Source organism: Gymnoscopelus microlampas (assembly GCF_963454915.1).
Source record: "Gymnoscopelus microlampas genome assembly, chromosome: 6".
Classification (NCBI taxonomy): domain Eukaryota; kingdom Metazoa; phylum Chordata; class Actinopteri; order Myctophiformes; family Myctophidae; genus Gymnoscopelus; species Gymnoscopelus microlampas.
This window is the reverse complement of record NC_139943.1, coordinates 24,714,151-24,836,046: the sequence shown is the minus strand read 5'-3', so window position 1 is coordinate 24,836,046 and position 121,896 is coordinate 24,714,151. Positions and strand designations below refer to the sequence as shown.

The 121,896-nt window shown below is 40.9% G+C and overlaps 4 protein-coding genes across 10 annotated transcripts in view; 1 reads left to right on the top strand and 3 right to left on the bottom strand.

The window, feature by feature from the left end:
• The first annotated feature begins 2,856 nt into the window (after positions 1–2,856).
• Positions 2,857–37,593, top strand: LOC311047802 (basic helix-loop-helix ARNT-like protein 1). 6 transcript variants are annotated; one of them, XM_084060694.1, is made up of 21 exons: positions 2,857–2,982; positions 11,361–11,525; positions 13,680–13,743; positions 14,819–14,966; positions 15,366–15,386; positions 15,862–15,894; positions 16,661–16,690; positions 19,134–19,291; positions 19,509–19,588; positions 20,754–20,846; positions 21,018–21,135; positions 21,428–21,577; positions 27,630–27,707; positions 27,778–28,024; positions 29,158–29,264; positions 29,473–29,623; positions 31,819–31,898; positions 32,135–32,243; positions 32,719–32,812; positions 34,039–34,132; positions 34,260–37,593. In XM_084060694.1, exons 3-21 carry the CDS (start codon positions 13,698–13,700, stop codon positions 34,415–34,417), a joined length of 1,995 nt encoding a protein of 664 aa, XP_083916820.1. In that variant the 5' UTR covers positions 2,857–2,982; positions 11,361–11,525; positions 13,680–13,697; the 3' UTR covers positions 34,418–37,593. The 6 variants fall into 6 exon arrangements, with proteins under 6 accessions (XP_083916820.1, XP_083916823.1, XP_083916822.1 ...); XM_084060697.1 differs by having other exon boundaries at positions 14,805–14,966; XM_084060695.1 differs by lacking the exon at positions 2,857–2,982 and adding an exon at positions 3,629–3,919.
• Positions 37,594–39,905: 2,312 nt separating this feature from the next.
• LOC311047301 (BTB/POZ domain-containing protein 10-like) lies at positions 39,906–59,138 on the bottom strand. Of its 2 annotated transcripts, none has more exons than XM_084059969.1 (8): positions 56,135–56,468; positions 52,330–52,541; positions 51,536–51,860; positions 50,846–50,948; positions 47,860–47,980; positions 46,225–46,422; positions 43,978–44,088; positions 39,906–41,637 (listed from the first exon to the last, which is right to left on the bottom strand). In XM_084059969.1, the coding sequence occupies exons 1-8, from the start codon at positions 56,266–56,268 to the stop codon at positions 41,045–41,047; spliced, it is 1,797 nt and encodes a 598-aa protein (XP_083916095.1). In that variant the 5' UTR covers positions 56,269–56,468; the 3' UTR covers positions 39,906–41,044. The 2 variants fall into 2 exon arrangements, with proteins under 2 accessions (XP_083916095.1, XP_083916096.1); XM_084059970.1 differs by lacking the exon at positions 56,135–56,468 and adding an exon at positions 58,977–59,138 and having other exon boundaries at positions 39,907–41,637.
• Positions 59,139–78,609: 19,471 nt separating this feature from the next.
• Positions 78,610–79,709, bottom strand: LOC311048093 (phosphatidylinositol N-acetylglucosaminyltransferase subunit Y-like). The gene has a single exon (XM_084061129.1). The coding sequence runs from the start codon at positions 79,304–79,306 to the stop codon at positions 79,094–79,096; it is 213 nt and encodes a 70-aa protein (XP_083917255.1). The 5' UTR covers positions 79,307–79,709; the 3' UTR covers positions 78,610–79,093.
• Positions 79,710–89,780: 10,071 nt separating this feature from the next.
• LOC311047226 (polypeptide N-acetylgalactosaminyltransferase 18-like) overlaps positions 89,781–121,896 on the bottom strand; it is a gene marked incomplete at its 3' end in the record, with an annotated part of 141,736 nt that continues 109,620 nt past the window's right edge. The window contains exons 9-11 of the mRNA XM_084059873.1: positions 119,335–119,430; positions 101,131–101,295; positions 89,781–89,927 (exon numbers count right to left, since the gene is read on the bottom strand). Coding sequence (XP_083915999.1) covers positions 89,781–89,927; positions 101,131–101,295; positions 119,335–119,430 — 408 coding nt within the window. The remainder of the gene's footprint in view (positions 89,928–101,130; positions 101,296–119,334; positions 119,431–121,896) is intronic.

Below are 121,896 nucleotides of genomic sequence, written 5' to 3'. Positions count from 1 at the left end.
CGAATGTTTAAGCATGTTCTAATCATGAATACTTTACTTTACTTAAAAACATTTTCCAAATATTTTATTGTTTAACATTTTGGAAAAAATAACCTATTTAACCCAGGTTCCCACTCTTCCTTACCTATCCTGTTACCCATTTGGAAATCATCACCTGCATCTGCATATAACACAGTCACATATTACTCTGTGTGTGTGTGTGTGTGTGTGTGTGTGTGTGTGTGTGTGTGTGTGTGTGTGTGTGTGTGTGTGTGTGTGTGTGTGTGTGTGTGTGTGTGTGTGTGTGTGTGTGTGTGCGTGTGCGCGTGTGCGTGTGCGTGTGCGTGTGCATGTGCATGCATGCGTGCGTGCATGTGTGTGTGAGAGAGAGATTATTATCAGACCAACATTTTGGCGACTCCATTGAAAATATCAGCACACCTCCTAAAGCAGTGGTTCTCTATCTCTTCTCAACCTTTTTAGGCCCTGACCCCCCCGAAATAATCATAGTTGAACTGGGGAACCCCCACCCTGACAACAAGCACTTGGAATGTAGGATTTGAGGCATTCAATTTTGTTTGGTTCCACGGATAAATATTGTGAAAATAGCAGATCTACAAGCTCACAACTCCTCCCAACTTGCAGATCGGCTATTTTCTTATATTATTTGACAATTTGGCCAATGTTTGACCAGTTTTTACAGTAGCCTATAGTTTGTTGATTAGGCTACTTTTAATGCAGTAATGGTCCTTTTTCTTTCTTTCTTTTTTGAGGTATTAAAAAGGTCTCAAAAGTCCTTAAATTGTCACTTCACTGTCATCTGGGGACCCCCCCCCCGACTCCCGACCTAAATAAAATAAAAATGACCATTAAAATATGAGGAAATTCTTCTGACTGTGGCCTACAATAAAATCACTCCAGTCCAGTCCAGGGTCATCCCAGAGGGATCTACTGAAAACGACTCAACTGGTTATTTCAGCACACACCTAAATAAAATTAAATACAATCAGTCAAATTTATTTAAAGTTCTAAGATAAATTATAATTGTTGTGATGTATTTTGAACAGAATTTCCCTCTCATTTCTATAATGAACATGGTAAACATAGTGTAGCATGGAGTGTAGCCTACACAACAACGTGAATGGATGGTTGCTGTACAGCTAATCTTTCGTCCTTTTTGGCCACTCTAAGCACCAGTACCGCAACAGCACGAATATAAGCGCAGCAAAATCCAAGCGGCGCCAGTCAAGCCCCCAGAACCAGTTATATTATACCTCAATGCGCCAGCTAGGGGGCTCTCTTGACAGCAAGAGGTCACTGAGTACATTCTGTATGATTCGAGGATACAGGATAGGTGGGCACTATAGGGACATCTGGGCACCTCAATGTAAAATTGCCTGTTAAGAGGATTTTAAACCCAAGAAATCATTATGGCTTGTTTCCATTGGGGTCCTTTGTAATCAATTCATCGATGTCGGCTATACATGATATGAACATGCACGGTACATCATTATCAGACTTAATTGTATCCTTCAACTTCTTGTTTATGCCCCAAAATGATTGATATGATATGAATGATATACAGGTTTTGTAGCAATTTGTAGCAATTGTAGAAATATTAGACCTTAATTGTCGAATGTTTAAGCATGTTCTAATCATGAATACTTTACTTTACTTAAAAACATTTTCCGAATATTTAATTTTTTTAACATTTTGGAAAAAATAGCCAATTTAACCCAAGTGCCCACTCTTCCTTACCTATCCTGTTACCCATTTGGAAATCATCACCTGCATATAACACAGTCACATATTACTTGGGTAGATTGTCTATGTCTATGTTAAAATGTGGACAATTTTCAGGTTATACTAGGCCTGTTACTATGTAAAGATATAATAATGTTGTAGGCCTAAACAAACAAACATAAAACATTTAATGTGTACAACAGTGTTGTAACAACACTGCTGTTAAACGAATATATGAAGCCATCAAAACTGCAACATCATTGCAACCCATATTATTAAGAAACATTGAAATACTTCTGAGCTTGTCTCAAATCTCAATGGTCAACAGAAATTGATGAGTGCTTATCTAAACAATTTATCCACACAACCACATTTTACCTTAATGTTTCAACCCGCATGGCAAGACAAATACAATCTGATGAAAAGCACTACCAATGATCATGTGTCAGTGTTTATTATTTTACAGTAGCCTATCTTGCTCTAAAATATTTTTGAATAATAATTTACAGCTGTGGTTCTCAAAGTGGGGTCCGGGGACCCACATGGGTCCTTGAGGGGGTTCCAGGAGGTCCCCAGCAAAATCAGCTAATATAGCAGCAAAATCAGTTTAACCACTTTAACCCCATATCGGTCTGTCTGTCTGTCTGTCTGTCTGTCTGTCTGTCTGTCTGTCTGTAGACTTCAACGAGACTTGCTCTTGCATGCTGCTTGCAACTCCTTTTAAATCTGAAAAGGGTCTAAAAAGTTTTTAAAAATGTACTTTTCACACATTATTGTATAAAGTTATTAGGCCAGGGGTCAATAGGAGTCCAACTCAATTGGATGGTTAGACTTTAAGCTATAGGCCAAGGGGCCATAATCCTGATGGCCTACAAAATCATGTGCACTGCTCCAACAACACACGCGTGGGGGGGGCACCCGCATACACACATAATACATAAACACGTCACGCACACGCCCAGTGACACACACCAGCGCACAATTAGCCTTTGCATTCCTGTTCCACCCTGGCTCTCGTTGGCCAACACGTTCTGCCAGTCATAACTCGCCGACCCGGACTGTCTTCCCATTGGCCAGAAAAGCGCCTACGTTGCCTCCTCGAGCGCCATTGGTGGAAAAACTAGGTTAGTGGTGCGACAGGCATGACGATGAAGAGAAACTGGGTCACCGATTGAAAAGCGTTTATGACACGTTTGTGTGGTTGCTATTACATTATACCCAGCGAGGTTCAATGGATAGAGCCGTTTTACCCCATCAAACGTGAGTATAGAGCCTTATGTATATCTATTATGCTGGTTTAACGCAGATATGGTTGAATCCGTTAGAGAAAGATTTGCTCCATGGTCGGTCGGGGCAGCGTCGATGTTTTCCCCGTGCCTGTGCTGCTGTGGTGGAATACCAAAACGCTCGCCCCAAAACACAGTCGCCCCGGGGCAAATCCGGCGACCTCGGAACGGTCGCCACCTGGTATTCCTGATTTAAACGTAACCTCAGTAAACTATGGCTATAACAGTAAAACTAACCTTATTCTCAAACGTAACCTCAGTAAAATGGTGCCAAAACCTATTATTACTATTATTACCCCTTATTCCTAAACTAATTTAAACCACAGTAAAACTATGCGTAACCCTAAACTTACTTCCAACCTTATCCTCAGTGAAACGAATACAGGAATACAAGAACCGCTGGAAGCGAGCGGTCCGCGAAAAGAATGGGGGCGACTGTGTTTTGGGGCGAGTGTTCCGGTTACCCTGTGGTCATGTCAGTGTGGTTTTCTAGAGCAAGGAGGAGGAGGGACATTAGCGAAGCTGGCCAAGTCCATTTTCTTCTTGACAGCTTACGTTCCTTAGCTATAGCAGGCAAGGCTAAACCTGAGCCAAAACAACTGCGCTAAATTGTGTGTCACGGATAAAAGGTGTCAAAAACGACCACATTCGGGGCTGTAGCCGTAGCTATGTGTTAGGCATTATACAACAAGAGAGTGCAATGGAAGGACGCGTGCACAATGTTCTACCCAGTGGGCTCGTCGCCTCGAACGAATAGCGTCCAGTTAAGCAGGAGGATGGCTCACCATTACCAATGCCAGCAGTGGGCTATGTAATGTAAACAGGCCTGGATGGATGGCTGGCACACCATCTCTATCAGACAACATCCACCCTCCTCAGCTCACAGTGCACGAGAAACAACAAACAAACCGGTTCGAGCTTTCATTATTTATGAATGTATTAGAGCACTTCTTGTATTGCAATAATTGCATGTGTAATGCAACAGTAGTAGAACCGTTTGTTTTTTGGCTTGTTGATGAAATAATATCACAGGCAGGCAGAGTGGGAACCTCTCAGTTTATCAATAGCACGCAGCATCTGTGTCGTACAGTAAGTCAATTATGTGTCGTAGCCTACAGTACTGTCGTATGATCATAATGTATGTGATGTACAGTACTGATACGGTCATCGTGATATGACGATCATCATATCATACTGTACCACACATCATATTATGATGTGTGGTACAGTATGATTGATCATAATGTAAATGATGTGTCGTACTGTACATCACATTATGATCATCATCAATAATGTGTCATCACACAGTGACAATCATAATGTGACATCTGACCGAATGTGGACCCTTCATCATTCACCCAGACCCAACCTAGTGTAGGTTTACATCACAGGTTAATAATTGCAAACAGTTAGCCTATACCATGAGACTGTATTGGTATGTTTTATTTATGTTTTGAACCATTTTTATACGTTATCTCTTCATAATTCAATATCTAGAACAACCACAGCATTTCTGTGTTTTTGATTTAAAAAAAAAACATTTTATTTGAGATATAATAGCAATAAATGTGCTCTTTACTTGTAACATCAGCTTATTCTTAAACAGACTTGAGTTATTGTTGTTATTGTTGTTAGCCCCATATACTAACTAGCACTTATCAGCACTGATTACTCCACTCCACTGCCACGAAGACAGTGCTGATAACACTTGTTGTGAGTTCAGGGGTATCATGATAAGACGAAGGTATTGCTTGTTTGGCTGCCAAAATGCAAAATGTTTCACCAAGGGACATTAGCAGGTAACTTTCTAAATGTGTTTAAATCACTTGTTGGTGTCTGTGGTGCTGTACAAAATAAATTGATGCAGATTATTATTGTTATTTCAGTTGGTTGTCCAGCTCTAGACCTGCAGTTTTATATCTTTTACAGTGAGATTGCACCACCTTATTCTTGGCTGATCTCAGTAGGATATAAATTAAATGAACTTCAAGGATACTAGTTTAGTTTTGGATGTCTAGAATTCTGCTGCAGGGTTGATGGCACATCATGAAAAATGATTGTCCTCTCCTTCAGTTTGGGTTGTCATATGTGAGAAAGCAACGTGAATGATATTTGGCCTATAGAGAAGAGAACATAAGCGAGTGGAAAAAAAGTGGTCAAAGTTTTTGATGAAAGAAATACGCATCTGTGTTGCCTATCATATATAGAGTATTATCATGTTTCAATGTATGTGGCATTGCCAGTAGAGAATGCTTCAAGTTAGTTTAAAACGTTTAAAAAAGGAAGCGCTGCCTGGGTTCAATCACAGTGGCTCCTCAGTGGAACTGTATACATAGAAGCAAAGGAACCCAAAGTTCTGCTTGTGGTGAGGCAAACTGTAGGGAGAAAATACTGAGGCACTCCATCTTCAGGTGACATTTCTTTATATAGATTTATTTACAGAGAACAGGGACCCTGTTTTGCTCCAAGTTCGTCTTTGATTGACTTCATAATGCTGAATCTCAGTGATACTATGATTTTTATAGGGAGCTTGCATACTAACTTGTCTCTTACCAGGCTTTGATTTATTTTTAAAGCTAAGCTCATAACATGTGCATTAGTACTGATAGAAAATAATAATAAAGGTTACATGTCATTGGGTGGGAGTTCTGCCTTTTTTTGCCATCACCTTACTACAACACTTACCAGGTGTTGCTCATTCTTTTACCTTTTAAAATTCTTTACCAAACAAAAAGGCAATCTCATAGAAATGGATAGAACAGGCTTGTCTATTAAAATCTAGCATTCCAGTTGGTTGGTCAGGGTCACAGCCATGCACTTGGCTAGGCTATCTTCCTTATTACAATGTCACTGATTAAAATGTATACTAATGATCTAATGACACTAGATGGCAGTCTTTTACAAATTCAAAGTCACTGTTAAATACTTCAAAAATGTAAAGCGGACTCATTTTTGTTGTTTGTTGGGATATAAAGTTTAAGGATTCAGATAGATAAAAGTTGTACCACTACTTAATTGAACTGGAATTGGCTGGAATTGGTTCATAAAGCCAAATTGCTCTGGTTGGCGTTGTCAACATCGCAATTCCATAATCACCATTTATTTACTACTAACTGAATACTATGGTAAACACTAGAATGTCTGTTCTATCCAAATTGCCCTTCTTTGGATTACCTTTACGAAACAGTGTACAGTATGTTAGCTATAGCTTCCAGCACAGCACCTTGAGCATCTTAATGAATATAAGTCAAATGTTATATTCAGTGCAGGCTATATGGAGTCCAGCTTGAATCAATTACCCTCTGCAGAGCATTTACAGGGAAGAAGGGGAAAATAGTTTTGAGTGAATATTTCTTCACAGGCATGATTTTTGTTTTGTTTTGGTCTGTATGCTTGGATCTCATTCTTAGGGTAGAATTTAAGTACTTTTCCATTGTATGTGGTCTTTAATTAAAGTAATGCCTATGTTATAACCACTGGCATAATATTGGGTATAATTACTAGCCCATGATAATGATCCTCTTGCTTCGCTAAGAAGCACCAAAATCAACAATGGTGCTCTGTGAAAAGGTCCACACAGCTCTGACAGGGAGGCCTTTTGGCAACCGTGACTGTGATGTCATTACCAAGGAGGGAGTCACAGTGGCAGGCAGGGTCCAGTGTTTCCAAGATCTTGATCTATGAAGGTCTGATTGATTTATTAGGTACGTTTTGTTTTGGCCTGATGAGCTGTGCCGTTGCTTTAATAATGAACTTGAAATGCAGAACGGTGACGGCATCGTAATGGGACGTTTCCCTGACGAGGAATGACAATGAAGATGGGCCAATGGGTAGAAGTGAACCCAGTGGGTGTGAGAGGAATGTAAATGAGTTTGTCTCCCAGTCGACTGACCAAGTGATGATTTTTAATGACCGATGATGGCTAATAATGTGATTTGATATTTCATTGATTAACTCACTGGGTGGTCGTATTAAATGATTCACAGCATGACCGATTATATGACTGCTTTCTGTCAGAGTAGGAGTTGTTTGTGATGTGGAAGATTAAGTGGGTGGCTGAACTTAATGAATGCTTATGCCTACTTCGTTCATTGATTGGATCACTGGCCAACTGGATAAAGCAGCTGGTAGAGATGGCTGGCTACTGACACTGAGTGGGCGTAAAATATAAAGCAGGGCAATGAAGAGGAGTATGTTGCTGCTAATTGTCTGGTTGATTGCTGACTGAGTGACGAAAGTAGAAGTAGACTAGCCTGCATGGTGGTGGATGGAAATGAGCCTGGCTGGTGTGAGACCAGAGAGACTGCCTGACCCACTTTCCTCCCCTGCACCAGGTCCATTCAGTGTTTAGTCATGACACTGTGTTTTCCCCTTCTAGCCCAGAGCTTTGTCCCAGTAAAACAGTTTGCTGAGCCTTTCCTAACCTACTGCTCTGCAACCTACTTCTTCACAATGGCGCTCAAACGTAGGATTTGTCAGCACGCCTGTCTGTCTGGGTTTCCTGTTACAGATCAAACTTACCGGTAACTCACCTAAAATATTGTATTTTATTGAATCCTAGGAAGAACCCCTTTTCAGTGATTCAAAAGGAGTTTCTAGCTTCGGAATGCCTTTCATTTCCCCAGGAAGGCTTATGTTAAGGCTATGTTATTGAGCTCTCCAACACTCTCCATCCTCACATACTGTCTGTGACATGCTGTATGTTACAGCATAGTCAGATGACACTGAAAACACATTTTTGAAATGTGTGCCGTGCAGGAACGCAATATTCATTTTCACATGAACGATGTGGTTGCTGCTGATTGGTTGCCTTGTAAACTGTTGTTCCTTAGTTTGTCTTACTTAAAAGTAAGTGTCTTGTCTGACAAAAAAATATGAAAGATAAGCGTTTGTTTGAATACAATCAAATGAAAAGAAATTATGACCTATTATGACATCTGACTGACAAAATAGTAGAACACATTCTGTTGTTTATTGGATGACTTGATGCTTGGCCAGATTACCAACCTGTCACTTATTTAAATGATTATTCTTAATGATAAGGGGAAACAAAGCCATTAGCCATTCACTCTGAAAAATTGTAAACTCTTGAGCAATGAAAACTTGATTTAATTTAATGAGAGCAGTGGTCTTCTCAGCTCTCCCTTAAAGCCTTACTATGTAACTTTTTTATGTATAAAATGTAGTTTTGTCCAATCTTTATGGTAGATTATGTTAATACTCTACCATACTCTACCATAACTTATACAATTGGGGTGGTTGTATTTTGTCTCCCTGGCTGCTCTTCTTTTGAGACATTTAGATTGTGTAAAAGGTCATGTCTCACCTAGACACAGGATCTGACACAAATTTTGACTTGATGGTCAAGATTTAATTTACCCCCCAAGCAAGTAGGCTGGCTCTATTAGCTCAATGGTAAAAATGTCAGCACTTAAGCAGGAAACCAGGTTCAAATCCAGGGTAGATGAGGAAAGTTACATAGTGCTGCTGTAACCCTACTCAGTTAATTAAAGTAAAACAATCTGAAGGTTAAATCACTTCACCATTACATAGCTCTCTCTTCTACAATATAGAAACAGAATAATAAGATGTTTCCGAAAGAGGGATGCTGGATGATAGCATCGGCTAAATAATAATTGACAAAATATATTGCAGCAGTCTTGTAATAGGATAGCGATTAGTTGTTCAGCCTCTTCTACTAGATAAAAACAAATAGAGGTATTTTTTTTTACAAGCTGGGAGGTAATAGTTGAACTTACAACTATTACTTAGTTACAATCCTATTAAAACCTTTCTCACATGCATAAATTCATGACAGTCTTTGCCTGCCTCTGAATGAAAGGATGTGAGGATGTTTGGATAACATGTTGAGTGAAATAATTACTTTACTGTACTTTACAGTGCTCATAGCCAAAACGCGTAAGCGTTCATTTTATTGGTGTGCCAATAAAAAAAGTGGAAATGTGAGTACTTTGTCCTCCATGTAATTGAATTTTTTGGATGTGCTACCCTTTTGGGATTTTTTAAGATTCCTTCTTTTGATATGTATACTGGACTTTGGGTCTAGGACTCCACTGGTTGATGCGCAACCTCTTTTTCTTATTTAATTACTTTGTTGTCTTAGCATGCACATAGACCATGCTCTGCCAAATAGGTAATTATTGTTGAATTTATGACTTAAAACTACAATTTGTTCATCATCTTCTGGGCTAATTTCTAAACAAAAACAAGGGGAATGCTAATTTAGAGTACGGTCATACCAAACTATGGCTGCATAAACGCAGGTTGTGCGCGGCCGCCTGTTTTGTGCAGCCAGAGCAGCCTAAAAAACGGAGTAGCTTGCAGCTACAAACACTAAGATGTTTGACGGAGGTTACAATGTTACAGCATAGGTAACACAATATAAGTAGTATAGGTAAGAACAATAGACTGAGGAACGTTGTATATTTGCTCCTGCTGGACATTTGATGTCTTTGACGTCTCATTTATGTCTGCGTATATCTCTATAACGTTTATGCAAATCTTCTTAACTATTGTATTTGTATATTTATTCTTTATTTAATAGTGTAAATGCAGTCGTAGGAAGTTTAGTTTGAGTTTGAGTTTTTCCTAAATGTTAGTACTTATTGAGCATTATGCCAACTTTATACGTGTATGACAAGTGCTAAAAAAACTTGGAAGTGTTTCCCACCAAGGTTATGACAAAGAACAACAACTCAGCAAGTTATGCAAATTCCACATGTCAGCAAGGAAGTAGGGAACTCTGCTCCTGCCTGTCATGTGTCTACAAAAGGAATCAATTTAGAAAACATCAGACTTTCTAGCTCGCTTATTACATTTCTTCAAATTTCTTTTATTCATGTTTTCTACTACTATACAATACATTGTTATTTATGATCCTTTTATTATTTGTAGCTTAAATTACATCACTTAATTGATTCATTGTTTATCTGCATGTCTGTGAAAGACAATCTCTGCATTATCCACTAAAATATCACCTCTTAATGTCAGATATAATCGAGGAGTCAGCCATGATAAAATTGGATAAAGAAATCAAGTCTTCCAGACAACTGAATGGAAAAATGCCTGTGCTGTTTTCCGACTGAAGCTGTATTCACTTAACTTTCTGGTATTCTGACATCGAGTTAATTAGAATCTCTGTATTGACCTCTGTCCATATGTTGCTGTGACTTTTGAAAAACAAAAATCATAATAATTTACCATTAGTCTAAAACCACAGAAACACACAAACTCCTACAGTGTGACATTACTGAGCTTTATTACTGTATATGTAAAGGGCATTACATATACAATTGACTAATTATATTGATCCCTGGAAGACAATTACTTCTGCATTTTACCCAGCAGTGTTCTGCTCAGGTGAGCGCAGAGGGGAGCAGTTAGGGGTTAACCACTTTCAACCTGCCGTCCCTGTTCTGGGTATGTCATTACAGGAGAAACAATTTAGAACATTTAAAAAATCTACAAGCTCAGTCACACACACTATTTTTGCCGCACAACACCATATAGAATAGCTGTGATAGTTAAAGGTAGGGTAAGTGATTTGCGTTGGTTAAAATAATTGTTAAATAGCTCTATATTCTGATAGTACTCATTGCTATAGAGTGTTTGTTCAGTATTAGGAGTCTCCTTGTCTCTCCAGCTCTTTATTAAACAGAAAATGCATTTTCGTTTCAGTTTCAGTTTCATTTCCAATTTTATCCAACCAGGACAGAGAACTCAATCAGGATACAGATTAAACAAGTGAAATTGGAAGTGATGACACTAAGAAATGAGCATGCAAAATTGGAACTGGAACACTATACAAATTAAGCTTAAAAATGGGTACTTTCTCCTGATTGGCTGAGATTTTGACACCTACCGAAAAATGTATTTTCTGTTTATTAAAGAGCTGGAGAGACGGGGAGACTCCTGTTACTGAAAGAACGCTCTATAGCAATGAGTACTATCAGAATATAGTATTTTAACCTTTTAACAAAATACTTTTTGTTTTAACCAAAAAATATCACTTACCCTACCTTTAAGTGTCTTGCTCAGGGTCACTTCCACATAAAGACTGGAGTATCTAACTGGGGACCTTCTGATTCCCCGATGTCCACGTATACCTACTGAGCCACTTCAGTCCTTTCTATTTGGGGGGAATTCCAATAGTTTTGTTGTACAAGAAAGCATTTAGGCAAAAGCACAATGAAATGAAAAAGAAAAGCTTTTTGTTGTTACTGTACCTAGAAATGTGATAAAGTAGGCTTCAATGGCCAAACACTGACTCCATACTTTTCCATCAGCGTCCTAATTGCTCTCCGATCTGTCACCTCTCTTCCCTCTCTACAGGTAAACTAATCGCACAGGTGACTTGGGGACCAAATCGTACCAGGGCAAGACAGTTCAAACTGGATGAAACGTGATCAAACCAGCCTGAAACGACAGCGGATCGGATCAGACTGATCCGAAAGATACCAGGCCAGACCACAGGGCCTGTTTCCGTTTCCTAGCCAGGTAGCTCAAGCTTCTAAGGCCTAATTTGTACAGTGCCACTGGCAGAAAATAATCGATTTTCAGAAATATGTTCTTGTCAACGAACAAGCAACGAACAAGCATGGGCCCACTAATGTAGGCTGCTAATAGGTTAAGCATAGTTGTGTTACATCATTTATGTATGGCGTGTAAATTAAAATGTCGTTTAACGTATGAGGAAGAGTAAAAAGAGGAAAGAGGTGAAATTTTCACAGCAAGTCAAAACTGTGGCTGCAGCATGCACAAGACTGCACACCAGACAATGCACCAGTGTAGCTTGTAGATCGGCTATTTTCACTAGATTGGGTCCCGGGGAGACCTCAAATTTCTGTTTTGGGTCTCAAGCTAAAACGTTTGGAAACCACTGGTCTAGGGTACCCTTAAATCTCACTGGCCATGTTTTGTTGTTTTGTTCCATCCAACCCGTTTACGACCTTAATGTAGTCTAGAGGTTTGTAGTAACACGTAAAATACCACAAATGAATAACAGAAAAAAGTGTACATTTATTACCAACCAAAGTTCAGTTTACTGCAACTGCATAGGAAAGACATAAATAGGGAAAGCATATCACTTCAGGGAGGCCAAGGCCAAAAACAACAAACAAAAACTCCACCCTACCTGAAAAAGAATGGAACTAAGCTACACCAACCCAAACAAAAATAACAATCTAACCTCCCTAACTAAACATGAACAAAGTCAAAAGGGGAATTTAAAGAAATGGCAAGAGGACACCCCTACCAAGCTTCCTGTGTCTTTACTTTAAGCACACAACATTAACACAGACTGCGGCCCCATAGGGCTGTGGGGATGGAAACTTATAGAGAAAATATAAAGTTATGGCCTCTAGGTTAATACCAGATACCTTATGAAAGCACAGACACAAAGGAGATTCAACTCAATTGTTAAATTAAGGTGCCTTTCGCATCAAAATCTCACTAGTGGATTTATTCATGAACTCTTACAGGCACAAACAATCCAACATATTACTGTAAACATGAACAAAAATAACTTACATCTACTAGGCTTCTAATAAAAACTACAGTATTAAATAACATATTCAACACTGTTTCAGAATATGGGAAGGCATTGCGGACTCCCCATTGGCTTAAAGGACAGCCAATGAGGAGAAAGTGTTGAAAAAGTCACTACTAGAGCAGCGACTGTATATAGACCAGCTTGCTTCACAAGCTGGTAAGTTTGAGTCTTCCAGTCAATTGAATGGGAAAATGCCTGTGGCGTTTTCGGACTGAAGCTGTATTCACTTAATTTTCTTATATTCTGACATCAAGTAATTTATAATATCACTGTATTGACCTCTCTGTTTGTTGCTGTGACTGAACTGCTTTTATAAAAAGAAGCACACCAAATTGATATTAAAATCAGATGTTCTTAACAATGTATCAAACACATTGAATGAACTATAGTCAGACGTAGACCTTCGATTCACTTGGTCTCCATAAATAGCTGCTTTCATCCCTCGGAATGTGTTATATGTAAATATAATTTAGAACTAAATGTAACTACTTGCTCCACCATGTCCTCTGTGATAAAGTAACCTAATACGTTTGCTACAAATCCATAGTCCACAAACACTAAGTGTCTTTAGGCATGCCTGCAGTGTCTTAGATTTCTTGTCAGCATCTCTGAAAGTGGTTCAGCTTCATAAAACTGGGTCAAATTCAGTTGGGAAAATATCATGAGTCACTTAGATTACTTTTTGTGGGCTGAAATAAGGGAATTGGGACACACGAGATATCTTCACAATTCTGCTATCATATGGCCTATTTCTTTTGACAAAAACAATGTCACATATTTCTATAGGTGCTGTGACTGAGACAAAAGTTTCCTTCCTGTTTTCACTCCCTCACTGTTTGGAATCCACATTTGACCTACATTGCAGGAGGTTTTGCTGTGTGTGTGTGTATGTGTATGTGTATGTGTATGTGTGTGTGTGTGTGTGTGTGTGTGTGTGTGTGTGTGTGTGTGTGTGTGTGTGTGTGTGTGTGTGTGTGTGTGTGTGTGTGTGTGTGTGTGTGTTAAAATACACTTTAAATCATTTTACCAATGCATTCATCTTAATATTATTATTTCCTGGTTTTGACAATTGCTTATAACCATCTCTTTGTGATTTACAGTTGTGGGCTCTAGAGTGGATGGAAGGAGATGATTTTAATACAGAGGCTGTGATGAACATCTGTGGTGAGTGTGAAAAAATCTTTTCCTCTTTTTCTTTCTTTCTTTTGCACGCACGCACGCACGCATGCACGCACACACGACAAGTTTATACACAAAAGGAATTCTAGGTGCCTTACATTAAAAGGCATTTTAAGACAAAATACATTAAAAACATAAAAAATCAGATACACTTTTCTTATAAGATGGCCTTAAAAATGTACAGAATTTTCCCTTTATGCATGAAATCTAATCAACTACTAATATAACCTAAAGAGTTTAGTCATTGTCAATTCACCCCATGTATATATAGTCCCTGTCACTGTCAACTCCTACTTGTTGATCTTGGGGAGGGTGTGTAGACAATCACGTCTCCTCCGATACACATGGAGTCACCAGTTCTTTCTTTTCACCTGACAATGAGGAGTTTCACCGGGAGGGCATAACGTGTTATCCCTCCCAGTTCCGCTCCCTGCTGGACCAACCTATAGGTGTCACTAGTGCAGTGACAGAGATTGTCAGACACCCTGCCAGCTTCCCACTTGCGAACACGGCGAATTGTGTTCGTTGGAGCGCCCGGCCAAGCTGGAGTAACCGAGCCGCAGTCTATCTATACGGTGGTGGGAAGGACCACCACTGTGTCTACTCTGTCTGTGTCCACGACACGTCCCTGTTTTTCCTCATACAGTTCCAGTGCCACACACACATTTAACTAAAAAGCGTCGCTGTCTCAGTTTGTTGAAGAGAGACACATTTTCATAATGCTGAATTATAGAGCTTCAGCTTATAAAGTAACTACAGAGATTGCGCATATACATGTGAAAGGACCGCAATGGAAACAAGCCGCCTGCACCTAAAGTGTTTTTGAAAGGTTTATTTTTGGGAAATTCTTCACTGTTATCGAGTAAATAAATACAAAGCCCAGGCCCACAATGCTCACATTGTGTTTAGAGACTAGACAACAGTAGTCCCCAGTACTCTACAGACATAGTGAGACATAAGACTATACCTCCAGTCCCGCTCATTCCATTAACACATGCAGTAAGTCAATGTCGGGGTGGTATGTTCAGTGAGTGAATGACAGACAGGCCTTGTTTTGCAGATGATCTGATGGCAGACCAAAGGATGGACATCTCATCTACGATGACTGACTTTATGTCCCCTGGCTCCACCGACCTCATCTCCAGCTCCATCAGCACGCCGGGCATGGACTACACCCGCAAGAGGAAGGGGAGCACCACAGACTACCAGTGCGGACACACACACACACGCACATGCACACGCAGTCACGCACACAATATTTGATTTGTGTGAAAAACAGAGGGGGTGGGGGATTTATTTTTAACAGTCTTAATCCCTATACTTCATCAATTCATATTCCCCTATCCCCCAGCAAATTGAACTCTGCATGCAGCTAGCTGGAGTGAGTTTGCATTTGTAAAAGCAAAGACAGTCTCATTGAATACCATTTTAAGAATACACATAACCACTGTACTTTAAAAGTTATCAATCATCGTAATCAATATAAAAACATCACAGGTGTTTTTGCATTATTCAACACACTCTTTGGAATTTATAAATGATTAGATTGGTCAATAATGTGAAAACAAGAAGCTGATCAGCACATTAACTGTATTTTGTCTTTGCAGGATCGATGGTTTCTCATTTGAGTAAGTATGGAAATTTCTTCATAAATTACTTTATTTCAATTGTTAATTTTGTTTTACATTAAAGGGATAGTTCACCCCCAAAATGACTTTTTTTCTATCGATTAGTCACCCCATGGAGACTTGATTCATGGATATGTTTTAGTTTTGGACGCATTCCTAAGCTATTAATTTGATGACCAGCAGCGGTACCAGTAGGAGACCCAAAGAGTCTCCTTTGTGTCTCCTACCGGAACCACTGCCTACAGGTTTGCTGGTCATCAAATTATTGGCTTAGGAATGTGACAAAAACAAAAAAATATCCATGAATTCAAGTCTCCATGGGGTGACTAATCGATAGGAAAAAAGTATTTTTTTGGGTTAACTATCCCTTTAAATAGCAACGGAACCACTTAATTGCAATCTCTTAAGTCTCTAGACATGTTAGACATTTTAGACATGTTTTCAGTTGTATCCCTTTTTTTTTAATCCACAATAGCGACATGGACCCAGATAAGGATAAACTGGGAAGGTAAGCGGGCACCAAGTCAAGTCCGCAGGGAAACCACATGTGGATTCTCTGCGCTGTCCTTGATCTCCTATACTATCTGCACTCATCTCAATTCTAGTCGTTAGAGCAGATTTGTTGGGAGGAACTTGGGGAATCGCTCTCCTTCTAAACAGGGTTGAGATTGAGACAAAGTCAGACAAAAGATGACACAGACCTGTTTGTTCCAGGTTCTCAGAGTCATATTAACAGATTGCACACAATAAGGCTCAAGCACATGGGATCCCTCGCTAGTCGCTACATACCGTTACATTTTGGGGAAAGAAAACAGTCCACATAATATCAACAAGCATACCGTTTTTAAGATAACCTTGCCATAGTTGAGACCTAAACCTTTTTTTTCTTCAGAAATTAGACAGAGCAGCATGAATTTTGGATTCGTTGTTTTTTCCCCTTGGGTATTCCCTACTTGATCAATTGAGTGAGAAGTTCAGACACTATGTCATTTGCGTCACTGGTGACGATGACCACAGTTGGGTGTAGACCAAAGACATTACATGGTTGCATAAGCTGTGTTTTGTTTATTCAACAAATAGGGCTGGTTATAGGACAGTGTGTTTCCCCCCCCGTTTTCTGTGGCTCCATTCCCACAGAACGGCCTTTTAAAATCTATTCTGACCCATACATATGCTGCTAATGTCTGGGCCTGATAATGCAAGATTTGATCTTCTCTTCTGATTTGTCTCCTTTTTGGAATGCACTCGGTAACCTCTCGTTTGTTTCTTTTCAGTGACCAACAAGGCCGCATAAAGAATGCCAGGTATCAAACCTCTCTTCCTTACCATTCTCTCTCTCTGTCCATGTCCCTGTCCCTGTCCACCTCTCCCTTTAAAAACTCTCTTACAAACCGTTTCTGTATTGTACAAACACACAGTATGCCCAGCACACAGACACACAGCCTCTTGCTAATCTCCTCTGAATGAATTAAATGTCACTCTGTCTGATTGGAGACAGAGAGAGCTTTGTGAATGCTATTAACAAGAAACCTTATACAGGGGAGTCTACAGATCAGACTACTATGTGGCTCTAAGCTGCTGTGAGAGCATGGCTGATGGCTAATCACAAACGTGTATTCTCTTCTGTGTAAAGGACCCCTTCTTTCATACCTGCCAGTCTAGCCTAGGCAGTCTGAAGGTAGCCTCACCAACCGAGGTTTAGATAGAGAGAAGGATGTGTTTTTACATTTACGAAGGACAGGCTGAACTCTTGGAATGGCACACCTGGAAGGGCAGCACTTTCTTGGCACTTTGCTGATGCTGACTGACATGTATGCTACAGTACATGATGGATTATTGTAAACATTTGTCCTTTTACAAGGATCCCAGGCAGCAGCTAACGGCTAATTCCATAGTTAGAGTAGTTTATTGGTTCTTTTCATTGACATTGTAGGAACCATTTGTATTTGTTTGTCTTGTTTTGTTTTGCTCTTTATTATTACGTGGCCAAGCCTTTTTTGTGTCCTGAGCTATGATTAAATATGTGCTGAGTGGTGGGGAGGGTGTGCCGTGTATGCTAGGTTTACAAATATGTTTCTATACACACATACATTTACATAACAAGTTGGCAGATAAGAAAAAGGGAGACACCCACAGAGTATCTTTTCATCTGCGTTGAAAGAGCTGTCTGGTTATCCACTATATTTGAAGTTAGAAACCTGTGCACTGGATTTCCCAACGCCATTCATTTGTTGGAGTCGCCTATGCATAAATAGATACGCCTTTATCAAAATTCAGCTGCACCTAAGAGGATTTCAGACATGTACTTTGTTCCAGTGCAAATGTGAGTAAAATAGTCATTGGAATGTATAATCAAAAGATGAACAGTGTTTTTATCTAATGGTATTGCATTGTGCTGCCACTATAAAGTATTTAAACTGTCAGTGTGGGTGTGTTATCAACGGAACTGGGAGCTCTGAGAGATAAACTGATAACAGCTCTATAAATGGGTAGATGGAAGTTGAGTGGATGTCAAAATTAAAAGGATGGATGAAATTGATTTAACCCACACAGTTAAAGACTAAATATTCCTATGTGATGATGAACTTAAAATTCACTAATGTTAAAGGGGAAGACCACTCATTTTCAACATCGAACTATGTCTTTGATACACCTTAGAACTATTGTGTGGAAATAAGAAAAAAGTCCCCCCCCCTTCTGTGTTGCCTACAAAAGGATAATTGATTGAGGTCATGTGATCAGTGACATACGCACGGTGTACTTTTGGCTGAGGGGATTGGCTGAAAGTACACCGTGCGTATGTCACTGATCACATGACCTCAAGTTAAGAATGTGGAAATTGTTTGAAATAATGGTGAGGTTTCAACCTGCTTTAAATTGACATCTGTTGAAGAAATTGCTGGAGACCAAATGAATTGGCGTGAGACAAAACTTATAATATATTTGACAAATGACTGCTGATCTGGGATGAGGTCCAGCATTCAGGGTGTCAGGTCAAATCATTCTTCAAAGCCAGCTCTCCTGGCTCGTGCTAAAAGCATGCCCTGGAATTGCAAAATGAAAATCTTATCTCAAGTTAGTGCAGGGATATCAACAGATGGCCATTTGTTTAAAATTCAACTCAACAAATTCCAAGAGCTCTGGAAAAGTTTGACGCCCTTACTCCTGAAAAAACACCTTTAGATGAATATAAGCAAAGGCATAGCCTTGGTGCAAGGTCTAACATACACTTGCTATTAACAGTACAGCCAGCAGATGGTGCAATTCAATCCAGTCCAAAGTTATTTCTGTACTGTATGTATGTCCATCAATTGCAATGAGTGTTAACCAAACTATTCTTGGAGACACCCTGTATAAGAAAAAAACATGTTTTTATGCTCATTACACAACAGCAAAGATGTTCTCTTACCCATGTAAGTGTAATGCCAACATCATCAGTTATAGGCTTCACTACCAGTCCTTAATCAGGGTTTTTGATTATGATAAGTGCAAAGCAGATTTTGTGGACTTTGTTGAGGCCTAAGAAAGGATTAGTCTCAGATCTTATCTCTGGAGATATCTAAAATCCCATGGCCACAACGAAACCCTTCCACAGCTGGTTTGCGGAACATGCCACACCAACATTTGGCTGCTTTTAACTGTATAAGTGGGACACAAATAAAACCCTCTTTTATCACAGTCACAGCTTCAGAAAGCTGTGTGTTATATCCTCATGCTAACCTCTTATGTTTGTTGTTGACTCGACAGAGAGGCCCACAGCCAGATTGAGAAGCGTCGTCGAGACAAAATGAACAGTTTCATCGATGAGCTGGCTTCACTGGTGCCAACCTGCAACGCCATGTCCCGCAAACTGGACAAGCTGACCGTCCTGCGCATGGCTGTTCAGCACATGAAGACGCTCAGAGGTTAGCTGGGGCCCGTAGACTCTAGAGGATGTAGAGGGGTGGGTGGATAGATGAGCGATAAACTCTTAAGTCATAACAGCTATAAAACATTTAGTGAAATGAATAACTATCACTGTTAACTGTGATAAGTCAGATTTTAAAAATCAGATTTTGAATATCCGTTCAGTTGAACCAGAATGGAAAATGGCCATTGACAAAATGTGTGTTTTGTCCTCAGGTGCAGCCAACCCATACACAGAGGCCAACTATAAGCCTTCCTTCCTTTCAGATGATGAACTGAAGCACCTGATACTAAGAGTAAGTTCAATATGCATGATGCAGTGGGAAGGAGTTTAGTCTGAATATTGTATTGACACTCAAGAATCAATATAACCCTACACTACAGATGAATTGAATAATTACAAAACACATTTTAATTAGACTTTCAAATTCATAGTTCACAATAAAAGTAATACAAAAAATAACACGATATTTACAAAAAAAAGGCGGAAGGTCTTGCAACAAGTACACTGACATTTAGAACATTGGTTCTCATACTGGGGCTTGGGGACCCCCAGGAGTCCTTGAGGAGTTACAGGACTGAAACTCAGAGAGTGTACAAATGGAACCATTTGTGCACTCTCTGAGTTAGGACTTTATAGTATAAATAGCGGCCCACAGATAGGAAAGTTTATCAATTTATCAGTGGCCTAATGCATAATCAAACTGGAGATCCTTGAAATTAAAACGTTTGAAAACCATTGATTTAGAAGCATAGTTCTTCTTTGGAACTGTTTCATCCATTTTCGACAACTGAGTAGAGTGGACTTGAGCCAGCACATGTGGTGCACACCAGGCAGGGTTGGTTACGCGTTCATTGTGCATGAATTCGGGAGATTAACAGGAGAAACCACCAATCGGGTGCACAGTGGGAGAAAGGGTTAAAACTAGGGAGAGTCCCGCACAAATCTGGAGTGTTGGCAGATAGGGTTACACCATAATGATGTCATGTCAGTGGTTTATTATATCCATCCCCCATTGCCCCCATTGTCAATTTGTCATCACATGATCCAGACAGACAGAGGGAAGTATGATGATGTGCCTCCTGGCGGAGATTTCTGCTCTTTTTCTACAGTAGTTCATAATGTTCTCAGTTTTGTGTTTCCTTAGCCGAAGGCTGTGTGTGGTCTGTCTGCATTTCTTCAAAATGTTGTCACTATATAATCATTTTAACAATGGTGTCATCATGTTTTGTGAAAATAAAAAGGCCATAATATGTATGATGCAAAAAGTAATAATCTATACTCAGATAATGACCCTTTATCAGAAGCTGGCACCCAATCTTTAGATGTGGAATATAGATGAACGAGTGAACAGCAAAACATTGTAAAACCATGTCAATCTTGTAATGCTTATACTTGATCGTGAAGACATTTATGAAACCCTCATTAATTTACTACTGCATTTACTGTGATTTATGTAGGCTGCTGATGGTTTCCTGTTTGTGGTTGGATGTGATCGTGGGAAGATCCTTTTTGTCTCAGAGTCAGTCTTCAAGATTCTCAATTACAGCCAGGTAAGAGTGTATCACCACACCGACACAATTATTGTTGGAAATTGTTTGCTTAATCAAGCTCTTCTCAACAAAGTTTCCTGTTTATATCATAATATCTCTTCTCCCCCTTTGTCTCTCTTGTGTCCAATCTTTCCTCTTCCTTTTTCTCTATCACTGTAACACCCTCCCCAGAATGACCTTATAGGACAGAGTCTGTTTGACTACCTTCATCCTAAAGACATTGCAAAGGTCAAAGAGCAGCTGTCCTCTTCCGATACGGCCCCACGCGAGAGGCTCATAGACGCTAAAAGTAAGCATACACACAACATACAGGATCAGTGTGATGGAAAATGTTTTCTAGATTTTATTTTGAAGCACCATTGAAACATGTTGCACAATACAACTGCACAATATAACTCCTACACCACTGTGTGAGATCAATAATTGCCTCTAAATTAGCTGCCTCAATGACAATTTGTCATTTCCAGCAATTGTAGCTTACAATGCGAGAAATTATGCTTTGATAGTAATATAATAAAAAAAAAAGTAATTGACAAATGAATATGATAGAATAGACTTTGACTATAAATGTACATTTCCAGCTGGTCTGCCGGTGAAGACAGATATCACCCCAGGTCCATCCAGACTCTGTTCTGGAGCCAGACGGTCATTCTTCTGCAGGATGAAGTGCAACAGGCCCTCTGTCAAAGTAGAAGACAAGGAATTCCCCTCCACGTGTTCCAAGAAGAAAGGTACATAACTCATTGTTACCTGTCATTTTTTACCAACCAACTTCTGCCATACCCACGCCTCCAGGACTACCCCACGTGGTTGCCTGTACTCGTCTGTTTGCATCGTCTTTGCATGAAATCATGGAGAACCTCTGATCTGACCGAATACCTGTACAAATATGGAGCCGAGTGGAACTCCACCCACACTGTTTTTTTTAGGAACAGTACTTTCTAGTTTAATTGGCTGATCTCAGTGTCATGACGCAGATCTCTATTTTGTCTATAAAGCAACAACAACATTTGTTTCTGATAATATTAAAACAAGGTATGTGCACTGACAGAAGCGGGAAACAGCTGTGATGACCTCGCCGTCGACCGGGTAGCACACCAATAGGGTGGTAATCCATTGGAATGTACGTATGTTCCCTCAGCCCTGTGTTTCCTCAAAGCTAGTCTCGCGTGGCCACTGTTGCCTCCCACAATTTTCAAATGTTTCCGGTCATACAGTCTGGGACTCGGAAGCTCTGATCATGATTGAAATATGAAGCGGATGTGAAGCCTCCTCTCCACTTCCGTTTCGTCTTTACAGTTGCGCAAACTTATCCTAATATAAATCAAAATCATCTAAGCATATATAGCTTGATGCTAAGCAGAAATGGAAATTAAAAAATAAAATGTAAAGATATTTTAAAATATATTTTCTTGGAACGAAAGTGCCAGCTTCCTCTCTCGGATTTCGGGAGGTGTAGTTCTAGACTCTATATAGCATTCGGAGATTGTGGAATAGTTGTCTGGCTACGCAAGACTACCTCAAAGCTTACACTAACCCCAACCTTAACCCCAAGCCTAACCCTAAACTGAGGGAACATAGGGCTGAGGGAACATAGGCATGAATCTGAATCGGTTATAATATATTTAGAAACTGCACATAGTACTTGACGGTGAAAGTAAATGAGACTATGTTGAGTTGGCATCGTCTGCATCTAGAAATGTTATTTCAAAACATATTTCTTTCCCCGAATATTTTTAACAAACTCGCCATAAATAGTAAATGGAATATTGAGCAACTGCATGGCCTATGTCTCCTCTAAAATTCTATCAGAAACAATTTTCTGAAAACACAGTTAACATCAGGGCAGCAGAGTTGTGAAATTGTCTGGGTCAGACTCGTCTCTCTTCCACTGTTACTGAATGTCTGAGTTTCGCAAGCGATGCTATCCAATGAAATCAGCACCATAGTTACGGGACGTGGCTGTTGCAGAAGTTAGTTGGGAGGAAAAATGACGCCTCAGTGTTACTCTTATCTGTCCCCCACCCCCTCCTCCCCTTCCCTTTTAAACTCTTGACACTTCTCTAAAGTGAAAGGCTGTCTCACCAGCCGTTCTCTGACTCTGATGTGGTATTGATATTTTTCTAGTTTCAACCCAGCCCAGTCAGACTTTAATATCTATAATTTGACGAGATACAATTTCCGATTCAAAATTTCTAAAAACAGCCAGTGGCACCAATATAACCGCAATCCACATCTCAAAACATGTCAGTTTCTTCTGTCGTCAATGTGTATAAAGGCAGCAGCAATGAAATTGTGATGAAAATCTGTATTTTCTCAATAAAACAATTTTCTTCACAAAATAGTGTTTACTCCCCACATTAGCTGCTGCACCAGGTGGTGTCAGAGCAACGAGTTGAGGCTGAGTTGTATTATCCTACTATAATTCTAGTAATCTCACGGCGGTGTCTTGGGTGGACTCTTGATCACACTGCGCATGCGTCGTTGCCAGGTTTCGCGAGAGAAACAAGCAGCAACAAGCAGCAAGGTCTATGAAAACGAGGCCAAACCAAACGAACCCTACAAGCAACGAGGTCTATGAAAAGAAGGCCAAACGAAGCGCCTTCACACATATACCTTGCCTCTTGGCAAACAGCCGATCTACAAGCTCATAACGCGTCCCCACACCCACCTGCACTTTCACAACCAACGCCAAAACACAATACCACCAATATTGCCACTAAAGCGCTTACAATAGGCCGACATGGCAACACCACGCTGCAGCATAGACCCCGTCCACTCTTAGAGTGCACTCTACACCAGACTTTTCAAAGCGAGCGTATGCGTTGAGCGTACAGCGCGTTTGTTTACATCCAATTGATTATCAATGATACCGGCTACACCAGGCGCGCGGATACGCGAGTCCAACATACGCAGACTTGGATCTAAAAGTGTGCTTGGGCGACGCCCGTGTGTGTTCGCGACGGGCGACGGCCCGCATGGATGTACCGTGGGGTGTGTGGTTGTGCGCGCTCGCGCGTGTGTGTTGGCGACGGCCGACGGGGTGTTTGTGTGTGTTCTGTGCCTCCACGACGGGATTGTGTGTGTGTGTACACACTGACTACACAGTACAAACTCACTTTCGATCCCTCATAAACTGTCTGTTCTCAGCGCATAAGCCAAACTGCACACTTTGGGTGCTCATATCCCCCTACGGGTATGGTCTATATACATAACCCTTGTAGAATATTTGGCCAGAGATGCAGTGTTTAAGCAGTTAATGTGGTTGTTTTGCATTTAACCACTTAAACTCTACTGTATTGACCAGGGATCTATACTTTGTCACCTCCCTATATCCAATCTACAAGTTCACAACCCATTGCGTTGCGACATGAGTTTGTAGATCGGCTATCTTTGCAGAATGTTTGCCTATTATGACATGCCCAGAATAGGGATGCTAAGGTTTATGTGGTTAAAGTTGTTCTATTGAGAAACGGCAACTTCTCGTTTACATTCTTGCTGGCATTATACTGTACATTGCACATACAACAGAGGAAGCTGACTTGTTTTCAGCTGGTGAGCGTGTGCGCTGGCTGTTGTAAGAAATGGCTTCAAGACATTGCATTGCCTGACTCCATTCTCTCCATTTTGTTTTGTGTGCTGCTTTGCATCTTTTTCCTTCCATTTTTTCCTTTCGGATGCAGTCACACCAAACTTTTATTCTGCCTATGCGGGCAGATTCTGCCAATGCTTTTCAATTGGAACGTTTTTTTTGCGGAAATCCGCGAATGGCAACAAACCACTCCGTTCCCATTGAAAAGCATTGGCAGAATTTGTCCACATAGGCTGCACCCTAAAGGGATATTTCACTTTCAAACATGTTTGGGGTCATTTTAATGTCTACTCAGGCTTTTGTGAGCACCCCAGGCAAGTTAAGTTGCTTGATTCAGTAGTTAGATATTTGATATTAATTTTATCAGACACGCCATATTCCTATACAAACCCATTGTAACTTCAAACTCCATTTTAATGATGATGATAGATTCATCGAAAACACCCGTCTTTGGTTCTGGTGACTGATATTTGCGTCATTCTAATGCGTAATCTTTTTGGGAAAATGAAAAATAAATAAATAATACTAATGATGAAAAAAGTTATCGAAAAAACATTGCCCCTCACATATTAGGAGGACAGTATGAGTCACCAGAACCAAGGACGAGTGTTTTCGATGAATCTATCATGGTTAAATTGGAGTTTGAAGTTACAATGGGTTTGTATAGGAAGGGGGCGTGTCTGATGAAATGAATATCATATCTAAATACTGAATCAAGCAACTTAAAAACTGTCCGGGGTGTTCACAAAAGCCTGAGTAGACGTTAAAATGACCCCAAACATGTTTGAAAGTGAAATATCACCTTTGAGTGCAACATGCCTGCATGAGCCAGGAATCACAGTTCAGTTAGCATAGGAGCATTACACAACCAAGGATGTAGGCCACTTTAGACACTGTTGTGTGTTAATCTGACTTTTATTTAGCCACACATCTAGTATAAAAATCACACCCAGTGTGAAGTGGGCGGTGTGGTCGCAGTGGTCATCACAGTGGGTGATTCACTTAAAAAAAAACTATAAATGTGTTTTTTTTAAGTGCACAGTCCTATTTATAGGACTGCACATGTATCATGTGTTTCACTAGCCAAACACGGTCCTGAATAGAGTCAACCAGTGTACAATGGTGGCCAATCACGGTGCAGAGTTAGGGGGGTACAATGGTGGCCAATCACAGCGCAGGGTTGGGGGGGTGCAATGGGTGGGGGTCCAAACCTCACATATAGGGGCGGTTGCACCGCCCAAAAACAACAATAACAAAGTCTTACGGATCATAAATGTGAGAAGGGTTGCATTTACAGTAAACATAAACCGCACACAGACAGCACAATGTCCAAATCACCACGAGAAGGATGACAAATGATAGAATAACATTTGAGAAACTATAGGCATTAGGCTACGTTGTAACTATAACCTCAATTCACATCAGGCTGTATAACAGAAGATATCATTGACAGTCATATATTACTTGGTTTTCCAAGCATTAACTAAGTGCTTTTGATTGCAAACACTAGATTTCAGATAGGGGCACTTCTATGCTTGACTCCTGAATGATTATATATTATGAATGAATGGTCTGATACAGTATTTGAACTGAATAGTAAATGGTGCATTTGTATTGCACCTTTCTCCAAAGCGCCTGTGCATTACATTCACTCATTCACACACGTTCACACACTGACAGCAGAGGAAACAATGCAAGGCACCAACCTGCTCATTGGTAGCAGTTAAGGATCATTGTCTTGCTCAAGGACACAATTTGGAATTACAGTACAATCTTTTAGGAATTTTGCAGACGCTGTTATCCAGAGCGACTAAGTGCGAAATCCGAATAAGCAGAGTAAGCATGAACTCTAGTCAACAAACAGCAAATAGAGTGCGTAGAGGACAATGTATTGCCTCACACTTTGAAATGCAGCTGGGAATTCCAATTCCAATTCCGCTTACAGTATGTCCGGAGCCACTGCCCCCAGGTGTCTAGTTCCATGACTTAAACATTCTCAGCCAACTGCTCTTTTTCACAAGGGAATCAGGTCTTAACAAAACCTTTGCGATTTCAATCATGCTATTGCCAACTCTGATCAGATCAGAAATACTGGTCTGATGTTTTGACACTCATACTTGTATTAATCTCCGGTGTGGGCGTGTGTCCACAGCTAATCTCACATAACCTACTGCTAGGCTGACCGGTGTCATATTTCTTGTGCATACTTTCAGGAGGCCAAGGACAACAATTCACTCATATTTTTCAAATCAGTCAACCACAACTGTCAATTTTGTGTGAATAATCACAGAGCAATCGTCCCTGCAGGCTATGGGATGTGCATGCCGTGAAACTAAAGACCAGAACTAGCCTATCGCAATCGGGCTCCTGTCTGACTTATGGGACCTGCTGGACATGGCTGTCTGTATATTTTCCCTGCTTATTACTTGATTAAGGCCAATGGACAATGAAGGGAATAGCTTAGTAACCAGTATGTTTGTATGTTTAAAAAAAGACAGGTCATGCAAGTGAGTGTAGACAGGAAACAGAGTGTAGAGAGATAGGGTAGACGCCAAGGTTTCCGTTAGCCGGTATATATATCCGCCATTGACAGATACAAATTTTAATTGACCGTTAAATAAAAACATCACCGGCCACTGTGGCCGGCTGGGAAATGCTATGTTATTATATTATCATGATCCTAGATCAGCCTATTTGTGACATGATGGTGTTGCATGTCAAATATCAGACCTATAAGCTCACAATGTGTCACAGCGCACCACATGATAAACAGACCCTAATAGAATCTGAACCAGCCCGGTTCAGATAGCCCATCTACTAAAAAAGTAGATAGGCTATTTTTGCTACTTTTGCACAACACTGTCTTGTGATGAAGTATAAAATAGGGCATTAATAATTAATGTTATCTGCCTGACAGTGATGAATTGTGGTAAGTGCAGTGTCAAGCGCCCCTTTAGATGGTTTCTGGATTCAACTAGATACTTAACGTAGAAGACATAAAAAGCAGATTTTTCAATTTGATAACGGTACCCAGAAAACAATCAAATCACAAGGTTAAAATTTTCTTCACATCTCTTTTCTTTTCTTTCCACTGTGCCGCCTACATCCGCCCAAGCTGACCTATCCTAGCATGGCTTCTATAAATATATTACTCACTGAATTATTCTTGTCTCCTTGTCTTGCCTCATCAGCACCCACCTCCCCTTCTCACCCTTATTTCTCCACCACCCACAGTGTGGGATGGCCTTCCACTGTCTCCTGTTCTATTGGTAATTATAATTTCATCCTCCGTCTGCTTCACACACTCTCCCTGACTAAACATGTCCCAACTCTCTTTAGCGGATCGAAAAAGCTTCTGCACCATCCACAGTACGGGCTACTTGAAGAGCTGGCCTCCGACCAAGATGGGCCTGGATGAGGATAACGAGCCCGACAACGAGGGCTGTAACCTGAGTTGCCTGGTGGCCATCGGCAGGCTGCACCCCCACATCGTACCGCAGCCCAGCCTGGCCGACATCAGGGTGAAACCCACGGAGTACGTCTCGCGACACGCCATAGACGGGAAGTTCGTCTTTGTTGACCAGAGGTGAGGAGTGCACACTCATGATGTAGAGCAGTGGTTCTCAAACTTTTTCATGTCAAGGACCCCCAAATTGACACTTATAAGCCCGCAGACCCCCATTTGAAAAGATATGCCAGGGACAAGATAAGAGAAGATTTTTACGGCTCTAGCAGTGATTCTCAACCATTTTAATTTCAAGGATCCCCAGTTTGACATGCATTAGGCTACGGAACCCCATTTAATGGCATTTCTATCTCTGGGACCCCAATTTATATTGTAACATCTTTTAATTTAACTCTGAGAGTGTACAAATGGAACCAATGGGTTAGGGTCCATTTGGTTCCATTTGTACACTCTCAGAGTTACAGACCCATAAGGGTCGATTTGGTTCCTAACTATCCATCATTTAGCTGGGGACCCCCTGGAACTCCCTCAAGGACCCCTGGGGGTCCCCGGACCCCACTTTGAGAACCAATAGAGATAGCATATTAACGACTTAAACCCAAATTTTCATTGACTGGGTGGTTCCCCAGGGGTCTATACTTGGTCCCCTCTTTTTTCCCTCTTTACAAAATCTCTTTGCTGAAAATAGCTGATCTATTTTTGCCAAACATTTTCCTATTATAGCATATCAGCCCAGAATTGGGACGCTAGGGTTCATGTGGTTAAATTGTGCATTTTGTTCATTTTCATCGTTTTCACTCCTAGCCTCAGAACAGTAGCAGCTGTACCAGCAGACTCGGCCTGTCACAGTTATTACATAATCATCTAATTATTTGAGATAATCTTAATTATTTTGCATAATTTTCATAATTTTTTCCATGTTGAAAAATGTTCATACATTTTCAAATATAAAAAAAGCAGAAATAGATCTATTTCCGCTTTTAAATGTTTTTTTTAAAACTATAAAATGATTGAATATGAGAGTAATTTATTTTTATATTCAAGTTATTTGTCATATCTGCCCGGCACAATGTTTTATTACTAAGCCTAAAAGGCAAACAGAAATTTAATTTGTATTCATTTTGTTTCAATGTCCAATGCCAAAAACACAATTAAATTGTTTGTATTTGTATGACAATGAATCGTCAACTTAAATGTTGTAATGGTGACAGCCCTAGACTCACTGAACATGTGCTCCCTGCCTCTCTGTACAGAGCCACAGCCATCCTAGCCTACCTGCCCCAGGAGCTGCTGGGCACCTCCTTCTATGAGTATTTCCACCAGGACGACATTGGTCACCTAGCAGAGTGCCACAGACAAGGTAGATACGGCTTCATACATAACCACTGAAACCCCTGTAGTCTCTTCGCCAAAAATAGCCGATCTACAAGCTCACAATGCGTCATGTTCCGACGCATTTCGAGCTTGACCATGATACTGAAATTTAATAAACACGTGAACAAATATTTTAAAGTGTTTTAGCGAGTCTACCTTGAGTGTGTATCCATTTAGTTTGTTTTTGCCAACAGTCCTTCAGATGAGAGAGAAGATCAACACCAACTGTTACAAGTTCAAGATCAAAGACGGTTCCTTCATCACACTGAGAAGCCGATGGTTCAGCTTCATGAATCCGTGGACCAAGGAGGTGGAGTACATTGTCTCCACCAACACTGTAGTGTCGTAAGTAACACACATGCTATTTCTTCTCTTAAAGTGCAAGGACACTTTTGTATAGGTTTAGGTTGTGTTTCTTACCTTGTCATGTAACTAGTCCAATTAGCCACATAATAGCGCTCCGTTGCGCAGTTGATTAGAAATGAATAATCCATGTAACTCCCTCCAAGCTACTGATTTATTGAAGGTGACTTCAAATCCTCCAATCCACCATGAAAACTATAAACATAAAATAAGCATGTTACAATAACATAAGATGGCGTCATGCACAGCATGTAAAATAGACATTTACCAGAGTAAAATACAGACAGTACAAACAAACAAATACCTCGTTGGCTGCATGCTACACATAAAGGGAGTACTCTTCAGTCTTCAGGTCCTTACTTATAACCCTTTCTTATGACTTTAGACAGTCTCTTGTGACCAACACAAACGGAGCCTCTGCACCTTGCTGCTTCTTGCTTGCTGCTTCTTAATTGCTTAATGCAAAAGTCCTGTGTGAACTGTGAACCCCATTTCACGTGAGAGCAGACCAAATGAGACACAGAATTGGACTTTGACACTTCAAAATAAAAGCATTACAATAACTTGACTCAAATAACCATGAAATAATGTATACATACACATTAACTACAGCCTTATCATGAACTTGGACTTAGTCTTGGAGAAATAACAAATTATATTAATTTATAGTAGCAACAGTTACAATCCAGAATTAGCGTCTCATTGTATGATGAAACAGCTCTCGAAGTCACATAAACAAGCACAAACAAAGCTGATTCTGACAATATATAACACCACAACACCTGCGGGATTAGTTTAAAAGAAACATCCAAACTTCCTGTAGATTCAGGCATTTTCTCTGGAAGAAGGAAGGAAGAAGTCCCGGACTGGATCAGCGGATCTGGATCTTCAAATACTAAGAGCTGTTTCATCGTACAACGGAAGCCAATGAGACGCAATTTTCGGATTATTAATTGCTAATCAACAGCTCAATGGTGCGCTATATGTCACTAATTTGACTAGTTACACGATGACAAGGTATTAACACAACCTAAACCTCTACCTTGCACTAACCACTTAAAACCCTACACTTGGTTGGCCGGAGTCCCCCAGGGCTCTGTTCTAGTAGATTTTCTGTTTTCCCTCTACATGAAATATCTTTGCTGATGTCACAAATGGCTCCGCTTAGTTGTAACAAAGGAGGAAGCTCACACAAACAGTCAATCAGTGGTATTATGCAGTGTATGGATGAGTGTATAATGTAGTGTGTGAAAAACAAAATTAACCAAATGAAAAAAAATGCTCCCAGTGAGCTGCAAAGTGAGAGAGAGAAAGGTAGTATAAGATTGGTCCTGCAGTCTCTTATATAGAGGGAACCCCAGGTGGGCCAGATCTCCACTCACTGATGAAACACTCCGCCCCCCAATCACTCTGAAACACAGACACCAGATTAGTACACATACAACCTCAGGGTTGTCATAGCTGAAAGTAGTGCAATTTTCCTCACACTACGGGTGCTGGGGTTTAAGTGGTTAAAATCCTATTACAATCATTGAGTTAATTGAGCTAGTGAAATTATTGAATCCACCCTTAGGCTTGTAAAACTTTACATACAATTATGTGATATTGTAAAATATTGCACTTGCATTTCTGATGTGTTTTCTGTATTAGGCCATAGATTATGATGGGAAAATTGCATATCATTTTATAAACATTTTAAATTTACAAAATAAAAGTGATCACATGGCTTGATCTAAATTAAACATGTCCTTATGTCCTCACTCCTCAGACAAATGAAGTGATGTATTTTTCATGATTATGGTGTCGAGTAATCGACATTTACTTTACAATACAATTTTAAATGTACAGTATTATAGAATCATTTTGAGAGTTTGAAAAGTGTTTCCCTTTATATTCTTTATTTTAATTTGAGGTCTGTTTAAGATTAAAATGTTCTGATGTTCAAAGCCTAATTTTGAATGTCATACCAAATTTATCCCAATCACACATACTTTCCAGCATATACAGCAAGTCTATCAAAACGCATTTAATAAGCTCCTCTTGCTTACAGTTGAAATTTAATTGCTTGAAGGAAGTTGTTTTTGATATTTGATATAAATGATATTTTCCTTAAGTGTTGATTATTTTCTTACTACTTTGACCATAATGACATATTGTTGTGCATCTGTGCTCTACAGGTGTCCCCTGATGGAAGGGTCAGAATACCCTCAGTCTGCAGCTTCTCCACAGAGTATGGACAGTTGTCTCACCTCAGAGGGTAAAATACTACTTGAACCTTTAATATTTACTCTCCAAGTTTGACCATAATGTATTGGTAACGTTTTGGGAAAAACAATTGTTACCATTACTTTATTTACATTTCGGACCAATTTAATCGATGCATATTCCCTATAACTACCTAAACTCACATTGTGAGGTTGTGGAGCTGCTATTTTCGCTATTTTGGGGGGAAAAAATGTCTCGTTGTCATGCTGTGTTACTATTGGTTGGTAGGTGGTGGAAGGCGGGCGCTGCAGACAGTGCCAGGAATCCCAGGAGGCACGAGAGCAGGAGCTGGAAAGATCGGACGTATGATTGCTGATGAAGTGATGGAAATACAGAGGTAGTTCCAGATGTGATTGTAATGTTCCAATCTCCTACCAGTTAGCCAGGCACTTGACAGAATTGAACACTGAACAAGGAAAAAGTCACTCACCCACTGCCTTTGCTTCTTTAGTTAAATAAAGGTTTATGACTGTACTTTACTTAGACGGATGACGTGAAGCAAGAGTCATTCTATTGCATCATTCAAAACCATACACAATTATTATTCTTTTATCTTTATTCTTTTATTCTGATATTTTTCATTATTCTTTTGGGGGGAGGGTAGACAACCACGTCTCCTCCGATACACATTGTACTTTATTACCTTAAACTGCAGCTTAGTTGAATCATCTGAAAAATGATTGACAGATGAATTAATTATAGAAATGATGAGTTGCAGCCCTACTCTGCCATTGTCATTGCAAACATCTCTCTCTCTCTCTCTCTCTCTCTCTCTCTCTCTCTCTCTCTCTCTCTCTCTCTCTCTCTCTCAGGATCCGAGGCTCATCTCCCTCCAGCTGTGGCTCCAGTCCACTGAACATCACCAGCACCCCTCCTCCTGATACCTGCTCCCCTGGGGGCAAGAAGGTAACACACACACACACACACACACACACACACACACACACACACACACACACACACACACACACACACAGAGACACAATTCTGAACATCCCCAGTGAGTATCTATTCTTGAAGTGGAGCCCTCACATACGCTTCCGATTTTCTCCTTTATACACCAAACCCACCAAAACAGCATCAGCACACACTCTTCAGTGCATGTGCAGGTTTGTGCATGACTGTTCTCGCCAATCCCAGCCACAGCGGGTCGTCTGGCCATCCTAAATACAATGTATTTCTATGAGAATATGCCGGCGGACAAACGTTTTTTTCCCCCCGCCCAGAGCGGAAAGAAAATCTTCACGTGTGCGAGCCAGTCTCACGGGTGACGGCCGTGCACGGCCAGTGAGAACGGCTGCATTCATTAATATGGAGTGGAAGAAAAGCAGCGCCCGGACGCGCATGATTGCGCGTCTTGTGGGTTTCGGGCGTTATACAGTAGTTGTTTTGTGTCATGTGAAACCGCTGTGTCTGTCAAGTATAGTGTCAGTGTGTGCTACAACGTCTTGGGCTATCAAGGTCATTGTGTGGTTGACACCTGATCTGTGCACGTTCTTATTTCTGTAGACTAGGAATACACGTGAGCAATATATGAGTCTGGTTTCAAAATAGGATTGTTAACCATTTTAATAATTGTACACATAGTGTGCTGATTAACCACTTTCAACCTGGTGTCCCTATTTTGGGCATGTCATTATAGGCAAAAATATCAAACATTGCAAAATAGCAGATCGACAAACTCATAACTCGTGACATGTTGTGAACTTGTAGGTTTGCTAGTATAAAATAGGCCCACTGTGGGATATGACATTGACATGGTTCACTTATAAGATTGTAAAAATGTTAATGATGCAGCAGACAAGTATTGAGTAATAATTGTGTCATTTTCTATTAGAATAAACATTTTTATTGTATTTTTGGACTTGTGTGTTTGTTTTTTGAGTTTACACATCTTCTGCAAAGATTACAGGGTAAGGGTAACTAAGCACAGATTTACTTTAATGAGGATAGGGTTAATTAGGGTAGTACAGATAGTAACTCACCACTCATGTGCATGTGCAAACGTCCTTGTTGAGGTGAAACACAAAGCTGTATACAGTATCTGTAGTCCCCTGTGTTTGAAAGGTGATCTATTCTATATGGCGTGCCTCTGTCTCCAGTGAAAACTGAGCTATGCGTTCTATCTGTAGATTCAAAATGGAGGGACACCTGAGCTGCCATCAGCAGGGATCATCCCTGGTCCAGATTCAATAGGATACCCATACTCCAACCAGTCTATTATGAGTGAGTATGACACACACACACACATACAGAGAATACCACAAGACCCACTGTCATATAATTAAATCTATCTGTATTGATTGAGCAGGGTTAATCAATATGTTTTTCTCCTCTGTTTTACATCATCTAGGCGACAACTCCCACCTGAGTATAGACATCATGGATGAGCCTGGCTCCAGCAGCCCCAGTAACGATGAAGCAGCCATGGCCGTCATCATGTCTCTGTTGGAGGCTGACGCCGGCCTAGGGGGCCCCGTTGACTTCAGTGACCTCCCCTGGCCATTGTGAGATCTGGAACGCAAGACAGGGAGAGAATGACTCCTCCATAAGACCAGAGCCACTGATGGAAAGAGTTCTGTCAGGTTGCACTACGGGTGCCACCTTGCTGTTATTAATTCCGAACTGTTGGCTGCAAATATGTAACGAGGTCCTCCTCATGTGACATTGCCATGGTGAGATGCCCAGCATTGTACAAGCAGGCCGGACACAGTGTCACTTGTTACTTGGCGGTGGCCGTGAATGAACGAGGATGATAGCTGTTGAATCATGGCAGCCACCAGTGAACTCCTCTGTGACTTAACTCTATCTATCAGTGACTCTGAGCTCCGTCAGGCCATGCCAACCTACAACCAACCAACTCCCTACCCGACTCCACTCCAGCCAATTCACAGCTCTCCATGGTTCCGTTTCCTGCACTCTAAAATCTTGAGTGTAAAATTGAGTTGAAGTGACATTCAGCATTTTGCAGTGTGGACAGTTCTGGAATTTTGTTGCTTACTTGCTAGAATGTTTCAGAGAGGGCTGGCTGTAGAAGGTGGACAGGGTGTGGAGTTGGGCATTGGGAGATCAGTTGACATCAGTGTCCTACCATGGCCCCTGTCAGAACTGTGACTGTACTGTATATTAAGGAAACCCCGTATAGACAACAAAACATTATTTCAAACAAATAGGTATACCTGTGTTGCGCTCCCCAAAAATTGCCATATTATCCAATTAATCTCTAAATGGGGAAATGCACACGAGGTAAAGTGTGCCTCCAGCTATCAGCAAAATTGCCATTTAACCCCCTAGTACCTCAACTGTGGTGGTGAAAGGGGGTGTGGGGCTCACAAAATGTCCACCTCTTCAGCTTATAGTGCAACCCTGCTCATACTCCCATGACTCAGAGAATGGTCCTGGCCCACATTCAACTTACTAGTTTATTTGCTGACTATAGAGTCAGTGAAAATAGCAGGGCTAAACTAGGAGTGCTGATGAACTCATTTGTAGTTGAAAAGTAATGCCGATACTGGATCAGCACTTCTTATAAATGCAGGCCCTGAGCCAGTGAGATGTTTCAATGACATTTATGAGATGTGGTATAAAAGGCTGTATATAAAAAAAAGGACCTGTAAAAAAAAGCGCCATCTTTGGCAGCACAACTGTGCTAGGATCACTGAACATGCCTTTTAAACAGATTCTCATTTTGCTCTGCTGGGGGTTTGCAAGTCTAAGGAACTGCCTCACATAATTTGTCCTTGCAACATGAGAACTTGGAGGCATAAGGTTACGGTCACACATACAGTACACGTCTGAAAGGGAGTAGGCAACGAGGCATCAAATAAGTCAATTACCCATGTTGTCTTGCAGATTGTGGGCAGAGCGTTATTGGCACGCACAGAAATCGATTAGCTGGTGTGTAGTTCGTTTGACTTACGTTGGAGTGGTTGTCTCACTGAAAGAAACGTTCATGCAAAAACCTCGACCATGAGCGGTCAACCATGCCCTTCTTTCCTATTGTTTAACACCTGGTCAAAGTTATCAATGTCGAACTCCACGCTTTGAACATGGTGCGTCTACGTGCCATAACGGGAAGAGAACGGTCTGTTTCTGATGTGTATGTGTGACCGTGCCCTAGAGTTAAATTGATTTTAAAATCTGCAGATTTGGTCTATTGGGCACTTACCAAACCCTTGTTTGCGGGTACATTTAACCGTCAGTGCAAACTATCTTTCTAGTCCAGATTCGAGTATGGGTTGGAAACAGGTCTAGAAGCACAGGGGCAGATATTGAAAACAAGGCAATGTTAATAACCCAAAAGATCCATCATTTGCAATGGGGGTAGATCTAACATAGTTTGTTTGTATTGCATCCCATGACAACACAGGGTCAGTCAGTGACATTTGAGAGTATCTGATTGGAGCTCTTATTTTCATTGTCTGTCTTCCTACATACTTAATATCTTCAACACAACCTATCTCTCAACCTCGCCAGCCCTCTAGATCTAACAGGCCCCTTGTTGCAAAGTGGGAAGAAGCCTGTGAGTTTTTAGATTTAGGGATGATGTACCTAGGGGAATCTCATGAGTCCCAGAGGCAAGACAATTTTTATGCGTTTTTTTTTCCAGTTGATTTCAAAGGTCCCTTCTGCGGACCTGTGTATCCCTGCTAATAAAAATAGGTTGTTTGCTAATGGATGCCAAATGGTGCTAGTGGCAGAAACTCATGGCAGGACAAGGCATCCTTTTAAGGCAGCCCACTCTATGGTCATACCAGTTTCCTCAAAACTGTATCGAAACAGCCTATTGTCTAGGCCAGTGGTCCCCAGTAAAATGAGGAACAGTTTAACCCTATTTTGTTTTCGATTATTCGAAAATTGCCAGTCTGCAAGCTCACAATGTGTTACATCAGGACACCTTGTGAACTTGTAGCTCTGCTATTTGTTTTTTAAAGTGACAAATCTTGACAAAATCTCTTTTGGGAGACCGCATTTTTTGAAGCGGTGAATCGATGGCCAAAAATGATCAATTTGGGGTTTCTTGATACAAACATCAAACATGTTTGAGAACCACTGGTCTATGCTTCTACACAGTTTCAAACAGTTATTACTTAATCAGAAAGTGCACTGTTGGAACGGTCAAATAGAGAAGACAGGAAAAACGCTGAGGTTGGGCAGGGCCTATACGATGTTACGCGTTCCCCTGTCATCATCTTGTTGCTGTCGGGCAGAAACCTCTTATCTCCATAATTTAACTTTTTGTGTTTTTTCTGAATTAATGTCCTACTTCGTTATACTACACTACAGTGTCACAAGTAGCAAACGTAGCACATCTACAAGCTCAAAACGCATTTGTGATGCGTTTTGAGCTTGTAGATCTGCTATTTTTTCATTTGAACTCAGAAAAGTAACAGTTTTGGACATATACTGTAAGGTGTCCACCCGACAGCAACAAAATTCTAATACAGGTGGCTTGTGAGGTTACTGTGTCTGTTATAGTGGTTTTCTGTTTCAATGTTTTTACACTACACACTACAATAAAGTGGTCCCCTTGTTGATATACCCCTCCCCACCTGACAATAATGTATCAAATCTTTAAATATTATCATGTTAAGAGTATACTTTATGCAAATATATATGAGTATGATGAGTGTATTGTATGTATCAGCAGTGAAATATTTTTAAAATAAAATTATTTGTTTCTGTCATTTTCGATTCTGACTCTTCCCTCGCTATACTACAGTGTTTCTCAACCTTTTTTGGGCCAGGGTAGGGCCAGTGCCCCCTACCCAATATCCAGGTCCCTTACCGCCCCAACACCCAATTAAAATGTAAGCTTTATTTTTATTGTGTATTGTGTTGCTTATATAATTTAGAAAACATCTCATCGATTTCCAAATATCAGATTTTACATTAAACTGGACTGTCTGTTAGTATGTGATTCTCACATAATTATTAGCATACTTCCCAGGGAGAGAAATGTTTAATCTGTTACGATTATAAGTAGAATTGTATATGGATATCGGGCCCTGTCACATCAGGCCCCTGTGACGGGGCCTGATGTATCATCAGTATCATGGTCAGCATCAGTATCATGTCAGTATCATGGTCAGCATCAGTATCATGTCAGTATCATGGTCAGCAGTAGCGACAACACACAAATGTGTGAGGGGAGGAATTCATTGACATGATGACTAAATTGGGGAGAAAAAAGGGTAAAAAAGAAGAAAAATAAAAATGTCAGTATCGTGTCTGTATCATGGTCAGTATCATGTCAGTATCACAACATTGAGTTGACCACACATACGTTTCCATGAGTTTGACTAATAGTTTGAAAATAACTGCCAGGTAAACTGTCTTTAACCTGTAAATACCCGGTCAGTCAGGTCAATCAGTTTCAGATATGTCCTATGCCTTCAAAATGTGTCATTTTTAGACCACACCAATTTCTTAATAACATCACATTTATTTATCCATCATGTAAATACATACATTGTCAGTGACAAAAGTAAATCGTTCTGCCTTTTGTTTATGTTGATTGACTACAGAAGTGTATGTTACCTCAAACATAAATAAATAAAATGAAATAAATACATAGAAAATAAATAAAAACATTGCAGAGCCTTGTTTGATGTGGCTTTGCTTGGTTGTGAATTAACATAATTATTTATTGAGGTTTTCTATTCTTTTTTCTTCACTGGAAGCAGCAGTGTTGAAGCTAGAAGTGAAACTGGGATTTGAGGCAGGTTGATTGTTATATTTTCTGAGGTATCTGCCTCTAACTAATGCCTACATGTGTGTGTGTGTGTGTGTGTGTGTGTGTGTGTGTGTGTGTGTGTATATACACAATATCTAGTATGTATACATATCTGTTTATCTGAGCCTATATCAGTATAGGCCCCCAACATCCAGTATCAGTTGGGCTCTATTTGCAACAACCTTGTTATTGAGAGTGCAAGTTTGATCATTTTTTTCCATTGGACTTGCTACTGGGTGTTTTACGCATGGGAAGAAAACATTAGATTCTCAGATGTGTATTCTCTGTAAACCTCTCTCTTTCATGAATACAGTACATGCATTTATTTTGTTAAATGAACCCGTTTTTAGGAGAATAACTGCCAGCTTTTATACTGGGAAAAATAACAGAATTTCTGGGATGGGGTGAAAACTGTTCTCAGATATGAATTGCATCGTGTTCTGTACAAGACCTCTCACTCATGAACAACATGCATTTAATCTGTCAAGAACCTGGTTCTTACCTGGTTTGCATCTTGCAGAAACCTTTTATTTCCATATTTAAACTTTGTTTAATAAATGAATACCTTACATCATCATACTAAGCTTGTAGATCTATTTTTTTATTTGAATCCTGAAAAGTAACAGTTTTAGACATACAGTATGAGGTTTCCCACCCAACAGCGATGAATCCATCCATTCAGCCTATCACTGCACCTCAGATATTTTTACACTATGTTGCCATCTGGCTGCAGCAAAAGCAAACCATTTGCATTGGACGGTGTGAGAGGTATTGCAGTATTATAAGCCAACCAACTGACTGGAGGCCAGGCAATTACAGCTGCGTCATTCAAACAACTGGGTCATAAAATCCACCCAGCCATCAGTTCAGGATACATGCGATTTAACAATTCTTATGGGATTGTCATCCTTACTGGCAACCGGTTATCCCATTCAATCCGGGGACGCATCTCTGTCATTTTAGATTTCTTTGGCTGTTCTTCGTGTCTGGAGGGGGGGGGGGGGGGTCCCTGGAACAAAATATTTGACAAATATTTGCTTTTTTCCTTTTTTTATATTCAAAGATTTACACAAAGATTTTGCACAAAGATTTTTCAAAAATAGCAGATCTACAAGGTCATGGCGCAGCACCATGAGCTTGTATACAGTATCTGCTATTTTTTAATAGCCAAAGGAAACCTAAAATGACAGATGCGTTACCGGATTGAATGGGTTAACCCCGCATTACAAATTATTGAATCATTATTAGGTTCGATGAGCATAACAAAACAGTCATCGGTGAGGAATGTGTTGTGAATATTTTTTTATTACAAAACGGATGTTTTATCATCTTCTGTTCTGATGCCTTGTGTGGTCACAGCAGGAGGCACCTCAGCGTGCAGTGGTAAACCTGTGGACTTAGTGAACATTTTCACACCAGGTCAACCGGGGCACAAGCAGGAGAAGGTCAAAACCAAATGTGACACATAGTTGAACATATGGGGATTGAGGTTGATACAAAGCAAATTATTGGGGGGAAATATCGCCCTCCGAAGGGTTAGATGAATGTAGATAACCATGTGAGTTTAAACAGAAACGGAGCAAAAACAAATTTCAAAAGTAAATGGCTATCTATGCTGCCTAAAACTTCATATTTTATCCATGTATCACAGCCTTCACAAACACTGTGAAAGTGAATTTTCAAATCCAACTTGTTTCTTCAAAAATAATTAAATTCACTTTCCCATCTGCAGCCACACACACACACACACACACACACACACACGTCTCACACAAAATGTACTTTACCTTCATACAGTATAATGTACAGTACATTGTATCTGTGATCAAGTACAAAATATTAAAATTAACCACTTAAACCCTATACATCCAATCTCTTCGGATATCAGATGTACATGCTCACGTCGTTGCACCGCATTGTGAGCTCGTAGACCTATCTTTGGAGAATGGTCGCCTATTATGAAATACAGTATTCATAATAGGAACGCTAGGGTTCAAGTGGTCAATTAAATCTCCTTTGGTTGGGTAAAATAAAATAAAAGATAATTAAAAGATAATACAAAAATCATATCCATGAGCAGAGAATGGAACATGGAGGCCTAGTGTTTTACTAATGTGTGTGCTTTTAAACATCCTTGGCTGTTGAAAACAACCAGTGGTTATTTTCCATCCTACTGGTGAAATTTCACCAGTATTTAAATTTCAATCTTTTTCTTTTTTTTTGAGGCTGTAGACCGTCAAGGCTGCAGCAGAGGTGCAAGAAAAGGCAAAGTGGCATTCTGCCTCTTATGAGGAAGAGGCGAGTTCCGGGCTGGAGGAGAACAAAGAGGTGGTGACTGTGGGGGGAGGAGGGGGGGGGGCGCAAAGGTGCAGAAGAGGAGGGGAAGGGGGAGACAGCCAGTCTCATGCAGAAGGTGACGGTGAGTCGGGGTCTGGCTCGTAGTGGTAACTGGACTGAATGGAGTTGTTGTTGGGCTGACTGGGGGGGCTGCCGCTGTGTAGCTGCTGCTGGTTACTATGGTCCTGACTATGTGAGGGCTGGCTGGGGCTGTCTTGACCCTGCGGTTGGGGGTGGCTGGCATTGTCGTGCCCCTGCATTTGTTGATGGCCGACGCCATCGTGCCCTGCCCCCTGCAGAGCCTGATGATTTATGCCGTCGTGACCCTGTGGCTGTTGGGGGCTGATAACGTCTTGCGCCTGTGCTGGCTGGTGGCCGTCGTTGGGACTCTGATGGGGCTGGTGTCCCGGGAGAGTGTCCAGCTCGTCTACTTGCCCTGGAGGGTGCATGTCCACCAACTGGTCCTGAGGTATGTCTGCTGCGGCCGCAGCCAAATTTGTGGTAGACTTGGACTTGACGCACTGGAAGTCCACGTGACGGCTCTTCCCTTCCTCCTTCTCCCAGGACATGCGGATGAAAGGACGCTGGACGTAGTTGTAGATGACCTCCGGACGACCTCCTGGACGTCGCTTCACCTTCTCCTTGTAAGTGGGGTAGCCTGGCGAGGGCAAAGGTCAAAGGTCAGTTGAACAATGCAAAAACTAATAGGGAAGAATTTAAAATTGGTATATTTGCCAGACCCAGGGGGTCGGGCCTACATGAGGCTTTGTACCTGTTTTCTCCATACATGGTCATGCCCCTTTGCCCTTAGGCCCCAGCCATAAAAGTCTGTTCCCCTTTCGTCCATACATGGGCATACACAGGCTGACACGTCATGTGAAGTCCGGCTTAGCCGTGACATAGTGCTCTGATCTTATAAAGTAAGATCAGAGCTAACTAGAAAATGTGCTCCTCGGAGCACAGGTCTCCGCCAGTACTGTTCCTGATTAATCCTGTCTTAAGTGTTACTTGATTAATCCTGTCTTAAGTGTTACTCCGCCATTTCTCAGCCATTTCGTGATTATTCCTGTCTTACCTCACTTTGAAAGAGACCAAGACTCTTTCAAAGTGACACATCTATTTATAGGCCGCTATACGTCATGCGTCTCACTAGCCAATCAGAGCACACTCTTTCAACGTATTGTCACGTGTCACGTGAGGCTTGACCAATGTTAGCTTGGCCGAGGGGGGGGGGGGGGGGACGGACGGACGGAAAGTGAAAACACAGACAATAAGTACTTATTCTGGGTCTGGCAGAATCAGGTCTCCTGGTCTTGTTTTTGTGGCGGTGTAGCCGCCCCCTATAAGTGAGTTTTGGACACCGACCAAAAAATTTGTGTACCCCCTAACCCTTCCATTGTTAATGCAAATCGATACTTTTTTCATATCAGCCAATCACATTACAGCTAGTGTCATCACCACTAACTGTAATGTGATTGGCTGACTTTGCAAATTCAGGACTGTGATTGGCTAGCAAAACACATGACACATGTGCAGCCCTATGAATAGCAGTATGGACTTTAAAAAAAGTTATTCATCCTTTTTTTAAAGTGAGTCATGTTGTGATGACCACACACCGCCCACTTCACACTGGGTGTGATTTTTTTAGGTACCGCTTTGATTACTGACACTTCTGTGTGTGTGTGTGTGTGTGTGTGTGTGTGTGTGTGTGTGTGTGTGTGTGTGTGTGTGTGTGTGTGTGTGTGTGTGTGTGTGTGTGTGTGTGTGTGTTTGGAACCGTCCAACTTCTAAATTGCCGTGTGTTGCCTAGGACCCGGGGGTGTGCAGTGCTAAGTGGAAATTCGGACTGACGGTTCTCAAGAACCGAAAGGCCACGGATCACTGTATCCATCTGAGGGTCTGTGGAGGATGCACTGAATCTCTCTGTGGGGGCGTATGCACCGGCTTCACTTATTGGCCAACCGGCCAATCGGCTTCACGGATTGAACAAGCTTTTCGTCACGTTTGTGCCGGTGCACCAGTATAAATGGTAAAGTGTACAATGGAATGAGACCTCTGCTCATGGGCATCGCCTTTTGCTTTGCGGTCTACTGTAGGTGGCATCACAAGGGAGCATAAACGAGTGGGGCATGCGTTCACAACTCCAAAGTTTAAATACAAATGTAGACTAGAAAATGTGCTCCTCGGAGCACAGGTCTCCGCCAGTACTGTTCCTGATTAATCCTGTCTTACCTCACTTCAAAAGATATAAATGATCTTTTGAAGTGACACACCTATTTATAGGTCTCTATTTCATCATGCGTCTCGCTAGCCAATCAAAGCACACCCTTTTAACATATTTTCACGTGTCACGTGAAGCTTGACCAATGTTAGCTTGGTGGACACACGGAAGAACGAGAACGAAAACATAGTCTCCTGGCGGAGAAAAAACAAAATAAAGAAACCGGTTATACATGATGCAAAACAACTTTGAGGCAAAGGCAATTGTTCTTCGTCAGGAACTCCCCGGAACATTAGATGGCGCTGTTACCTATCCTATGGATGATGCTTTCACTGCCTGAAGAGGACAGACCCGAAAATGAGTCATTTGAAAAAATAAAAGCTTGTTTAGTTCCTGTTTATTTCCTGCAGTGAAACGGCCATATCTCGGCTAGATCTCCGTTCCTCTTGCTTTACGGCAAAACAAGCCTCATTGAAACGGCCATAGCTCTTGAATGGATTTTTTCAACCCTGTGCGTGTAATGAGCCGATCTCCGTGAGGACAGCTGTCATGGATAATATTCCATGAAGGTACAGTAAAACCTGTGTTTTTGCTGGCAGCAGTGGTTCACTATTACACTATTGATAATAATATTGCAATGAACAAATATACGTACAAACAGGGCATCTGAGAATCCTTAAATCAATGGCATTTTCTGCTGAATATTTGATTTCATAAGAATATACTGTGTATACAGTATATACTGTATATATTAAATTATTACAAGGTTATCCATACCTTCTATCCCCAGTCTGATCTTTTTCAGTCCTCTGTCCTTCAATACTGACTTGGCCACATCTCGGTTCTCTATGTACTTGAAGAAGCGGTACAGCTTGGTACTGTAGATAACTGTTGACAATGAGGAATGTGAGAAAACAAGAAAACATGAAACACAAAAAAATAGCAACAGCAACATATTGATCATCAGTGGTTTCTACAAGGGTTGTACTGATGCCATTTTTTTCCCAGACTGAGTACAAGTACTTGTCGATAGAGTACCAATACGATATAATATATATATATAATATAACTATATAATATTATGTTATACATATACAGTATGTATGGATAGATAGATAGATACTGATAGAGATATAGATATGGTTTTAGTTTAGCCCCTTTTCACCAATACCTTTTTTACGCCTCAAGTTCTTATATACGGTAAGTAGCAATATAATAATACCACAATTTTCAATTACCACAATAATGATACTGCTGATTTCAATACATACATATTACTCACTAAAGATTAGACCAAGTTAATCTGTTCATTGTTTCTACTTTATAGTTATATCATTGGTTCCATTTGCCATTTCCATAGTGAAAATGTGTGTAAATCTTTGAATATATGTATTATTTTAAAGCGAACATTTTTAACTCCAATCTTTGCTTCTGGGGGTCCCTGGAACAAAATATTTTGAGATGGGGGGTCCGCGGCCAAATACATATAATTTTGGGGGTCCTTGACAATTATGAAAAAGTTTGAGAACCACCGATATAGAAACATAAGCTTTTTTAGAAAACTGTTGGGATTTAGAATCGGCTTCAGGTCTTAATGGGTTAAAGACCAGCTGAAATGGCTTTTCGCGACCATATTGTGACATAATTCCAAGTAAATTATGTCACAAATATGGTTGCTTACTATAAAGGTGACTCTCCACCAAACAGACTAGTTCAGACTACTTCAGACTACTTCAGACTGCAACAGACTGGTATTCGGTTGGCAAAAGTTGGCATTTAGTCTGTCAGCCGACATGCCCATTGATGTGCTAATCTAATGCATTATAACTTTCAGCCCAATCTGGGAACCCATCGCCAAATAAAAAGGAAAAACAGCGCCCTCTGCTGTTCTTGAGAGATTACTTTCAGCCTAGCCTGCCAGCGTTGCCAGGTTTGCCTATTATAAGCGACTTTGTGCTTGTTTCCCTGCAAAGTCGTTTGTAAATAGGGATGTTCCCAGCGTTTTTTCTTCACTGACGTGCAGTGGTGTAAAGTATCTAGTACATTTACTCAAGTACTGTACTTAAGTACAATTTTGAGGTACTTTTACTTTACTGGAGTATTTCCAATTGTCTATACTTTTACTCCACAACAATTATTTGCAATTTTTAGTTACTATAGTACTTTGCGGATATAAATCATTATAAAACATACATTAACCACTTTAGCCCTATTTTATACCTATAAGCTATTTGAAAATAGCAGATCTACAAGCTCACAACGTGTTGCGATGCACACGTTCTGAGCTTGTAGATATGCTATTTTCAAACATTTCAAACATTTTAGTACTTTTACTTTTGGTGCTTTAAGTACATTTTATACCAATACTTTAGTACTTTTACTCAAGTAAATGTTAACAGACTCAGAGTACATCTATTGCATTGATACTTTTACTTAAGTAAAACATTTGAGTACTTTTTCCACCACTGCTGACGTGTACACAACATTTTTGAAAACGGTTATTTGAATAATCAAAAATAAATACATTAATTAATTTATTGAAATGAACACCCAGAATAGCCAAAACTGAGAACATTTCGATCTATAAGGCCAAATCTAATTTGAAAAAAATATATTAAGAGTATATGAAAGCCAATTAAAATCACCACAGCGCAAAAGTAGGTCAAATCAATCAATCTATCTCTCCCTCTGGGAGCGACAAAGAGAAACAGTGAATGTAGGTTTTCATAGACATGGTCTATGAGAACCATTCTCACATAATCTGGCAACACGAGAGCCCTCACTGCGGTGTTGTTGTCACACTTCTTCTCTGCTACATGGCTACTCCCAGTCGGGCCCTGACTGAACATGTTCGGTCGGCTCTGGGTCGGCCGAAAAGGTCCCGACGGACCACCCGACGGACCTCTAACCGACGGGCCTACGATATCGAACGCTTCCCGACGCCAAGTCGGCCCAAAATCGGTGCGGTGGAGAGTCACCTTATAGTACGAGTAATAAGTGATATTATAAGCGTTAATGGCTCACTCTGTGAATACTCCTCCCCCATCTGGGGAGGGTACTCTTCATCCCAGTCGACGACGTCGTCGTCAGTAAGCACCACGACATGACACTCCCTTTCTCCGCTCTGGGCGCTGGCCACCATCAGAGGTAGCACCATCTCCTCCAGGTAGCACTCGAACTGACGACGGGCTCCATCGTTGGACAGCTCGTGCATCAGGGCGCCTGGAGGGTGGAGGGTTGTCATGGAGCAAAAGGGTGTTAGGTTCAAGGTACAGCTAGGACCGTCACGATTATTTATCACACAAATAAATGTGATTAACGATTGTCCGGTTTTTGGCATTGAACATTGGAACATACAGTATAAATACAAATTACATTTCTTTTTGGCTTTTAGGCTTCGTAAACAAAAGCTGCACAGGGCAGATAGATATGACTGATAACTTAAATAACAAAGATATGACTGCTATATTTATTAGCTTACTTAAAGAAGTATAATAGTGGCAATAGCAGATCTACAAGCTCACAACGGTGCAACATGTTGTGAGCTTGTACATCTGCTCTTTCCACTACTTTTGAGAGAAAATGCATGGAAATGTATGACATTTTTCAACATGAAAACGATTCGGACGTTATGCAAAATAATTGCAATTATCTCAAATAATTGCAATTAGGTGATTATGTAATAATTGTGACAGAGGGGGGGGGCAAGTAAAATCACAATTTCTATTTGACTGTCTCGATTTTTGCTTGTTGACACACTTGGCAGAGTCAGAGTTATAGTTATATAATGGGAACAAAGAACCTGTGTCACATTCCCTCCCTCTCGACTCAAAAACAATGCAGTTCACCCAATTAAATTAAAATATCTATATAGGCATAAGGCATTATACAGAATCATTGTAGGATTGACGATGCCAATAATAAGACAAATGAAAGATTCAATTGTAGACCAAACATTTTTGTTTCCAAATGTGATTAGATAGCCTTTCACTGTAATGATTGTGACTAGGACAACACAAAAGAAGAGTACTTAGAAAAAAGAATGACAACTAGTAGCTGTAGTGTGTTTATGGGCTGCTACCACATAGCGAGCATCATATCTCACAGCTAATCATGACCTACTTAGTGCTCAGCTCACACATACAACACACACAGCAGCTCGCTAGCCAAGACAGCCTCCTACACACACACACACACAGACGCCTACACACCTGTAACCCACTAACAAAATTATGTTTACATGAAAGGCAACACTGTCGCTGCTGTGGCGAACGCGACGACACTCAAACAATATCAATGCAAACAGCCAGCTGTGTCTACATGACGAATAGGCTGAGCGGTTTGTTTGGTCACACAGACAACCTATTCTTAGCGCACGTGGAGAACTATACACCAACATGACAGGTCAATCACATGAGTCCATCTCTAGCGGTGGACTGAGCTTAAATGCCTGTCCACAGTCCACACTCTCCATTAAGCTTCACAGCTCCATTGTCATAGGACAAGTGTCACTCGCCAGAAAGAGACAATCTACAAGCTCACAACGTGTCGCGGTCCAGCATTACTAGCACAGGTTTTTCCACACCCACCAACCAACAACATATGAAGAATGAAAGACAAAACAACAGCATGGAATGTGTGTCTATCAGCGGTACTCACTGAGATCTCTGCACTTGATGGTGCTGTAGTTGAAGGAGATGCAGAGGTAGTCACATGCCTCCCTCAGCTCGGGAATGGAAACGCCATCAGGGCAGCGGATTATCCCCGACTTGTAGTAATCCTGCCATTGCAATAGCAAGCACATACACACACACACACAGGAACACACAGGCAGACGGTCACGCGCACATGCAGGCACAGGAGGAGAACAAACAATACGCCATTATTGAAGCTGCTCTGCTCACATACAGGCACCAAATAATGAGAGAGAGAAAGTCTGTGTCTGTGTGTGTCTGTGTGTGTGTGTGTGTGTGTGTGTGTGTGTGTGTGTGTGTGTGTGTGTGTGTGTGTGTGTGTGTGTGTGTGTGTGTGTGTGTGTGTGTGTGTGTGTGTGTGTGTGTGTGTGTGTGTGTGTGTGCGCGCGCGCGCGTGGGAGAGAGAGCGAGAGAGAGAGAGAGAGAGCAGTGGAGAGGAGGAGGGGGAGAGGTGGAGAGTGAATGGTGATGAAAGCTAAAGCCAACGTCACTTCCTCCCTCCCTCTGCCTCTGCACAGAAACCCTTACGGGTCAATTTCTACACTCTCAATTGTTAAATTAACACTCGGGAATCAGGATGTTACTGTGCACGCTCCCCTGCTGTTCTCTTGATCATAAAAATGTAATAAAGAATACTGACAATCGCAGCAGTATAAAAATAGTGCTAAATGGTTTATCATTTAGCACAACCATTTTTTTTTTCATGTTGATTCTTGATTTAATGATCAATTAAAAAATATATATAAAAACACGCTACTTGATTATTCGACTAATAAAATTAACAGAATAGTTGCAGCCCGAATTGTCAGCACATTATTCAGCCCTATAATCATACTACACATCAAGAGTCCACTTATAACGCATGTCAGTGTCTCAAAACCACAGATCAAACTACTCAGAGCTCCAGACAACAACTAACAAAGTATCAATATTAAAACTCTAAATATAACACACCGCTAGATGTGAGACCTGACAACATATACACACAAATCATACCCATACACGTCTACTGCTCTCCTTTACATACAACCAGTCTCTGTCTGTACGAGCTGTAATCGTACCATGAACGACAGAATGAACAGACGTAAAGACAACAGGAGGGAGAAAAAGGAGGAGAGTGCTGGCGCGTATGCATGGTATTAGCAGCCAATTCCTGGCAACAATACTGCTGTAGAGTGCACACATTACGTGCACGGCAACACGACCACATGTAGTAATCCCAGAAACAGAGCCGATTGTGCCCACAGTTTAACATTTTTTTCCCCGCTTCAAATCATCCCCCTTCTTTTCCGCCAATTTAGTAGTAATTCCTGCTATCTCCACACACATGTCCCTGCTGATCTCTACTGGATGGTCCTAGGAAAGGTATTGGGAAAACCACATGCCTCCTCTGGCTCTGATACACATGGAAACAACTGCTGCTTCTTCTCATTTGCCAGTGAAGAGCTCCACTGGGAGGACTTAGCGTGTGCAGAGGAACACCCCATTACCCTACAACACCCGTGCCAAGTTGCCCTTGACCAACCTTTTGGGAGTCGCTAGTGCAGCGACAAAGAATGCTCTCTCCCTTCTTAGAATACCCTTTACATAAAACATGGCTCCGTGCCATCAGCGTAATGCGGCAACAGACGCAGGGAGAGAGGACAGAGATGGCTGGCGGACACTCAGAATGGTGTGTATGCCACCCAGAATGGCATACTGTATAGGGCTGTCACGATTACAAATTTAAGTTGATGATTAATCGTCACTAAAATAATTGCGATTTACGATTTAATTGTGCGTTTGGCATTGAACATGGGAACATATGAACACTTTTTTTTTTCTCCGTTTGACTTTTAGTCTTCGTAATAAAGATTTGCACAGGGCAGATATGACAAATAACTTAAATATAGGCTACAAAGACATTATTGACATTATAAGCCATTTAATCATTCTATATATGTAAAAATAGCAAACGAAAGGTTCAAGGCTTGTAGATCTGCTATGTCTGCATTTTTTTTAATATTTGAAAATGTATGATTATTTTTCAAAATGGAAACGATTATGCAAGAATAATTGTCATGATCTCAAATAATTGCGATTGGAAGATTATGTAATAATTGTGACAGGCCTAATACTGTATAGCACTGGTTCTCTCAACGTAGTCTGGGGTCCTTGAGGGGGTTACAGGGGGTCCCCAGCTAAATGATTGATAGTTAGGAACTACCTGTAGGCCTACAGCATCTGCTGTGAATAGAAGAAAAATGGGACTATTCCTCTACCTCAAGGATCAACATTTCACAATTCCAAGTTTTTTCCATGCCCATTGCTCATCGGTCTAGGTCATCATCAATTATTAGTTACTATAAGTTTTATTATACACATTTTAATCATCAACACTTATATTTAATCCCCTCATTCCTTCCCTGGTGATTGTTGTACCCATAACCCCTCCTCTCCCTCTGGGAAGACATTTTACTGCGACGAGTGCTTCTGACAAAAACCTTCAAGTTTCCATGTTTTAATCTACAGTAATACGTCACAAAACCATTTATAGACTTATTTTATAGCACAATTTAATGTAAAATGGCTTCGCACACCAAAAACTTAATGGAAGATTTTTAGGATTGTCCTACATGCATCAATATGAAATTGGGGTTCCGCAAAATGTAAAAGGTTGAGAATCCCTGCTGCATACAGTAGGTACAAGAGAAGGAGTGAGAGCCTGGTCTCTCTGAGAAGAGTAGAGCATTGGGTTTTCAAAGTGGGGTCCGGGGACCCGCAGGGGTCCTTGGGGGTAACAGGGGGTCCCCAGCTAAATGTGTTGATATAGAGTCACAATAATTTTAACCACTTAAGCTCATAGCGTGACACAAAATATTTTTGAGATGGGGGTCCGCAGCCAAATACATATTCTGGGGGTGAAAACATGAAAAGGTGTGAGAGCCACTTAGCAGAGGATCAGATCTTACCAGGATGGCTCTGAAGACAGTGGAGCTGATGCCATCTGCCACCTCAAACTCTCCCTTCTCATTGGGTCGTGTGAAGTTGTAGTCCCGACCAGAACCAAACATTCTACAAAACACACACAAAATGAATTAAGGGAACCATATTCAATACAATGGCATTTCTCATATACGATTGATACATGTTCATTGTCCATAGTGCGAGAATAAGAAAAAAACATAATTGCCTTCTTATGCTTTTGAATGTATTTTTATGCCTTATGTAAGCTCTTTGAATTGCCTCATAAGCTTGCCTTCAATGTGATCATTGATGGTACGGGAATTACTGTATGGGATGTAGTTGTCTTCTGTTCAACCGTGCTGTTGCTCATAGATTTGATGAGCACGTAACATTCAAAATCTAATAAATAGCTTGCCTTGACTTCTTTAATACTTAAAAGTACTTCAACCAGGACGTGATCACAACCATACAAAGAAGCAGAGAAGAAATACCAGAACACAGCACAAAAAAGGAACTCTCTAACAGAAATCAATTACAATGTTGCATCTATAAATAAAAAAAAGTCTAAAAATGACAACAAAGCTTCAAGATTTTGGTCAGTCAGTAAAAGATCCCTAGTTTCTCATTAAAATAAACATTCCTCCTCACAGTAGACACTACACCACCGATATAGCTCTGCTAATCCCAGTCCTTACCGGCCTAGCATGGTGTTGGGCTGAGCTGTGAAGATGGCAGGGTCCACCACAAATCGCGTGTTGTCCACGATGAGCGTCACCCTCTCTCCTGTCCGCAACACACCACGAGACCCCTCTTTAGTGCCGAGGTCATACACGTAGATCATGTCGCAGGCTCCATGGCCCAGGACCTTAGAGTGGGGGTCACATCCGGGAGCGCCAAGGGGTCGAGCAAAGTGTCCCCCGACCATCAGGGCTCCTCCCATCGGGGAACAGGGCAGGGACACCCGTGGAGGACGGGGACTGGAGGATCGGGATGAAGAACCTCCATCGCCACGTTCGCGGTCTGGTAGATGTGAAATAAGAGCACGTGCACACAAGCATGCATGCGGTCAGACAAGATGTGCACACATGGATGTAGTTGATAAATGGGGCTAAACAATTACATTCCGACACTTGCGTCCAGCCTAATTGAATCTAAATGGTCCACTGGATGGCCCCTCCTTGACGAGGGTTGGGATCCATTAGGATTTTAACGATTTCCTTAGCAATTCCCTCTTAACGGTTCCCTATAATGACTCCTATAGGGGGTCCTTGAAATTAAAAAGTTTGAGAACCACTGGTATTGTAATTGTGTAGCAGACACGAAGTCCACATATCAGCTCTTCCGGAAACAGTTGCAAATGTGATGGAACCGATTCCGGTTCCTCAATGTTGTATCCGGTTACGGATCCCAACCCTATTCTAGACACCCATCTCTCTCTCTTTCTCGCTCTCTTTTCCTCCTTTTCACCTTCCCTGTCTTTCCTCCTTACCGTATTGCCGCGTGGGGGAGGTGACATTCCTGATGCAGGGGGTGAGCTGGCCCTCTCCCCTCTCATGGGAGGAGTCCCGGGATCGATCACTGGAGCGGCGCCGCTGCTCCCGGTAATGCTCCGCCCCTCCTCCGCCAGCACCGTACATACTCATAGTGCTGAGCTGCCGCCGCTGTTCACAGTCCAACACTGACAAACCACACTGCTGGTCACTGTTGGGACAGAAAATAAGACGACACACACATTTAATTTACCAGTAAACAAGTCGGACAACATTACCAATCAAAGTGAGATTGTGACATTCGTGCGGCAGGGCTACATGATGCACTGAGAACAATTAACTGGTACGCACATAGCTAGATGTAGACTAGGTGCACTGCACGCACACCCACACACCCATAAACGCAAACACATAGTGCTCAGCACTTTTTTGCGTGCTGGACCGTGGAGAGAAAGTCTGCAGTCAACTCATGTGAACCGTGGTGGAGCTGAGGGCTGCAGAACAAAAGCCAGCCAGCCACCCCACTGCAGCTTGGAACACACACACTGACACACACACACACACACCCGACATCCATTAGAGTGTGTATCCATGTGAAACAAAGGAAACGAGTTGAATGCTGAGCATAACACATAGAAAGAAAGCTTTAGTTGACCTGTTTATTTTTTGCTCCACACATGCTAGTCTAGTGACTGTAATGGTAAGGTGTAATGGTAAAACCATTACACCTCATCTCTGAGTCCTGACTAATGCCCACAAAGACACGACTGCAGGCCTGGAAGGGTTGTTGTTTTCTAGTCTCTCTTTCTGAATACTAGCCCTTTTCAAAACACACAAAACATCATATTAATGCACAAACACACTCACCCTCCCATACACAGTGCCTGGGGACAAAATATTTTACAATTGCTCCATTCTATGAAAATGGATGCATTTTACGGTTGTGCTGGATGACAGATGACTGGATAATGCGTTGTGATTATTTAGACATCACAGTGGTGAGAGACAAGCGAGGGAGAGCACAAGGAAGGGCGAGCTCCTGCACTGAAATCCTGCCAGGACATCGTGACTAATTGTTGCAGTAACTGGTTGAGCCACAAGGGCATTGTCCCTGGTCTTCAGTGCAGCGGTCATAACGAAGATGTATGTATCAATGAATGGACGTAAAATAAGTCGAATCGATTTGTTTTATTTGATTAACCCCTTAAGCCCTATTTTATACTTCGGCGTACCAGTGTCGCACAAAAATAGAGCTTGTAGACCATTTTCAACTTTTGAAAAACATTTGGGTGAATAAAAGTGAAATATAAATCCCCCCACAATCTAATATTTTCTTAATTAAAATATATTTTTTTAATATTAGTTTCATTAACTATTCTTTACATTGATGCTAAAGCTTTTTTCTTTTTACAAATGACACATCATTGCTTTGTAGAAGAATGTATACATTTAAAGCACCATTGCATCACAGACAAAAAGGGACAAGGACTACAGGATGGAGGGGTCAATTGGTTGTGTATCTGTGTTGTGTATACACCGTGACCTTGAAGCACTGCATGTACTAGTATACAGTATATACAGTATATGCCATGTAGTATGTGGAAGATGCAGTTGCCACAGTTTTCAACCACAACAACACAGTACAATGCAAAGACAAGTCACCTTTCTATTTGATCTTATTTCTCATCATGCACAGCTTATGTTTCTGATGGCTTGGCTTCCCTACCAAATAATAATAAAAAAATAAATACATGTGGTACAGCCTCATTGACTGGTACATATACATTGATGGATAATTTTTGCTCAGCGAATGAAACTGGCACTAAAACATAGCAGACTCAATAACATCCATAATGGACGGTGTAGTGCTCACTGCTGAATTATAAATCTTAGTCTTTTGTGAGATGCCAGTTCAATTATTAGGTTATGTATGTTTTGGCAGAGTTTCAAAAGCTTGTAATGAGAAACGTCCTTCTGGATACTTGCTGGCAGGGTTACCGATTTGCAGGATGGCTGATTGGCTGACTGACAGACAGATTGTCTGGCTTTTTGGCTAAGATACTGACTCAGTGATTGGCTGACATGGGAACCGAATGGGGTGGCTGACCCACTGACTGACACAAGCTACAGCATCACAGCTTACAGTGGATGCAGCAAGGCGACAGAACTTTTGACAAGAGGTAGCCCCATCAAGGGGACTTCAACATCTGGCATGTCCACTAACATCTAAAATCTTCTAAGCCCTTTTAATTCAAGGTCATGGATTTACTTTTGACCCCAGCTCCACTGAACATCCTGGTTTTAATTTCATGGCTCCATCTCGAACTGTTGAGGAGATGTCTTGTTGGTTGGACACACACAAGACAGTCACAAACAAATATGTCTGCATACACTGCCTGGATTAAAAAATACAGTAACCAAAAAACGAACAAAACAAATAAAATTAAACTAAACATGGAAAGAGTACACATAATACTGTTACTGTTGTCGTTATTATTATTCTACAATATAATATACTGTTCAAAAAAACCTTGCGATTAATGCTAGTATACAGATCAAAAGAAAAAGATTATTTAAATATTGAAATTAAATGAGAGCTTGTTTTTGTATTTGCTAATGTAGCATGCTCACAATACAGCTGCATACTCAGGTTATGTCCTTGAAAATGGGGTGACCATAACAGCTGGGGAACACACACACACACACACACACACACACACACACACACACACACACACACACACACACACACACACACACACACACACACACACACACACACACACACACACACACACACACACACACACACACACACACACACACACACACACGACATGAGCCTACATTAGACATTCACCATTACTGTAAATGTGGAACAAGACTGTTCACGTAGTTATACATACCAGGCATTTCTTATAAATATGTTGGCCAGTTCTAGTTAGAGTGTAATGTTTACATGTGTAAAAACAACACAGATGTACAGTATCTTTTATCTGCATTAGGAGGACTGTGCCAATGTGATGGAAGTGGAATCATAAAAACAAAATGCACATCTTTCAGCCAGCCAGTCAGTCATTGGCTAGATCAGCCTCTTCTGGCTGCCAGGCCAGCAGGGATGAGAGGAACAAAGGAACTGAGGAGGCAATATTTCTCTTAGGGCAGCTCCTCTCATCTTTCACACAGCAATGCAAATCCACAGCAGCCAAGATTTCAGAGTGATAGAACAGACCGAAATATTGGCAGCTCATTTCACATTTCCTGTAGGTAATACCCCCCACCACCAAACACCACTCCCCTTGATATCAGGTTTTTTTCCTTCGGTTAAATAGGTCAATGGCCTATCATCACCAGAAGTCAAAAAAGCTTAGAGCAAAGATGATTTTTTTCTGCAATGTGTTTTGAGTCTGCCACACCATCTAGGTCACAAAAAGTCAGACAAAGACGTGGTGTGTACTTGAAGTCTATAAAAAGCACATAGGGTGAAAGCCCTGTTACTTAAGGAAGGGGTCCCATCTATTATTTAGGGCTGCTGACACCGCTACACTGATGGGCAAAGAAGAGACGCTGGTAAGCGCAAATGTCTGGGCTTAAATCCAGCAAAAAAAGCATCCAAAATATAAACGACATTGGCAAAATCATTACAATTCAATTTAGTCAATGTAATTATACAATACATTTGATTACCGCAAAATCGTATTGGAGGTGAGATGATCATAATAATAATACTAGTCTAGCATATTACATTATTTCCCTCGTTATTATCACAAAACACATCCATGCAGCGCAGAGTCGTGCACCTACCAGTCGGTCTCAGTATCACCGGGCAAACTAAAGACAAAGCAGCACGGGACGAGCTGCGCGATGACAGCGGCACAAAGGGCTGCTGCTCCTCCGAACAAAGCAGGCTTGCCAGCACGTTCAGCATCCTCGCTCATTACTTTCCAACTTCAGCATTATTTCACTCACACTGACTACCCGGCACTTGACTCACACGATGCGGTTAAAACTAAACACACACAGGAGCCATCCACCGAAAGGAGAGCGAGGTAATACGGGTGAGGAATGGATGACAGACACGGTGTCTCGGTTAGAGGCGACAGAACACTGCGCGCACAACACGCGAATCATCTCACGGGGACGAGAAAATATGAATGGCCGCGTGCTCGGCTAGACCCTAATACATCCATGGACTAGACCAGTGGTTCTCAACCTGTGGGTCGGGACCCCCAGGGAGGTCCCCGCATGATTTTCGGGTGGTTTTGTAGGCCTACTATAACAACTGGTCAAACATTGGCCAAATTGTCAAATAATATAAGAAAGAGGCAACAATTGTGAAAATAGCCGACCTACAAGCTCACACGCGTTGTGAGCTCTGCTATTTATATGTGGAACAGAGTCAAACCAAATTGAATGCCTCGACTCCTACAATTCCAAGTGCTTATCATCAGGGTGGGGGGTCCCCAGTTCACATATGATTATTTTTGGGGGTCGCGCGACCTGAAAAGGTTGAGCTGGACTAGACTAGACAGGCGTGCACGCACGCACACACACGCACGCACGCGCGGAGCTGATGCCTAGTCTATCTGACTGAAGTACTGTAGGACTATCCAACCTTCACCTTCCCAAGTCCCAACTGTCTGTCCGCGTCCTGGTTCCTCTCATCAACCCGGATCCGCATTCAGTTACACAGGAAAATACAGAGTAATCATTTAACTCGGACATTGTACAAATCTAACCAAATGGACCTGCTACAGCATCAATTTAATAATTGGTTAAGTTGGTACATTATCCTTAACAAATGGAAAAGTCAACACTGACCATTTTAATGCATGTCACTTTGCCACAATGTACCAAATGTTTTTAAATAATGATTAAATTATTCACACAGATGATCACATTCGTAGACCCTGGTGTCCCGGCGAGAGCAAATGAAAGCAATGTCGCATTTGTGACACTAGAGGACCCCATTATACAATATATGGTAATTATTATGTAGACCTAAAATTTAGCCAGACTGACAGACACTTAGAAGGATAGAATACATAAAAAATACATATTATCCTCCATCCCTTGGAAATTGGCTATCTACAGATCGTTCACAAAAGACCATATCTTCCTAGCCTTGGATCACAAGACGGTCATATAACATAATTATGACAGTCTTGTATCAAAGCTAATACCTTCCTAGCCTTGGATCAAGACTATCATCATAGATGTATTTTATCGAGCAATACGAAAGTAAAAGTCAGAATCAACAAAATACATCTATGATAGTCTTGATCCAAGGGCAAGGCTAATACCTTCCAAGGGAAATAAACAGATAGCTATCACAATATGAATTTAAACTAACTGTCTAATATGATTAAATGACATACAAGACCAATCCAACAATCCAACTGACAATGCATTCCCCATTTTCTTTCATATAAGAAATATGGGGAAATAATGAATATATCTTATTCTTTGAGCTTGATTTGAGCATGTGCTACACCACCCATGCCATGATGATAAATTGTCAGGTAAAATATATACTCATTTTTCAAGGCTAAATCATTATCTTATGGGACTGTAAATAGAGCATGGATGGGATTAGGAACCAGATGGCTGTATGTCATCCCTGCTCTATATAATACCAGTGCATTGAGCACTAGTTGTTCCTCTCATATGATAACTAAGTATCCACTTTTCTCCACGGTTTAGTGATCCTGCCTATAGCAGACACAGTAACTTACACATTCAGGGTCAGACATGGACATTTAATATACACCAGTCAGTCACTATAAAAACCGACACACACAGGACCACAATGGAAATAAGCCCTCGGGGGGTTTTGTGTCATACTTGTCTTTTAGTACCATTTATATAATCGTACCTCCTATTGGTTCCCTATGGTTAAATAAATGTTAACAACAGGATAGGTGGGCACTAGGGACATCTGGGCACCTCGATGTAAAATTGGCTATTTTGTCCAAATTGTTTAAGTAAAGTAAAGTATACATGATTCGAACATGCTTAAACATTCGACAATTAATGTCTAACATTTCTACAATTGCTAAAAAACCTGTATATCCAGTCATACAATAAGTTGAATGATAACATTAAGTCTGATAATGTTGTACCATGAATGCATCACTTTACTTAAGACCGTTTTTAATTGTTTTTGTTTTTTTTTACATTTTGGACAAAATATACATGTTTTTCATCGAGGTCCCCAGATGTCCCTAGTGCCCACCTTTCCTGTATCCAATTGCACCCGTCCATGTTTCCAACGTAATTATGTCAAACCCGTCCCATTCCTCTGACAGATTTGACCACCAAGAACCCGGGAAACACTTGATTTATAGTCATCTGCACTCACATATCATATTCCAGAGGGACATAATGGGGGTTTGAGAGTGTATCCAACTTACTAATTAACGTACAATTGTTGATTTCCGTTTAAGATCCAACACCTAGCCCATTTGCTAGCAGGCATCCCGGGTAGGCTACATTTCTATTTTGACAGCCCCGTAGAGCTATTACATACATACATAACACTCAAATTAACTGACCTACTCAGTATCCGTGAGCTAGTAATGTTAGCTAAATGTAGCTAGCTGGCTACAACACAACAAAGAAACATGAACCAGTTGTGTTTTTTTACCTCTTTGCTGCTCACATGCTGATATGGAGACTTTATCCAGTAAACAGTAGCAGTAAACAACCACTTGGATAATAATGCAGCTTGAATACAGCGAGGATCCACTAAACTGTCGGTATTTTCCAGAGTAACGTGTAGCTTCACACAAACCAAGCAGCTGCTCCTTTGTTTTGGTTTGAATGCTGACTTCATATGGAACATATCGCGAGATTTGCTACATTCGGAGCGGCGTTGCCAGATGTTGTGAGAGAAATAAGGAACCAGGTCTAGGAAAACAAGCCCAAAATAAGCAACTTAAGACACATGAGCACTTTTAAACCTATATGCGTCAGCTATTTGAAAATACCCAATCCACATGCTCACAACGCAAAGATTTGCTATTTTGAAAAACTCTTGCAATAGAATGTGGAATGTTTGGAATATTTTTTAAGAACATAAATGCTCCCTGGCACAAAACATTTTAAATAATTATGACACAATTTGGAAGCAAGCCTGAATAAGCACGTACACTTTAGAAACCCGCAAATCCCAATTTTTAGAGGCAACTTTACAGAAAAAGAAGCCCAAAGTCGCTTAAGTCGCTTATAATAAGCCGACATGGCAACACTGATTCGGAGGAAACCGCAGAGGGCGGTTCTGGTTGTAACTTGTGGCCAATCATTACAGATGATGCCATTTAGGAGAGACTGGTGGCGGTGGTCCCTTCAAATACGACTACATCCTTTAATGCAGTGGTTCTCAAAGTGGGGTCCGGGGACCCCCAGGGGTACTTTACCACTGAGCCATTAGTCGGCTATTAGACCTCCGTCTAAAACCGGGTTATAATTGGTCTAACAGTGAAAGTTTTTTAGCGGTCCAGGCTTAGCCTAGACGTTGATTAGCTGTTTTTTAAGCGTCTGTATATAGACGTCTATATTATAGACGTCATTTCAACCGCTAAAAAACTTTCACTGTTAGACCCCGTATATAACCCCGTTTTAGCCTAGCCCGTATTTTAGACGTCTAATAGCCCGAAAAATGCTCAGTGGGTTGGGGGTCCTCAGCTAAATGTGTACTTATATATATATATATATATATATTATATAGGCTACATCAGCTATTTGAAAATAGCTTATCTACAGGCTCACAATGCAACACGTGAGCTTGTAGATCTACTATTTTCAAAAAATCATGAAAAAACATGAAATGAAAACATTTGATTCTTTAAAAAAAAATGTTTTAACATCACAAATCTTGTGGGTAACAGGAAACCCTCTTCCTGGCACAACATATTTTCAGGTGGGGTCCATGGCCAAGAGCATATAGCCTATTGATTTGGGGATCCTTGACATGAAAAAGTTTGAGAACCACTGCCTTGGACTCAGATAAAGAATAGCTATTGCCTACATGTAACAATAAATCTCTGAATGAGCAGAACAAAGGTTTTAAAAAAAACTTTTAATGGTCAATCTATTCAGGCCAATGGTTGTCTATAAAAGTATCATACTCGATATAAAAAAAGAATAACCTAGTTCTAAACTTCTAGGTTCAACTATAAGTGCATATAATTAATCTTACATCTCGCAATTTAAGTGTTCTCTATCAGTGCCAGCCAGTGTATGCAAACACTGTACAAGAGCAATTTTTGACAAGGGGTTTAAACACTCAGACCTATACAGTCCAAAACGAACACATATTTAGTCTCGTGGTGGCTTGGCAACAACAAATGAAAAAGGCAAAGCACCTGCTGACACTGATTATCAATTAAAAATATTTTTGGTCCTATCATTTTTGATATTAATTCAATTTGTAATAAATATGCACTAGGCTATTTAATAGATTTTGCTGCTTGGGTTCATGCCATTTAGATAACTCTGGATGACAGCGTCTGCTAAATGCCTAAATTGTAAATAGCTTTATCAACTGGTAAATAAATAAAAGTGCTTCAAGCATTTAAATAGTGGAAGCTTTTAGGCTTCGGCAGGCTACCTTCGGTAAGGCGCAATAGGCCTGTTTCTTACCTATTCTCATGATGTCTAAATAAATAAATAATAGTACAAAAAGCTAAGATTCGGTCAGATACATAGAAAATAAAATTACAAACTGATTTACAAAAAAAGAAAGTCTAGAATGCATGATGTGCAGCCAGGCAGCACTTTTGTCAAGCAGCTACTTGGACTTTACGCATGAAACAAATTCAAGCATAATGGCATAAAGATATGGTAAATAATCCAAAATCATTCTCAGTTCTTTGAGTTGAGGAGCCTCTCCAAAAAGCCCAGAGCGAATTCCACTTCCTCCGGTGTTAAGTCCTTCAGATCGGGCTGGTCCTCTGGAAGGAGCCTCCTCTCACGGACCCCCTTGTCCCCCGCGCGCTCTGCGTTACTGCGGGATGTGATGGCGTGGATGTTCTGGAGCCTCTTGCTGAGCCAGTCCTGACGCTCATGCACGTGCTTGTGCACCCCTTGGTTGTGCATGAGTTGAACCTCAGTCACTGACCGTTTTCTACAATGGAAAATAACAATATAATATTAATGTGATTCACGTTAATATAAAATATGCCATATGCCATATTTTAGCCTACATTTTAAGGATTGAAATGTAGAATGAACTTGTAAAAAACTGTAGGCCTGATATGAATTTATTAACTTAAGTGGTACAATTTTTATTTAAAAAAAAAATGATGAGGGAAATTACCTTAGGGATCGCCCCTCAGAGAGCATAGACAAGTGTAGAATGCAGAGTGAAATGAATAAACAGTTCAAACGTCCGGCTATGAACATGATGACCTGTGAAATGCAACATGTTAAGTAAATGTGAACACCATATCACTAGTAGCCTGTATATAAACAAAACATTCAGCATGCAGACCACTGGCAAAATCATGTGGCTAATAAAGTCTAAATGGCTCACATTTATATTTTAAGATATCAAATCTTACCTTTTGAAGGGATTTTTGAAGGGTAAAAATAACTCAAAAGAATGCAGTGTGGATTAGCTATAAAATGTGGATAGTCCGATTTGGTATAGGTAGGCGTAGGCCTATTGTCTATTGCTTCTATCAGTTCTGCTAAGTAATCTGGACATCCCCACGTTCCTTTTATATGTCCTGTTCTTGCCATTGATGACGCGCTTTCATTAGCTGTTGAGGTCACCCCTCAAGCCGCTGGTCGGATAGGATAGGCCTAGGCCAGCACATGACAGCACCTCTGCTCTGATGGACCTTCAAACTACATCCAAGTTATATCAGTGGTGTAAAAGTAAGTACATTTACTCAAGTAGGCTACTGTACTTAAGTACAATTTTGAGGTATCTTTATTTTACTGGAGTATTTCCAAATTTCAGTACTTTTACTTCTACTCCACTAGGATCTCAGAGGTAAATATTGTACGTTTACTACAGTTACTTTGTATTTTGATTATCATTACAAAACATACGATACGCTACCCCCTTCAACCCTTTATATGTTTCGGCCATTTGAAAATAGCTGATCTACAAGCTCACAATGCATCACATGGCAAGGCATTGTGAGCTTATAGATCTGATATTTTCAAAAGGTTTTTATACATCTGTAACATTCTGCATAATGATTACTTTTACTATTGTACTATATTTTGGTACCAATACTTTTGTACTTTTGAGTATTTCTACATTGCAGTATTGATACTTTTAACTAAGTAAAACAAATTGAGTAGGCCTACCTACTTTTTCCACCATTTCAAGTAATTGCTCTGTGCAGTCTATATCATTGCCATAATAGGGAATGCGGTTTTTTTCAATATTTTATTGAAGACAAAAGTTATTGCCTAAATGATGTAGGCCTATTCGTTTTTTATATATATGAGATTGGACGTTATATCATTGCGGACATAATAGTCACAATCAATGCTTATAGCCATTTATTCAAATTTAAATAATGACTCTTAAATATTTCGTTAATATGACTTCAGATGCATGTGCCCCTCTCATCTGATTGATTGATTGATTTATTGATTGAATACTTTATTAACAGTTTGCAAATACAGAGGTGATGATTATACAGTGATGCTAAAAGGATAACACAAAAAACCCTGAGGGCTTATTTCCATTGTGGTCCTGTCTGTGTAGGCTATTCAATTCAAGCAGTCTACAGTGGCTATGCTGCCTCTCAACCATAGCGCCAAAAGTTCGAATTTACGACCCTGACCGCCATTATCGGGTCTCCCTGGTTACATACGCGGGCACTCGGGAATTAGCATTTGCTTTAATTAGTCCCCCAAAACTAAACGTGCACACACTACACATGACGTCAGAGAAAACACCCTTCTGAGGGGTAAAAAAGAACTGCGCACGAGGGCGATGGCGTCATGCTCAACTGATCGTCCCTAAATGTTTTAAAAAGTTGTCTGCATGCGTCAGTCGGCTCACAGCCAACATTTATGGAATGATTCACGACATATTGTATTCAATCAAAATCAGGAAGTGATTCAGGTAATTTCTTTGAAATGTTGGATGTTAAAGGTTATAGCTTTTAATTATGATAAAATAAAATAAATAGGCCTATACAAATATGAATAGCCTATACTTTGAAATGAAAACATTGGCAATATTCTCCAGTATAGCCTACTTAAACCAGATTTATTTTCTTCAGGTGGGTCACCAATTTCATCCAATCAGAAGATTTATTGTCCATTAAGGCATTGGTCAAGTCAAGGATCCCCAAATCAATAGGCTATGCTCTTAATTGGCCGTGGACCCCATCTGAAAATATGACAAGATCCATGTTACCCACAAGATTTGTGTTGTTAAACATTTTAGAAAAGTTAAATAGAAAAAAATCAAATATTTTCAAATGTTTTAAATATGTTTTTGAAAATAGCAGATCTACGAGCTCATGTGTAGTTTTGTGAGTTTGTAGATCAGCTATTTTCAAATAGCTGTTGTATATAGGAAAGTACACATTTTGCCGGGGACCCCTGAAACCCCTCAAGGACACCTGGGGTCCCCGGACCCCATTGCATTTATCAGCTTCAATTTTATAGTGTTGCAGTTCCAAATTTGTCTGCTCATTTATTTGTTTCATCACTTCAATTTCACTTGTTTCCTGATATATGAGTTCATTCTCCTGCTTGAATGAAATTGGTATCCCACCCTGAATTATGTTATTTTTTTCTGTTTAAGAGCTGGAGAGACACCCCTGTTACTGAACAAACAGTAACAGGGGTTCAGTAACAAAAAACACCCTAAGTCTATAGCAATGATTACTATCAGTATACAGCTATTTAACACTTGTTTGAACCAAAAAGATGACACCACCGTACACCATTCACATTCTGAATTGTGCAAGTATGAGTAATCCTTGTTTTTGTGTTTTAAATTGATTTATTATAATTTGTAAACATACAAAATACAAAATCTTCCCTCAATGCCTTAGTATTATTTTTGATATTTAGACCCTCTCTTTGTCTCTGTCTCTGTCTCTCTCTGGATCTCATCTTAAACAAGCTCAGTGCTTAATGAGTCTTCCAGTTTAGTAGACCTTGTATTGCGAATTTGTACTTCCATGTACTGCTGTTCTCATGTCTTACTAAATAAAGTACATCAATCAATCTGTCTCTGTCTCTGTCTCTGTCTCTGTCTCTGTCTCTGTCTCTGTCTCTGTTTCTGTGTCTGTTGCTGTCACTGTCTCTGTATGTCTCTCTCTCTCTATCTAGTATTAGGCTAGTCCTAAATATATGCCGCCACCACCATTTACATTTTGTCCCTATTAGTCACTATTAACCCCAATAAGCCTGGCATTTTATTTTGCGCCAAAAAAATAAATAAGTACAATATTTTTCATTTTTTTTAAATATAGCAAAAGCAGATCCGCAAGCTCATTTGTCGTTTGTCATAATGATAAAGTATGGAGAGCTTAAGTGGTTGAATGTTTCTGCTCCCTCCGCCCATATGCACACTCATTTTGGCCACCATGCAGGGTCAAGCACTCCTCTCACCCCTCAGTCAGTGTTGAGCCACAGGTGTCCTGACAGTGATCCATCCAATGCAACCACACGCCACATGCCGGGAAGGAGCGTCCTACTTAGTATGGTCACACCCACAACACATTAGGCAATGGTGAGGGCATGAGTTTTCTAAATGTAGCAGAAGCTAGGAATGGCGATGTCATGACACAACGGCTCTGTTTACACTAGGACTTTGTGTCTGTAATAAAACAAAATATGATTTTTTTTGTCAGTGAGAGTGAGGTAAATGCAATTTGCATTCAGAGGTTAAAAAGTGTCTTACAATGAGCTCTACCTGGAAATTTGAGACTTAATTTTGGCTCCAGTGTGAGCTAAGCCATACGTACATCCCATGTACAGACCCTCTAGAATCCTCTTCCTTATGTGGGTCCCCTTGTCACCCACCCGGGGTAAAACATGACGGCATCGTCAGAGAAGTCAGGGTATGGCATTTTCGCAAGCAGCTCCAGGATTTTTTAAGTAACTCTTAGTTTCATCAGGATGAGTTGAACATCTGTGACATTTGTATGAAAGACAGATTGATAGAAAGGCTGAACTGAAGATGCACCAATACAGCAAATTGTATCTGCATGAATAGCATATAGGCCTAAGTATATTTTGTATTTTTAATAATTGCAAAATATTTTATTTTTTTAGGCCCTCATTCAGTCACACCATCATTGCACATACCTGAGTGAGTGAATCTTATTTTAATTTTGTACTTAAATCAACAATCAAAATTGTACCATGGCAGCAAAGAACCTGACAACAAATATTGATTATCCCCTTAACTGAACCATTGCACCTGTTGATAAACAAATGTCACAGGTGGCTTGTGGCTAGCAATTAAATCTGTTTACATACCAGTATTACAAGATTTATGGTTGTAGGGGGGGCCCTGAGGCCTGAGTCTTAAAGATTGTGACCTCGCCTCGCTTTCCCATGATACTATTACGGACTACGGTGGCCACGGCCTGTTTAGATGACACCAACCACACACAATGACCTCTGACCTTAGCTTAGGATCCTTAACTTTGTCGTTCTCATTACCTCATGCTGGCTCAACGCAAAACATGTCACCTATGGCATGCAACGGCAACAAGGTGCACAAGAATGCAACAAGGCAAAAGACTACAAACCTAATGCAAAAAAGAAAAAGCCTAACACAATAACGCCAAAGCATATTGACAGAATTGTGTCTGCACCATTATGGACTGAATTAGTTCTTGGTACAAGGTCTGATTATGATGAGACAGATAAACTCACCATAATGATGAAAGAATCTGAAAGTCCAAATATGGGTTTGGGATTTATCAGTTCTAAAACTGACTGGGAAGGCTCTTGGTGTAGGGACTGTGTGTTAGATATTTCATCCATTATCTTACATTATAAACTCGTAACTCATGTATGCCATATACTCTTGAGTTATGGATGACATGCTAAACATTAGGGTCAACTTGGCATTCAGAACAATTACAAGTCAGGTGCATCAGTAAGTGAACCTGGTCCCTTAGGCACAAGAATAGTACAGAAGGGTAATTAGGGAGCATGGCAGTGCTATTTTAGGTTTTCCTTTGATTTTTTATAGAGGGTGACGGCATGTCCCGAGGTGAGTGACAGAGAAGATAAATAGCAGCATAGATTCTTGTCATATCAAACCATTAGAAATAGCCTACGGTAAAACACAAGTACACATTTCATTACAGATGTTTGTTTAGAAGGTTCATGTTTTTTATTATTATTGTGAAGTAGGTAATTAAAATATTTGTCTGATCTTGAAATGCAGAAGCTGCCAAAAAGGGAAAGTGTCAAATATACCTATTTATTCTATGTTATAAGATACAAGTAAGAGATGCCTATATGAAGCCATATATTGACAGGATTTATTATGTATGGTCAAGGGTCAGATAGGAGGACCTCAAACGTGTGTATGAGCTCATGTACACCCTTCATTTCCCCCTGACATTACAGCTAGCACCGCTCAGTTTGAACTCAATCCTTCTTTTCCCAGAAATGCTCACTGGCTTTTCTTGGTTCCCTAGGAGGCGATGCACCAAGATTTGGCAACATTACAGAGCAAACTCCTGATTGTTAGTTTAGCTCTCAAAGGACAAGAATGGACACTCTCAGCTGAGTTTAATTGAAATTGATATCCTTTTAGGTAGACAAGATCAAATGCAGACACAAACATTTCAAATTACAATGTATATTAAGTCGGCCACTGCCTATTAATGCATCAAACCTCAAGACACATTCTATCTCTTTCTCATCTCACATGCTGCTTTCTAGAAATACATGTCATGAGTCTAAATGCATAAATCATAATGCCATGGGTGTTCTGTTCTATAAACTGGAATGGAGCGATTTGCAAGTGCTGTATCTTTAGTGCAAAGTAATAAACTCAATTTGTTATACATTGTAGGCCTGATATGAATGTATGAAACTAAAGGTGACCTTAAATCACCATGTTAGTTCATCCATTTAGGCCTGTTGTAACCTGTGCATGTTTATAAAAGTTAAGGTAGAGTGTAAATGGAACAATAATGGACCTGCCAGCCGCCAGGATGTGTTCTTAAAGGGTAAGACCACTTTGGTAGAGGTTTGGGTTGTGTAGTTACCTTGCCATGATGTAACTCCAAAGGTGGGAAAGAAATGAAAAATAATTGCTCCATTGATTAGAAATTGATAATTCAAAATATGCTCCTCATTGACTTACATTGTACGGTAAAACAGCTCTCAAAGTCACTCTTTTAGCACATAAATGAACCCAAACATAGCTGATTCAGGCAATATAGAGCATCACCAAACCCAGTACTGTTTGTTTTTTTAATAAAAATGTCAACTTCCTGTTGATTTTACTATTTGAAGATCTGGATCCGGATCCGCGGATCCAGTCCGGGTTTTCTACTTATTAAAAATGGCAAAATCAACAGGAAGTTGACATTTTTATTTAAAAAAAAAACAGTACTGGGTTTGGTGATGTTCTATATTGTCTGAATCAACTTTGTTTGCGTTCGTTTATGTGCTAAAAGAGTGACTTTGAGATCTGTTTTACCGTACAATGTAAGTCAATGAGGAGCCTATTTTGAATTATCAATTTCTAATCAATGGAGCAATTATTTTTTATTTCTTGTCCACCTTTGGATTTACATCATGGCAAGGTAACTACACAACCCACACCTCTAACAAAGTGGTCTTACCCTTTAAGTCCATACTGCATTGTTCTGTGTATAGAGTCCTGGGAAACTGTGTCTTCCAGGACCAGGTCATTCCCCTTGAGTGAGTCACCCACTTACTAGTCTCGCGTGGCCAGACTGTTGCCTCCCACAATTTTCAAATGTTTCCGGTCATACAGTCTGGGACATGGAAGCTTTGATCATGATCTCTTACTGCCAGACTTATTTCTTGCTGCGTTTGCCCACTGCCAGCGATTTTTCAAATTTTCTTACCTTTTTCAAGTAGTCACAGAATATTTATCTCCAGTATGATCGATCCCCTGATGGTTGCTAATCACTGAGGGTTTCACTGTGTGGTTTCACAAATGTCAGCGAGGTCATCGCGACCTCGTTGACATTAATTGTCTGCCTTTGAAAATAACATGTCTGGGCCAAAAATACATAGTAAAAAAAAAAGTACACAGGCCTTAGTAGTACAGCCTTTTTAAGTTAAACAAGAAGTGAATGGAGCAGCAAATCTTCAGATCATGATATCTTGGGTTCTGTTTAAAAAAAACAAAAAAAAACGGAAAAACTCGTTATAACTCTATAACTTGGCAGCCAGGGCGTTATGACAATGATTCGTTATAACTCGTTCTTGGCAGCAAGAGAGTTAATTCAAATATGAAGTGGATGTGAAGGCTCCTACCCACTTCCGTTTCGCCTTTACAGTCGCGCAAATGTATCCTAATATAAATCAAAATCATCTAAGCATATATAGCTTGATGCTAAGCAGAAATGGAAATTACATAAAATGTAAAGATATTTCAAAATATATTTTCGTGAACGGAAGTGCCAGCTTCCTCTCTCGGATTTCGGGAGGTGTAGTTCCAGACTCTATATAGCATTCGGAGATTGTGGAATAGTTGTCTGGCTACACGAGACTACCCACTTCCTAATGCATTCATGGTTATAAGGTAGCCGATCAGTCTATGCAGTCTTTGTCAGGTGTGACTGAAGTCAGTTAAGTTTGTTTTTCCCCTACTGTTGCAGACAGTCGGTTCATAATTGTAACGAAGACGAGCTGAGATTCTGAATAAACATCGATACGTAACATCTGAGGAATTCATTCTTAAATAAATTCTCTTCAGTGTGAGTGAATGTGCCTGCTCAATTGCTTATAGTGCATGTTAATTAACTCTATAATACTAGTTGACCGGGGTCAGGCTCTATAGTTAGTCTGTTCCTTTTTCCCCCCTCTACACCAAATCTCTTTGCAGAGGATAGCCGATGTACAAGCTCAGAACGCGTCACAATGATGTGAGCTTGTAGATCAGATATTTTTACTGGATGTTCACTGCAAAATAGGAATGCTAGGGTTCATGTTTTTTATGTTTCTGCCTGTGTGTGTATATACAGTACATCCGAGTGAAATTTCATCCCCATCTCCATTTTGGCTGCTGTCTCTTCAGGATTCATGCATGATATGGAAGAGTAAACGTTATTCTTGACAGAGTAGTAGACATGCCTTAAGACGTCGGCACTTCCTCTCCATAAATCAGACTGAGGGGATTGAAGTATTGTCCAACAACTTGAGAGGAAGCCTTGTTTTGGTCAGACTAGATCATTCTCACTGACCCGGAAGAAACTTGCCATCAACCACCACACTGGGTGGTTTTGAGTGCACATCTGGATGTAAGTAATCGTGTGTGTGTGTGTGTGCGTCCACGTGCGTGCGTACTTGTGTGTGTGTGTGTGTGTGTATGTGTGTAGCGGAAGTGGGATTCTGACTGAGTGTATACTGTCTCAAAAGTGCCATCTTTCACGAAGCTTATTCATTTCATATACACACATACACACACACACACACGTTAAGGGAGATTGATGATCCTGCAATAACATGAGCGTGTGGCCATTCAAAGGCGGCTCCGGTGGGTGCTCGTGTTGGCCGTCTTTGCCACCGTTCCACTATGGCAAAGAGTTCATGCAAAGCACACATGCACACATAAACATATACATACAGTCATGGCCAAATGAGTCACCATGTGGAGTGTTAAAGCAGGAAACCTGGATTGTTTGGCCCATTTCAGACATTTTACCACCTTCACACCTGAAGGAAGACACTAAAGATCCCACCTAGGCCTACACAGATTTAAGGGCTTTGTCTCCCTGCCACGTGTGATTACCGTGGCAACAAAGACTCTCTCCTCAGCTGTGAATTAAATATCCTCAGCAGGAATAATAGGAGAATGTGATTAACACATTATGAGGGCATGTAAGGCTGTTATTGTACTTCTACAAAAAGGAAATGTTTTCTTTTGGAGTGATAATGTGATTTGCATTTAGGTCTTGCATTGGGGATGTGCAGTTGTAATTCGACTTTTCTTAACAGGGAATTACAGGGAATGGGCCTTGTGAGCTGTGTTCTCACAAGCACAATGGTAAAACATGGGTTAAATATTTGATATTTACTTTTAAGTTTAAGTACTGTTAAGTTAACTGTCAGATTTCATGGCATACTTTAGAACTACCATCATGATAAATAAAGTTATTGAAAGGTGCTACACAATCTGTACAATCCTGCAGCACAGATGTGTTTTAACCCTTAAGGGATGTTACTGTAGGATTGAGGCGGATGACATCCGCTCACTCCGGATGGTTTTCCTCATTTTTTACACCTCAGGTGTAAAGCTAAAACCCGAGGGGCAAGGCTCGTTGAACGCTTGCAGGCAGAAGTAATGTAGCGCCCCGGACGAATGGAGCATCAATAGCAGTGGAAAACAGATGAGGACAATCCTGATCTGGAAGTCATCCAAACACCATCCCTATTATTATGTGTGGACTGAATGACACTGACTAGTATATGTCTAATACATCTGATTCTCCACAGCAGCCATATTACATATGTGTATAATGTTCTGTGAATCATCCTAATCTGCAGTCACTATGGCCAGAGTAACTTTACCTCACCAAATCTATGCACAATAACCACCTAAACCCTATATATTCCTTGACCCGAGTTCCCCAGCGGTCTGTACTCGGCCCCCTACTTTTTTCCTTCTACAGTGTAGAAGGAAAAAAGTGGGGTGTAGAATCTACACCAAATGTCAACACATTGTGTTGCGACGCATTGTGAGCTCTGCTATTTTCACCGAATGTTTGCCTATTTTCTGCAAATGTTTGCCTATTTTCTGCAAATGTTTGCCTATTATGACAGGAAGCTAGTGTTCAATGCCGTTACGGTCAGTGCTCTTAATCTGTGCCAAAGAACCTGCCATTACGTAGTTATTGAGCCTTAATGCACTGACAGAAACGCCAACAAAATCCAAATCAAACATCTAGTGATTCATTTTCTAATAATATGTTTTAAAGGCATACTGTGGTCAAATAAACAACAACATTGTGTTTATTGGTATATATACTCAATCTTCCATTTCACAGGAAAAGAACATTGTCTTGTGAGAGCATGGTAAACAGGGGGCACAGATATACAACAGAGCTGAATTTTCCAAACCACTGGCTAAGCTTCCAAAGCCGCACAAGTTTTCCCAAGACTCAACAAGGGCTGAATAAAATCCTTTAGACTGTAATTGTCCCCAATAAGAGCTCATGTCCAGATGGTAGGTTTGGGACTGCCCCAGCCTAGTTCAGAGTTTCCCCTTCAAAGAAAAGGGTTTTCCTCGGCTCACATGACTCAAAAAGAAAAAATGGGACCTGATTTTTTTAACATGCAATATGTTATGCTAGATGATAATTGATATAAAGTAATTGCTATAAAATAATGTTCACATTTTAATGTTGTGTTGTGGGTACTAAATTCGTACCCAAGGAGGGGTTGATGGTCCATTGTGGAACCTTGGGCCGTCAACCTTTACTTTATAGAGTGTGGAGCACAGTAGCTGTGCTCCGGTTAGAAGGAAGGCCTTGATAGCCACAGCGTTGATATACTGAATGTTATAGATAAGAACTTCAGAATTCTCCAGGCGCTCAACCGAACGCTTGTTTGCATGCAGACCTAGATGTGGAGCGATTTGCCTTCGTGATATATCAGGTCGTATTGTTTTAATATCATTAATTTGCTGTTCTTTTATTCACATAGTATAGAGGGAATCTCCCTTGTTTCTCAATAAAGATGCCTTGCGCATGTGAACGGTAATTACTGTGTATGTCGTCTATAAACTGGACTTCAGGGTTTTATTGAACCAAGAGTGACAGGTCAGCCACGGCACATCAAGACATAGGTTTGGAAAAGACCAAATTAAGGAATTTATGTCTGGCTGACCAATTACATCTTACCAACCTGATAGCTTAGTCCAAGGTGGTTTGGTGCAAAGGAAGTTTAGTGTCCTACAATGAATGTATTGCCCCTTTTCATAAAGTGCAGTTTAACATCTTCCCTGGAAAGAAGGACAAATAATACATTATGAAATAATGGTGCAGCTCTCTATTGTTTTTGCTAGATTAGATATAGTAAAGAATTCTACAACTGTGTAGGTAGGGAGATAACAGTGGAGAGAGTGAAATATGTTAATTAATGTTCTTCATTTTGCTGGGGACCCCGTGGAACACGCTCAAGGACCCCTGTATCCCCTGACCCCATTTTGAGAACCACTGCTCTAGGGAAGTATGCCTCATAACATCATTAACTTAATCATGAATTTGGTCAGGCTACAATTCAATACTCTAGCATGTGGTTGGAAATTCAAATACTGTAATTCTAGGTCATACTGTGGTATGACCTAGAATTTAGAAGGATTTAGAGTCATATCATTTTAAAACAGGACCAATGTTTTTGCACCTGATCAATCATATTGTATGTCTGGAAAGAGTAAAATGTGGAAAACAAATGAGGACATTTTGTTTTCTGCTTTATCAGCAATGTTTCAAAATGCAACAATGTAGCCATTTTGCCTATCCTGAATGTAAGATAACCTTACTGTTATATCCAGACTGTTTGTCTGCATACCTGGAATTCAAAGAGGTGATGGAGAAGAAAAAGAAGAAGGAAGAAAGAAAAGGAGAGTTTGAATTTAGGACTGGATCAATTGACACAGGATGACAGTGCACCTAACCCTGTTGCTCAATGCATAAGTATAATTATTACTCCCACATGTGCCACAAAACACGGTTCTGCTGCCTGCCCTGTGACTGAACTATTTTGACCTGGTGGTCACTGTCAGTGTCACCCCTAGTGACATCATAAGGTGCTATGTTACAGGAACAAAGCATAGTCTGCTATGACGCAAAGAGCCAGGCCCACATCCTATTTCCACTGAAGAACACTGGTGGGCTCTGCCTCACATCATTCTTGTTCAGTGACCTCATAGGGCCTTCATTTTCAGACGATGGATCAGAGAGACTTTTTCCCACCATGAAAAGGGGAGTCATGAATGGAGCACATGGACAGGGCCTATGAAAACACTAAGCACAGTGGGTGACCAAGGACTCACACTTCCCAGTCTACTACTGTGAGAAATTTGAGATTGCCTGGGTGTCAAAAGTTTATCAACTCTATTTTGTATAGCCATGTATGTTATCAATTAAATATAGGCCTAGGTCTATAAACTAATAACTAACTAACAATTATGCTATGTTTTGTCAGGCACTTTGACTGACTTTCACTTAGTTTTTGCCTACAATTGTTAGAAATAAAGAATCCCCCAGTCCATAGGTTACTTTTAAACTCATTAATGCAGTCCACGTTGTAGGCTATTTAAAAGCTACACTTAAACTCATTTACAGTATTATTTTGCTGTAATCAATCATCCCAAATTGTCCCTTCTAAACATTTTCATAGCCAAATCCAACATGTAATGCCTAATAACTGTAACTCAGTCATTTTAATTAACAACATCTTTACACCTGAGGCTCATCGATAATCATCTACTGAAATAGCATGACAAGTTCTCCACTTCTGCTTGTCTACTACTATTCAACCACAAACAAAGTATGTGCAGTAAAGCAGAGGTGGTGATAGGTAGACTGTTTTCTGCCGTGTCTGTCAGTTTGTTACAATGTTTCCAATTAACACTGATGTAAAGGAAATATTGTAACTGTATTGAATGTTTCCAATGTACGATGGTGTCGCGTGCCGAAAAAAAGCCGATCTACAAGGCAAGCTCGCTTCAAGTCAGTTTGCCTTGTAGATCGTCTTTTTTCGGGAAGTCGCTTGTAGATCGGCTATTTTCGGCAGGAAGACAGGAGCATCATGGGAGTGGCGGTAGCGCGATGTTTGGGTTGCAGAGGTGAATGAGCGGGCTCATCAGTAGTGCACTTATGAGCGGTGACAGCGGTCCCTTTGATGTCAACTTTGTTGCGACCAAAAAACCCGGAAAAGAAAATCCAGAGGTAATCTTGATTTATTCTTTTAATGCATTTGTTTCTCTTGCACTCTTTATGTGGGATGTAAACGTTTTAGACTTAAACGCATCATCAAAGGCTCGCGGTGTGCTCAGAAGCCAAGTACATTTCAGGTACGAACGATTAAAAAACACAGCCGGGGTTAATCGTAGTTGAGCTGAAACCTCTTCACATACATCTGACTAATATATACAAGTATAGAATCTCCAGTGCGACGGTGTAGCTTGCTTGCCGAAAATACTAGATATACAAGCTCAGTAGCTCACAACGCATCACAACACATGGCAAGGCGTTGTGAGCCTGTAGACCTGCTATTCTCTGTACGCGACACCGCCGTAAGACGAAGGCTTGAGTAACTTAACTCCGCAGCAAGAAGATACATTGTTGCTTTTTGTTGATTTCTCAGTGGTGACTTGATTTGGGGCTACATTGTTGCAGAGCGATACATCTGAGGGGGAGGAGGGGTGTGTGCAGACCTGGCGGACAGACAGGCCAGGTAGCTACATTTCAATCTTACACTGACTGCAGGGGTCTTCAACGTTTTTCAGCCCAAAGGACCCCCTAGCTGAGAGAGATGATTCAGATGAAGAAGGGATCCCCACCACTATATATTGTATAAAATCGTGTTTTTAAACTTTTTCATAGATTTTAAATTCTAGTTTCATTGACTTGTTTGACAGCACTATAGTGTTGCGTTGTGTTGGATGCATGTTTTTTAAGACAGTTGACCACTTAAACCTCCAATACTTAGAAAAGTAGCTTGGTCTGCTCCTTTCCCCCCTCTTTGGCAAAAATAGCCGATCTTGTGGCCTTGTAGATCTGCTATTTTTGGCTAATGCTGGTTAATGTAAGAAAACAAAGAAAGCTGTTTCACGTTTACATGACGTTTCTGAAATCAGTACTGGCAATAATCAAGTTACAGCACATGTAAATGCATAATACACCAACATTCTTCTGCTTGTACCTGTATGAGACTATGAGTGACAAATAAATCCTCTTAATTCTTGATTCTTGCACTAGCCTAACCTTTAAACGGGCACTGTGCTGATTTTAGACAAAATACAGTTTGAATCTGTTTATTTGTAATGTGGAGCAAATACAAACTTAAATGACTATTTATGTGTAAAAGAAAACTTTGCACATTGCAAACCTTGTTAGCTTTCACAATGTTATTTTAGTAATGGGGCTTGCCTTGGCTGGCCACATACCGGAACATCTTCAGCCTAGTGCTAAAGCCATGCCTTTTGCATTTCTGCTTCTTCTTACATGTTGGCAGTAAAAAAATATTTTGTGTTTTTGTTTGTGTATGGGATTTGAACAGGACATGTCATGTCTGTGTGCGATCAGTGTGAACAGTATCTCATAGCAACCTTTCTGTAATGATGTACTCCCTTTGGTGGTGCATGTTTGCTAAGCACCATTGCTTGAATTCAGAAAAAGTGCTTCAAAATTAAAAATTGTAATTAGCTAGAAAGGATCTGCATGAGATCTGTGCGCGCGCGCGCACACACACACACACACACACACACACACACACACACACACACACACACACACACACACACACACACACACACACACACAGACTAAACTCTCTCCTTGTACTACACAGGATCATGGCTGCAGAGGCAGATTCAGACTTGGATTGGGACACATACTGGACTTCACCTCAGAAGAAAAAGACTAAGAGAAAGAAAAAATACAAGAAAGACAGAAATGGTAAAAGAATCAAAGGTGACATAGCCTTGGAAAAGGAAAGCAGCATCCTGAAGAAAAATAAACAGAAGAAGCCCAGAACCCCAGAACCTCAAAGAGGTGATGAGGTGATGAAGAAGAAAAAGAAGAGGAAGAAGAAAAAGAAAGACAAGAAGAGTGTGAATTTAGAACTGGATGACAGTTTTACATTGACACAGGATGACAGTGCACTTAACCCTGTTGCTCAATGCATAAGGCCTGAGCAGATATCCGCAATCAAACCTGCCACATCTAATTCACAAAGTGATACGCAGGCAAAGCCTAATAAAATAACGAATTACTTCATCTCCCCCAAAACAGCCAAAACCAAAAAGAAAGTGGCATTTCATTTATCACCTGGTTACATTAGTGCCAAACACACTTGGGTAATCTCACAGCCACCCCAAGCAAAAGACAGTGATTTCTCAGAGAGTCAAGTGATGAGAGACGATGAGAAACTGCAATATGGAACACGGACTGGGCAGAGCCAGAGCCAACCACAGGACAATGACTCTCAATGCACCGGAGATGATGCATACAGCCAGAGCCAGGACCTCTTTATAACCCAGAAGACATTCAGATGTTCATCGTCTGAACCATCCAGTAGTGAAAACATGGAAGAGGGCATCAGTTCAATTCCACTCACCCTCAGTGAGCAATTCAGGGGAAAACGGCCACCATCACCACATCTCATGCTAAATCATGCAGCGTCAGACAGACATCAAAAGCACTTGCAGAGACATGCTCAGCATGAACTCCCACAGTTACATCAGATGAGAAAGCCCAAGAAAGAGAAACCTGACCAGGATGTCACAAAGCTGACAGAGAAGACCCACACACCAAACCAGAAGAACCAGATGTCTCCCCCATGCTTGAAGCCTACAAATAAACCATCACTCTTTCCCCCAATATCAACAAACAACACATCCACACAGACAGAGAATTTCTTCACCACTGAGCTCTCATTTTTCCTCAGGTTCTGCCAAGAAAGTAAAGTGACGGAGAGCTCAGAGGACTTGAAACCTGTAGATCTGAGTCTGCCGCAAAGAACAAGAGCACAGTTGGGCAGTTGTTTGTCCTCTTCAGGCAAGATTGGTGTCAAAGATGTAGCCGACAAGCATGGCAACCAGCATCTTTCATCTTCACCTATAGAGATCAAAGATGAAAGTGAGGAGGAACTGATATATTCCCCAGGAGATAGCGAAGAAAAGAAAAGATGTAAAGATGAAACAACTCCCTCTCCCCAGTCAGAGCCAGAGCCCAAGTCCACAGGCACCACCACTTCCAGTGAGGACAGTGAGCGCACTGGCAAGTTTGACCTGACACAGGTGAGAAATTCCATAATCATTATTACATTTAAACATTAGTTTAAAAAAGATCTAGAAGTATTTGTTGCTCAGATAACAAAGCTATACTTGGGGAAAACCACCACATCTGATGCACAATATTACCACCACCTAATCTGATTCACAATATTAAAAATTACATTCTATTCTGTTGGAAAACTACAGTTCTTTATGCGTGTTTTGCATAAATATAACATTGTTGTAGAGGTTAACAGAAATTGACAAATTAATTATCATTTTACTACAGGTCAGAGCGGTCCAAACAAGACTCAACGAATCCTTCTTCTTCAAAATGAAGGGAGACGGACATTCACACAGACCTGACTCCCCACTGATGAAATCCTCACTGATGAAACTTCACAAGGGGAAGAAAAGTGGAAGACACTGAAATTACAGTATTTGATGAGACAGAGATAGAGATGGATTTGAAAGGATAAGGGTTCTAATTTGGAGGGATTATTTGACTGGGCTGGTTGGAGGAATACCAGCCAGATGTTAAAAAGATAGTAAACTTTGCACCCAGGCCTCATAGCTCTGAACTGCCTCCTTTAGAAGTAGGCTTTTGGAGGAACCACTGAAGTTACGCTAAACATTAACTATATAACTTGCCCAGTTTGATTGAAATGTGCACTTGATTAAAAATGTACATTAAATGTACATTCCTGAAGTTTGGTTTCATGTATAATGGTCAATTTATTGATAAATGACAAATTTGTTTTATGACAAAGTTATTGTTTCAGCTATTGAATACTGGACTATTTCATAATTAATGTTGTGCATTACTGTTCACTTTAGAAGAAAATGACTTGCCACTTACAAATGGCCATTTGTTAATTTATTGTAAAACAAAACAACTTTCTTATTGCAGTGACAATTTTCCAACTGTATCCTCCTGCCATAAACGTAATAATATTAAACACTGCTGTGACTATTAATATTGTGATGTTCTAAGTAAAGTAAATCACAATAAGAGTAATTCCTTGCCAACCCTAAGTTATTATACATGTGATGTCACATACTGTATACACACACACTACAGCAGCAAATTTTTAACTGCCGTTAAAGAAATGCACCAACCCCTTATTCAAAGGAATCTTTATTCATATGACCACCTCTGTTACAAATAAGCATAACACGTAAAGCTACACATTACCATTTAACCCTTTAAGACTGGGAAAGCATAATTTCTGTCATTTTAAGATTTCTTTGGCTATTCAAAAATAGAAGATACAAGCTCATAGCGCAGCAATGAGTGCAGCGCTATGAGCTTGTAGATTTGCTATTTTAGAAAAATCGTGAACATTTGTAAATCTTGGAATACATATTTTTTAAAGCGAACATTTGTAAAATATTTAGTTCCAGGGACCCCCAAAGATTTGAGTTACAAATGTCTGCTTAAAAAAAAAAAAGTTACATGATTTTTCAAAAATAGTAGGTGCCGTGCTATGAGCTTGTATAGCTGCTATTTTTGAATAGCCAAAGAAATCTAAAATGACAGAGATGCGTTCCCGGATTGAATGGGTTAAATGAACAGAACAAGGCATACATCAACTAAGAGCATCCTAGTTGTGCCTGAAGAGTTTGATCCCCATCCAGCTCCAAAGGTGGAAAAATACATAGACTGGTATGGTGACTGGCAGTAGCAGACTGTAGAAACAGAGACTGCTGCTACTGGTACAGCCTTGGGGAAAGTTCTCATCCACTGCAGCAGAGTAGAACAAGCCACACAGTGACACTATAGGTACCAGCACCACCAGATTGGACAGGGCGAACATAGTGGCAGATAATATACTGTATATACAATAAGTGTTGCAGGATGTCCTGTGTTATAGTTGTATCTGAATGAAATGGCAGTAGTCCGATAAGATATTGTTTTCAGTATGCCATCTTCACACTTATTAAACTTAGGTTTCTGTCAAGTATACAGTACCAAAACAAAAACTACATTAATTTCTCCTCTCAACAGACTAATGTACCTTATATATATATATGAGAGTCCTTTGCACTGATGTAAGTCCTTACATGTGGTCAGACATTGAAATGAGATGGATTTCAATGTCTTTAGTTGTAGGTCATGTGTATGTCTCTGTGGTCAGAATGTGTCAGTCAATATCAGCCTACTATTAGAAAGGACACTATTTCTGGGTTATAGGCTCTGTGATTCCGTCTTTGCTTCTATCCCTGTGTGGGTTCAGTCGGCGTCTCTGTGTCCTTCTGTATGAGACGTGCGTCCTGAGGGATCATGTTGGGGATGCCATCGATGATGGGGTAGGCAATGCCAAGCTCTTCATTCACCAACTCATTGGTCTTCTCGTCGTACCTGAGCAAGGATGAAAACAAGAGCAATACTGTACATTACTCATTTCCATGGGCCTGTTATCGAGATTACTGCAGAGGAACAACATATCCTGCATTTTAGGATGTATGTAACTGGCAATGGGATTTAAATCCTAAACGTTTACAGCAACTATACACCTTTTCAAACTTAACATAAACATACTAAATACGTCCTAGCTTATTTCCTGTTGCAGTGTTTTTTAGATCACAGTAGCTGACAGGAAATATAAACTTGAACCCATGCAAGCTGTAACTACCAACAAAATTAATTCCACTAGTGACAAGATCAAGGCAGGGACCAAATGATGCAGCTGAATTCAACCATTTAGGCCGACGTTTTTCAGTCCAAGGACCCCTTAGGTGAGAGAGATGAAGCAGGGACCCCCGGGACCCCCCCCCCAGGGACCCCAGGGACCCCCGGGACCCCCCCCCCCCACTACATGTATACAATTGTGTTGCAGATTCAACTTGTTCCATACATTTCATATAATAGTTTCATAGACTTGTTTGACAGCACTGTCAATGTGTAGCGTTGTGTTGGATTTATGTTAATGTGTATTTTCAGACAGATAACCACTTAAACCCTCAACCAAACTTGTACTTGATCTGCTCTTTTTTTACACTACACCAAACCTCTACAAGCTCATACGCGTGAGCTATCCTAGTAGCTCTGAGGACCCCGGACCCCGTGTTTAAGACCCCTGATTTAGGCAATAATAATGACATTTACATGTTTTTTAAAACGACCTACCTCAGTGGCTGTTTGGACAGTGGACATGCGAGGAACTGGAGCAACGAAGTGTCAAACTGGTGTAGGGCTTCGTCCTTCACATTATCAGAAAAGCCTCTGTTGTTTGACGGGACAAATGCAGATGAAACAAGCTTATGCGAAGGAGGCGCACATTTCAGGGATCGTTGAACACAAGCAGCTTGGTTCACTAATCTCCTCAAAGCACTTTGAATCATGACCAAAACCTACTATTACCGAAACTTCTACAAGATGTCACTGCTGTCTGCCAACCATAGAGTTATAAAATATCACTGTCAACCTCCACAACAGGAAACCATGTGATGTGTGCAACCAAAATGTAGTTCCCCCCCTTTACAATGACATGACATTTTTTGTTCCTCCATTATATTTTCCGTTTAGGGTTTGCCAATGTAAAATTCAAAAAGTCTTTCAGCTTCACCAATATGAATCATTATGCTTTCTGAATCAGCCCAATTGTATGGTCATTTTCATACTAGTGGTATTTAGCACTGCTGGAAATCATCGTAGACGGTCATTGTACAACTTATACGTGTCCACTTGGTGGCAGTATTACACTGTTTCAACTGTTGAGATCTAGATAGACCACATCTCAAATGTTCTGTTTTTGGAACAGTAAAACTATTTTAAAAGAAATAAGCTTCTGTTCCCAAAAAAAAAAGACAAAATGATAATTTATTTAAAAAAGGAAATACTCTTTAGACGATTCCTCTTGTGATATGAAGTGGAATCATTTGATGGAGATAGACTTTGTCAATTGCAATTGGCAGTCACTGTTTGAATCTTAGTCACATTTAAGTGCCGCCGACATTTTCAACATGATTTCCCAGTAGGTTTAGCCTATATACAATATTAAATATTGTCAGAGAACGTCAGAGACAGGACGTAATATATTCCCTGCCCATCTGGCCAAAGATATTGCTCTGAGACGTTCATAGCAGAGTGAGGCCCAACTTGTTTTAAAACAGCTCCTAGCTTCAATATTCCACTGCTGTGCATTTCAGACCTAATATATTTCCTCCAGCCCCAGGCTTTATACACTGTAAAACCCTCAGTGTTAATTTAATTCCAAGAATGTGGGACCATTTCGTCATAATCCATTTGTACTCCCTTGGAGTGTCTGTTCTGTGTGTTCACAAAGAGCACCCATAATCTCTTACAGAAGATATCTAATTCAATAGAGACATAAGACTGAATTCATTTTAAAAAGAGAAAGACAATTCATGTATTTTATGTACATGGTTAATAGCCCACATAGTACATACTGTACTACATTTAAATTATACATTTTCTAAAATTCTTAAGTATAAATCCAGTCTCATCTTGTGTGGCTGGGCCCTGAATACTATACCTGCAGCCGTTTGAAGTGGATAGTAGTGAGTCGAAGTCATTCATTATATAACATGTTACATACAGTAGGCCTTAGGTAGCATGGCCAGAAATCCCAATCTGTCAAGGAGTGCCTCGGTTATTAAGCATCCTGATTAAAATACTGTATAGGGTCCAGTAGGGCCATGACTGAAATTCAGGATGCTATGTTCTTAAAATGAAAACTGTATTCCAACAAGCTATTCCATCTGGCAAGAGATTTAGCTGTCTTGGGCAGCTAACAATGCGTTTAGTAGTAGACGACAACAACCAAAACAACATAAATAAATAAATATTCCTTCCCTCCTTTCTTGTAGATGTATGCAGTTCTGATGATCTGATGAGAAGAGATAGTTGGAACACAGCATGATATCTACCCAGTCAGCAAAAAAGACAACGAGAGGGCCTGGTGACATTTGATAAATATTCTGTCAACTCCACCACTCCCTGGTGAGAACGGACAGATCTTTTATCAACCCCAAACATCATCTAACCTTTCACTGACCTTCACTAACTGCTGAAAGTGTGGCCTGTCAGTCTGAGCACTAAATGGTTGAAAGGAATAGTTTCTAGCTGCTTCTAGATATGTATTGTACTCCAGCTTTTGTTTTCTGTGTGGAGAAGACATGTACAAAAAACAACCAGTAACACACATTCAGCACAATGGCAACGCAGAGAAAGAACTTCGTGATCCTGGTGGTATTTGACAATCTTTTAATTTCTCCCACCTTCCATCCGATGCGTGCAACATCTAGGGATGGCAGTGGCTCAGTAGCTGTCCCTGGCTCCTCCTGCCTCAGTGTTTAACTGTCCCTGAGCAAGACACTGAACTCCTAACTGCAGGTTGGAACCACACCAGGTATGGTTGCCTCCATCTTTGGTGTGTGAAATGTAACCACTGAATGTAAAGCACTTTGGATAAAGGCAAAATAGAAATACAGACCATCCAGTTGTTTTATCCATCAGTGTCATGATGACTTTAATATGAACAGAGCTACAGTAATAGACTATATAAAATGTAACAGAACACATGGATAGTGGTGTGTGTGTGTGTGTGTGTGTGTGTGTGTGTGTGTGTGTGTGTGTGTGTGTGTGTGTGTGTGTGTGTGTGTGTGTGTGCGTGTGTGTGTGCGCGTGCGTGCGTGCGTGCATGTGTGCATGTGTGCATGCATACGTGTGGGTGTGGGTGTGGGTGTGCGTGAGTGTGTGTGAGTGACACATACACTCACACACACCCACATACATGTGTGCGCGCACGCATGCACGCACGCACGCACGCATGCACGCACGCACGCACGCATGCACGCACGCACGCACGCACCGCTATCTGGACCACCATGGTTTAGAGTGCTCATCTTGTCTGCAGAAATGAAGCGTGGCAAGTAAGAGTCCATTTTAATTTGTGCCTGAGGACAGTCACTATGGTGAAGTTTCAATCTGTTGACTGTACTGATTACTAAAACTCTTTACTTTAGCACGTGTTACACGTAAAATTTGAATAAAACATTCACATAATGTGTCCCAGTAGTTTTATATGGCCTGCAGGAATGTATCAACGAAAAGAGAAAATGAGTGAACTGCCTGCTCAAATGAGAGTTCAATGTCATTTCAGCCTGGACATAATTCTGATCATTTTCTTGCTGAGGCTAGATTTTGTCCAATTAGAAACAGGAGATTATGCCTTTCCTGCCAGGGGAGCTTTCATTTCCATGGCAAAATATTGCTGATCCAGCATTTTCTCCCTCTGATAATCAGATCCCAAAAGACCTCGAGTTCCTTCCCCTGCACCCCTAATCTGCCTGCCTTTTACCCTCTGCTCTTTCCTCTGCACCCCTTATCTTCTCTCTCCTTTTATTCCTGCCCTACCTCCCCAACCCTTCTGCTTTTCTTGCTCGTCTCCTCCAAAATATGCCATTGCCTGTAACACCTCCCCCTGACCCCTTTCTCAACCACATTCTACCCCTACTTTCTTCTTAATCATTTCCCCACCCTACCCTTCTCCCTGGCTGTCTCCTTTCCTTCATTACCTTCTCTGCTCTTCTGCTTGCATCAGACACTTGCAGTAAACCCCCCATCAATACAGTACTAATAGAGTCAAAATTCCACACAGGGCAACTCTTTTCAATGCTCATGATTGATGGCTGTGCTCAGCTCTAATACAGTATAGGCTATTATTACCGTTTGATTCCTGTGGTTACCCAGCAACCATGCAAACAAAGCGTTACCCGTCAATTAAGCGGCTGAGGTTACTCAGCAGAAGAAAGAGCCTACATGTACAAGCCACGGGGAAAGGTCGGCAAAGCATCATTACAGCTCCTTTGAAAGTCCCAGAGTGACTCGCTACCCTTAATTACTCAGGCATCATTAGCACCATACTGGTTAATGTACTGTTGTGGTTGCTTGTGTTTATTATCCACATAGCGCATTAGATGTGCTGCATTACAATAACTTTGATGTTATGAGAGTCAAAGAGACATGTTTATGAGGTGATCCTGGTTCAGCTGTAGTGTGCTACCTATATGAAATCACAGATGGAAACACTTCATGGTTTTCCTCCTACATCTGAAAGACTTTCTCTGTCTTTTGGTCATTTCAAATCAGAAGTCAACATTTTTTTATTGGATTACAGAAGGGTCCGTTTTTTTTACAGAGACACAATATATTTTACCACTCCTACACTGATTATATAAAATTGTATCTCACTTTCCCACGGTAGTCCTGTTAATTTAATAACAAAAAAACAAGTTAAACCAAAAACCAAAAACCAGCTTAACTGAATTCTTTGTAGTAAGTGCTAAAGGTCAGAGAGATCCATTCCCATTTGACTTCACTGTCTCTATTTAACCACTTACTGCAAACCCTATATATTGTACGTAGTTGAATCCCCCAAGGGTCTATAAGGCCCTTCATCCTTTTCCGCTGCATAATAGCCTATAGCCAGTCTACAAGCTCACAATGCATTGCAATGGGTGTGAGTTTGTAGAACTGCTGAATTTTCACTGAATGTTCACTCCAAAATAGGGACGATAAGGTTTATGTGGTTAAAAAACATATCCAAAGTAAGAAGCTTCCTGTCTCCTTCTGGCACTGAAAAACTGGCACATGCACTTGAGTTGGATCGTTGAACAGCAATAAACAAGTGGAGCTGAGAACCAGTGTTGCAGATTTTTTACTGTAAATAACAGTAATGCCCTTTTTTTGCTGGACTGCTGTTGGAGGGCTCCAGCTCATTCAAAAATGCTGCAGCAGCCAGAATGCTCACTGGCACAAGAATAACTGAACACATTATACCTATACTCAGATCACTTCAATGGTTCCCAATACAATACAGAATTGATTTCAAAGTTCTACTTACTGTTTACAAGGCTCTAATGGTTTAGCTCCTGAATACATATCTCTGACCTGCTATAAGCAATAAAACTAATCAAACCTCTCAGTCCTCTGTGGGCGTGTGTTGTGTTGCTGTATACAGTAATGTACGTGTGAGTTGTTGCAGGGGTGGTGTAGGAGTTCATGCTAATGTGTTTATGGGTAGTGTTTATAAAAGCATCTCATATGTGTGGGTGGATGGGGTCAGGGGTTACAAACATTGTATCTGCTTGAACATAATTTATTGCTGTCTTTTTATGTGAAGCACATGAGTTTACCTTGTGTGAAATGTGCTATAAATTACTTGACTAGATGATGCAAGGGAGTCTTCAACATTGGGATGATAATTGCAGAAAATTAAGTAAGGTTTCAGTGAAGTGGGGGGGGGGGGGTTCTCTTTATATGGGTATCTTAGCAGAAGGAAAGATTTGCAGAGTTAATTAAAGAGAGGGGAGGAAGTGAAAAGGGGGAATGAAGCCGGAAGAATAAATGGGAGGGAAAAGCGATGTGGTGGATAATGACAGTCAGACAGAGAGAGAGAGAGAGAGAGAGAGAGAGAGAGAGAGAGAGAGAAAAAGAGAGAGAGAGAGAGAGAGAGAGAGAGAGTGGAGCCAACACTTCAGAGGTCTGACAGGACAGTAGGAAATGTTGCCCACAGAGTGCTCATTACTGGATTCTCTCAGATGTCTGTCATGACATTAACTGCACTCTATCTCAGACACACATTACATACCGTAGTCACAAATGGCAGGTGCAAGATTACACCTGCAACACCTGTTTATACAAGACTGGGACTGTGTCATGGAAATAACAAGCTCTTAATCCTGACTGAATGTTAATGAGTTTTATTAAACAGAAGAAAAGATAATACACAAATTCGTTCAAGGATGAACCAATCTGTATCAGAGCAAGAAAGTCAAGAGTATAATTCGACACAGCTCATTTTTAAGCTCATTAGCCCCCTCCACCCATCCCCCAAAAGAGTGAAATCAACATTCCGTTAAGTCATCTGTTGATGCCTCGCAAAGAAAATGTTTAGACCAATAACAAGCTCTCTGCAGTACATGTTCAAAGGTAATAGCATTCTGTTCTCAACCCCTCCTCACAGTGCTCGCTGAGGGCAAGACGGTGTCTATTAATATCGCGTTGATGACGTACATGAGCATACATGAATGGAGTTCTATTATACACACTGCCACTTATATTTGCGAAGCGGCACAAACGTGACGTAAAGGCCCACCAATCTATGATGCCGATGGTTCGAGTTGGCTAATCAGAGAAGCCTCCCCCGAAAAAACAGCAACACAGAGATTCAGTGCCTCCTACGCAGATTCGGTGCATCCTTCGCATACCCAGGCAGACAGATAAGAGATATTTGTGTTTTTTCAGTTCTCGAAAACCGCTGGCTCGACCGAATTGCCACTCGGATGGTGCCAGAGACATGCCCGGGCAGATTAATTTCATTAATAGATATAAATTGTGAAAAACGAATTTGGTTCAGTCCATCACTATGCGAGATTAGCCCAGTCAGACAATTAGACTCACACACACAGACCCTCTTCCAGAGACGGTTCACCTCCAATATTTACATTGTGGCTCAGCCACAATGTAAATATTGTAATCTGTAAACACAATTACTTTTTGGCTACTTCAGACTTTTTTTTTTTCCATACCTCCAAAGACTAGAAAATGATTATGAATTTATTTTTTTAAGATCTGGAGAGATGGAGAGACCCCTGTTAGTGAACAGCAAACTCTATACAAATGATTACTATCGGAAGCTTATAACAGAATATTAAATAAATTGCACTACTTTTGATTATCAGCAGAAAAGACAGATAGTCACACGATAAGGTTTGTCATCAACAGTTCTTTTTATTATTATTATTCCTTTTACTGTAGGGGCTTATAAATATTTTAAATTACGTTTAAATAAACTAATAAAACAGCTTAGACATTTTCATAACTCAATGTTAACAGTTTCTCATAAATTGAGATACTGTTGAGATTTCTGGATCAGAAAATCCATGCCACAAAGAAAAGAAAACACAAATTAAACAGAGTGCTTGGTAATAAATGCTACACAGTAGCTAAATGCAAGCTATACAATTCCAGTGCTCCAGGTGTTACTCCAAGACTTAATTTATACTCATACATACTAGTGGATTGGTGAAAATAACAAATCCACTAGCTCACCGTTGGAGATTGTAGCTCTGCTATTTTCTGCATGCGACAGCGTCGTATGGCAAAGTATAAATCAGGCTTTAGTGTGTGATGTCCTTGCGGAACCTCTCTGCATGGAGAATGAGTTGTAGCAGGAAAAGGAAAAGCGAGTATGTGATAATAGGATTAATTATGAGTTGGCTTCCTGTTTTTCCATTGAATTATTAATATAGCCGATAAAAGACTGGAGTTTGATTAAACAAAGTGTGGATGGGTAGAGCACCATTTATACTTTGTCGTACGATGGTATCGTGCGCCGAAAATAGCCGACCTACAAACTCTCAACGCATCGCGCGTGCGATGCGTTGAGAGCTTGTAGGCCAGCTATTTTCAGCACACGGCGCCATCATACAACGCAGCATAAACTAGCCATTAGACTTAGTTAAAAAAAGTTTCTGGTAACCTTTGAAGCACTGTAAATGTAGAATCAATCATTTACCAGTAGTGTACACTATATGCAAGTTTCAAATCAGCAAAACCTACACACAGACATTCCAATCTCACAACCAAATACCCATTCAGTCCCATATTCTTTCATAGGACATTTCAAACATATTAAAAGTCTTTGGGTCACAGATTCGACATGGGATGCACACAGTGGATTAATCAACCAGGATCAGAGGATATGTTCCACCCCTCTGTAAGGACACATTTTAGTAAGCACTGTGCTGGTTAGCTACAACCTTTTGAAGGAAAGAAATGTCAGTTTATGTGCCAACAATCAATCCCCCCATGTAAAATTTGTGCTAATTTCCCACTGGATCCACATAATTTAAAGACTGTCTCAGTGAATCTTCCTCAGTAAATACAGGTTGTTTTTGGGAAGAAACCTCTTAGAAACATTTGATAGAATAAAACAGAGCAGAATATGATAATTATAGACAATTTTGTTCATTGCACGCACGCACACACACACACACACACACACACACACACACACACACACACACACACACACACACACACACACACACACACACACACACACACACACACACACACACACACACACACACACACACACACACACACACACACACAGTGCTGTGCCAGTGTATTTACTGACATTTATAGCTTAAGGACACAAACAGTTTGTGTTTTCCCTCTGAAATTAATAAAAGTACACTTTGTACAAAGTGTACTTTGCACAGTACAGTATGTCTCCCTCTGCAAATGTAATGTAATAATAAATTGTTCTGTACATCTTCGCTTAAACCGGGACTCCAGAATAGCTCCTCCTCCTGTATTTACATCACTGTTTCTCAAAGGAACCATGTTTTATCTTTGGGATAAAACATGGTTTACATTGTACAAGTCAATGTTATTAACTCTGAGGGCCCTATTCCGCATGCCTTAAGCACCAGGTCTTATGACTTAACTTAAGACCTGGAGGCGTGTGCCAATGCTGTTTGGCTGTTTTGAGTGGCCAAACAGCATTGGCCACACCTCCAGGTCTTAAGTTAAGGCATAAGGCCTGGTACTTAAGACACGCAAAATAGGGCCAGAGAGTGTGCAAATGGAACAAAATGGACCCGTAAGCATCCATCTGGTTCCATTTGTACCCTCTCAGAGTTACAGACCCGTAAAAGGGTCCATTTGGAGCCCCTGGTGGTCCCCGGACCCGACGTTGAGAACCAGTGGTTTACATGACGTTGTGACAGAATGCTGTATTTCTCATATTTAGACCCCTGGTGTAAAAGCATTAAGAACTCTGATGTGAGTAATTTCCCTTTCCGTGAGCCTATCCTCTCAGGTCAATGTGATAAAAGGGTTGTTAGGTTACTGATGGTCCATTTCTGATGGAGGCAGACTCCTTCCCCGTGTGGTTCCCCATTAAAGATATAATCTCGCATAAATTCTCGTTTGTCAGTTACGGACACCTAGTTAACACTAGCTGTCAGCATGTAGATGGCAATGGCCCCATTTCCCACTAGAGCAATCAAATCCCTATTAGCCATTGTTCTTTTCCTAATACTCATCTCTAGTCATTGTCAATATTCAATATGAATGCTGTGTGGCGGCGTCTGCCTCGCAAGTCCTGCAGCATGCTTGTCATCGTCGGTCTTTGACCCAGATGGGATTTTCTTTTCAGTCAGACCAGCAGCGTGCTTCCTCATTTGAACTCACTTCGACAGACAAACGAACAAACAGAATATGCTGTGCTTCAGCTGACCACAGTGCAATCACTGTGGCAGGACAGTCAGTATGTTGGTGATGGTCCATTTCTGACCAGAGCAGTCCTGAATGGCTAAATGGAAGCTAAACTCTGACTGGCCGGTCTTCACCAGCTCCAGACAATTCTGAGACTCACTGTTCTGGATGGAGCCTCCCTGAGAGAGAGAAAGAGAGAGAGAGAGAGAGAGAGAGAGAGAGAGAGAGAGAGAGAGAGAGAGAGAGAGAGAGAGAGAGAGAAACAAAAACATACATTTATGAATAAGATTGCACTGGCTCTGTGTATTATGTGTATGTAGGTACGTACAGTACGTACGTACCAACGTGCGTGCTGGCGTGCGTGTGTGTGCATGTGTGCAATGCATGTTATCTACCCATATTTATATTTATTACCCATATATATGACCAGAAATTCACTACTACTGGGCTACTACTGGGCTTGATAATGATTTTACATCATTATCAAGCCCAGTAAGAGACGTAGAAAGATGTAAGACAAAGGAGGCCAGTGTGCCAGTGTTTCTAAAGAGCATTTTTATAATTAGTATTAACTCTCTCAGTGCCAGAGTATTTTCATAAAGTACTCCCCCAGTGCCAGCAATTTTCGTTTTTTTGTTTTGTTGCTATTTTGTAATTTAATTTTCAAATAGCTTCTCTTCTGCAGTTTTAAACACCTACGACAGTTCTACCAGTAGAGAGCAGCAAATCGACACATAGATTACCTCGCTGACTCGCTCGCCCCCTCCCAAACAGGCCTAAGTCACATCCGGTCATAAAAGGGAAGTGACGTTTTCGTCAATCTGTGACCGGGCTAAAATACGATGTTATACACGACTACGGTGACTGATCGTCACCCAGACCAAAGAGAATAGAAGTGGAGCTCTCTGTTTGTTTTGTATACCGTGTGAAAAACCGGGACTTTCCCTATTCTGGCCGAAAATGACCGCGGGAAAAAAATTAGAACCGGAAACGGAATCTGCGTCATGAAACCGGGACCCAGTGAGTCTGAAGGAATCAGAAAGTGAAAGTGATCATGAAAAATAAACAGAATAGCACGACCACAGTAAAAAGTAAAAACTCGGGATTTCTCTGGTAGCGAGGGTACTCGGGAAAAACTCGGGATATCTCGGGGCGTGGCACTGAGAGAGTTAAGAGAATCCGACTCATCACGTTTGTTATTACTTGTGTAACAAATGACGATAGTACGTACAAATTGCTACTGTATGTCTGGTTTTGCAATTTCATACATTGGCAGAATCAGCTTTGTTTGCCATTGATTGTGTGCTAAAAGAGTGACTTTGAGACCTGTTTCACTGTGCACTGTCGGAAGGGGAGATTATTTCGGATGATGGAGCAACTATTGAAGATATCGCTTCTGTTGAGTATTTAGAAGCTCAATTAAGTAACTATTGAAGATTTCGGACTTTGTGTGACCAACCTGTAACATCAGTCATCTATAAATATCTATGATGTACTGTACGTCTAAGTTGGGCAAGGTTTTAGCGTTTATATAGCCATTATACGTTTAAAACATACAGTATGTGGTAAAAACAATAGTGGAGGTATGTCTGTGTCCTACTAGCAGTGTGTATAAGTTTGGTGCTGATCGGTCCAGCAGTGTGTGAGATTAGCACCAGACAAACACACAGACCCTCTCATAGACGGCTAGCCTCTTGCAGCTCACCATGCCATAAAAACACGCAGATACAGTAAGTGGGACATTGAACAGCTTGGGAGTTCTCCTTGAGGCTTACAATGCTTTCAAAAGATATTGATTTGCACAGCCTTTGTTTGTGTATCTGCACAGCTGCCATGGCATATTGGAGCTTGCCAAGATCTTGACTTGTTCTTGAACTGATATAATATGTTCCAAAAACCCATGCACAATGCCATGGTCACTTAAGCACGAAGAAGAGTCTCTTTTATCAGAATTAGACAAAAGTGCTGCTGATTTTGATGAAAAAACACCATCATTGAACTGCCACACAATCAGAGAAGGCAACATAAGTTATTTCCATAATTATGGATGTACAAACTGAGTGCAAATTGAAACAAATATTGATGTTCTTTTTAAGGTATTCATTTGAGACCAGATCTCTTTTGTTAGCAAAAATGACCAAATTATAAGACAAACATACAAGACACAAAAATACAAGAATATACAGTACCATGAAAGTGAAATGATTGGAATTAGGGGTGAAATTAGAGGATATATAGGGTGGTTACTGGGGAGAGAAGGTCATGTTAATGAAAATAAATAAATTATAACACTATTTAGTATAACATCGACATTCTCCAATCTCATTCTTTAGCATTCATGCCTATAACTCGCTCTTTCAAATCAAATAAGGTAATGAAAGCCTGCAGTTGCAGAGTTCATTCTAGGCCGAGGGAGCAGAGAAAATAAAGGCCCTTTTCCCAAATTCAGTGTGGGTTCTGGGTAGCCACTGAAGTATTGTCCTTTGATCGTAAGCTGTAAGATGGTATTGATGTAATAGTGGCGTTACGAACCAAAGTGAAAAAGGGAGCTGAAGTGATTACTTTTAAATGAAGACAATTAAACAGCCTACGGTCAGTCAGGGACAGCCAGTTGATGTAAGCATACATATTGCAATGATCGGTAAGTTAGTTTGCAACAACACGTCACAGAATGTCATCTGTCAAGGTGATCATTGGCGGCTGCTGCTGTACACAGTATGGGCTGAATACATATCCATCGATCACAATGATCTTTCCTGTATTCTCTGCTCATGAAGAATCAATTGGGTTTCTCTGTGTGTACAACCTCCTGACTGACTTCCAGCAAATATTATACTTAAAAGTTTGTACTTTACCCCTTGCCCTCCAAAGAGTACAGCTCAGACTGAGAGTACAGAAGCTGACTTGGGCCGCGCACGCTCACCCACGCACGCGCACGCACACGCACACACACACACACACACACACACACACACACACACACACACACACACACACACACACACACACACACACACACACACCTGGAATGGCTCCAACACCTTGTCCTCACTGCAGCAGTGTGTCTGCCTGTCATTCTGCAGAGCGCAGTGTTAGATCACACTATTGATCTCCTGCTATTAAGGCGGGAACATCAGTTAATCAGTCGGTTAGCCAGTTAGGCAGCAAGCCACCAGGCAGTCAAGTTGGCCAGCAAGTCAGCCAGTCTATCAGATGCTCAGTAATGCAGCCATTCACCTCAAATAATGTGTTAAATAAAAACCCTGTGTAAGGGTTATCGGACAAGTGCTAAAAAATATCAAGCATTGTGTATTAAAGGTGCAGTAAGTGATTTTTTGGTTTGTTTGTTAAACACTGAGTGCCAAGGACGTAGATCTACGTCCTTTCAGATCTAACCGTTGAGTGCCATAAACGTAGATCTACGTCAATTCATTTTTTTTTTCTTTTTATTCCACAAGAGGGCGCTCTAAAGCAATGTAGGAATGATCCCTCGACGCCGATAGAAGGAATGGACGGATGTGACGTCATCCCCAAAAATTAGGATTTGTAGAAAAACACTTCTAGGTCGGATTCTTTTTTTTTTTGTGTGGTGAAAATGAGTCATTTTCAACTGGCGATAGCAACAAAATGGCCGATTGTGGTAAATGGTAAATGGTGCATTTATATAGCGCTTCTATCCGAAGCGCTTTACATTGATAGTGCCATTAACCCATTCACACACACATTCATACACCGATGGCGGAGGAAACCATGCAAGGCACCAACCTGCTCATCGGGAGCAATTAGGGGTTCAGCGTCTTGCTCAAGGACACTTCGACACTAACTCTAGGGGAGCGCCCCAGCCCGGGATCGAACTGGGAACCTTGCGGTTTTCCAGCTCACACTACCCGGCCACTCTACCCCTGAGCCACTGCCGCCGTGGATAGACGAGACCCTCCCCCACCCACCGGACACTTTTTGTTTACATCCACGTGCACGTCGTGGCTTCTGCGGCTCTCCAAAGATTGTCAAAACGCGGTAAAAAACGGATGAAGCGGATGCATAGTACCTAGCACTCAATGTGTTAAAATAAGTGTTAAATAGCTGTATATTCTGAGTCTAATCTTATAGAGGTTTTAAGAGGGGTCTCCCCGTTTCTCCAGCTCTTTAGTTAACAGAAAATACATTTTCAGGTTGGGATACCAATTTTATCCAATCAGGTGAGAGAACTCATATAGGATACAGGATAACAACGAATTTGAAGTGATGACTCGAAGAAATGAGAGGACAACATTGGAACTGCATGGAACACTAAGCTGATAAATGGATACTCTCTCCTGATTGGTTGAAATTAGCAACCCACCTGTAAATGTATTTACAGTTTATCAAAGAGCTAAAGAGACCCATGTTACGGAACAAACACGCTCTTGCAATGATTACTGAATAAAGCTTTAACCTTTAAAAAAAAGTTTTCACCAAAAAATATCACTTACCTTACCTAAGGTATTGGTGTGGACATTTTAAGAATGTGTTCTTCAAACAAACAAATGCACAGTTTAATGCACAGTTTATATAAAAAGTTATCTGCGCAATTTGTATATTGCCCTTCAATACAACCCACTGAGCATTTTTCGGGCTATTAGACGTCTAAAATACGTCTAAGGGGTAGGCTAAAACGGGGTTATAATTGGTCTACTGGTGAAAGTTTTTTAGCGGTCTAGGCTTAGCCTAGACGTTGATTAGCTGTTTTTTAAGCGTCTATTTATATAATATAGACGTCTATAAATAGACGCTTAAAAAACAGCTAATCAACGTCTAGGCTAAGCCTAGACCGCTAAAAAACTTTCACCAGTAGACCAATTATAACCCCGTTTTAGACGGAAGTCTAATAGACGACTATGGCTCAGTGGGAACTGAGTAAAAGTCCACCAGGCAGCGTGATGGGTAAACTTAAGGTTTATGAGGCTAGGAGGCTAAGAGCTGGAATATGCTATCTTAGAATAAAACAAGTTGGCCCATAACAAGCATGAAAAATTACACTGTCAAAAAGACCTCGCCAGTGAGCTTAAATCAGCTCTGATGCTTCATAAATAAGGGTGTAACATTGATAACCTTTGTAGAAGCACCACTGTGCTGCAGCTATTTTGCATTGATAGTGAGGGAGTTCTTCACACCTTAAACCCTTGCCTTGTTACCGGCCTTTCCTAGTCTTGGAGAAGAAAAGGCCTGCTATGACCTAATGCAGAGCATGTCAATAGGGCGGGACTTCCGTTGTATGTACTTCCCCGGGGAAATGTATTTTTCGTTTCACGTGCAGTGAATGTACACAGTTCTGTAAAGTCTCAACGTAACTTCCTTGGGCGGTACTTCCGCCAAATTCAAGTAGTTCGGTTTAGATACTCAGGCTAGGCCTCCCCCAGCGTGCTAAAACCCTATATATTTCATTGCAATACAAATAGTAAAAATAGTCAATCTATAAGTTTATAACGAGTCACAGCTTGACCAGTTGTAAACTGAATATTCTATTTCTTTCCGAATGTTGCATCCTATTGCCTACTATGATATGCTCAGAATAGAGATGCTAGGGTTCATGTGGTTAAATAATTCCTGTCAGGGGTCGAGCAACAGTGACAATGCAGCAGCAGTGCAGTGCATGTCGTTGATGCAGTCACATCCACATAACCACACATTTTCAAAGCTGCATTGATGCCATTTTCTCAGTCTTGCATCTCTCCCCCCCCCCCCACAACTCTATAATGACACTGCTAACTAACTGCTTGAGGAGGCTGGCCTATTAACAAATACTGCAAGTGGTGTTGGTAATGTGCTTTGGATTTGCAGTAGTGTAGCGAGCTGCAGGGACTATAATGACTGTAGTCTGTGGTGCTGTGCCCCACAATTGTTACAGTAGATGAACTCTTTTTATTGGCCTACTGTATGAGACGTGATGTCCATAAAGCTACACATAAATACAGACCAACAAAGAAAGAAGCAATGTAAGAAAAGAAAAATGCTGCCTGCACACAATAGATGTTTGAGAGGCAACAGTTTCCATTTAACTGTTGCACACCTACTCTTTCCCCCTTTCCATTCTCTTCCTCCATACTTCTGTCTTTCACTCTCCCTATATGGGCTGCTATTCCCTCAGGGTGGTCATGCTCGGTTCAATATTGTAAAAGATCTAATCGTCAATAATTCATAAATACCGACTTCCCACTTCACATGAAGTACTCGCTCTCTTTCATAATCTGCAACTCTTTCTTCTTTTCTGACACCTTCCTCTCTGATGTTCTCAGTGGTGGGATGTTACTAAGTACATTTACTCAAGTACGGCACTTAACAAGGTATATTTACTTTACTTGAGCCTTTCCCTTTTATTCATACTGTACTTCTACTCTACTACATCTCAGAGACAAATATTTCACTTTTTACTCCACTACAGTTACTTGAAAACTTTACTTAAGGTAGATTAGATTATTATTAGATTATTATTATGAAACATATATTAACACATTATGTTAATTGTGCTTTTTCTATTAAAAAGAAAACCCAGACTGGATCCACGGATCCGGATCTTCAAATAGTAAAATCAACAGGAAGTTGACATTTTTATAAAAAAAATGAACAGTACTGGGTTTGGTGTTGTTCTATATTGTCTGATCAGCTTTGTTTGCGTTCGTTTACGTGCTACAAGAGTGACTTTGAGAGCTGTTTCACTGTACGATGTAAGTCAATGAGGAGCATATTTCGAATGATCAATTTCTAATCAATGGAGCAATTATTTTTGATTTCTTGTCCACCTTTGGAGTTACATCATGGGAAGTTAACTACACAGCCCAAACCTCTACCAAAGTGGTCTTGCTCTTTAAGTAAAAAGTCGGAGTACTTCTTCCAGGTTCCAGCACTGGTTGGTTTCTATTTTTATTTGATCCTTTGTTCTCCCATGCCTGCCAATCCACACTGGATCTGTGTCTTCAAACAGCTGTGTGTCAGATCCTCAAGCTGGAGTGTTTAGCGTCTCCCCAGTAATATTGCTGTTTCCAGACATCAAACATCTCACACACACACACACACACACACACACACACACACACACACACACACACACACACACACACACACACACACACACACACACACACACACACACACACACACACACACACACACACACACACACACTTGAGCACATGCACGCGCACAGGTGGGAGTGCATGCCCACACTGCACTATTTAGTACAGTCCCTCCCTTTGAAAGTAAAAGACAAATACAGTATGTAGTACAAACATCTTGAGCCGCGCCCATCACTGTGGTCTGATTTTCAAATGCGTTTGTACAGGGCCATGTCTGATGTGAACCTGTTTTATTAACTCCTATAGTTGTATTAGCCCCTATAGTTTAAGCCCTATTATTTTATTAGCCACTATACCTTTAGTGCCCAATTCACAACAAAGGGCAAGATTTCAAGGCACACCGGTATTCATATCCATGCCAAATAGAATTTATAACGTGTTATCACTCTGTAAATGTTTACTTGTATTTACTAATGCCAAATAAAAGTTGTCAAACAACTATATTACTTGCAAAATCCCATAAAAGTGGCATCAAACTCCATTTGAACAATTTTAAAATGAGGTAATGAAAAGAGACACACAGCTAGAGAGAAGGCAATTTGGTTCGTAACAGTAGTCAACGCAACCAATAACACATGATAACATTTTTTATATATACAGTAGATGTCATCATGATAACGTTTCAATGAGCTATGAAAGAGTCCATGAGTCCTTTGTTAACCACTTAAACCCTCTAGTCTTAGTGAAACTGACATGAGAACTTGCAACTGTAGTGGACAGCTTTTTTCCCCGTCTACACCAAACCTCTTCTCCAAAAATGATCTACATGCTCACAATGTGTCGTGACGCATTGTGTGACCTATTAGTTACTTTGTAGATTTGTATTATTATTACAAAACATACATTAACCACTTCAGCCCTATTTACATTTTTGGCTATTTGAAAATATGTCTAAAATACATTTTTGACATACTTTAAGTATATTTTGATGCCAATACTTCTGTAAATGTACTCAAGTACTGTACATTTTTATTAACAGTCTTTTACTTGTAACAGAGTGTTTCCAAATTGCCGTATACTTAAGTAAGAAATGTGAGTACTTTTTCCACCACTGCATCAGTTAACATCCACTTTCCATTGTGGTCCAGAACATTCAGCCCTATAGCTTTAGAGCAGTGACATTAATGTTTATCACACACAGCAGCAAAAACGGCACAACCAGCTCCAACGGACTAAAAAAGTGGACCTAATTGAAAGGGACAACCCACCACAGGAACACTGTTTTTTATTGAATTTTATTTACACCAGGTTGAAAGCGGTTAAGTAAATCCTTTTTTTCACCCCAATACTTCCTTCTATTAATTCCTTATGCATATTTTAAATGTCATCTGCTCAAGTAAGTGGATGGGAGGTGACTTCTCATTTTGGAGCGCCATAGGGCTATGCATAATATATCTCAGTTTTCTAACTTCTGACAGGGACACTGAAATAAGATGGAAGAGCATTTTCTGAATCTGATCAAAGCTAATTAGAGAGATGTATTGTGAGTGTACCCAGTGGCAGCAAAGGCTATAGAGGAGACTGAGGGGTCACAGGAGAGAGAGCTATTGTTCTCTGAGGTACAGATGGAAGAGGATAGAGAGAGAGAGAGAGAGAGAGAGAGAGAGAGAGAGAGAGAGAGAGAGAGAGAGAGAGAGCTACATGCACTCAAGCACACTCATACACACAAATACACATCCAGGAGAGCTGCCAAGGGCGTACAATCTGCCTTATTCATACTAATTATCCTGCTTCATCTACAGTACTTATCTTGGCTTCTTTAGTGCAAAATGTCATAGCTGAAGAGTAAAAATAATACAGACGGTTGTTAAAAGTCAGAGGCTGTGGACATGTTGAATGCTCATTAGCCAGCAAAAGCAGATGGGAACTTATAAAATCCTATTGCATAAATAAACTTGGTATAGTGAAATACTAATCCACACCCTAACAATTTGAGATGAGGTGACGTCTAGAGTCAGAATTTAAATGGAGATGTTCAGCTATCTATTTAAATGAAAGCAGGGCTCTTTAGCACTTGAACAGTCCAAAAAGCACCAGGCAAATTACTGCCACATACAGAGTATGCAGTACCAGTTGGAGGTGCAGGTGTAGGAAGAATAAAGCCTGGGATAGGCTGTTCCAGAGTACATAATTCAAAGGATGTAGGTTTTTTTCTTCTTTTTTTCCCCGTGGGAGATTGCACAAGGGAACTCTAGATATCAATACACATGTACAGTGTGCCCCACTTTGCTCTAAGATCACATGCGCTGTGCTCTAAGATCACATGTGCTGTGCTCTAAGATCACATGTGCTGTGCTCTAAGATCACATGCGCTGTGCTCTAAGATCACATGTGCTGTGCCCTAATATCACATGTGCTGTGCCCCAAGTTTTTGTGTCCCCGATGAATAACGGTCTATGTGAGTCTCTGGTGCTTGTCGGGTGTGCTTCTGCATGTACGTATGAGATCAACAATTACAGTGTCCCCCCCTACCACCCTGACACGTCCGAGGTAGATGCCACCCACTCTAGAGCCTGCGTCTGCCCGGCGTTTCTTACAGTTAAGGGGGAGTTGTTTGCTCAGGGTGGGACAATTGGTTGACAATGGCAATAAAGTTGCCAAATACTGCCATAGTAGGCTCTAGATCTGCCATCTTTGCTGTAGTTCAGACAATGCTGCAATTGCCTCTCTCCATTGGGAGAGGGAGACAACGGCAATACAACAATTGTAGATTCCATATTCAGTTTACAAATTTGACACATTTAACTTAAACCTGTTTTTTCATTGTGAAAATCTTTTTCGGTGAGATGACAGGTGAAAGCATGACAACAAAGGTGATTAAAAGAGTAAACCAGAGAACCAGATTTATGGGCAGAGTTTCCTCTTTTGTCAACAAGAATGCCCTCAGGACCCTTTCAGCGGCCCTGATTCAGCCCCTCTTTGACTATGCTTGCACCTCATGGTACACCAACACCTCAATGTCACTGAAGACAAAGCTTCAAACCTCCCAAAACAAACTGATTGGACTACTTCTCGGACAAGGGCCAATGACCCACCTTTCTCCCACTCATTTTGCCAGGGTAGAAGACAGGATTAAACAACAAAAATGGCATTCGTCTTCAAAATTGTAAATGCTAATTTGCCCGAAATGCCTCCAATACTTGCATATCTAACTAAATACCTCCAAAAAGTTAGCGACACCCACAGTCACAAAATTAAAGGGAGTGCTAACAACAATCTGGTACCAACCACCCATAAAACAAACATGGGCAAATTCTCCTTCTACAGCACTGCCACCCAGGTTTGGAATAGTCTAACGCTAAGTCTAATGCAGTTCGCTGGGCTACTTTAAATCAGTCCTGAAAATTCACCTTTCAGGAGGCAAAAAAACATTTTTCCCGTTAGATAAACACCCCCCCCCCTTTTCTTTCTGCCTTCACTCCCACTCCCCCATTGCTGTACATATAGTGTAATTATTGCTTTGACCCTCATTCCCCCCCCCCATTGTTTGTACATACTGTATTATTATAATATATTTGTTGCTTTTGTTTCTGTTTGTACATAATAGTGATATTCTTTTTTTCCTGTTTTTTTTGTGATGATATTTGAACGGTTGGTGCCACTATATATGACTATGAATTGAATACCAAGGACCTCAATGGAAACAAGACCGCAAGGACCTTTTTGAACAGACCTTTAAGACAAAGTATTTTAAATGTAACTGTTTTACATTTTTGCCTAATCAAATCAATGAACATTATTTTATGAAGCTTTGCAGAAAATGTAATTATGTAATTATTTCTACAAACAAAATATGAATTGAAACAAAATAACATATTTTGGAATTACATCTGTATTAGCAAGGTTACAGCTTGTTGCATGCTTTCCCTAGAATCTCTCTTTATGTCAGGTCTAGTTGGATTGGGCCTATAGACCGGTTAGGTTCCATTAGGACCCGGGTCCCTTTCGGCCCGGGACTCTGTGTAAAAATAAAAACATTTATGCATATCAGGTTCGGGTAACTAAGCCATCGCTCCATTTGGGAACAGGTCCAACTCTTTGGAAGTAATTCAGGGCTCTTTGAAGGGGTTCCAAAAGGACCCTTATAGATCTGTAACTCTGAGAGTGTACAAATGGAATGGGGCATTTGTACCCTCTCAGAGTTATGGGGGTCCTTGAAATTAAAAAGTTTGAGAACCACAGCTCTAATGTTTAGCGCTAATACTTTACCTGTGCAATTTATCTACTGTATGTGAGTGATATTCATAGGTGCATTTCCTGTATGCATTACCTGAGTGAAAGTCCAGGTGAGTTTCATGTGCTTGTTAGCCGCATAGCTGCACTCCAGCAGCCTGGGTCGGCTGTTTACATCCACCAGACACTTATTGTCATCATCATCAATGGTTGGACTCAGCACTCCCAGATGGAGCTGCTGGGAGCTGGTGAAGTAGACATTCTGCACAGAGAAACAACACAGAGTGAGTAACAGTATGAAAGCCCTGCTACACTAAATAAAGGCGCCTTTCCATATGCATAGGACTTACCTAGCCCCACCCCACACCGCCCACCACAGCGACGGTTTCCACTACAATGGGTAGAGTGGTGTGTAAGTGGTACTAAACTGGTGCCTAAAAAGTACTAAGTATTATTAGTTGCATGAAACCGGCGTCCTGAAACAAAAACAGCCAACCTACAATTTAGGCTTTTAGCCTTTAGTGTGATCTGCAAGCTCACAACACGTTGCACTGTGACGTGCTGTTTGCTTGTAAATCGGCTATTTTTGGTGCGCAACACCAACACACAAATGAGTACAACTCACCCTTTAATGTAGATATTATTTCAGTTTGCTCTCATTTGCTTATTTTTGTTGAGCGTTTCACCCTCTTTTTAATTACATTGTAAGTTATTTTGTGACCGAGTTCTAATTTTCTCTTATTTTGAGAGCATATCGTTTTATGCCTCAGCTGCAGAATTTGCCATAATTCTGCATTCTAGGCTTTATCTCTCGAATGAAATAAATAGGGACTGGAATCTGCATCTGAAGATTAAAAAGAAAACCAGGAGGGAAGAGGAAGGGAAGTGGATGATGCCGAGCAAGAGATGAAGGAAGATGGAGAGATGGTTTAGGAAAAACGAACCGTGGCAAATTACAAGATGAAGACATTTTAATACTTGGACTTCCCTTTCTCTGCCTGTGGAAGTGCTGCTACAGCTATAAGTCGGCAACCTGACTGCAAACTGTTTTTAATGTAAATTTCTCACTTATTCAAGAGATTTTCTTTCCATTTTCAATTTGCTGGCTCCACTTAATCTTCAGAATGTCAGCCAAAGTCTCATTTATAGAATCTTTGCCATGCTCATTTATAATGTTAAACCACATTTCATATTCCAAATAACAAAGCGATATGGGTGATAAAAGTATGTAGGGTATATTTCCAGATAAATTATATTCTTGCACAATGATAATTTAGTCTTGAGACGAGGTGTGAAAATTGTACTACAGCTCATCACAATAACTACAAAAGTCCATTCTGGAAGAGAAAGTAGCTTACCTGCCTTAACTGCCTAAGGAAGAGTTTTGGACTAAGTTTTTCTTACCTTTTCTATGATGTTATGATATCTTAGAATGAATGGTACAGTAGAACATTTTCATAACTCCATCCTGGGTTCGCCACAGCTTAAAGCGCGGATAGGCCTTGCGTTAGATCACATATTTTAATTGCTTTTTTTTTGTGAGAATAGTGACAGAACACTGTCAAAAAAAAAAAAAAAAAAAAACAGAAAACAGAGGTCTCGCTAGACGAGATTGAAATCTCGAGATTGAAATCTTGTCTAGCGAGACTTAAGTTTTTTTTTTTTTTTTGGTTGCATAGTGTTCTGTCACTATGAACGTCAGATATCACAAAAAAAAGGAAAAAAAGGCAATTAAAATATGCGATCTAGCGCAAGGCCTATCTTAAGCTGTGGCGGACCCGGGATGGAGTTATGACATTTTTCTACTGTACCATTCATCCTAAGATATCATAACATCATAGAAAAGGTAAGAAAAACTTAGTCCAAAATTGTCCTTTAACTGCCACTGACAGTTCTAAAATTAAGTTGTCCATATTTTTACTCCTTTTGAATTCCTGATCATTTTATAATTGGGGCTGAATAAGTATATTATAAACCAGGGGTCGGCAACCTTTTTGACATGAAGTGCCATGTTTTTATTTTCTTGATAAGTCAGTATGCCAAATCAACACTAAGTTTAATTATGACACCACACCAAAATATATTTCCAACAGGTTTTGATTGTCCATTATGCATAACAATCTTTATTTTTTCTTCTTTTGAACTATTTTCTTGAGGATGTAATCAGGATATAATGATTGAGAGCAACAATTACCCAAACTAACTCCCAGACTCCCACCCCAGATAGAGTTCGAAACTTCGAATGAATGTAGAATTATGTGCAGGATATAATTTGCATTACAGTTGTGAGGGGATTTAATTTACTACATATTCTAAAATAAAAATCCTCTCTCTCACTTATGTCAGTGTGCCAGTGATCACCCTCCCCTGTGCCAATGTTGGCACCGTCCCTAAGGTTGCCTACCCCTGTTATAAACTAAGAGTCAGCCACATTGGCAGTTCATCTGGAGTCTATAAGATATTCAGCATGGAAATTTGTTACAAATAACATCCAAAAACAGAAGTGCTAAAAGAATAGGTAGGTAGGTAGGTAGGTAGGTAGGTAGGTAGGTAGGTAGGTAGTTAGGTATGTAGGTGCTTTATTCATCACTGGGGGGAACTTAAGGTGTTACAGCAGTTCTCATAAAGACATCAATAAAACACATTATAATTTTTTTTTAAAGTTGAGTTTGTGTCCCAAATCTAAAATAGGCAAATAGGTGTGTGTAAAGTATAGTCAACCTACAATATTAAAAACGACAGACCAAACATTAAGTCCAATGGCTTGAATTCAACATCCCCATCCGAATCAGCCTGATCAAGCCAACCAGAGGAGGAGTTCTACAGTATTGCTGCAGGCAGAAAAGAGCTCCAATAGCACTCCATCTCGCAACGTGGGTGTAACGGTCTATTGCTTAAGGAGCTTCTCTGCCCTGCCACAGTGTCAAGTAGGGGGGAGAGGGAATATTGTCCATGATGGCCAACAGTTTAGTCTTCATCAGTTTAGTCTTCAGGTTTTGGTCACCTCCTCAACAGTATCCAAGGTAGTACCGAGGACAGAATAATGCTACACATACTGTAAAGACTAGTAGAGTGTGTGTGTGTGTGTGTGTGTGTGTGAGTGCGTGTGTGCGTGCGTGCGCGCGCGTGCGTGTGTGTATGCATAAAATGCTAATCTTAGGGGCTTATGGTCCCTTGGTGAGAACAATTCTTGTAGGTGTGTACATGCATGTGTGCATGTACATTTCTGCTAATGTGTGGGTACATGCTGTTTCTCCATTTCCTCTAACCGAAATAGCCCCACAAACTACTTTGTGGTTGTGAGTGTCTGTGCATGTGGAGAAGAGAGTGTGAGCTCATAGGAAGTAATGGATGACAATGTGACCATCTCTGTGCAGCAGGACATTTTTAGATAGAAAGCCATTATCACAGTGTCGAGCAGCCAGACAGCCTCTAAGCTGCTGTTGTTTAACCGATTTAGGCCCGAGGCCGATTCCACAAATGCCTTCTAAATCAGTAGTTCAAACACTTTCAAGATTTTTCAAACATGTAAAAAAATAGCAGATGTACAAGCTCGCAGCGCGGCACGAAGTGACGCGCGTTGAGCTTGTAGATCTGCTATTTTTGAATAGCCAACGCAAAAATCTAAAATCAAATGACACAGATGCTTTCCCAGTTTTAATGGGTTAAAAACAGTCTCAGAGACAGTAGCAGAAATACAGTAAATGTGAACTCACACAATCCTCAGTGTATATTTAAACCTGAGAGTGTGAAACTGGACCCAAATGGACCAGCAAAGTAAAGGGCTTTTACAGTGCCCATTTATGTGCATTTGAGTGTTATTTTGGAGTGCTTGTGTGTGTGTGTGTGCGTGCGTGCGTGCGTGCGTGCGTGCGTGCGTGCGCGCGCATGCATGGGTGTGTCTATAAGGGTGCACAAGTACATGTGTTTATGTGCATCATCCTTTGTGTATGTGCCTGTGTGCTAATAGCAGCTGTTTTACTCACATCTGTCAATAGATTGAGGCTTAGCTCCCAACAGAGCTGCTTAATGCTATCTCCCTTCCTGTCACGGCTCCTTAAAACCCCTAATAGAAGGATTAGTATCAATGCCATGTCAGAGAGATAGCAATCTCTCTTGACAGATGTACACATTTGTAAAAGCCTGCTTTTCAGCGTTTTTCTACAGCTATTACTTTATTAGATAGGAGAGTGTATAGAGAGAAGAAATCGATGGCAAAGAAAGAGGGAAGACACGTGAGACAATTTCGGATTTGAACCTGGGTCCTCGCAACTCAGAAGGACCACGTGGTTATTGCTCTAACTGGCACTCACCTTTTCAGAAATTTGATGTGATTTTTAACAGACATTTTGATTTGAGCCAGTCAGCCAGATCATTGTTAAGTTAAGTTATGCAAAATTGCCACGCTGCTATTTTTAGCCTCAAGTACATACCTGCTACTATATATTCCATATGTATACTACTAGAAGTTCGGGCCGCGTACGTCTAGCGTGACGCGTCGTTCACTTTGCAGTGCCACCTTACAGGCACCTCACAGTGTGAGAGAGAGTTTTGTGCTCTCCTAAATCCACGGCAGGCTTTGAAAGTACCCACTTCAGAAAGAGGTGACGTGCATCACCTCTCCAATGACCAAAACCCACTTTGTGATTACTCAGACCTGGTATGGCAGACCTGTGGGGAGTGTGCAGTGGTGTACAATGTGAAAAGATAGTTGAAATCGCAGGAGATGAAGTTAGCAGTTTATTTGTGTAAAGGGTCGTCGGCGTGGGTTGTGTTGAGGATGGAAGCCGTCGAACTGGTGCATCCTACCTATTTATAGGTAGGACGTGATGTCATGCTGTCGTGAGATTACGTCACACTGGCGTGTCTCATCGTGATGTCACGACCGTGATGTCATATGACGTCACACTGGCTACATACAACGTTACAGACAACCGACATGGCGCAGGATTCAAATTGTATATAAAAGATAGATACTGTATGTCTTCACTCTACTCATATTAGGATATATGATTACTTGACCTGTTACTGTTTCTATCCTGTTTTGTGTCCTTGCTTTTCCTTCTACCTCTATTCTTCCTCTCCTTTTCTGAAAACTGCAAATGATGGAGCCTGTGCAAAAAACAAGAAATATTTTCATCCATTTCTTTCTACCTGTAAACCTGTGATGTGACAATAAAGCTGATGCTGATTCTCTTTACAGAGACTACATTGGATCCATTAGAACACAGGTTCTTTCTTGAAAAGTAAACGTTTCGGACATACAGTATGGGCTTTCCGCCGGACAGTGATAGCGTATTTATAAATATGTAAAGCATGGATGTCTGTACAGTATGTGTGTACTGTATGTATGTACAGCTGTAAATGTCGAGGATACACCAACAAAGCCATGCCATGTGGTACTGTATCTGTTTTGAGGTTAGCACACAGAGTTAAGGAATGCATATATACAGTATATATATATATATACTGTATATATTGCGCTCACGCACGCACGCACGCACGCACGCACGCACGCACGCACGCACGCACGCACACGCACACGCACACGCACACACACACACACACACACACACACACACACACACACACACTCCTGTGTAAAAGGTCTCATCTCCTTCAACCAGGCATCAAAATGACTAAATGTGTGGATTGGCTACTATATATATTTTTGTTACTATATTGTAATTTCGATTAGTACGTATGTATGCAGTTTCTGAATGAAGCCACCCAAATCACAATGCGGTGTTAAGTGGTGACGCCCCACTAAACATGTTGGCTGCTTGTATGCATAGTGGTGACCGGCTAGTACTCCCCATGTGGCCTTATCATATCATTCACATCATTCAGCGATCTTTATAAATACTTCACCAATAACAACAAAAGTACTTCACAAGAACAATGTTGGTGTAACTAGGAGTTTTGCTGGAATAGTTTTTCTTTACACATGCATAGATTTTTAACAACAACTAGGGTTGCCAACATCCAGAACTGGAGAAACGGGACACAAAAAATCGAAACGGGACACAAAAAATCCCTCGCACGCGAGGCATTGGGAACAGGCTGAGGGTTGGGAACAGGCTGGGTTGGGAACAGGCTGACATGCCACACAAACAATGATGCCGCGCCCACCGGAGAAAATCTCACACACACACACACACACACGCACGCGTGCGAGCACTGTGCCTGCCCTGTCAACTGAGCGGTCCTAGCGCCCTTCGCATACAGCACACAAACACACAGCCAGACACACTGCAGTGTGCGCAAACAGAAATATATTTTTTATTTTTCCCTTTACACCGGAGTCCGGGACAAACAAAGTCCCGTACGGGACACGCCCCTTTTGGCTCAAATACGGGGCGTCCCGGCTAATACGGGACGGTTGGCAACCCATATTTCACACTCTTCTAATGTGTCACTTTTACTTCACCAGACATTTACCTGGTTCAGTGGCCTTGGAGTTAGATTGTCCACCCTGAGATTGGGAGGTCGGGGTTCAATGCCCAGTCGAGTCATACCAAAGACTAAATGGTACCCAATGGCTCCCTGCTTGGCACTCAGCATCAAGGGTTGGATTGGAGGCACGACATACTAGAGTGATGTCCAGGGGGTAGCTGCCTCACGCTGCAGAAACAGGAGATAGGCTCCTGACCTATGGGTGGCCTGTCTCAGGAACCCTTGGTTCCCAAGGCTACTTACTTAATGACTTACTCACCAGACATGTCAGGCTTTCATAGCCAAAGGCCCTTCTGTTTTGTGACGCCATTTATGTAACAGCATGAGCTATGCATAGACATACAGTACACACATACAGTACATAACATTCCTTAACTCTGTGTGCTAACCTCAAAACAGATACCACATGGCATGTCTACAAACAGAATTATAGTGGCTTTTCATCAAATGATTCTTATTTAATGTAATTGGAGATTCACTGAAATATCACAATTACGGATTTGACAAATAATTAATCTTCGTTGGTGTATCCTCGCCATTTAGAGCTGTACATACATACAGTACACACATACAGACAGACATACATGCTGTACATATTTATAAATACACTATCACTGTCGGGCGGTAAGCCCATACTGTATGTCCGAAACGTTAACTTTTGAAGAAAGAACCTGTGTTCTAATGGATCCAATGTAGATATTATTTAGTCGCAAGCTCTTGTACTTTTAATACTTTTCCTTGGTTAAATGTCAATGGGCATGTCATTATATGTAATAAACATACGGCTATTTTTGCTACTTTTGTGCGACACAGTCATAGGACGAAATATAAAATAGGCTATTCATTTATGAAAAAAATAGAAATATGGAGATGCAAGGTTTCTGCCCAATATCAACAATATGTAGTCTGCTCTAGACGGCTGGGCTAAAGGCCACGCTTGCCATCCTATCTGTAGCCACCCTCCAACCAGCACTGACATGAAAGTGAGTGGCAGTCACTAATAATTAGAGAGAATTGGTGGAGGGAACCAGCAGTTGGCACCATTGAGTGTTACCTGGATGCCTTGTTTTCAGTATGACAATGAATTGGCTCCAGCTGAGGTTCTGGGCAAAGCTTATTACTGACAGCTAGGGAGCCCATAAGACAGGCTAATCACTGGTGTTTTTCTCTCAAGCACCTGTTCTCCCCCCCCCCCCCCCCCCCCACACCCACACACACACACACACACACACACACACACACACACACACACACACACACACACACACACACACACACACACACACACACACACACACAACAGGTGCAATAACAGAAGAGAAAAACTTGTTCCCACACATAATGAAGAGGCTTATACAAGGGAGCACAGAAAGTGGGAGAGAGAGAAAGGGAGAGAGAGCGAGAGGGACAGCGAGAGAGAGAGAGAGAGAGAGAGAGAGAGAGAGAGAGAGAGAGAGAGAGAGAGAGAGAGAGAGATAGAGAGAGAGAGAGTGTGTGTAATGGAGAGGTAGAGAGAGAGGAAGATTCAGTGTTGAGGAAGGATCGAAGAAGAGGAAGAAAAACCTGAAATTAAAAAGAAATAGTAGTAATAGAAATATCTAAATATCAAACATAATTAAGTGATATTAAATGTACTCAAGTGTCGACAGTAAAGGTACATGCCGCTATTCACCCTAACCAACAAATCAGCCAGACTTTGTCTCCTCTCTCTGAGCTTTAACAAGTTGATCAGTAACAGCTCAAAAGCTGTTTTGGTGAGCCAATGGCAGACATTTCAGCTGACTCTCCCCCCACTGCAATGAATGTGAACATACTGTACATATATCTCTTAGCTGGTGGGGAAAGCCACATTTATTGGTAGCAACAACGTAGACTACCTTTAAATATTTTATACAACTTTGAGAAGTCCACAATGTCCTAGAGCTACGTGTACAGTACAGTACAGTACAGTGAATGGGGAGGTCACGGATGAGATTTGTGTGAACACTGAGAAATTCAGCTAACAAGAATAATAATAAACCGTGAACGATGCTCGTGGAAAGACTCGCATGAGCACTTCAGGATCAAATATGATTGTAAGCACGTTTAGTGAACACAATATGTATTTATGTCCACATAAACAGAAGTACAAGAATGCCTTGTACAAAGGACATAAACACTGCCAGTGCAGTCAGATAATGGGAAAACAGCCAGTTGCAAAGTGCATATAAGGCAGAACATTGTTACATACAATAATGTTGGCATACTTGTCAAGCACAGCGGACAACAATCATGGGTAAAGGAAACAACGCCTCCTCCAAACTGAGCAGCTTCCTTTAATAGCTGATATTGAGCAGTACCTTGCTAATTGTTTAGCCGTACTTTTGGAGGCCGGCCATTTGAAGGCCCCTCACAACCAACTTGTGCACGTGCCCCAGGCTACACACCCACGCACACACACACACACACACACACACACACACACACACACACACACACACACACACACACACACACACACACACACACACACACACACACACACACACACACACACACACACACACACACACACAGAGGTCACAGTAAGATTACAGTTTTAATAAGCTTACTGATGCAGTCAACTTGAAGAAGCATACTGTGATGAAATGGTTAGTTCCTTTTTTTCCTTTTTTTTTTTACAACAAATGCCTTTTAATGACCCAGAAAATTAACCAGGGAGGATCTTCTATATTCAGTGTTCTGTCCCTGATGACGCATCGGGTTATTTTAAGGGTAAGACCAGGCTGGTAGGAAAATAGCCTCAATAAATGAGGTCTGATGACAGTGATGAACAGACTCACAGAGACATGTCAGACAAACACCTGTGTGTTTATACACACACACACACACACACACACACACACACACACACACACACACACACACACACACACACACACACACACACACACACACACACACACACACAAAGATCAATTTAGCCTTAGGTTAAAGGTTTTAAATGTCTCATAATTATGGGGCCAGGCTTCCAGCATGGACCCATATTGTTATTGGCATTATTCCGTTTCTTCTTCTTCTTCCGCCGTTTTTGCCAGTTCTGGCTGAACCGTGCATACGCTTTTTATGAAACTCGGCCATATGATAGATGGTCATGAAAAACGATAAAAAAATAAATCTCACAATCTTTCGTCAAAAGGTGGCGCTATAGCACTCAGTTGAAAATGACAACTTTGAACAGGTACAACTCATGCCCTGTTTCACCTACAGCCATGAAACTTTGATGCACACATGCGTCTCCTCATGCTGAACAACTTTCACACTCTGACTTTTGACCTCTGACCTTTAGATCTCCCACCATTTTGAATTATATGAAAAACAGTTAAAACCTATCTCCTCCTGGGATTTTTGAGTAATCTGCACGAAACTTTTTACACGTGAACTTTGGACCTATACCAAAAAAACGTTTGCAAAATATCTTCCATAAGTGAAAAAATGAAGCTTTAATGAGCCAATGAATATTGCAGTTTTATGACAATTATTCATCTGCCCCTAACACATACATGCAGACTTACCATTCTTTGAAACTTTGCAGAAATGTAAAGGGCCATTCCAAATATCACTGAAACCAATCTTACTCCAATTGGTCAAACGGGGGCGCTATAGCAATTTTTTGAAAATTGAAACTTTAAACAGGCAAAAGTCATGCCTCGTTTGGCCGACAGCCATTAGACCTGCTTACACATGTGCCTTGACTAATGAGGAACACATCTATCACGTTGACCAGTAAGCACCGCCCTTAGATTGTCCGCAATCTTGAGCAGTTTGAAAAACACTTAAACCCAGGATTTTCAGCTATTTGCGTGAAACTGTATGATCAGTGTGATCTCTTTTTTCAGAGGTTTGTCTGTTGGTCCAATAGCGTCCCGCTTAAGTGTATGTCTCACAACCTCAGGGTCACAGGTTCAAGCCTCACTTGGTGCAGACTTCATCTAAGTTGCATTTCACACAACATGACTATCAATGAATACATTTGCAATTGTTAAAGATAACATGAAATACTTAATTGAGTGTTTTTTACATACTTCATTGTGAAAATAGCTGATCTACAATCTCACAACTTTTCAGATAGCAATGAGAGTATGTTTTTTCAATGTATAACATACTTCATTGTGAAAATAGCCGATGTACAATCTGACAACTTTTAATGGTTTGTGAGCTTGTAGATCGGCTACTTTCACTAGTTTTGGTTCTGAGGAGATGTACAATTTCTTCATTGGTAATGGTTTGTGAACAAGTGATCTTTGTGTTAGTGAAACAGGGGCTTGGGTCATGACAGAAGGCAAGAGTTTGTGATCCTCAACAGACAATATCAGCCTGGACAAAGCTATAGCACTATAGGTAGTGTTGCAGCTACGTAAGAGTGCCTCACGATCGCAAGGTTGCCGGTTCAAGCCTCACTTGATGCAGACTCATTTAAGTTGAATTGCAAAAAACATGACTCAATCTATTCCGTTTCCATGACTCTTAACCCCTAATTGCTCACAGGCCCTCATTGGAAACAAGACCGCAAGGACTTTCATGAACTGACCTGTTAAAGGAATTATCATTTCTCTTTCTCTCTCCTGGCCCCATATTATCGCTGCTTGCAGCTATATTTTGTTTCTTAACTTCTCTCTCTCTCATGCGCGCGCGTGCGTGCGAACACACACACACACACACACACACACACACACACACACACACACACACACACACACACACACACACACACACACACACACACACACACACACACACACACACACACACACACACACACACACACACACACACACACACACACTAGTGCGATCAATTTGTCAAAAGTTTTTAAAGGTCCAGTAATTGGTCTGAGATTTCCTTGCATCAAAACAACACCCTAGTGAAATAACTTTAGAATTAATCATTTACAGTCTGCATCCTTCCACAAAATCATAAATCAATGTCTTCTAAAGTACATTTAAAGGTGAAAAAAGTAATTGTTGGGGGGAAAAAAGTGTTTTCTTTTTCCCAATTGTGGCAAGGCTGCATTTCTAAATGTAATCTTTGATTAATGTTGTTCTGCAACTTGGTTTCTATTTACAAAGCCTACATCTTTTCTTCTACTTTTTCACACGCATCAATTCCTGGTGCACAACCCAAGACTTCAAGCAGCTTCAATATCCTCATAATTTGCCTCCATTGTATAGTCTGAGTTATACCTTGTTGCGCATGGGTGTAGCATACTTAAAATAGCCGATCTACAAGCTCACAACGCGTCACAGCTCGATGCGCTGTGAGCGTGTAAATCGTCTACTTTCAGTGTGCGACACCGGCACGCAACCAAGTATAAATCAGGTATATTGTGTGTGTGTATGTTTGTGCACATGCATGCTTGTACAGTATGTGTGCATGTGGTGTATTGCACATGCATGAATAAATAAACAAATAACCACAAAAGGTCTAATTTTCAGACTGATCTAGCTGCAAACCAACCTCTGTGAGCGATCCTAAACCGGTACCGAGACAGAGATCACGTTTCTATTACTGGCTACATTCCAAGAGCCACTTCTCACCTTTATTGAGTTGTCTGAACAAATGCTGTTATTCATGTCTCAGATGTTAACCTTGAACCACACCCTGCATCAGCAGCCACACTTAATCTTTTTTATTTAATTAATATAAGTTTATTGTCAGACTGAGATGATGAGTGTGTGGTCATCATACCTCACAAAACAGTGGTTACTTACTGATTTATTCATAGACGTCCCCACATTTTCCAGAGCAGATTTATTTAAATTCCACCCACTGTGAGCCTCTCTGTATGTCTGTATGTCATTCTGTCTCACACACAAAATCCTCAATTTAACTCTGGCAGTGTAAAAATGAACCCATATAAAGATTCAAAGTTTCTTTACTGTGTACAGGTACATAAGAGTACAATTTTGTCCATAAGGAATATTCCACACAGAGAACAGTGTGCAGTCTCACTTTCACTGAGCTGCTCACTTTGCTCTGTCTCTCATCTTCTCTCTTGGCATGTCAGTTCTTTCTCTCCCTCTCTGTCCCTCTCACCTTCCTGTGCATCCCTCCCTTGTCTCAGACAAGTGACTGAAAAGGAAACTGACGTACATTATGCATTGGCGACATTCAACAATTCATCAAGTATTCACAGCCATGCACACTCCCTCTGGACTCTCTCTCTCTCTCTCACGCACACGCACGCACGCACAAACTCACACACACACACACACACACACACACACACACACACACACACGCGCGCGCGCGAGTGTGTGTGCTCACACGTACAGTCGCACATACATAGGTCTACATCCCAGTGGAATGATTCTATTAAAATAGGAGTGTTCAGAGTTAATCTAAGGCGATGGCGGAACCACAATAAAAGGATACGGATAACAGGCCTAGGGAACAACGGTACAAAAGACCTTCCATGAATAAGGAATAAAGAACAGAGAGCAATGAAGCATTAATTGAAGACACTACACTGAAGAGAATACTGTAAGAAGGATAAAGCTTTTGATGTGAACAATGGAAGGATCTTGAGAAGCTGCACCTCCATGAGTGCAAGAACTATATGTCACACATGAGTTGTACTTGGTTGCGCATCATGTTGTGCACCGAAATATAGCTGATCTACAAGCTCACAACGTGTCACGCTGCGTCGCTTTTTGAGCTTGTGGATCTACTATTTTCGGTGCACGACAACAGCACGCAACTAATCCTCAGTTAAATCTGTAATGCAGAACACAGAACGTATAACGAGCACATCTGCAGTGGTTGGAGGTGGTCTGCGTACTGGTTGAAGCTCATAAGCTCAATATCTCCCCAGGCCAAGCAGGGAGTCCCTCTTGCCCGGTTTGAATCACGGGTGCTACAGTTGCAATTACCTCTCTCCATCGAGAGCAAGCCCCTAGGACCGCAGGGATTATTGAAGCTGCCGTGTCCCGGTGATCAAATCTGGTATTGCATTTAAAACGCTACTGCGCATGCTTCTATGGTCTGAAACCCTAGTGTGCCTGTTCTATTGACACCAATGCTGGTGTCAATTCAGGTGTCAATCCCTTTTCTCATTTGTACATATAGTGTTTTGTAGTGTTTTATTGATGACATGTATTATTGTGTTATTTTGATGAATTGAATACATAGGACCACAATGGAAAAAAGTCCCCAGGATTTTTTGTGTTATCCTTTTAGCCTTAATGTCTGACTGTAGCTCGTGCTGTTTACCTTTCTGACTAATAAAGTATTCAATCAATCAATCAAAGCAGAGAGTCCTTCCGCATGCTTTATGTGCTGGGGGAGCAGCTTCATTGAAATGAATAGGTGGGGGTAGGGTCGTCCGTACTCTCGTTTACATATAACTCTATGAGAGAGAGAGGATTTAAAACTTTATGAATGTGTATGTCTGTCTGCAGATGTAGCAGAGTCGCTCAGAGCCTCTGTCTGAAGTCCAAAGTCCTAATATTTACCCCGCCAAAGGGGTAATTCCCCTTTAGACTAGTACTTAAGATGTTTGGCTATAGTGTCCCTTCCCGTTACATATGCTGATCAGTGTCAGATCTTTTGTGCACACTGATAACAGGCCACGGACCTCAATTATGTTTCAATGTTAGATTAACACAACAATATATATTCAGAGTTTAGAGTCCTGACGATCGGCAAAGTACAAAGATGCAGAGCGTGAAACAATGAATGTGTATGAGAGAGAAATGGAGGCAGACATGCCATATTCAAATACATTTTAATAGGAGCTACAACTGTATAATCAGGGGTTGAAAACATCTCCTTTCAGCGTATGCCTGCCAGCTGTGTGTGTGTGTGTGTGTGTGTGTGTGTGTGTGTGTGTGTGTGTGTGTGTGTGTGTGTGTGTGGGGGGGTGAGAGACAGAGAGAGAGAGAGAGAGAGAGAGAGAGAGAGAGAGAGAGAGAGAGAGAGAGAGCAGTGAAGTGTGCACTGGCATAATGACAGCTATCGAGCATGGAGCAGTAGCCTACCACTACGGTAAAGTGTCATCTATGAACACTCACAGCAGGAGCTCTATCAAGCCAGTTTAAATAATCTACAAAACCTGTGTCACGTCAGACGTTAAGCATTTGCCTTCCACTCTGTGTATTTCAAAATAAAGATAAATAATATGTTGCACATATTTTGATTAATAACCTGTGTTCTGTGTTCCTCTGTAGGGAACATGTTGGCAACAAAAATATGATTTATTGTTCACAAAGTCAAAGAAAATGTGTTAAGCGAATTGGACCCAATGGAGTATTATTTGTTTTTCTTCTAGCTCAAAGCCCAAAGCAGCCACTGTGAGCCTAGGTGCAAATGATTTCTTTCATGTTCTTGTGGTGACGGTGATTAATACATGTGTTATAATTGTTTTCATGAGCTTCATAGAAACTGCAAATAACTGCAGATAACAAATGGGCAGGCATTGTTGTCTCAATTGTAAAGCTGTAGCTTTGCATGCTACTTATGTAACTAACTGCTAAGCTACAGTATGTCACATAGGAGCTCATGAAAAAAGTTTGCAAACAGTTTTACATCATCAAGGTGAGATCAATCATGTACGGGTAACTGTGCCCTCTGGCGCCTGTCAGAAGTATAGAAACTGGTCCATCTTACACTTATAATTCGTAATGCGTCCTTCGCCTACTCACAGCACACCAGTAGTGCAATTGTCTCCAAACTGTCATAATTATGTTTACATTTTTTATTAAAACAGACATTTTGCCGCAGTGGGGGACGGCCCTACTGTGCATGCGTGCACCAATGAAACCTGTACACTTAACGACCAGTAGGTGGCAGTAAATGCAACATTAAGGATGCAAGCTGCTGTTAAAATTGGATCACTTTCAAACACTCAGCTATAATGTATTTAACATTTTGGAGATGTGCGAGCTACAGAAACAGCAACATGTTCAACATTTCGTGTGTGCGAATGTGCGCACACACACACACACACACACACACACACACACACACACACACACACACACACACACACACACACACACACACACACACACACACACACACACACACACACACACACACACACGGTAGGTTTGAGCAGAGTAGAACTATCCATGGTGCTGAGTAGTGCTTGACAGGTGAGCTCTGTCCATGGTTCTAAACCACATGAACTATAAGCTGTCCATGGCGCTGAGTAATGCTGGACAGGCAAGCGCTGTCCATGGTTCTAAACCACATGAACTGTGAACTATCCATGGTGCTGAGTAGTGCTGGACAGGTGAGCTCTGACCATAGTTCTAAACCAAACAGCTCCCTTATCCATGGCACAAAATATAATTGTTTGTCTCCTGGTGTAATATTAAAAACATGACAGCCGTTTTTCCTAATCCTCATTTCAACATTTAACGTTGTAGCATGTACAGTAGTAAATACAGGGTAGACTGTTTGCACTGTAACACGGACAGTTGTGACCAATCATCAAGTCAACATTTCAATAACTAACTGCAGTCATAGAGATTCCGAAGAGGCCAGTACAGCAACCTGCTGCAGCAGCGTCAGCTTCAGGGACAGCCAGAGGACCGCAGGAGGGCCCAAGGCCCAAAATGAAGACTCCCTCCCCCTCCCCCAACCGAGGAGCGGCCCCTGCCCCAACTGCAGCCACCAAAAGGACCTAGCGGAGGAAGAAGTGGCCAGCACAGCAGTTGGGGACTGAGTTGGGAGTGCCTGGTCCCCCTCCACCACTCTCCATTTGGGCTCATTAAGAGTTTTTCTGGCAATCCAGGCAGAGGACATGTCCACCTGCAGCCTGCCAAAGAGGAGACGAGCCAGCCAAATTTATGTTCACAATGTTTGTGCCCCTGTTGTTCCCTGCATGTACCCGATGCAGCCAGGTATGTTGCAGAGGGAACAGGCAAAATAAACAATCCAAATAAACCCCATACACAAGAGGGGGGAGGTGACATCATCGTGTCGTGGCCACGCGACTCAATGCCAGCCAATTAGAAAAAATGATCTCACAAGCGCCAGCGGGCACTGTTACCCACAAGTGAGTCTCACTCGTGATTCGTAGAACCGCGGTTACATTCATAACCTATAGTTTCTCAAGTTATCCCATTATAAGTGAAATCAGTTCACAATACACCCGGGATTAAGCCCCTCAACAGCATACAAGATTATGTGAGGACACGCTCAGGGAAACCCATTCCTTTACAATGGAAGAGGCCTCAATGATTCTAGGAAAACATTTCTGAATAAAAACTGTGGGAGATTAAAAAAAAGTTGATTACAAATCCATTTATTTATTAGTGACTGCTGAATATGCCATCTCCAGGAAAGAAAAATGGAAATGGAAAAGACAGGGGAGGCAATGACAAATGCTAACGCAGCCATTTTTGGAAGCAATATTGTATTGAGTATGACTCAAATAGACTGGCTGGGTGTTTTGAATGGCAAGGCAACGGCCAAAGCTATTAACTTTACTTACAATAGAGGTGAGGCATCAAAAAACTCTTTGCTTGGATTTAGTCTAGTAGTCTTGTCTTCCTCTATGTGCTATGTCTATTTTTATGGCAGTGTGAATATGCAGTAAGCAGTGTAGACGGTCAAAAATGAATTATTAATTCACTGAGCTACAGAACATTACAAAGTGCAAATACACAGTAATAGTCCCTTGTTGAATACAAAAAGTTTCAGTGGCTCCACTAAATGCACGCGCGCGCGCGCGCACACACACACACACACACACACACACACACACACACACACACACACACACACACACACACACACACACACACACACACACACACATACACATACACACACACACACACACACACACACACACACACACACACACACACACACACACACATTTAAGTAAGTGTTAAATAGCTCTATATTCCGATAGTAATGATTGCTATAGTAGTGTTTGTCTCCCCATCCCAGCAAATACATTTTCAGGTCAGGATATCAATTTCATCCAATCAGGAGAGCGAACTCACACAAGATACAGGATAAACAACTGAAATTGGAAGTGATGAAACAAATACATGAGCAAACAGAATTCAAACAAACAATATAACATTTAAGGTGATAAATGGATTCGCTTAAAATGTATTTTCTGTTTACAAAAAATGCGGAGAAATGAGGCTCCCCTGTTACTGAACAAATTCTCTATAGCAATGATTATTATGAGAATATACAGCTTTAACCCTTTAGAAAATATATTTAAAAAACGTTTACCAAAAATGGTAATTTCAGCACCTTTAACTCTTGAGTGTAAAATGGACCCATAAGGGTACAACATTCATTTTACAGTGTGGAATCCTTTCTAGATATAATAACTAATACTATGTTCAGTGTGATAGGAAGGGCCAAGTGGCATTCCCTCTAAACCTGTTGGAACAGATTCATGAACTGCTCTGGTGGATAGTAGTTTAAAGCTGGGATTAGGCGGATGAGTCACGGTCAGAGTCAAGATATTATCTCACAAGAACTCGGTTTTACTCTGTCATATTTCCATGTCTTCCAATATTGTATGTGTGTATCCCCTATACCTTTCCTTCATTTTAAATAATGCGATTGGTCTGACTCTAAGGATCTTAGTCTTTTTAAAGAGACTCCTCACGATCAATGATTGATGACTTATTTTGTTCCCCCGCCTCTCAAAGCGACTCGCCATGGGAGTGTGGCTTCAACCGAACCAGCTCAGCAACATGGGGTTGAAAGTAGAACAGTGTTTGCTCTGGGTGCATTCAGCAGCACACAGCAATAATGAGGAAATACTAAACACAAAAAAAACAAAAACAACACCAAAGTGAAACAGAACAGAACAGAGAACACTGACCTGGGGTGTCATACCATGACAGAGGTACATGATGGGGACGTTGTCACTGTCTGGTCCCTGGTCCAAGCATAGGTCATCTTTTAGACTATTTTTCAACTGGTGAAATGAGTCAGGGTCCGGGAGAACAGATATATAGATAGAGAGAGAAAGGAGTGATAGGAGAAGAGGTGAAATATTATCTTAGATTACCTGCGCATTTGCACAAAGGCACAAACACACAAGCACGCACGCACGCACACACACACACACACACACACACACACACACACACACACACACACACACACACACACACACACACACACACACACACACACACACACACACACACACACACACACACACACACACACACACACACACACACACACACACACACACGCACCACATTCCTTTGATTAGATTGTTAATTAGTCCATTATGACTGAGTGCCACAATGCACAGCTACAGTATGGTTGTGTGGCTAAAGCTGAGACAAATGGAACCACTTACGGCTAATTACTGCTTGCCTGGAGGAAGTCAGACAAACACTCTGGATAAACCTGCTCCATCATCGCTACATTAAGTTTCTATGGCACTGCTAATCTAATATTTGACAATAATAAAACATTAGTCGTTTTTGGCACGTATTATTTGCTTCAGTTGTGATCCTCTTGAAAATTATAAGCTACTTACAGTATGTCATACATCAGCTAAAACATGGAGCTCCATATACTATAATTCTTCTAAACTGTCTTTTATGAGGTTAACAATACCGAATACATAATTTAGGGAGTAAAACTTTTTTTAGCTATAGTGACAAATTTGATAAAATAAAATAATAATAGAAATATTAATAATTATTATCATTATTATACTATAGAATTTATGTTAACCCACAGAAATACTTTACTAAAAATGTATTCCGTATTCAAAGGATAGTGACAGAGAGTTAACAATGGCACCCATTGGGGAACCTTGAGGCACACAAGAGTCTTGCATCTGTCAAGCTCAAGGCAGAGTCATTTCCATCAATGTCTGGTCACAGGTTGAGTTTGAAGGGAAGGTCAAGTGTGAGCAGGGATGGCTGGCTTGAATAGAAATAATGTTGGCTATGAAAGAGAGGGAAAAAATGTGTTGTAGGTGGTGTAGTGGTGGAGTCTAGACCAGAGTCACAATGACACAAACAGCACTTACTCCTCCTGTATTGTGGTAATTAGTGTGGTTGCCCGAATAGGGCAACCAGACTATAGTACTCTTCCGACTTTATTATTCTAGATAAACTTTATTTTGTCGCGCTACTCCTCCCACAGTTTATTTTTTCCAATTTCGTGCTACTGTATATGTCAAAAGGACCGGTCTCACCGGGAATCGATGGCTATCCATTTTGCTAATACATTGGTTACATAGTTTAATTGATATTGATTTATTAGTGCATTAAATGTCCCCATCGACTTTAATGGGAAAATGAAAAAACTCCCATTCAAGTATTTTTTTTCTCAGAAACCGTAAGGGCTAGAGTTACAAGACTTGGAGGGGAGGTTTATAGTTTATTGCAAAATTATTTTAAAAATAATTACACCAGCCGGCCTCATGGTGGCGCTATAACAGCCCACTTTACCTTTTGGCCTATAACTCTTGAACCGTAGGTCGTAGAATAAACAAATATTTTCCCCTGGATTCCTTGGGTCATGACGCAACTCCCCATATAGGCCACACCCATTTCCGTCTGGATAGATTTTCCGCCATTTTGAATTTTCTTCAAAACACACTTTTAGCTCCTCCTCCCACATATTTTGTCCAAATTTCACAAAAATCGGTACACATGATCTCTGGACCCATGCAATAGACATCTCCAACGGCATATTGATAGTCCTTACCGTTCGTCCATAATTGGCTTCCAAATTTAGGGGGAGGGCCCGTTTTACAAAAAATGTCAAAAATCACGAACGAAACGTCCGGTCAATCCCAAATTTGAATCACATGTCAAGGGTGGTTCACTCAACAAATCCCCAAAAGCATTTCCTCTTTGATCCATAAAAAAAAAACATAATTTTGGGGGGGATCAATCCTCTCAAAAAGAAAAGCAAGTGATCTCAGGAGTGACCTGACGATGTCATTGGCCTGCTACATTTGTGGGAGGGGCCTGTTTCTTTAGTGGGAGGGGCCTATTTCTTCAAATCAAAACGGTGTCAATCAAAACGGTGTCACGAACGCGGGATCCGATCGGCAACCGAATTCGAATGGCATGTCACACGGCCCGTGGCGGTATTCCTCCAGGCGTATTCCTCGAGTCCCGGCGGCCGCGACCGGCGTCGGCGCAAGCACACTTTGCAATTTCCCAGAATTGCGACGCGTTTAGTTACCTTTGGTATGCTGAGGATGACCGGTCAGCAAGTACAATTTTGTTGTGGAGATCAGCACAGTTTCAAAATGAACTGTATTTGAGACTGTTGACATTTGGTAGTAAAATGGGAAGTCAATGTTTCCATAAGAAAATCCACCTTTTGCGTCTTGTAAAATGCTTACATAATTTGATGACACTATGAATATTTAGTAGTAACCATCTTAAGTGTGATTCAA

Bases quoted from the DNA above. Each gene is read 5' to 3' on its own strand.
- LOC311048093 (XM_084061129.1), bottom strand. From the start codon at position 79,306: ATGTTCGCCCTGTCCAATCTGGTGGTGCTGGTACCTATAGTGTCACTG.
- LOC311047301 (XM_084059969.1), bottom strand. From the start codon at position 56,268: ATGAGCGAGGATGCTGAACGTGCTGGCAAGCCTGCTTTGTTCGGAGGA. The intron at 50,949-51,535 runs GTAAGGACTGGG...TGTGTTTTGTAG, and splicing joins CCCAACACCATGCTAGGCCG to AATGTTTGGTTCTGGTCGGG. The intron at 46,423-47,859 runs GTGAGTACCGCT...TCCACCCTCCAG, and splicing joins CATCAAGTGCAGAGATCTCA to GCGCCCTGATGCACGAGCTG.
- LOC311047802 (XM_084060694.1), top strand. From the start codon at position 13,698: ATGGAAGGAGATGATTTTAATACAGAGGCTGTGATGAACATCTGTG. The intron at 29,265-29,472 runs GTAGATACGGCT...TTTTGCCAACAG, and splicing joins AGCAGAGTGCCACAGACAAG to TCCTTCAGATGAGAGAGAAG. The intron at 29,624-31,818 runs GTAAGTAACACA...TGTGCTCTACAG, and splicing joins TCCACCAACACTGTAGTGTC to GTGTCCCCTGATGGAAGGGT.